The sequence below is a fragment of the Vulpes lagopus genome, chromosome 9 (assembly GCF_018345385.1).
Source record: "Vulpes lagopus strain Blue_001 chromosome 9, ASM1834538v1, whole genome shotgun sequence".
In the NCBI taxonomy this organism is placed as follows: domain Eukaryota; kingdom Metazoa; phylum Chordata; class Mammalia; order Carnivora; family Canidae; genus Vulpes; species Vulpes lagopus.
Genome location: NC_054832.1, coordinates 59,501,781 through 59,645,959, shown reverse-complemented (window position 1 = coordinate 59,645,959; position 144,179 = coordinate 59,501,781). Strand labels below are relative to the sequence as shown.

The window sequence follows — 144,179 nt, the reverse complement described above, 5'->3', positions numbered from 1 at the left end:
AGACCAACCGGCCTTGGGTCACAAGGGTTGTTAAAAGACGACCAGCAGCTGTTCCCATTTCTCATGAGGCCAGGGGAGGAAATGGGTTTACACTGGAGTGGGAGGGATTTAGACTGGCATATGAAAGGATTTCTGACTCAAGATAATGCTTTCTCATGAATAGAACAATCACATCTCCCTCTCCTGTTATTTAAAAGCACGGAATCTGGTGTCTTCCAATGGCAGGTTAGAGACAAGTGGTTCCCAGGGGCCCAGAGCCACAGGATGCCTCCTTTTAATATTTCAAAAAGCCTGGGATGCATCTGCCTTTGGCTCAGGGGGTGATCCCAGGATCTGGGATCAAGTCCCACAGTGGGCTCCTTGCATGGAGCCTGTTTCTCCCTCTGCCTGGGTCTCTGCCTCTCTCTCTCTCTCTCTCTCTCTCTCTCTCTGTCTCTCATGAATAAATAAATAAATAAATAAATAAATAAATAAATAAATAAAATCTTTAAAATGATATTTCAAAAAGCCTAACAATATAGATGAAACATTTAAGCGCTAGGAGTTGAAAAGACTAATAAGAATGAATGTCTTTTGGAAAACCCTTTAACTGAAATTGTATCAGCTCAGGAGTATCTCGTGTTGGTCTGACACTTATATTTTCATAAATGTTCTCTAGGACTGCAAATGAAGAATTAGTTCTCATTTAATTTTTATCATTTGCTTGCTCGTCAAAATTCTATCAGAACTTGGGTCCAATGGGAGACAAAGAATAAATTAATAAGAGGCTCTTGGTGATGAGAAAGCAGGAGTCCATTTCTTTGGAAGGGAAAATAGGATGTGTTAAGACAGTAGACGTAGGGTTCAGATACCTCTCGGTAAGAAGGCTATCTCTACATAACATACACACTTATTTTTTCCTAGCCCCTCTAAGCCTTTCTTTGCTCATCCTAAAATAATAATAATAGTAAACTTATAGTATGAATATTACATGAGGAAATACAGACAAACTTGGATGAAAAGATCTCTGGTTCTGAGGAAGATGGAAGCACAGAAAGAAATTTTCCAGGAGGGAAATCAACAAATTTGTGGAGCCATATAATTAAAGATGGAGAATTTTGTTTTGTGGACTTAAAATAACATAGTCGTCTCATTGTTGCCTCTTGTGCACACGGTCTTTTTGCTTATCTTCACTGCATACTTGGAAAGGTGGAAAAGACGCATTTGCAAAAACACAAGCAGTAAGAATGAGGAATTTTTAAGAGTGTTTAAGAGTGATGGCAATTTATTTATTTTTTATTTTATTTACTTTTAATTTACTTTAAAATTTTGTTGGTCTAACCACCTTCTAAGTTATTGGTAATTTTATTAATGCAGTTTTAATGCAGTTGATTATATATCCAGCTCATTTATTATTATTATTATTATTTATTAAAAGATATTATTTATTTATTCATGAGAGACACAGATCAGCAGAGACACAGGCAGAGGGAGAAGCGGGCTCCCTGCAGGGGAGCTCCCAGAATGCTGGGATCAAGACCTGAGCTGAAGGCAGATGCTCAACCACTGAGCCACCCAGGTGCCCCTCATTTATTATTTATAGAGTCTATGTGTTGTATTCCCTCATTGATTTCTCAAGTCTTAGACATTATTTAACCCATTGGGAAACAAGTGTGATGGAGTTCTTAGGCTCTGCTTTCTGTGTTTCCCATTTTCTTTTGGTACAATGGTAATGGCTCATGGAGGAGAGGAGGTAGCTGGGAACCCAGTCCTGTGTTGGACAAATTCCTTTGGTACTTTGCTGCTTCTCTTACTCAAGTAAGTATAGTAATATTTTGATTCATCCACCCAGAAGGTTATCCAGGTACTATTCTAGCAAGGCTGAATAAGAGCAGAAGCCTCAGCTTCTAGAAAGGGCATACGGGAGCTGCTTGTGTACAGCAGCAATTTTGGAGGCAGAGAACCATCCAGTGCAGACCTCAGTAAGGCTCCTCTGCAGGTAGTGTCATCCTGCTTTCTGAGGAGCATCTTACTGGAACTTCTCTTTCTGCTTTCCTACTGGCAATTTACCACTGTAGCCATCAGCCATATATTTAACCTCTTTTTGAGGTTTCTGAATATGAATAATTCAAAAGTAGACTCAGATGGTTTAGGCAAGATAGATACAAAATTGTGACGAGTATCATCAGCGCATGGCAAGATAGATTTATAGACTGTTCTTTAACAAGAAAACATCTCTGACTTTTTGAAGTAACAAAGAGAACATTTCTAATCTGGAATGCTGAATGGTCTTCTTTTCTTCAAAGCAAATCAGAAAATAATGGTGTGCTGCACATGGTGATAAAGTTTGGATAAGATGATCTCTTGAGGCAAAATTATCCCCAAGGTTAGAGCATTTCTTTTAAAGGAAAAGAGTTGCATGGAAATTAGGAAATACATCACGCCCGTGTATTAGGCTGGAATTCCTGAGAGTCTGAAGTGTTCATCCTCAGAAGTTTATACTTGAAAGATAAACTCAAGCTGTGTGTTTTCCCTGCGGGGCTGGCTCAGCCATTAGAAGGCCAACTGTAGACTCAAAGACCAAGACTATCAGCCTGTCCGAAGTTCACCTTCCTATTGGGACTTGCCTCAAACTGCAATTAGTAGGACATTGCTAGACTTCTTTTCGGTGTATGGTTACAAAGAGTGTGGGATCAGCCAAGGGTAGAGGACATCAGCAAGAGGACCCTACACTATTTTCTGAAGAGAGCAAAGATCGTTTGTTTGGATCATGCCATATTTCAACATTCAGACGCATTTAAATACACTTAACCATAGAGCTCCTAAATGCCCTTTCCTCACCCACAGTCATCAACATACTTCCCAAGACATTGCATGACCAGTGGCATAAACTCCATACTGGGCCCCTCACTCATGATTTGGAGAGCGTCTGTCATATTTTTTCACTCTCTGTTTTTTCTCACTTCTGATGTGGATTAAAGTCTGTGCTCACAGCTCTCTCCAATAGTTTGAGGATATTTGATCCTTGAGTATTTATCCATTATTGGCTCTGTTTACCCAAGGGAAAATTAAGTGCAGGGCCTTAGAACAGTGAGCGCTTTAATACACGGATGCATATGCTGATCTCTGACAGATGTTGGTCTTTGGGAACAACAGAAGGGTAGCTACGTCATTCGCTTGGGAAGCTGCTTGTGCAAACTGATCCTGCAGGTGCCCAGGCAGCGTGGCGAGAGCAGCCTGCAGTACTGAGAAAAATGTCTGGTGCAGTGACAACTCCCGAAATATTACGGTTTTTCACACACATCCCCCAGCCAGCTGGCAGAGGATTCTGAACAGTGCCTTGTAAGGAAAAATAGTGGTTCTAACAGGTTTTGATTTTAACTATGTATTAGTGAGCTGTAAAGTTTAACTTCGTGTTTTTTATAAAAAGAAAAAAAAATTTTGTTTTTATTTGTTACCAGGTTATCTGATTTCTAAATCTACCCTGGTCTGGTTCTTTTCTCAGGCTAAAATAGATATCAGGCCAAGTGAGTTTTGTGCATGTAGATGGAGATGGTGGTACGAGCGTGTGTGGTGTGTGTGTGGTCTAGTGTGTATTTGAGATAGATAGAAAAAAAACCCTTCAGGCAGGTTTTGGTAAGGACTATTGTTTCTGAGTTAACTTTTTCTTTTCCTGTGTTTGCTGTGTTAGGAGCCTCTTGGAAACAAAGTGTCATCTTGGTGAACATGCCACTTTTCTATTGCCCTGAGTCAGTATGTGTGAGGAGCAAGCCTGCGCCACTGTCCTGAAAGGATGCTGAGACCCAGGCCGTCTTATTCTCCGTGAGTGTCCCTTTACCTAGAATGGCACCTGTTACACTGTGGGTGCTCATGTGTTCAACAAAGGCACACCCCTGCCCCAGGCGTGTGTCCCAGGACATCCAGGCAGGTGGCCTGAGAACCCTGTGTAAATGTTTCTGTGTACCTTATTCCACAAGGGGAAGAAACCCTACAGGGCAGTCATGGCCTTGAGACTTTGTGTGAGTACTTTAGGAAAACAATTTTTTATCATGTGTATAAAATCCTTGTTTTCTCATCCCCTACCCATTATTGAGACAGTATTGGTCTGAATCATGCCACCATCTCATCTGATTCAGGCCCCTTTCTAGGATTGTGTGGGTAGAAGCCATTGACATCCTGAGATGTCATCATGAAGAGCAGTGATCTTTGAACCAGTCAGCCTGGGTTCACATCCAGGCTCTGCTTCTCACTGGCTAACCTCGATGATTTTTGGCCTCTCTCTAAACCAGTTGTTGGTGTGAGAATTAAACGAGTTGGTCCACATGATATGCCTAGAGCAATGCCCAATGCATACTACATACCCACTACATATCAATTATCCCATTTTACTGCTGAGTTCTCTAGTAAACTCTTTCCTTCTACTTATACTCAGGGAATGAGGTGAAAGCTAAAGGGACCTGGAGAACTTTTCCTTTGCTCTGGTGATTCAGAATGTGGTGCTATGAGGAGCATGAGGGTCCTTCTTTGACCTCAGGTCTCCTCCCCATTCTGCCTGCCAAGCCTGGCTCTGACTCTCCCCTCTGGGATCCTCTCCATGCTGTGCCCTGCCCATCCCTGCTCCTGGCTCCCAGTCTGGACACCAACCCTCATCTCCACCCACATGCCTATAGATACCCATCACTTGCTCTACCATGGGTAGTGTAAATTGTATGTATGTGGCCAAAAGGATCTTTCTGCAATTTTAAAGGACTTGAATCAAATTCCCCTTCTCTGGAGGAAAGCCAAGGATTCACTTTTTGAGAATATCAACTGAAATATCTATTCACTGAAAGACACAATTCTCAGTCCCTGGGACACCACAGAATCATTGTATTCATGGGCTTCACATCCTAGTGAGGGAAACAGCAAATAGATACCTAATTGAGTGTCAGGTGTCTGGTGCACTCAGATTTTCTTGGGGGTTGCAGTGTGGGCACCTTTATAATCTTCATAAGGCATGTTAGGCCCCATTGGGCCTCCTATGCAAGTAGAGCCCAGGACTACCTCAATCATTACTGAGCCCTTTGAAGCAAGCAATGTAGTCACAGTGGCTCATGTTCTTCCTTCCAGGAAGATGTCTGCAGGGCATGCAGAGTTTCCAGGCCTAGTCAGAGCTCACATAAATTCTGCTCCTTAATCCTGGGATGAGAGCAGCTTCTGCAGGCAGAGTGCCTCCCAACACCACTGGAACTCAGGGCCACCAAAAGGCAGCTAAGTACTGTGGTTATAGGTTCAGGCTTTGGAGGCAGACAGAAACGTTCAATGTTCAGTTTCACCATCACTTACCAGCAGAACAACCATCACAAGTTCCTTAACCTCTCTAAGCCTCAGTTTTCTCATCTTCATGATGGAGACAATAGGATATTTAGATCCTACAGCTTTGTGAAGATTAAATGAGATTATTTAGACAAGATTTGGCACAGAACAAAAGAAACCATAGCTAATGTTTAACATCAATGAGCTCCCTGATCTGGAGTTGGAAAGAGCTACTTACTCTGACAAAAATCAAGAAGAGGCCCTCTAGAGACCTCAAATGGAATTGGATATTTAAAAAAATTATCTAATAAAGCTTTTGCAGGGAGTACAATGATAGAAATTCTATGACTCCTTTTCGGCTCTCCTAACACATGATGGTAAAATTTAAAATAATAATTTCTCCGAGTAATTGAGTAGTGGTATCTGCTACAGCATCATGATGACTAACGCTCTTGAAGTTTGCCTGTATGAAGGCAAGTTCAGAGTGGTGGATCTTTGTTATTACTTTAGTGGTTTGCCAAAACATCACAACCATGCGGAAGTCCTCTGCCTGCATGTTCCAAACTGTCTTTAGCATTTTCACTGTGCTACTTGTGACTGCTGACTTTCACATCTAGCCTGTCTACACCCACACATCACTTCTAAGTAATAGCTATAACTCCCCTGCTTCCTATTCAATTCAAGCAAGCATCTCAGAGTGCAAGGGAAAATAGTCTTGTTGCAGAAATAAATCTAAAGCTCCTCAAATTAATTCAAGGGGCAATTTCTGAACTCCAGGACCATACTATTACTAATAAATCACTTGCAACAAAACTCGTAAGTGATTGTGATTTATCGATGGTTATGAATTGCTGTTCTGATCAAGTTCCCCAGTCATGGATCTGTGTAAATCAAAACACATTGAATAATAAAGCAAATTAACCTTTTGAGCTTTTAAAGAAATAAACACCCACATACAACTAAGCACCTTTTCCCTAAAACCCTAATTTATATGATCTCCATTGAATCTAGACTCTTGGATTACCGTTGGTCTTTCTATTTAAGGAGTCATAATCCTCAGTAGTGGGCCCGTGGTGCATGTAGCAATTGTAAACTGGGACGAGATGGGTGTGTGGCTAACTGGAACTAACATGAAGCCTCCAAGAGCTCAATAAGCCATTTTATAGCATTCGGGGGGGCACTGCTAATGTTAGTTGTATCTGGGCTGTCACAAGGTGGGGTAGTGAGGTTGCCCAGGAAACAGCAATATTTTCTTAGGCTTGAGTCAATCTCTTGGTTGCCTGGGGAAAAAAAACAAATATCTGAGACATCATTTGAGAATACACGGAGTAAGATCAGTCCTTTGGGGAGAAGGCATACTTAGGAAGCAGATAGGGAACTAGGCTGAGGGATTCAGAGCAGGTCTTCAGTGATGGTAGGGAGCAAGCATGAAAGGAAAATAACATAAATCTGGGAAATAAGGGGAAATGCTAAGCCCAAAGGGCAAGAAGATGCCCAGGATTTCACCTAGGACAAGCTGGGCCACAGGCTTGCAACAGCAGATGAGTCCCAGTTGCCCAGTGCCAGGACCACTAAGGTGTGTCTTTGCTGGGATCTCATTAGCCCCAGGGCTATGATTCTAGGCATAATAGGCATGTTCATTTACTTATACACTGCTCAACTGTGCAATGAAATGATACATCTTTACCTTTCTAAACTGATCTAATCTCCATGGGCCCCCCACCTGCTGGATTGTGAGATGATCAGGAATTTACAATTAAATCTTCAACTCACTCTTTTCCACTGTACTAGTTTCTTTTGAATGACTCAGACTCTATCAGATAAATATTTCGCTACGGGAACTGTGTTAGTTTGTCTTCAGATGGGAGAGAGGGCCTTGAGAAAGAACTTGTATTCCTTTTCACAGATAATATTGAACAAAACATGTAGTTAAGGCATCTCTACAATGTTGAGTTTTCATGACTTCGTTGCTGGCTTTCTTTTTGCTTCCCTTTCTCCTGTAACTCTCATCTCTTCCCCTCTCCCAGTGGGCTCCAGAGTTTGCATTTTTCACAATCATGGGCTCATGCATGAATTCTCTGTACAGAATAGGTACTCCTCCCAGGAGGACATGCAAAAGAAGGTAGATGCAAATTTTTTAGGGTAGAGTTGTAGACCCCAACATTGAAAAGTGAGGAAGATTTTTTTTTCTGAGTACTTCAAGTGTCACTTGACTAGTCACATAAAACAGCTTTGGAATCAGCTAGATAGATAGATAGATAGATAGATAGATAGATGACAGATAGATAATAGATAGACCAAACTATGTGTCTTAAGAACTGTTATCCTAAGAGAACTAACAAAGAGATTAGGCATGGGAAGAAAGCTTACTTATTTAAGAAAATAATGCCCAAGATTAGTGTCAGAGCACATAGAAAAAGAGGTCCCAGGTTTGAGATAATCAAAGACAACTGATAGATTACTTAGCTGGTGAGTATGGAGAAGTTTTTTTTTTTTAAATTTTTTTAAATTTTTTTATTTATTTATGATAGTCACACAGAGAGAGAGAGGGGTGGGGGCAGAGACACAGGCAGAGGGAGAAGCAGGCTCTATGCAGGGAGCCTGACGTGGGACTCGATCCCAGGACTCCAGGATCACGCCCTGGGCCAAAGGGAGGCACTCAACTACTGAACCACCCAGGCGTCCCTGGAGAAGTTTTCTTAGTTCAGTAGAGGTGGGTCTGACTTCAGTGTACTAGGGGCATCGCTACATGTGCCAGAGGGCTAAGGAAGGGTGTTGACCTTGAGATTTCTGTTGAAGAGATCAGATCACTCTGCCGGAGCCCCACCAAGGCACATGCCACTCCCATCAAGTCTCCATCTGAATATGTCTTCATTCTACATGGCATTGCATTTTAGCTAAGGATCAACTTGACAAACAGATTCAAAGAACCTACCAAGTAAGCCCCCTCTCATGCACAAGAACCATGGGTGAGTGACAGAGGGAATTTTAGAGAAGGGTGTGGAAGCCAGAGAGGAAGGATTTTGCATCCCATGTTTAAAATTCTGAAATTTATGCTGTGGATAATCGTATCCCATTGAAAAATTTTAAGATATGCAAACAGGACCAATTTATGTTTTTATGTTATTTTTAAACTTTTTAAAATAGATTTTACTTATTTATTTATTTATTTTTGAGAAACAGGGAGAGAGAGGGGGAGAGAGAATCTGAAGCAGACTTTGCTCTGAGCACAGAGCCCACCTTGGGGGTCAATGTCACGACCATTAGATCATGACCTGACCAGAATCCAAGAGTCGACATTCAATGGGCTGAGCCACCCCAGGTGTCCCTATATTTATGTTTTTAAAAGAGCAAATTTATGCTGATGGTGTTAAATGTGTGTTTAATTAAGATTAATCATTGAAAGTCTCACAGCCCCAAATTTCTTTAATCCTTGTTTGATCCAAATCTACTGAAATTATAAACATGAATAATTTTAGTGAGTGGCTCTGGATATTCATCATTCAACAAAAATATTATTCTAAACACTCAAAGCCAAAAGTCATTTTTAGTTGTGGAATGTAAAGGTCATGTAGCTATTTGGTGGTCAGTTCAGAACTATTGACAATGATGGAGAAAAGCAAAGACCCAAATAACTATAATCTATATATAATATATAGATAATTCTATATAATTGTATATACAAATCAAAAATATTTATTACCATGTTTGAAAACTATTATGTTTGGTTTTATTTGTTCTTGGGCTCCTCAGATAGCGGATTTAGCTTGTGCATTGATTTTGAGGAATGAGTTCAAAATAGGTGGGTGGGGGGGTGAGTGAAGGGAAAAGGCCTTGTAGAGAAAGAACTCACCAGGAAAGGAGGCTAAGAGAGTCCAGGGAAGGGTGGGGCCACCCTTGCCTGAAGCACAGAGTGTTGGCAGAAGTAGAAGAGAGAAGACTAGAAGGGGACACAGGAGTAGGTCGTGGAGGGCCTTAAAAACCCCATAGATTTCAAAGACCACAGAGAATCCCAGAAGTGTGGTTTGTTTGTTTTTTTCCAGGAGAAGGATGTTCTCAGACATGCAAAAAGAAGACCTGAAAATAATTCTAGGAGTGGCATAAATGCTGAAAGAATAGTAATAACTAGTGGCACTACATTATTATTATTATTATTATTATTATTATTATTAATTATATTTTTATTTATTTATTTATCTATCTATCTATCTATTTATTTTATAACTAGTGGCACAAAATAAAAGGACTAGAGGAGTCCTTTTTCCTGCTGGGATCTAGTCTAGGCACTTTACACTTGTTATTACATTTTGCATTTTCAAGGCAACCTAGGAGGGGATTACAAGGGTTTCTTCTTTTACTAGAGCCACATAGAGTGAGTAGCAAAACTGAAGCTGGAACCAAGGTCAGCAGGCAGGGGAGTCCGTGTGTTTAATCACTTGGCCATAGCGCCTCCTCAGAAGCATGAGGGATTGGAAACCAGAGGTAAAGAGCTTAGTGAAAAAGCAAAAGCATCATTGTGGGACAGAAGTAATTATCTATGCCAGTGACAAGGCAAATGCAGAGGTAAATGTAAGAGATACTTAGGAGATACAATTAATTAGTTCCAGTGACTCATAAGAGATCAGGGAGAAGGTGATGTTGGGTATTCTCTGTGGGCAGGTGGAAGGGTTCATTGCAAAGACAGGAATAGAGGATACTGGGTGGAGAGGGAAGTTTGAGCATGAAGTGGGATTCAGCTTGTGAAGCTACTAATATTGAACAGTTTGGCGAAGTGCTGCATTCAGACTTACGAATACAGAAAAGTGACCCTTTCTGCTTGAAGACAACTCAGAGAAGTCAGCTGGACCTTGAAGCTTGTGTAGATTTTCCCCAGCTGCAAAAGGCAAGAAAGGTCATTGGAGGCATGAGGAACACAGTGCACAAGCATGGTGTCAGGAAAGCAGGGCGAGTTCCAGGACCAAGACGCAGTGACCTTTGGGCAGGGGAATGGCAGGGAGGGCGGGGAGCTGAAGCTGGAAGGATAAGCAGCAGCCACGTTGGAAAGGGCATCTGCAGGTCTAGGAGCCTCTCATCTCTGCAGATTAGCAAAAACTATGCTCCTGAGTCCTACAGTTAGTCACTACTCAAGTATGGTCATACCGTGGTGCACCCACGGGGATATGGGACACCGCTGGTGAGCTTTAAGGAGCCACGAAGGAACCTAAGGCCTGAGCTGATGGGCTGGCCAGGCCCAGAGGAGCTCCTGTCTCAACTGGAGATTCTGCTCTGCACTGAACATGCATTGGTGGCAGCTGTCACCAGGATGACATTTTACACACTGGTGTGATCCCTACCAAAAAGATACACCTTTGCAGGGACTGGTGGACACTAGTGGGCCCTGTTTCCACACCCTCTCTAGGCGCTATGTCTCTCACAGAGCTGTGCACTGTGAGACAGTGGGCCTGCCACTGAGGGCAGATCGAATTTATTGAGCAGCTTGTTGTCCCTTGCAAGCCACCTTGCACATTCAATGGCATGTTCTCCCCTGGTCCTGCCTGGGGCCTCAATCCCTCAAGTCTCATTTAGGAAACTTTCCCTTATGCTTTCATAGCAAGTGCCCTGTGTCGGCATCCCAGCATTATCACATAGATTTAATTATCTGTTTGATTATTCATCTCCTCCCCCTGGACTGGGGTCTCTTTGTCCTGCTCCCAGCCCCTTATCTCCGCATCAAGTGAGCCCAGAACAGTGCCCAGGACATAGTAGACACTCATTAAAGTTTCTACTTGAGAGCAGTAGTATACAAGAAAAAGGGAAGCTTATTTACTTAACATGTAACTTTCTCTTCCTGGGATTATTAACCAAACTTTTCTTCTTTCTTCTCTTTTCTCCTCATAGTCAGAACGCCTCACTGTAGGCCTTGGAAATGCAATCCTTATGGAGCATATGCTCGATTACCTTCACAGAGGATCAAGACTGTACTCCTATTCCCATATTTCAAATGATAATTTTTCTTGATTATGTGTGAAATACGCTTATCTGTGGAGGCCTGGATCAGTTATGACTGTGCCCACAGTTCACATCTGCAGGAGGAAACTCTTTGGTAAGTAAGACACAGTGAAGTTCATAATCTGTGAAATCATTTTAGCCCAAGTGAGATTTCTGTGTCTTTTGTTCATGGAGATTGTGTGAAACAGGGCACAGATGTTTCAATAGTAACTGTAGCCCCACAGAGAAAAGGAGTTTTTGAGTTGTAACCTTAAAAATCATTCTTTGCATATGTGAGAAAAGAGAAAGGGTGGAACAGAGTTCAGTCATTTCAGAGACAAGAACATAATCCTTCATTCTCTTGAAAAAGTAGAAGGCATTTACCCCCTTTTTAATTTGGCCAAGTGTACAGGGTTTGCCTCCAACCCCAGTGTTCTCAGCGAAAAAGGAACATTGACCACGGGGTATATCCCAGGCCATTCATGCCTGATCTGCTACCTGTTGTGGGCAGAAACTGTAGGTTCTTTGCCCGGATGTATGGACACAAGGGAAAGAGATGCTAACTAGTCACCTTGGCTGTTCATTATTAGAAGATGCATGTTTTGTTTTGAATGTCTAAATCATCTTAGAAGGAGAGAAACAGTGGGTAACCCAGGGGTTGGCAGCTAAGTTGAATTTTGAAGCTCTGGAAGGAATTAGCAGGCAAAGATGTGTGTGTGTGTGTGGGGGGGGGTGTATTCTAAATACAGGGCACAGCGCATGCAAATGCAGAGAAATGAGAGACCAGGGTATCACACTCCAGAAGGTCATTTTAACGTGCTAAACCACCAAAAGTAGTTCAGTAGGACTAGAGTATACTGCAAGGGAGTAGGAGATGAATTTGGAGAGGTGGGCAGAAGTCAGATAAGAAAAGGGAGGGCTTTATATAAGTTCCACAGACTATGCAATCTATTTTGTAGTGAGGTAGGAGCCAGTTGAAGAGTTGAAGCAGGAGACACGTCATTAGGTTTTTTTTTATTATTATTATTGAAAGATAACTCTGGAAATGGAGTGGGGGCACATATCTAATGGAAGCCAGGCCTGAGAAGACCTGAGAAGAGCCTTCACATGTGGATAAGGGACAGGGACAAAGGGGCTCTGTACAGCCTTCTTTGCAATAGCAAGGAATCAGAAACAATCTAAATGCCCATTACTGAAGGACTGAATGTATCAAATAGTCACATGAATAGATGTATTAACACAATTAAATAGTATGAATTTGATTTTTATATGACAACATAGACTGGCCTTAAAATAATAATGTTGGCCCACCCCAAAAAGGGGCAAAAATTAAAATTTTAGCATGTTATCATTTATGTACTTTTTTAAAAAAGATTTTATTTATTCATTCATGAGAGACATACAGAGAGAGAGAGAGGCAGAGATACAGGCAGAGGGAGAAGCAGGCTCCATGCAGGGAGCCCGACGTGGGACTTGATCTTGGGACTCCAGGATCATGCCCTGGGCTGAAGGCGGCGCTAAACTGCTGAACCACCCAGAGATCCCCATCATTTATGTACTTTAGAAAACACACAGGAATCAAATAACATATGACAACCTATATGTCTGAGGAAAAACTTTAAAATGAGGGTGGCTCAGTGGTTGATCATCTGCCTTTGGCTCAGGTCGTGATCCTGGGGTTCTGAAATAGAGTCCCACATTGGGCACCCTGCGTGGAGCCTACTTCTCCCTCTGACTATGTCTCTGCTTTTCTCTCTGTGTTTCTCATGAATAAAAAAAATCTTAAACTGGAGAGCTATATGCCAATGTCATGATGATGGTTGCCTGAAGAGAAGGACAGGGAAGGAAATAGTGTTGAGTAAGAGTCGTGAATAAAAAAAAGTTTTAACTTAATCTGAAGTGCAGTATTTCCTTTTTTGTTTTTAAAGGAGAATATAGGATATTATTACTTATGTAATTTTTATAAGGGTACAGTTAGGGGGAAAAGATATTATAGCAAATATCACACAGTGTTATATGTACTAATTCTGAGTTTTAATGGGTACTGAATGATTCAGAGTTTAATGGGTATGAATTCTGGGTGTTTGTTAAACTGCATTATATTTTTCTGAACTTGAAAAAATAATTCTCTCCTTATAAGTAAAAAAGTGTGTTTGCGTGTAAGAGCAGTGGCCAGAGATGTGTGGGTGCCAGTGGAGTGTGATGAGTGTAAAACCAAGGGTACAAAGGTTCGAGAAGAATTGTCAGGAGGATCAAGATGGGAACTAACAGGGTTGAATCATTTTGTGATTCAGCAGGTCATTGGTGGCCTCAACATGGATGATTTCAGCACAGTGGTATGAGTGGAAGTCATACAGCAGTTGGTTGAGAAAATGAGTGGAAGATGAAGAAGAGGTGACCACAATTCCATCTGTTTCCAGAAGCTTGACCATAAAAGGGAAGAAATAGATGGTTAGTACCTAGAGAAGAATATAGGTTTAAGGAAGGTGGTTATTATCTTTAAGACTAGGGAAACTTGATACTGCTTATCTGAAAGAGGAAAAATACAACAAAGAAGAGAGGTTGAAGAGACGTGGGTGAGAGAAGACTAATGGTGCTGGGGTCAGGAGAAGGAAGGTGGAAACAAATCTTTGGTGGAAGGTGGGAGCCTTTCTGAGGAGTGGAAGTTGAGAGGAGTACACAGAAACTCAGGATTGTGGGGAAGGAGGATTGGAATGATTTTGAGGAAGTTCAAATCAACAGCTTCAAATTTTTTTAATCAAAATATTAACTATAATTCTGCCCTTTCTGAACATCATCCCTTACATATAAAAAGTATTTTGAAATACATACTTTTGTGTACATAGATAACTATGTAATGTTTATCTTCTTAGCATTGTAAGAAATGATCAGGGGTAGTAAAAATATTCTTCCTGCAATAAGATCAATTTTGGTTTCTGTACGTATAATGAATATTAGAAAAATAAACTACCAAGTAATAGATAGAAATATACTTTTAAATGAAGCTTTTGCCCTTAGATGGTGGAGGTTAGGTCTACCCTACACCGGTACATTATGTAGGATGCAAACATCCTTGCGAATACTGTCTACCAACTTCATTCATTCAAGAATACTAATGGAGTTCCTAATGTCAGAACCTCTTATAACTTGATTATAATTTAAAACTCACAGGGTCATAGAATCCCAGGATCAGAAGAAACATTAAATGGCTTTTACTAATCAACTTCAGCTTCCAATCCATAGGATAAGTCCTCACTGTCCAAAGAAAAGCTGGAGGGATATTAGAACCACAATGAGGGAATGAAGAATCAGCAACATTATCTCCTTTCTCTCATGAGGCACTCCTGTGTGACTTATTGCCCACTGATGAATATGCTGAGAGCAGTAGTAAACATTTATTTCTTTTTATTCAGCCAATAGTGGCTGAGCATATGTTTGTTGAATAAATACAAAGTTATTAGGAAGTCGTCACCTCCTCTGCCGACCAAGAGCTTCCAGTAGAATAAGAGAGAAAAATCCCTAGAAATCCAATAAGACACACAAATACCCAGTACCCAAGGTAGAGCACAGTTAGTTTTATGGTCAGACAGTCACAGTTGTTTGGGGACATATACATTGCTCTAGAGATTTATACTTGACAAAGATCATCCCATTGGGGAATCAGGAAGTCTTTTATGAGGAAGTGGAATTTGAGTTGGATTTTGGAGGACGCATATGTTTGGACATAGAAACTGGTGGGAAATGGGCATCCCTGGGAGACTGAGGAGAAGAACAAAGTCACGGGGCCACCCAGGCACAGGGCAGGTGTGAAGCAGAGGGGCTTTGGCTACTTCTCCAAAGCCGAAGGCAAGCCGTGATTGGAGAAAATGCAGGAGACGGGTTGAGGTCAGACTCTGGAAGGCTCCAGGATCTGGGCTTTATTCAGGAAACTGAAGCAATACCTACATGTTTTATTTTGCCTAGATACTTTCTATTTCATGCACTTTATTCTTTCTCAGTGAAAATAGGAGGTAAATTTCCTTACTAGAATTTTTTTACTTATTACTTATTGGCTAGATCACCATTAAAGAAGTGGCCACTGATTTCACTACATTCTTTGTTGAGGGAGGAGGGGGTTGTCTAGGAGCAAGGTAAATGATAAAGCTTTGCTCATAGTGATTTGATGTCTGCAGATAAGAGTAGGGTTCATACCTTACCCACCTTCTTCACACTCTGACCCAACAGCTATCCTTGCACAATAAAACTTTTTATCTTTTTTATTTTTTAATTTTTAAAAACTTTTTAAATAATTAAGAATTCATTCATCTAGCAGCAAATTTGTGCTAAACCTAGCTATCATATTATTGATTATTGCTCTTGATTTTCATTCACCAACTCTTCTATCCTCAAAGAGACAATTTCTTCTGGTTGGTGTTTCATATTTTTCCTGTTTCTTAAGTCTCAAAGAACCACCTTGAATTAACAGATGTATGGACAATACATGACATGACAATACATTCAGATTGGAAATTTTAACAGTTTGAGGATAAACTTAACAGAAATACCACAGAAAAATCACATTTATTTATTTATTTATTTAAGCACAAAGGAAAGGACAAAAGCTGAGATTTTTTTTTTGGAGACCCACAGAGCTAGCCCTGTCTCTGTGGATATCCTGTGGAGCTTTGGTTGTTTGAGTTACTATTTCAGTTATCTTTCTACTGAAGAGATGTCTTATTAGCTAGTGAATGACTGAAAACTTTATGGAGAGTTACGATGTTTGGAATATCATTTTTGTCAGGAAGATGATCTAATTTATATATTCTTAGAAAGCTTCCATGTGTAGAAAGCCACGTGAATGCTGATGATAATGTGTTATAGTTGAGTTCCAACCCTACTAGGGAATGACTGTGCATCCATTCTACTTGCCTACCCAAGAGCTGTGTCAGTTCCCAACTAAAGCACTGTATGTGGGTGATCTTGAAAAGGGGGTAGGAGGAGGGGTCAGACGAGATAGAACTTGTGAGAGCTTCAAAATATTCTTTTATTTATTTATATTTTTTTCAAAATATTCTTTTAAGGGATGTTTAACAGTAGCTCAAAGTTTCTTAAAACAATTGGACTGAAAAAGTTGAGTGCAAAAAGGAAGAGCAAATTGGTTAAATTTTCAGTTAAAACGTTGTTATAAGGTCAAGAACTACATTTTTGATACATTGGTTAACTTCAGCCAAAGCTCTTACTAATAAGTTGTTCCCCCTGACAAACTGCACTGTTTTTAGCAGATCTGTTGGTTTAGAGAAGCAGAAGTTGATGGCAAATTACCCTTTTATTTGGAAAGAGTTTTCCAAATATATTATTAAAGGGACAATTTGAGTAGATTGCATATTTGAAATTTTTAAAAAATTTTTGACATATTTGATAAAAATCATCTTATAATTTTTTCATGAAGAAGTTACTAAAGCTATAATTTTTGTTAAGGAAAAGCTAATTAGTTAAGAAGGTGGAAGTCTATCTTAAATTTCCAATCACTTTTTGGGGAAGGAAGGAACAAAGGTTGCGGAGCCAGGAGCTATTATGCACAAAAGCACCATCTAGTGACCAGAGTGAGTAACTGCGTGGACACAAAATGAGGGCAAGAACCATTAAAGCAACCTGGCATAGTAACTGGCTCCTTTGTGTTCACTCTTCTACTAATGTCAGTGTTGTTATCAATGAAAATAAATTGATAATCTGTAATTAGCTTCAATCCCTATCTTTATCTCCTTTCAGTGAACTATTAGGGTTTAATGTTTTTATGCATTGTCCCCCTTTCAGTATTGGCTGTTTCAAAATGACCTGATAATTATATTAAGTTGTAAATGACTAATAGCTGACCTCAGCTCTTCTCCCCCCAAGATGTGTTTAAATTATAAAATACAACACTCTATGAAGAATAGAGGGATCTTGGGTATTAATGAGACTTACTATAGTGATCAAATCATGTTGTACACCTGCAACTAATATACTATATGTTGATTATGTCTCAATAAAAAAAATCATATAGATTAGTAGGTCTTTAGCTCTTTTTGATAAAGGAAAATTCTTCAACCACTTAAAATAATTGGCAACTATTTTTTTTCTTTTTATTCATAAGAGACACACACACAGAGAGAGGCAGAGACATAGGCAGAGGGAGAAGCAGGCTCCTCGCAGGGAGCCCGATGTGGGACTCGATCCCGGATCCGGGGATCATGCCAAAGGCAGATGCTCAACCACTGACCCACCCAGGCGTCCCACTATTTTTTTTAAGATTTTATTTATTTATTCATGAGAGACACAGAGAGAGAGGCAGCGACATAGATAGAGGGAGAAGCAGGCTCCCTACAGGAAGCCCCATGTGGGACTCGATTCCGGGACTCCAGGATCACGCCCTGAGCTGAAAACAGATGCTCAATGGCTGAGCCACCCAGGCATCACTGACCAACTATTTATAGCATAAATGTTTTTCCAATTGGATAGCATGGCCATTAGAAAACCACTTGGAAACATCACAAAGGCATTAAAATTGCTGGCTACTAATACTTTCCTATTGTTTAAGAGAGCAGTACATATAAAGCAAAACACTACAGAGTTAGGTTGATACAAATTTTTGTCACATGTTTTTTTTTTTTTTTTCTTATGCAATACCATGACTTTTTGTTGTCGCTTTATCTCCAAAATAGAGCTTACTAAAAGCAAAGAGGCAGCTGGTGCCTTTTTTGAAGAAACAAATTTCCTGAGAATACATCCAGGTAAATGCATTATAATTTTTTTTCAGGCCTGAATTTCTCTTCTCTGTCCATTGTGCAACCTGCCTATTCCATATGTCCCTACATGCCTCTACGCCACAAAGTGTCATTTTTATCATCAGGGGCATCCCCACAACTTGTTAAGAAAAATGGTGTCCACAAACTAAATGGCCAACAACAGTAAGATGATTTTAAAAATATACCATATCTCTATGATGGGCTACTATATAGACAGCAAAAACAAATTATCTATGAATATTTAATGACATCAAAAGATGCTTTTGATCAGGTGTGTTAAGCTTTCATAACTATAGTTTGCTCTCAAGTTTGAAAGAAGTAAAATGATTTTTACATCCCTAGGAAAACTAATAGAACAATAATGTCATTATTAGTCATGGTTATTTGTGGATGTTGGGATTAGGAGATAAGTTTTCATTTCCTGTTTATTCTTACTTGTATTTTTAAAATTTCAACTCCTGTTTTTGCCAGATTGTATTAATGTTCCTCAATTATTCATCCATCTCTATAGTCTCACACTTCACGTAATTTTGTAGCTCCCCCAATAACAAGGAATATTTTCACCATCCCTTATATTTGAGTTCACACTTATGACTTGCTTTGTCAACAGAATGTTAGCAAGTGTGTGATGAGCAAAGGCCTGAAAAGTGGTTTTGTGGTTGGGCTTGCCCTTTGGCATCTCTGCCATCTCCATGAGGAGACTGGCCTAAGCTGGCCTGCTGGTCCCAGGAGCAGGATGAAACACGCATGGAGCAGAGCCAAGCAGAGCTGAGCCCAGCTGATCCCTGCCTCCCTGCACATCTTTGTCTGAGATTTTTGTGGTAGATTGTAATACATTATTGTAGCGATAGCTCTACAATAGCTCTACAATTGTAAAATATTATTACAAGGAAAACCCACATATGTGATTCAAACAAGGAGTGTCCAGAATAATTGCAGAGTAGAAGAGAGAGACCCAAGGATGGGACAGATGTCTCCTCCATGCTAAACAGGTGCAATAATGCTCATTCTCATGGCTTCCTTCTTTATGTTGTCTCCTTAAGACAAGGAGATCTTAAACACTTTGAAATCTGTAGTTCAGATAAAGAGATTGCAAGGCCGCTGGGTCAACTCACCTCATTTATTGCTTTGCCTGGGATTTTTCCTTTGCTTTTCCTTTTAGTCATGAGTAAAGAAATTTGTCAACAATATAATCCTTGTCAAAGAAGTCACTGTTATTTTTCAGCTTTCATGCTCCAATTTATCTCCCTTCTTCTTTCCCTGTTTCTGCCCACCCCACTAACCCCCCTGCTTTTTTCTTCATCTATAGTTTTCTTTACTATGACAGTGAAACAACACAAAGGGCCAGCAATTCTAGTGAGTTTTTTTCCAAGGACCACTCCTCTAGACCAACTCGATTTAGCACAGGGCTATCTCACTACATTTTTACCCCAATAGATGTTCATCTTATGTGCCATCCATCCTCTGGTTTATGAAGACTCCAGTGTCTTTATAAGACAGTATCTGACTACACTGACCAGCCAGGCTCAGGGCAGCAAATTCAGTCACTGTTCCCCTGTTTTATGCCAAAACAGGGTTTTTGTGGAGTTGGAGGACTCAGAACTAACTTCATCCAGAGAGGGCTCTGCACCACTTCTCTCAGAGACTTGGGATGTTGGGACTGGTCCTAGATTATCAACACCGTTGAGGAACCAGCAGTGTACATTCTGGCGCCGAGCTAGTCAATATGTGGACAGGATACATGGAGGGAATGACGAGCCACTTGGCTGTGGAGAAGGCATGAAAAGGATGGCAACCTCATCATGGGTCTTCAAGCAGGGTGAGACAATTTGGTCTCCTTTTCTCTCCTCCCCACTCAGCAGCAAAAGAGTAGATGGGACCACATGCCACCTCCACACCAGGCCTCTCCCACCTGAGCTGGCTTGGGGATGAATAAAGCTTGAAATAGATATGAGGTTCAAGTTTAAAAAAAAAAAAAAAGAGCAACTGGAGTACATTTGAAGAACTAAAACAAAACATTTAATAAATTGAAGTAACTCACGAAGATGGACTCATACTGGTATCATTAAGGAAACTGGAAAGCCAGCTGGAATACAGAGCACAGTTGAGAACAGATATTGGAAAAATAAAACTATTTAGTGATTAATCTCCCAGCCAGCTGAAACTGCTTACCAAACCAGCTTCCTCAACTTACCAAACAAGAGAGTTGGGATGGGGAGGAAGAAGAGAAAAACAGATGACTATTTCTTTGGCTGATCATGGGAGGACGGCCTCCCCTTGCGTGTCTCTGCCACACATTTCTTTTCCATCCCTTTCCACCACCCTGCCCCACCCCGCCCCACTCTACCCATCAAGGACTCTGCTCATTTCACAGACCAGTTACTTTCAGACAAGAGATCATCTCATCAGGTGTCCTTCAGTCTTATGGGAAGAAAAGCCAGGTGTCTGAGTCCATTTAGGAAGAGATAAATTGATACTCCACATACTGATTTCCTCATAAAGCCTCCTTCCCCAGACTGTCCTCCGTGTGTGTGTGTGTGTGTGTGTGTGTGTGTGTGTGTGTTTATGCACACACAGGCTCACATACCAATGTGGGGCAGTGGGGCAGGGGAAGGGTGTTGCTTGTTCCAATTCTCCTAAAAGGTGCCTTGGATATCTTTACACCTGGAGTGGGAAGAACTAAATGCCTGGGTCCTCATCTCTAGGCTGTAGTAGTTAATTCCAGGAAAACAAGCAGCACTTCCTCTGCCCCTCACACTGGCCTGTTTGAAATAGGTAAGTCATGTGAGTGTAGCTCACCCACACTGCTGCTCAGCTGCCCAGCCAGCCACTTGGCTTGACCTCGTGGCTTGGACTTCGCCTTTAATGATAACAAAATCCTGCTAGGATGACTGCTCTGCACCAGGTGCTTTGCCTGCTCTTTTGTCATTGATGTCTCCCTGCAGCTCAGAGCCTTATCGCCCATCTGACAGACACGGAGTCTCTCCCATCCAGTGCCAGGGCTCTCATATTTCCTGTTTTGACCTTGGGACCCTGGTGGGGGTGGGAGGCTGGGGAAGCTAGCAGCCTTCACAGCCACACCCCATGTGCGAAATCAAGGCATTTTACCAGCAGCACTTGCCAGAGCAGGGTCAGAGGGTAAGGAATTTTCCAGAACCAGTTACAATGGTTCTGTTGGCAGATAGTCTGTTGACAACAGCAAGCAGATTATTTCTTCAGCAAAAGGTAAGACTGATTCCCTACTGTGTGGGCAAGAGGGCTTCTGTTTTGGTGGCTTTTTTGCTCCCTGCCTCTATTAACCTATCCTTGGCAGCTTTCAAGATGCACTGCCTCCCTTCTCCCCAGGGGCTCACCTTCCTGGCTGGTCCCCACCTCAGGTGACCCTCACAGAGGCTTCGGAACTGCTAGATGGCATTGTATGAACTAGCCATGTTTGTAAGTCATAAAGTCAAATATTGGCATGATGTTTGTATGCTTTAGCCTAGCACCTCACACATAACCCAAGCAACGCGTAGCAGAGACTTTGTTATACGAAGTCAACTGCTGTATATTTTATCAGAATTTGTGTTAGAAGATTGAATATTGGGGATCTCTGGGTGGCTCAGCGGCTTAGTGCACCTGCCTTTGGCTGAGGGCTGATCCTGGAGTCCCGGGATCAAGTCCCACATCAGGCTCCCTGCATGGGGCCTGCTTCTCCCTCTGCCTGTGTCTCTGCCTCTCTCTCTCTCTCTGTGTCTCTCATGAATAAATAAATAAAATCTTTTAAAAAAGAAGATTGAATATTGTACACAATGCAAATCTTTTTATGACTTCCAAGTTTCCTTTTATAACACCAGTACCTGTGGCCCATCTTTGCTTGCCACACAAGTATGTCTTGTTTTGGCTAAAGTCAAGCACAGCAGTGTCTGTTTAGCAGAATCAACCATCATCTACCAGTTAAGTGTCCTCTATCGAAACCTTCATATATCACATTAAATCTGATTGCCTGTCAAGTTGAAACATCAATAAAATAAATAATATGAAGCTGTCTTAAGTAAATGCTAAATCCGGAGAAGTTGAATTAAAAAAAAGCATTTCCTGGACTTGTTTATTTGAAACAAACTTAGAACCACTGTCCAAAAAAGAGTGACTTCTACCCACTTCAGGTGTTCTCAATTCTGAGAAATTAGTGTTCTCAGTGAGAGGGAATTAAGCCTTTCAGGGGAAACGAGTTCTCGAGTTCTCCGGAGTAGCAGTAGCGTCTCGTTCTCTTTAAATGTTCCTTAGCTTCAGATTCCAAGGGAGCTCCTAAACTGCTCGCCCTCTCCGATTCTGACTGGGAGCATTTAGAAAGGCCCCTTCCTTGTTGTTCAAGTCACACATCCTAAAATCCTGCAGCTGTTCACCCAAGATTGCCAGCAAGATAACAGCTATAAAACTCAAACCGTAAGATGCAAATTTTTGCACATTTTCTCAGTTCTGCCCTAGCACGAATATTCTGCATCCTTCCCTGCTTCCTAAGAAACAAAAGCAAAAGCAGAAGGGTGGTCTGTGCCCATTCACTTCAATGATGGGGTGGCGGTTACAACTATTCTCAGGGAAACGAAGAAGGTCCTGCAGAGCCCTGGAGCTTGCCCTGTGTCCCAGCTTCCTTAAGGCCTGCGATTTACCCACGAATGACTTAGTTTAGAAATGCTGTGTTCGTGTCAAAGGACAGCAAGCACAGGAAGGGTCATCCCTGGAGTCAGTGGGCACAGACCACCCTTTTGCCATTGCCAGCGAACAAAAGCCCAGCCTTTCCAGTTCTGATGGTTTGGACTAATACGGTGTGAAAAACTAAATATAGAATACTTTTGTTAAAATCAGATTAGACTAATTCTATATGAAGTGCTTTAATGAAAAATGTTTAATGGTTGAAATACTATAACTCTGGAGGTAAAGCGCAGGTGCAAGAATGATACTCTACACTCCCGAGAGGGCACGCTGGTACATACTGTGAAATGTCAATTAAAGTTTATAGTTGCCTGGGTTGGCTAAATGTCTTTTTCATGGGAAATTTTCATTCTCTTATGAAATAATCATTTTGGGTTAAAATATGTGCCGAATTATGAGGGCATTCCAAGTTATTAAGAAATGGCTTTCTTTTACAAGCAAGCTGTAAGCATTCTTTGCTGTTTTTATGAGGTCATCGACATGACTTTTAAATGGGGCTCCAGGCCAACTCTGATTCTCACATCAGTTCATTAATTCACACAGCTGTCTCTGAAAACTACAAGAATAATATATACCGCAGACAGAGGGCCGGAGAGGGGTGGGGTGAGATTTCAAGGCTGTATTTCAGTCGGGAGATCCTGCTGACATCATAAACTATGAGAAGACAGCCTAAGCTGTTTGGGGAACAGCAGTAGCCCCCCTGATGGAAATATGGCTGGTTTAATTGATTCTTTTTAGTTTCAGAATATACAGAGTGAGGACGCCCAGTCGTTTTTATTCTGAGTAGAGTCAGAACATGAAAGGCAGGCACTGCAGGAATGCATTAGCAGGGAAACCCAAGCAGCACCCCAAGGTGCAGGGATGGATTTGATTGTGTGAATGATATACAAGCAGCCACACTGCCGAGGGGAGGGCAGGAGCAGAGCTGACTGCACACTCTGCACACTTTTGTTTCATGAGCGATCGCGAACTCACTGTCTTCATGAAGAGTCTTCCCAAGTGGGGGGTGACACGGGTGATGTGACTGGCATGGGTGAGGGGTTGGGAGAACCGAGTCCTCTGATGAAGGTTCCTTGCCCTCTCTCTGCTCCCTGGTTCATGGCAAACATTGAGCATGAAGGACAAACAGGGCTGGGATGGGACTTCGGACAGCATTGCCCACTTGGTCCCCAAGAGGCATTGCTAACATCTGAGCTACCAATTCGGTGGGCTGCGAGCCCAGGTCAGAAGGTTTGGACCTGGAACTGAATTTGGAGGCAGCTTATGTGAAATGAATGTCTCTGAGGCTGTCCTGGGTTCCAAAGCCACCTTTTCAGCATTAAAAGGATATTTTTAAAAAGGAGAGCCGTGGTGTCATATCCTTCAAATTCCAGATTTGCTTTGGTTGCCTTGGGAACCTGAGAGAAGCCTCCCTGAGAGCAATTTTAGTTTCACGAATACATCTAGCCAAAGTTTTATGTCTTTGGATGGGAGAAAGTTCTATGACCTGTGACATGTTAAGTGTGCTCTTCAGTGACTCTCCATTAAAACATCGACCCTTGTGTGCACATGGATGTTGGAGATTTGGGTGCCCTTATCTCACTTGTTACACACAAATGTCCCTTTGTACATGGGAGTTGAAGCTTTGCATGAGAAACACATGTGTCCTTGAAGAGTGTAAGACTGCTAATGCATGATAAAAAGGTGAAAAAATTAAGCTTACTGAAGAGATCAGGGATGAGTCTCCTCTAAGCTTTCCCTACACATTTTTACTTCCCCTCCTATATTTAATTATTCTGAGGACAAAAGCTGTGGATCTTTCACTTAGAATCTTGAAAATATGTAAAAGCCAAGCATATTGAGCAGGATTGTCTTAGTCTGCTCAGGCTGTTATAACAAAGTACTGTAGAGTTACTGGCTTATAAACAGCAAACATTTATTTCTAACAGTTCTGAAGGCCAGGAAGTCCAAGATCACGGTGCCCACAGATTCTGTGTCAAGTGAGAGTCCACTTCCTTATACAAGCCTTCTTGCCATAACCTCACAGGGTGGAAGGGGTAAGAGGGAGTTCTCTGGAGTCTCCTTCATAAAGGCACTAATCCCATTCATAAAGTCTCCACTTTCATGACCTAATCACCTCCCAAAGGCTCTGCTTCCAAACACTATCACATTGGGGATTAGGATTTCAACATAACGAATTTGTGGGGAGCACAAATATTCACACCATAGCTGGATCCCCAGCAATGGCAGCAATCCCCAAACATTACCTGAGAGGCTCTCAGGTTGGCAGCCACAGCTCTGCACCTACCACCCCGGGTCCAACATACTTTAAAGCCTCTCCCACAACTCTGTGGGCTTTGACAAGATGTTAGACCAATTGGGAGCACCTCTTCATCAAGGAAGGTTTGAGCAATCCTCGTGGAGAGCACTTGAAACTGTAAGAAGGCAGGTTCACTTTTTGATAGGCTTGTGTTGAGGAATCCAAGTTAAGTATGTTGTGATTTTTTTTAAAAGATCTTTTATGTACATTTCTGTTAAGAAAGCATGAGTATAGCCCATTAGTGAGTTTTCATTTGTTAAAAGAGAATGACTCAATTTTGCATGCTAGAATGGATGAAATAAATGACAGCTCTCATTAGGCAAAATTTAGTTTTAATTAAGAAGTCCTAAGCTTATAAATTAGGGAAGCAGGAACTAAGGGAGAAAACTTAGTGTAAGAACTTTAAATTTTTAGCAGCTGGCATTCAGAGAATTGGTTGAAATCAGAAACTAATCTTGGCTAGCTTTAAATTTTAAGGGATAAAACCTCTGGAGTTCATACGGGGTAAATATGTTAGACCATGTTTGTGTTCCCACAGAATTCATAGGTTGAAGCACTAATTGCTAATATGATGGTATTGGGAGGTGGGACCTTTGGAAGGTTAATTAGGTTTAGATGAGGTCATGAGGGTGAAGCATCATAATGGGATTAGCAACCCTATAAGAAGAGGGAAGGACACCAGAGCTCTTTTTCTATTTCTTTTTCTGTCTTATGAGGACACAGCAAGAAGGCGGCCATCTGTGAGACAGGTACTGTATCAACCACCTCATGATCTTGGACTTCCCAGTCTTCATAACTGTGGGAAATAAATATCTGTCATTTAAATCAGCCAGTCTGTTATGCTTTGTTACAGCAGCCCAAGCTGACCAAGAGGGCATCTTTATTATGAACTTTATTAATTTACTACAGTGAATGAGTCCTTTTTTTTTTTTTTTACTAATTACTGAATCTATTATAGATTATAGGTATCCAGATATATAAATTGTTTCATTGTAGCTGAATCTTCTCAGTTATATATTTCAAGTCATTATTTGTACTATATAGTTCACAACTTACTAGTTAGTAGCCTTACTGGAATATCCAGGTGATAATGTAGTAATCAAGAGAATTCCTATCTAATGTGTAATATTTAAGACTTGTGGATCTTTAATATGTTTACCTAATAGATCTAGTATTTTCCTTGATGAGTAAAAAATGTAAGATATTTAAAATATGTTCTTGTAAGAATATGTGATACTGATTCAATGATTGAAGTCCTGTCTTTGCTCCTTGGATATTCTTTCTTGTTTTCAAATAGAAAACTGACCTGGGAGAGAGATTCTAAATATTGAATAGATTCATACTGTGAATAATTTATATTCATCTCTTTCAAATATAGCAAAGTGCTGCAACTCTGATTTTAAATAATTGTCAGGTAAGCAATAAAGTTCTTTTGAGACTAGTAATATTTTCTAATGGCCATTCCTTCTGAGATTAGTTTTCATTTTTATTTTGTTATTTTTCTTTAGTGACATATCCCTCTGATTCTTTCTTAGAAAGAAAGGAGGCCACTTAAGATAATCCATTACTTTCTTTTTTTTTAAGATTCTCTTTATTTGACAGAGCAGAAGCATACAAGCAGGGGGAGCAGCAGAGGGAGAAGGAGAAGCAGGCTTCCTGCTGAGCAGGGAGCCCATTGCAGGTCTTGATCCCATGACCCTGGAATCATGACCTTAGCCAAAGGCAGACACTTAACTGACTGAGCCACCCAGGTGCCCCACCCCCCCATTATCTTCTTAAAAAGATTTTTGTTACTAATTATATTCATCCTCTGGAGCACTGGGAAACTATTCAACCATTGATGGTGGGATCCACGGACCTGCTGTCTGGAACTGTGGTTCTTTGTGGAACAAGGTGGTTGGGTCTGTGATCCAACCATCAAGATCGGTTAGACTTTAGCCTCTCTTCTTCTACAAAAGCCTCCATCCCCTTAGTTATCTAGTGTTTCCATGACTTCCCCTCATTGCTTCCTAAGCCCTCAGGAACAGTGTTAAGTTTAACCACTTTTAACAGTGGTTGAAAGTATGGCCTCTGGTTTCAGACCTCAGTTTAAATCTCGGTTCTGCTATTCAAATATTATATGACATAGGGAACAACTCTATTTATTCATCTGTAAAATGGTCATCCTAATGAGCATCCTGTCTTATAAAATGGTTTGGCATTAAAATGAGACAATGTATTTGGATTACCTGGGAATACGCCCATCGTAGGAACTCAGTACACAGTTCCCTGCTGTTCTCCACATCTAGACCCATTTCTTCTGTTTGATTTTCCCTGGTTCAACTCAAAGCTGAACTCTGGTGGCTATCGCATTGAAACAAATATAACAAAGATCTACATATAGATATCCATAACTAAAGAAATTGAGTTTCGGGAGAGATGAAACTCTCCTAGGATGATAGAGTTAATGGCAGAGTCAAGTACCAAGCTCAGGGTGGTCTGACATCAAAGTCCATGCCCTTGACCATTATAACAGACAGGCTCTCAGGAGCTGCTGCCAAGACTCCATGTAGTGGGGAACTCTCCTCAAAGACAGTTCAAGATATAGATGGTGAAAAGAGCAAAGTGGACACTAAACACCTAAAAGTAAGCAGATGTTCTTTATCAAAATATTCACAGCGGAAGTAATTTTTTCTCTTAACAGTGAAAGCACACAGATTTCTCAACATATTGACTGATTCTGAATATTAATGACCTTTGCTATTTTTGACTCTCTAATGAAAGAAAACTCTCACTTTGGAGGGGTCCATGACTAGGACAGAAGCATTGCGTTAATCTGGGAATAGATGATAAGCTGAATTGGAGGATAGTGCTATGAATTGAGAAGATAAAAGCACATTCTAGAAATACCCTACCTGCTGAGTCAACCTCCTAGCCTGCTGCCCTGCATGACCATTAATCTTACACCATTCCAATAGCCCCACAAAGGACACCCTCATTCTCATTTGTTTTACTCTCTTCTCAGCCCCTCAAATCTCCAGGCCATTTTGGACAAGCTAGCCTTTGAGACCATTGTCTAACTCACAGCCTTGCCCTTCTGGCCTCTCTTGAGGTTGATCTCTATGCCCAATAAGTACCATCTCGCTCTTCTGGAAACTAGCAGTAGTACTGGCTTTTCTCACATGTATACTAAGGAAGCAAAGTTGGCCTCCTGACTTTCTCAGTGTCTTTGGTTGTTTGATCATTCTCTACCTTCAGAATTCCAGCACTTTGATAAATTCAGCACAATCTCAATGATTAAAGGTATCACTTTCATAAGAGTTAATATCCTGTGAACTAGCAAACACACTTCTAGATATAAAATGGCTTTGGAAATGTTCCTTTTCAATTTTTTGGAAGAGTTTGAGAAAGATTTGCATTAATTCTTGTTAAAATGTTTAGCACACCTTCTTTTTAAAGATAGTATCTCCATTTATCAGCTATGGTATTGAGGGAGTAAAAACAGCTACCCCACAACTTTAGGATTAAATAACAAAATAGATATAAAGTCCTATCACAGAGTCTGGAATATAAAAGAAGTCAATTAAAAATAGTTAAAAGTATTTTTCCTCCCCTCTATCTCAGTAGATATGTCAGGAAAACTCAAACATTCATAGAATTTTTAACATTTTTCTACACACAAGTAATTTATACTCAGAATAAAACCTGATTTCTCACTGGCATCTGATATAAGCTTCCAAGTTTTTATTCAATAAATTACAGAAACATTTTATCATATAAAAAGTAACACTTTAAAAATATTTGATTAGTGATTTGTTACTACATTTACAAAATTAGGATAGTAGGTTTTTTTAAAGATTTTATTTATTTTTTCATGAAAGAGAGAGAGAGAGAGAGAGAGAGAGAGAGAGGCGCAGAGACACAGGCAGAGGGAGAAGCAGGCTTTATGCCGAGACTCCAGGATCACGCCCTGGGCTGAAGGCAGGCGCTAAACCGCTGAGCCACCAGGGCTGCCCCCCAGATAGTAGGTTTTTATCCTTTATTAGTACATTAACTTATTTTCAAGGTTAACCTTAAAATCTTTAATATTTTTATAAAAGCATATTACTGGAAATTGTTCAGTAAATCTCGGAAACATATGTTAAACCATTAGAGTCTAAACTGTTACCAAAAAAAAAAAAAAAATGAAAGCTCTTTCTCTGAAAGGCTTCAAATCCTTTCCAAACATATTTTTCCGTAATTATTTACTTTTCACCTAAATTTTATGAGTGAAATTTCAAGATTTCTAAAGGGTGTATGGAAAGCTTTCATGTTATTTGCATTCTACACTCAATTATTCTTGTCATTTATAAGGTCAACTCAATAATGCTTGCAGTAATGAAATTGAATGTTTATTTAGACGTTTTCACTTCCTAAAAAAGCTTAGTTTCCAACCTTCTTCATGTTAGGTTGGAATTTTGCTAGTTATTCTTTTCCTTTTACTATGTTATGTGCATAACTGGAAATTGAGGACAAAATTTCAAATACATTTACAAATGTCCAAATATTCTTTCACTTAGCATTTTATAATTTTTGATATTTAGGAACAACTTAGCAACATTCATTTTATGAATGACTACATACAGTATAATCAAATACTTTAAATTTACCATTTCTTTCACAATAGGAGAGAGCTTATTTTAAGAAACTTGCTAATTTTTATGATATTCAGGTTTTTTAAATGCCAAAATATGCAAATGTTCTTATTTGGTTATTTTCGCTACTAGTATTTTTTCCAAATATTCTTTTACCCCTGAATGGGATCATTTGTAGCATCACTCATACAAATAAATGCATTTAAATTAATTTACATCAACACTCATTTAGTTATGGTTCATTTATTGTTTTATGTAATACTCTAAAACCCCTTCTTCCCACTTTAAAATGAAAAAGTCTGTGGCATTAGGGCATTCACAATGGCACCCTGCCTGAAGTTATAGAAATGTTTTGGAACCAGATAAATAGATATTTTTCATCCTTCCCTCCTACCGCTGTTGTGCACAACATCCCTTCAGTAAATGAATACACTCGACAGCTATGCTCCCTCTCCATCTTGAAGCAGATGTACAGCTCAGGTATGAGAAATGTGTCCAAACACCTGGAGATTTGAATCCCACCTGTTTTAATTCTGGTATAAGTGGGTGATGTGCAAGGAGCTGGAAATGCAAATCAGGTGGATGACATGGGACCTAGACTAAAACCCACATTTCTGCTTTGAAGTTTGGGATAAGAAATAGATTTATCATGGCTCTTCTAGGTTTGATTTCAGGTGAGAGGTAACACACAAGGAAATTCCCCAATTAAAGAGAGGAGCAGTGGGCGCACAGCACATGAGTAGTGGAAGAATGTGCCGGATGAACCTCCAGCAGGGCTCCTAGGAGGGGTGTGTGTGTGTGCACGCACGCGCGCTAAGATGTAGATCAGTGTGCTCTCTTCAGAAGGGTGGTAGATGTTGGTAAGTCTTGATTTGTAAATGTGTAATTGTGATTCTATCTTTCCGTTCTCTCATTGTTAAAATACCCAACGCAGGACCATGAAGAGACCAGTTTTGGCCAGAGTGAATATAAGCATTTAATTTCATTCTAGAAATCTGTCTAAATATGTGAAATATGATTAGCACAAAGAACATAGTTCTCTGTAAAACACTGAGACCATGTGACTGAGGATCTGTGTTAGCTGACAAATTATAATGAGTACAGGAATGATATGAGAATGTACTTAGATTTCTTCTAAAAAAATATATTTTTATATATATTAGAATTTTAAATATTTTTATAATTCTATAATTATAAAATTATAATTATATTTTAATTTTATATATAAAATTTTATATTTATATATAATTTTATATATGATTAAATATATGATTAAATATATTTATATATAAAATTATAAAAAAATTATATATTATAATTATAAAATTTTATATTTATATTTATACATATTATATATATAATTCTAATATATATATATTAGAATTAACCACAGGTATGGTTTCTAAGGCATGAAATCCCTCTTATGCTACTATGCTACTATGCTACTATGACCCTACCATCACCAAGGTAAGTCTGTCCTCACATTGTCCACAAATACTTGGTCCCAGATAATTTCAAGTGACAAAGGAGAACAAGCTGCCACTGCCCGCATAGACAACAGAACTGACAGACTGTTAGGATATTTGCCCTGATGCTCAGTATGTGGTTCCCTTCCAGTAACGTCGTGTGCTGCACGCTCATTTTAAGGCTTCATCGATGCTATGAAACCAAACCACATTTTCTAGCTCCTGTAAGAAGTCAGTGCTTCTGCGTATTAGCTTTGTTTTCTTAGTGACATCAGTTTGTTTTAACATTCTCATCAGGGATTCTGTTGTGAGAGGAGACATAAATTAGGTTTGACTCTGTTTATTCTGTGTTTCTCACAAGCAGAATTTTGATGAATAATCTTTGGAAATCCAAAAGCCTTATGCACTATGATAGCAAAAGTCAGTTTCTCCCTCACATCTCATCTGACATCCTCCTGGGGAAAAAAAGAATATTTGAGGCAGGAGACAAGCACAAGGGAAAGAAAGGGCTTTGGGGGTGAAATGGGGGACAGATGAGAACCGCAGAGTTTGGAGGAATGTATCTGCTCGCTCAGTGTGCCGATTCTCAGTCGTCCGGCTTCCTCCACTTTTCCACCCATTTGACTTCCCCACCTGCAAGGGCAGCTGCTCCAAGGAGCAATTTATAAAGTGGCAGTTCATATTGTGGTTGCAGTTCCAGGACTGACATGAAATTAAATCAGTCTTGAGTGCCGTAGGATACAAAGGTACCTTCCGAGTTTGCTGAGCCCTCTACGACTCCTAATAAATCTTAGAAAAAGGTAGCATTCCACTAGTAACTGCCCAGTTACCCCCCTCGCGAAAGGACCTTGAATGGAAACAACACAGTTGGCTTTGGAGCCGTATTTCATCCCCCTGAGAACAAGATGTCCCTCCAAGGAAGCCACATCCATGAGCACCCTCTTCCAACGCTGCGGGGAAAGCACTTTGTGAGACAGTAACACTGACCCTTAACCCCTTCCTCTGTGTTCCACAGTGCCAGGGCCGCATGGTATGAAAACATCTGTGAAAAGTTGATTGTACCCATGGTGTTTCTTTATTGTTTTTCAAGAACAGAAGGTAAGTCTTTAAAACAAAGTCTAGGAGCCTGTCAACTTGCCTTTGCTACAAAAGTGTCATCCTTGAGGCTCCAAGGACAGCAACTGAAGCTGAAGTCTCTGGCTGCCAGAGACTCACTGGTGGGGCTGACGCAGGTCCGTGAGGTGGGAATGCTGGATTATACCCGGTGCAAACTTAGGGTTGATCCTGGTTTAAAATCTAACTACTCACCAATCCACCTAACATCTTGGGACACCAAGCGTCAGTTGTTGAGGCCCGTGCACCAAGTGTTCTGTTGGCATTGGCACTCAGTTTTTCTCAAAACTGGGTGGCTCAGTGGTTGACCCTCTGCTTTTGGCTCAGGTCGTGATCCCAGGGTCCTGGGATCAAGTCCCGCATCAGGGTCTCTGCAGGGAGCCTGCTTCTCTTTCTGCCTATGTCCCTGCCTCTCTCTGTGTGTGTTTCTCATGAATGAAAAAAATAAATAAAATCTTAAAAAAAATTTTTTTTTGCCCTCAAACCTGAGTGAAGTATTACCATGATGACCTCTGATGATTAATTTTATGTGTCAACTTGGCTCAGCCATGGTACCCGTGGTTCCCAGTTATTGGCCAAACACCAATTTAGATGTGACTGTGAAAGTTTATTTCAGATGCAATTAACATTTAAATCAGTAGCCTTTGGGACTCCTGGGTGGCTCAGTTGGTTAAGCAGCTGCCTTTGGCTCAGGTCATGACTTTGGGGTCCTGGGATGGAGCCCAGCATCAGGCTCTGTGCTCACTGGGGGCCTGCTTCTCCCTCTCCCTGTGCCCCTCCTCCTGCTTCTATGCTCTCGCTCTCATCTCAAAAATAAATAAAATCTTTAAAATAAATAAATCAGTAGCCTTTGAGTAAAGCAGATTACCTTCTACAATGTGGTTGAGTTCATCCAGTCAGTGGAAGGCCTTAAGAAAAAAGACTGAATTCCCCTGAGGAGGAAGGAATTCTGTCTCTGGAACGCTGACAAGCCAAGCCACATCAGCTCCCTCCTGGGTCTCCAACCATAGATTTTATTTGTCAGCCCTCACAATCCTGTGTACTGATTCCTTAAAGTACATCTCTGCCTCTCTCATTGTGTGTGTGTTTGTGTGTCGGTGTGTGTTTTAACCCTGAAGAACCCTAATACATTTCTCTTTTACAAATGATGGAGCAAAAAAAAAAAAAAACAAAAAACAAAAAACAAAAACAAAAAAAATGACGAAGCAAGGTCCCAGAGATAGAAATTAATTTGCCATAGGCCACGCAGCTGGGTGGTGACTGGGTAGAGTGTGGGCTGCTCTTTCTTGCAGGGCCGTCCTCCTTCTGTTCAAACGAGAGAGCCCATGTTCCTCCCAGCCTGTGGCCAACAGCCACATGAGGGGCACATGAGGAGTTGCTTGTCTTTAATCCTGTCATCGGTTTATTGGAAAGCTTTTCGCTGCAGCTTGCGTGAGGGGAAACGATTTGCTTGGGATGAATGTGGCCACCAATGTGCCATTTCCCTTAATCTAAACAGGGCCTCAGGCACACTTCATTGATCATGGCTCTTAGCTGAGAGGTCGCCTTAAAGCTGGCCAGCAAATATTATGTTTCTCAGGCAGCCCTATGCTGTCAACCACATTTCCTGATCTACTCTGATTAGATATATAAACAGCTTCAGTAAAACAGAGCCCAAGCTTTGCTGTTAAAAATATAAGATAAGGCTTCCATAAAGATTCATCAACGGGAGAGACACTGTCTAAGTCAGGCCTGAGCCCTCAGAGCTCACAGCTTCTTTTTCTGGTGTTGTAAGAAAGATCAGTGGGCAAATAACCATGATTTATAATCATGTTTTAGTAGTGGATCGTGCTTAGGTTAAGGGACACCTTGGAGAGAAGAAAGAGTTAAAATAATTGAGCAGGGTCACAGAGTGGTCTGGCAGTAAGAACCCAGCACAGGATTGACATTACTACGGGTTACTTAGTCATTAGTACCACCCAGCCCCAGCTAAGAACAGGCAAGGAGTGCGCCGGTGCCTACAAGGTGCAGAAAACTTATGGAAGAGACCAAGAGGTCCCTTGCAAGTCAATTGGGGAAATGCAGCAACTAAAACCAAACATTTTATACCTTCAAAGCATAGTGGCTGTTTCAGATACATTTTGTATGATAATAAAGTACAAGGTACGAGAATTATGTGGAATTTTATTATAGATCTGTTTAATTGGTGTGTGTTACAGTATACCCTTTCAGATGAAATTGATCATGCCTCATTTTTTTTTAAGATTTTATTTATTTATTCATGAGAGACACACAGAGGCAGAGACACAGGCAGAGGGGGAAGCAGGCTCCTTGCAGGGAGCCCAATGTGGGACTCGATCCCAGGACCCTGGATCATGCCCTGAGCCAAAAGCAGACGCTCAACTGCTGAGCCACCTAGGCATCCCTGATCACACCTTTTACGGTAGACATGATGGTCTAAAAAATTGTCCAGCTCCAATTTCTTCAAACAAGAACATATGCTTTTTCTGTGTGATTTTTAGTGTTTATTTTTCAGAAAGAAAGAGATTGATACTAGCTTTAAAGAGGAAAAAGTAAGGCGAGAGTAAGAAGAGGTCTATCCAATATTGGTTGGTGGGAAAATGTAAGAAATTGACATGTCGGTGAAGTTTTAACATGTTTTGATATTTATATATAATTTCTAAAAGGCACTTTGCTCACATAAAGAGCTGATAACCCTCTGCTTTAATGACCACTTACAATTTTCCTAAATTAAACAATACAATTTCTATTCAATACTAAAAATGATTGCTAACTCTTATTGAGCATTTACCTCGTACCCAGCACTGTTTAAGCACCCTACACAAATTAGCTGAGGAAATGCTGCCAGCAATCACATGGCCTGCTGCTTTTTTCCCCTATTAATATCTCAGCCTCTAAAATTATAAATGCTAAATTTAAGCCTTTCTTGAATTAGAATTGTATCCTCCAGGTTCATGCCTGGTTTGAGTTAACATCAAATGTAAATACGTCTTTTATTTTCTGGAGATAATAGTTTTATTTTCTTGGAATCACTGTAATCAATCAGGGGTTCCCATATCTGGCTGTACGGAAGAATGAATGGCAGGAGGAGCTTTCCAGAAATGTTAGTTCCTGGGCCCCCCTCTCCACCTCACCCCCATACACTGCTGAATCTTTAAGAATGGAACTCAGGTATCTGCATTTCCAGCAAGAAAAGTATTATTTTTCCCCTTTCACAGAAGAGGTAACTGAGTCTCATAAAGTTTAACAACCAGAAGTTGACACTAATAGTAAGTAGGTAGATAGTGGAATTGTACTGTAGGTGGCTTTAGTGCTGTGTGTGCTTCTATACCGAACAATGTACTTTCTTTGTACAAAGTACTCAAATACTAAAGGCTAAAGTAATATTGGGCTGCCAAACTGTGGAAGGAGCCTCGGTGTCCATCGAAAGATGAATGGATAAAGAAGCTGTGGTCTATGTATACAATGGAATATTACTCAGACATTAGAAACGACGAATACCCACCATTTGCTTCGACGTGGATGGAACTGGAGGGTATTGTGCTGAGTGAAGTCAATCGGAGAAGGACAAACATATGGTCTCATTCATTTGGGGAATATAAAAAATAGTGAAAGGGAATAAAGGGAAAGGAGAGAAATGAGTGAAAATATCAGTGAGGGTGACAAAACACGAGAGACACCTAACTCTGGGAAATGAACAAGGAGTAGTGGAAGGAAAAGTGGGCGGGGGGTTGGGGTGACTGGTGATGGGCACTGAGGGGGGCACTTGGCAGGATGAGCACTGGGTGTTATGCTATATGTTGGCAAATTGAACTCCAATAAAAAATAATAAATTAAATTTAAAAAATAATATTGGGCTGCCCTGAAGGGTACCTTTGAGGCACTTGGGCCACCTCTCCGAAGCTTCTAGAAAAATGAGTACATGAGGACTTTCTTTCCTTTAGATCAAATATCCTCAGGTTTGTTTTACACATGCAAATGGGTCTCAGTTATTAGACTGACTGGTAAGAACCCTTCAGACTGGTGTGGGCCTGTGAGCACGGCTGTATAGATGTCTGGGACCACCAGCATTTCAGGAGCAGATATAACCCTGAACCCAGAATCAGAGGCCAATGCTGTCACTTCCTATCTTCTCGGCCCTGAGTAAATCTTAGGATCTGTTTGGGAGCACTCCTAGCTTTTGCCTCTGGCATTCCAGTGAAGGACAATGAAGGACAGTACCCAAGCATTCTGTAATGAGGAGGTCTACTGCTTCCCTGAACAAAAGTTCAGAACAGAGGAGCAGGGCAGTCATTTGATGAGGCAAATTCTTCATGAGAGACAAAAAGGGAATCTCGGATAAAATCCAGGCATGGAGAGCCTGAGAGAAGGGTCTCAGCATCGGTTCAAATTGGTTTGCTTGATACAGGTGTTGGGGAAGGACAGGATGTGCCTAGTTTTTCATCAGCAAAACAAGCATTCTGTTCTGTATGTTGTTTTAAAAGGTCCTGCAACAGAGTTCCCCACATTTCTTAAGGGAAGGAATTTTATGTCATAAATATTGCACTCAGGCTTTAACTGTGACAGTAAATTATTTCCTTAATTTTTTTCTTAATTCCCAAGTATACAATGTGGACATAAACAGATGTAGCCTTTTACTATTTAAAGCTCTGAAGTATTTATAGATAAATCCAGGAGCACTGCAATCCATAGTATGCAGGGTGATGCCCGGCAGGTTACTCCGTGTTACGGAGCATTCTTTAGTTGTAATTTCCTGTTTACCCAACGTGAAGGAGAGTCTTGCTACTACAGAGTTGCACCCATGACAGCTCAAGTCACAAGGACCATTTCTGTTTTTTAAACAAACCGTGTTTACCCTCCACAGGGCTTAGCCCTGCCCATTTCCTCATCATGTTTATGTTCCATTGCTCTATTTACATATTTCTTCCAAAACCCCATCATTGCAGCTGCACAATTGTGATTTCTTTCCCTTATAATGGAAATGTAATTGTATATAATAGTTACATTAATAATATTTAAAAATACTATAAATATAATTATATACTATGTATAATTATTACCTTAAGATAAATTTCCTTTATATATCACAAGCTACAACTGCTACTGATAACACTGCCAAACCCATTCTCTTCTGCTGTTCATCGTCTGTTAATTACGGAATAATATCTGAAAAAGAACGTGAAGTTGACAAAGATTCAAGAAATAGGACGATTCTCTGAAGCCCCAGCCTTCTGATATGCGATTCATTCCCCCATACCTGTTTAGTTAAACTGAAAGAAACGTCAGCCTTGCCAGCAGAAGTGTGAACAATGAGGCCGAGCCCTGCATGTCCTTCCCATTACCAGCATGGTCAGGGCCTGGCTGGCTGGCCAGCAACCAGTGCATTTATGCCCTGCTTCTTGCTATAATGTCTTTCAGAATGCAGCTGTGTGATTGGTGGTTGAGGCCTTTGCCTTTGAAGTGAACACCAAGAAAAAAGTTATTTGGGGGTTTTGACTAATCATCCTATATTCAGACACAGCGCTGACTAATCTGCCTGTTTTCAGATATGATGCAGAGTGGAGTTACAGAAATGCAAAGTAAAGAGGTAGTTTAAGAATTAGCAAAAGTCTCTTAATGAGAAATTGACCTAGCATCGAGGGACATCCATGTGGGTTGCTAGAACCCATTTAAGTGTATCTTAAAAGTCTTACAACTAAATCTATAAATGAATCCATGCACAATGACAGGAGATAAGAAGACTAAGTCTTCAGGAAATTCTAGAGAACAGTTAAGTGATGGCCTTTCTCAGTTTCTGTTCTGATTGTTTTAACTCTAGGTATTACAGATGTCATATTATAGAGTCCCGAATATCGCTCCTCTAATCTTGTGTTTGTCAACCTCGGGCTGTGGACATTCGGGGAATGTCTTTATTGTGCGAGCTGTCCTGAACATTGTAGAACACTTGGCATCATACTCATTAGACGCAAGTAGCATGCCCTGCACCCCAATTGTGACAACCAAAATGGCCCTGTCCCCCATCCTTCAAACGAAATGAAAACAACATACATTTTGCATTTCCATTTCCATTAGGAAATGGACCAAATGTTCAATAGGAAAATAAAATACACTAAAGAAGAAAAATACTGGCTTCTGTTCACAGGTGGCCTGAAGGTCATCCTAGGTCCACGCCGTTTTGGTTTCCTTCTTGTGAATAGTCAACTTTCCTGGGTATTATGTTCTTGCTTCTTATGTTTCTTTTCATTTCTTTATCCTGTATCCCATAGTGATGGATGAGTCACATTACTAGCCAGCCTCCCCTCTAGGAATGGTGGGGGAATTGTTGCAAAGCTCTGGCTACATCCAAGCCTTTTAAAGGACCACAGGAAGACAACAAAGGTGTAGAGAGGTCTAGATAGAATATCTCATTAAAAATACTGGGGGAAATGAGCTCGTGTAGAGAAAGAAGGAAAGAATGAAATAGAATATACACCAACAGTCTTTCAATTTATTGAATTATAAAGGAAAAATTTTGTGCTAACCAGCCAGGCTAACTAGGGCAAGGGCTAGCAAGTCTGAAGTTAAAATATGGGCCATCTTTCTAAGGCTTAAGTGTATTTAAGTCTAAGGTGTTGAACATGTTGATTTGATACATTTATAAATTCCAAAAACAGTTACCACCATAATATTAGCTACCTTCTTCACCTCTTCACATAGTTACCATTTCTTTTTTGGGATGAGAACATTTAAGTTCTGCTTTCTTGGCAACATTCAAGTATATAACACATTATTACTAACTATATAATCACCATGTTGTACTTTTTTTATTTATCCTCTGGTTTTGGAATTCTAGTCTCTCAATCATGAGCTTCAGCCCCTGGCTCTCCTTCTGCTCCGAAGTAAACTCTTTCAGATAACTGATGATATCAATATGATGATTTATTGTGTCCACATTCTGAGAGAGTGACTTCAGGGACTCTGGCTGTATCATCCGCCAGGGAGGCTCATCCTCTGTGTCTACCTGCTGTTCCCTATAATAGGTACTCAATAAATATCTGTTGAGGGGCACCCAGGTGGCTCAGTGGGTTACGCATTTGCCTTTGGCTCAGGTCATGATCCCAGGGTCCTGAGATCACCACTTATGCACGCTCTTTCTCTCTCTCTCAAATAAGTAAAATCTTTATAAAAATCTGCTAAATGAATGATCAGTCAAGAAAGCTTAATTTTATTTTTATTTCTGGGAAAATAATTTTTCTGCATTTATAACAGTAATAGAATGAAGACATGTTTTAAAAGGATGTCCATCAGTTAATTAGAAGGATTATCTGCCCATTAGAAGATGACTATCACAGTATTGAATTGTGCTTGCCTTCAGATTCTGGAGAAATAAAATCAGCTGAAGCATTATGGGTAGAAAAAGACCAAAGGAGAATCGCAACAGAACTGGCAGAGACTGAATAAAGAAGAGTTCCATTAATATCCAATTCCCAAAGAAGAACAGGAGTCACTTAGGACAGCGCCTGGCACACATGAAGCACTCACTGAATATCAGTATGTTATGATGACGTCATCATCATCATCATCCCTGTGATAACAAGGTGATTTTAAATGATATTCAAGTAAGACATTCAATAATGTCAAATCACACCGTGATGAAGTCATTTCATTTTTGATTTCTATTATTTTGATGACCTGCAGAAGAATGTGGCCAAGGAGCACCAGTGTATCTTGTATACTGATTGCAGTTTAATCTGAGCTGACCTCAAGCTCAGAGCTGGAATTGAACAGCATTGTTTTGTTTCGTTTTTAAGATTTTATTCATTTATTCATGAGAGACATAGAGAAGGAGGCAGAGGCAGGCAGAAGCAGGCTCCCCATGGAGTTGGGAGCCCAATGTGGGGCTCGATCCCCAGACCCGGGATCATGGTCTGAGCCACCCAAGTGCCCCACATTGTTTTTTCTTTGCCCTTATTTTTATGATTACTTATTACAAACAATATTGACTTATTAATGGTGGTATCTAAAGTTTCCTTTAAAGATATTTGTTTTTTGGGGGATAAAGCAAGCCCATTTAAAGAAAATCATGAAATAAGTGATAGGAGAGGAGGTATACAGATTGGGCAAAATCTTGATGGGGAAGGCTTGTGTCTAAGCTTCGGAAGACTGCTTTGGGGGCACTTACTTGAACTCCTCAAACCTCCATAATCCAAATGTTTCTGTTCAAGAAAGATGCTACCTTTAGGTGCCCCGTCTATACTCCTTGGCCATCTGATTGGCACAGGGGGCCTAGTTAGTAATCCTCCTCAGGTTACTAATGGAGAGAAGGAAACCACTTCCACTGGTGGCGCCACTACGCTGACGTCAGATGCCTTGATATGCTGACGTCAGATGCCTTGACCCCCTTCTCAGGTCCCCCAGCCCAGCTGGTAGTTGCAAATACTCACTGCGTCCTGATTAGTAGAGCAAGGTGCTGCGCAGGGGGATGCACGCGTCTCCAAGGTCGTGCAGGTAAACGCCTGACAACAGGGTCTCTGGGGGAAGGACTGGTGGGTGACGTTGGCTGATTTTGGGGGTCTGAGTTCTTCCCACTTAGCCCATTTCATTCATGGCTGTGCTGACAAAATGCCTGACTATTGAGCGGTTGCCCCTGGGGGCCTCGGCCCAGGCTGCCAGCTGTCGCCAGCTGAGCGGTGGGTCTCTAACCACTGTGTGTCCTCCACGTGGGTCTTTGCCTCGAGGGAACCGCACGTCGCTGCCTCCCCGCAGTGACTGTCGGCCTCCAGGTCCTGGCCCCGCAGATGTCCCGCAAATCCTCACTGGCAGGCGATCTGAGGTTGCAAGGAGTTCCCACAAAGGCCCCAGCCCCTGAAATGGGGCAGTTTTCTAAAGCTTAGTAAAGTTGGAGAGCTTTTTGTTTGGTTTTATCCTGTTTGTGTTCTTTGTCTTTGAGCAGCAGGCCAGCAGGACTCCACAGTTTCAAAGAGCAAGCGTCTATTTATGCAAGCCCCAGATGAGCTGGGCTGACCCCCTTGTGCCAGTGCTCCTGTCCCTACCCCCGCCTGCCCCAGGCCACTGAGAGCAACCCCAACCCCCTCCCCCTCTCTCCCCCTCCTCTTCCCCCTCCCCATCCCCATCCTCCCCACATCTCCCCCCACACACCAGGGGCAAGTATCCCCCGGAGGCAGGAGGGAGGCAGGGGAGTGAGACTGGCCACGGCCGCTGACAGCTGGACAGCAGTCATGCCTGCGCACCCCACCCCCCGGGGGACAGGGACAGGGCAGAGGAGGTCAGGAGAGGCATCCGGCTTTGGAAGGGACGGCTGGGCTGGGCTGGGTCGGCGTCACACCAGGACCCGGAGGTGGTGCCGCTCAGGCCTGGGCCCTGCGCTGCGGAGAGAGGGTTCCCACACGGGGTTCCGGGGCGCCGCGCTCCGCCTGCCTGGCCATCGGACGCGCAGCCTCGCAGATAGAGCCCCGAGCCGCCATCGTCCTCAGTGTAGGACTGGTGACACCCCTTCCCGCCTGACAGCAGCGACATTTAGGGACACACACCCACCCTTGGGACGGGGGTTTCTTCAGTGCCTTAAAGGGAGCCTGTCTTTGTATCCCACCTATTTGACTGTCCTGCCCCGCCCCCAAGTTTACAGAGCCTGCATGGGACTTCGGGCCCATCTCGCTGGGCTTCCAGGTCATAGGAGCCAGCTGCAGGACCCCAGGCAGGACATGACCCCAACCCCATACCTCAGCCTGCACAGAACCTACTTCTTCCATTCAGCGCCTTTGGCCTGGGAGCTTCAAAAGTAAGGAAGACACTGTGCGGGCCAAGATGCCTTGCTTCTGCGGCTAACTTTGTCACTGATGGGCTGTGTGACCTCAGGCAAGTTACTAAACTGCTCTGAACCTTCCTTACTTCATCTGAAAACTTGGCCCACGTGCCTGTTAAGGCCCCTTTCAGCTCTAATAGAGGTCCAAGGTGCTAAAATTCTACTTCCTAAGGATATAAAAATATAACACAATTTCTTCCTTTAGGAATGAAGTATGTTCCCTGGCTTTAAAGAGCCTATATATATATATATTATATATTATATTCAGGTGCTGCTTATATATATATATATATATATATATATATATATATATATATATATATATATAAATAAATATATATATATACACACATATATATATATATATGAATGAAGTATGTTCCCTGGCTTTAAAGAGCCTATATACATACAGACTCTTATATATAAATATATATAGATATCTATCTATATATATATCATATACATATAAGATATCTATATATAAATATATATAGATATCTATCTATATATATATATCATATATATATAAGATATCTATATATATAAAGGCTCTTATATATATAAGCCTATATGTATATATATAGGCTCTCTTTAAAGATATATATATATGTGTGTGTGTGTAATATTATATAGGTATATAATATAGGCATATATATACACACACACATATTTGAGACTCTACACACATATATATAGTCTATATATATACATCTATATACTATATCATGTATGATTTTTGTTGTGGTGATGTTATTCTATGTCAACTCAAGATCTAGTATGTCCATAATGTCAGTATTAGTGACACTCAAGTCCTATTTCCCAGTAAGTACTATCATTCACTGCCATCTAGTGTTAACCAGATAAATGAAATTTTTGCATATTGTTTTCCTAAATTCCTTTCCCAGCCCCCTGTATTCAGAGGTGGGGCATACACACTGTCTCTCCTGAACATCGAGTCTTATGCTGTGATGTCTGTGTCCTGAAAAACTGTGTTCCCTGTCTACCATGTGCACCCTGTGGCTCACTGTCCACTTCCTCTGTTTATCCTCCCCAGACCTCCATCACCAGCCCGCATTCCATGGACTTTTCCCTCTGGCACCGTTACCTAGTAGGACTAAGTGCATTAGTTGCTGGGCAGAAAGTTTATAGCAAAAAAGAATCTGTAACTCACAAATTAATTAGGGATTTAATCAAGAAAAGGCTTTCTCCACATTTGTGAGCTTAAATTTTCACTTTAATAAAACTCCAACTCAAGAGAAGCCTCTGAACTTTATGTTAAATACTTGCATTTCAGAGGCTCTGAAATTGTTTCTAAAAGCCAACTAAATTATTTGGATAAACATTAAGTTGCTTTCATGTTTGTTGTATAGCTATAGTAATTACATCTCTGGGCATGTACAGAAATGGCCTTTGTTTCAGTGTCTCCAATTACTTTGTTCAAGTGTCCTCAATTTGTCTCAAATGTTTCTAATCGCTGATATAAAATCCCTGTTCCATTTGCTTTTGTGAATTTGTTAAACAGCAAAATCAACAAAATTAAACTATTTAGAATCAAAATAAGTTGAATATAATTTATTCATAGTATTCAAATTGAAGCCATCTATATTTTTGAAGCACTATCTTTAAGAATTATAATTTTATCAAGATTCATTTAAGCCATTTGCATAATCCTTAACAGCAGTGAAACCGAAATATAGAAAATTTAAAAATCACATTTTATGAGAGAGAAAAATTATTTCTGTTCTTCCTAGATCTTTAGAACTAAGCCTATCTGAAGGTTTAATTCTGCTCTCAGGATATAGCGATACAGAAACAAGCTCAGTGTTTGGTAGGTCCTTTCACTATGCTAACAGGTATGTCAGAGAGGGCTGTCTGTCCTGTTTACTCAGTTTAAACTCATCCATCCTTTTTGTTCCTATTTCAGTTTCCTGATAAAGCAGTTCTATGCTTTTCTGAAGATGGAGATATTCATCCAAACTATTTTTTGGGGAGAGGCTACCTCCATACCTGAAGACCTGAAGCTATTCTTCATTCTTCTGACATATTTGTAAGGCTACTCTGGCTCTAACCACTTGAGACTGGATTTTGATGTAACTTCTAGAATCTGAGGTAAAACCTTGTTATGTCCCAGCCAATTAAAGTCTGGCTAGAATAACCTTAGCTTACTCCAGAGGAATAGTCTTACCATTTGGAACACAGGAACTACACACATATCCATGTCCTACCTGAATTTCTATCATAATTTCTTACCCCAATCCCTGATCAGGGTTTGGGCCATATCTCAGTTTATCTGGAAAGCCAAAGCAAGGAAATCTTGTGGCTGTCCTATGATACTGTGGCTCTGTCACACAGGGTTATGTTAGCCACATCCAAATGTAGATTTATTTTAGTCCCCACATAGAATATTTTCACTCCAGTGAAGCAACTATGAGCATCTCATCTTAGCCAAAGTGTATTCCTCATCCTTGGCTACTCCTGGTAAGTTCCTGAGTGACTACATGAGTGAATGAGGTGGATTTGGCTGACACTAACCTAAGGAATTACATCCGAGCTTTCCACTAGGTACTGGGTTAGAGTGTCTAGAGATAAGGCCTCTGGAATCACATGTCCCTAGATTCAAATCCCAACTTACCATTTGCTAGTTGCATGATGTTGGAAATTAAGTAGTCTTTCTATGCCTCAATTTCCTCACCTGTAGAATGGGGAATATAATAGTTACTTTCTTATCAAGTAGTGACGATTTATTTTATGCAAACTACTTGGCATGATTTATGTCATAATGGGCTGCAACTGGTTTACACTGGCTCACAAGAACTGATAGTGTACACCTTTTCTGGTTCTCCAAATCCTTCTATCCCCCCATCCAGTAACTTCTTATCAGTAGCTTGAAAAGAATTTGTCCTGTGAGTATATACACCATGGAAGTTATCAAACATTACACATCAGGGGCTGGCTTGTCTGTAGGATATAAAATCTCTATAAATGTTAACACCATTATGATTATTCCTCAGTAGGTACTCTAATTCCCTTGTGGTTTTGAGAAGGCATTCTACTAGTTAAGTAAATTCTGAGTTGAAATACCACTGATGGGATTGATTACCTCAGGGAAAGTAGTGCATACTTTTGTGCTTTATAGATCTTAATCCTTAATTCATTGAACTGATTTTCGGCTCCATGAAAATTGGAACCGTGTCTGCTTTTCTCATTGCTGTAGCCCCCATACCCCGCACAGACCTAGGACAGAGTAGGCACTCATAAATATCTGTTCAGTGAATAAACAAATGAATGAGATTTTTCTCAACACTCCTATTTTTAAAGGGCTTTCAGATCTGTTTCATCTTTTTCTCCAAACATTTGGAGACATTTTACATTAACAGGTCAGTTTTATCCCCATTGAATAGGTGAGGAAACAGAAATCCAAAAATGTGCCTTATTAGTGATTTGCTATCATTCATTTTATTATGCCCATTAGTCCAGGATTTCTCAAAATGTGTTCCAGAGGTTGTGAATTCCGAAGGATGATAATAGTTATCATGTGATCGGGGGATCCATGGAAGAGTAAGTTTCAAAAATACTGCATGCTGAAATTTTAAAAGATTGGTTTATTCAACACAGTTTTAAGAGACTTTATTAAGCCACCGTACAAGGTGAACCTGGAGTGAGGATGGGTCAACACGTTCTTTAATGATGTATCCAGCAGTATTCGCATGAAACAATCACTAGAGCGGTGCTTCTCAGATTGTCATGTGCACATGAATTACCTGGCAATCTTGTTAAAATGCAGATTCTGATTGTGTGGGTTTAAGGTAGGGTCTGAGATTCTGTGTTTCTCGCAAGCTCCCAGACATGCCCATACTGCTGGTCGCATGGCCACGCTTCGAATAGCAAGAGATTAGAACATATCAGAGTCAGGGAAAAAAATATTTGGCACTTCAGTAGAGGAGCAGATAACACCACTGAAGTATATCCTAGTTGCCGTAAGAACCAACTGTTTAAACAAGTATGCCGTTTGAAGGGATGAGGGAATGGGGGATACACCCATATAAAGAGCAATCTTGGAAGAAGCAGCAAGCAAGACTAAACTTAAGTAGCTTAAGTAGGGGAACTGTCATCCAGCTAACATTTAGATTAGGGACACAAGGGGGGAAGGGACACAAGGATGGTTAACTAGCCCTTAATTGGCATACAGACTAATGTAGGTTCATTTTGTCATGAAAACCCAGGTAAGTGAGGGGGAGGAGGAAAGAAAGACCCAGTATCAGTGCAGATTTAATTATTATTTTCTTTCTCCACCTACAGACTCAAGTTCTGTGAGTTATGAAGTTTTAAAAACTAATTCATTATTCAAAATGGGATAATAATGTCAGAAATTGGAGGGGGGAAATGGACTGAGAAGAAAAGTTGGTTTATTGCGAGTCAAGCGAGGAAGTAACACTACAAAGTACATACAGATGGTTAAAGGGTTCATAGACCCTCGTATCTCCAAAGACCCATCTTTCCACTGAGGCCCTGGTCTAGTCTGGGCACCTAGTTTTGACACCTGTGTTGCTGGCAGCTGCTAGTCTCTGGCAGCCTCTTCTCTCCCAGTCCCTTGACAACTGTGTTTTAATAACCTCTGTGGGTCACACAGTTCATAAATGCAGAGCTTGGGATTAGTTTAATGGAGGTGTGATAAGGTTCTCCCATAATATTTCTACTGGTGATTCATTTCTTCCAGTTATGGCTTGACATATTTTGGTAACTTATTTGAAACAAAAAGGCTAATAACTCATGACTTCCTGATAGATCAAAACCTTTATCAGTGTAAAGCACTATTTTTGCTGAATTTCATAATTTCTCCCTTCAGTTCTTTGTGTAAGTTCATTTGATCACTACTGTTGTTTACATTTTTAGATTTATCTTTGTTTATCTTTCTATAATGCTAGTTTATATTATTCCCTAGTAATTAAATTTCTGAACTCAAGCAGAGAATACTTGCTTTTCGCTGATGTTTATATTTTTGTCAGAGTTGATAGGTTTGATTTTATTTGGGTAGTCTCATTTATGTTTTTGAGCTTTTGTGTGTCTTGCTGTTTTCCATCTTTTAAAGAAAGATTTTCTGATATTGCCTGTTTTATTTTTTTCTATTTTTAGTGCATTCAGAGGTATTTATTCTGCTTAAAGTATGTTTGTGGTTACTCAACGATTTTTAAAAGAAATTGTCAAGCCTATATTTCTTAAGTTTCAAACATCAGGTATGAAACAGTATCTTTATTTGATTTGAATAGAATTGACGCCTTGCTAAGAAAAATGATTTAGTACACTTACCATCCCCTGTTCACCACCCATAATTGTGAAATGCAAACAGTTTGGCTCTTTTTTATGGTTGTCAGAGCTGTCGTTGATCAATACTGGAGGCATAATCTACAGTTACATAGCACTGGAGGTTTTTGAAATGTATATAGTGGAAATTTATAAATGGGTTAGTCATTTCCCCATAAACATCTGTGTCCTGTGCCGTATACATCCATGCTATGATGTTTCTGATCTCTTGGAACATTTGTTGATTAGTGAGAATTCATAGGTATTTCTGTTCCAAAGTTTGGACTCTGGCATGGTCAGTTAAAACTAAGTTTCAAAATGTCATAAAACAACTATCTGGTGCCCAAGAGAACCTTAAGAAACATTCTTTTCTTCATGTTTCAGCCCTGTGTTTTATTGCACTTGTCTTATCTAGCAGAATTGGTGCACATGTCAAATGGTGTTCCTCATTATGGTGAAAAATGAAACAAAAGGTGCTTTTTCCCCATTACCTTAATATCCTGAAATAGCCAAAATATATACACATGGCACCAGAAGAACAGAGAGTTTGCCTTTTTCTAACTTGTTTTAAAAGTGCAGTGCAGACAGGCTAAATCCATCTGGGAATTCTGTGGGTCACAAGTGTCATTAGCAGTGCAGAGTTGAAGCCCCTGTCTAGAGCTGACTCTAGAATATTTACATGGGAAGGTTGTTTGTGGTGCCTTACATCTTCTCCTTTGAAGGTTATGACTAAGGAGTTATTTTTTCTTTTATCAGTGATACATTCTTTGTTTAATTCAAAGGCATCTGATGCTTCTTACCTAATGCAAATTTTTAAGTTACACAGTATTCTGTATACTAACGTAACATCCCAGATGTATAGTCCTAATGTTCTATTTACTCCTGTGATTTTCATCATTTGAAATATACTGTTCAAATCAGTTTCCATTTCAAAAATTATCTTCAGTGGTATCTCTCAATATATTTACTCGTAAATAGTTCTAATGAACTATTGTCATTTTTCAGAATATGAAGATATAGGTATAGCCTTGGGAACTTAAAACCTCAGCTAATTACTGTTTTCTGAGATATTGTATGTACATTCATGTAATATTTTTCTATGATAGTGATTTCTCAAAACATTTATTTAAAAGCAAATATTAACAATAAGTGGAAACATTTAAAATTTAATTTATTTTTGCAATTGCCATTCTGAATGGTTTAATCAAAACACCCATCCTGACTTTTCCCTCTCTCATCTTTTCCAAGCAGATAAGAACCTGAATCTTAGGAAACATCTTAACCCAACCAGCAAATTTGTTTCCAGCCTGAAGGGCCTACCCCACGTTTCTGCTCCAGTAGCATGCTTCTCAAGGTAAACAACCTTAAAAGCTAAAAGTAGAACAGAATGACTACTTTAAGCAACTCATCAATTTTTTTTGGCCCAATTTTATTCTATTTTCAAGGTGGGGTATGGTAATTGTGTACCACTCTTGGGAAAAACTAAAAGCAGCAGTTCCCTGAATGTTTGTATGCAAAGAACCTCAGTAAAGCCAACATGGTGTTATGTTTTGTTTTATTTTGTTTAAGATTTTGTTTTCCTTAAGTAATCCCTATACCCCAGGTGGGGTATAGGCCCTCAAACTCGTGGCCCTGAGATCAAGAGTCCCACACTCTACCAACTAAGCCAGCCAGGTGCTCCCAACATGGTATTATCTTAATAACAAGGGAATCGCTGCATTTTGATTGATGATTCTTATTATAAATTCTAGAACTTAAAGTGTCAATGTCAAACATACCTCAAAATATTTCCATAGCATTTAGCTTTTCCTCTCACTGTCTTTTCTTCATAGTTAAAACATATGCACATATACCTACTTTAAAAACTTGACATTTTGAAAAATTAGATGTGCCACATAGGTAGTACACTTTGTATTATGGACTTAACATATTGCACATTTCAAAGGCTTGACAAATTCCGTGGACTGTCATTCACCCCAATTTATAGAAATCTTGAAAATCCCTGATCTGCTGGCTGGTCATTTGCTGGCACTGTCACCATGAGCAGCTTGAGTCAGATCCATTTCAAGGCAGGAAGGGGCAGTGTAGCTCTTACGGGTGGTAAACCGCACTGTCAGGGGTTCATCCTGAGTGGTAGGTCGGTCTGCAGTGATTTGGATGAGAGAAGGGCCACTTCGTTCTCTTACAAGCTGAGAAGAATGGGGGGCTGACCACCAGATGGCAGTGCTCTGACTGCCATGGACCCCACAGGGGTTCTGCTCCGGGGAGAAGGACAATTAGGCTTCACGTTTCCCATGCTATTTAAATTTGGATGGACAAACTTTTTGGCCAATTTATAATTGGGAAAGTTTTCCAAGTGACACTGGATGCTGGTAATTGCAAACATGTTTATAGGCAGCCTAATACTGCGGTTCTCCGGTACATTTCTGGTTCCTGTAGCACACTCTGGACTTGAAGGATAAAACTGCCTGGGTACCCATGGTGAGGGGGAACTGACTCCGACGCCCCCTTTGAAGACTGCAGTGTGGCTTGCTGGTTTCATTCCTTCGCAGGACCTAGCCTTTGTCTCCAGGGAGACACTTCCCAGCATCACAGTATAAACTCAGGCCTGGCAGGTTTATCTGGTTGTGAAAGATTTTGTGTCTGCCTCGAGCATTCTGAAAGTAGAGATGTCTGTGCACTTCACCCCCAGCTCCTGATTCTTCCCACCCCGATTTCCTCAGCTTTGGCTTCTTCAGAATCCAGGCTCTATAGTCTATACAGCATGTGGTTCTCAACTGACCTGTAGTGTTTTGTCTTTACTGAGTTAATTTGCAGAGAGAAAAACAATCACCTTTGTTGAGTCACTTGATTCCTCTCTACCACCCAAAACACACACACAAACACTCTCTCTCTCTCTCTCTCTCTCTCTCTCTCTCCTTTCTTTGTGGAAGTCCTTAAGCAGAACTTAAGCTGCGGTTCCTGCTTTGCCCTGAAACCATGCCTACAGCACATGTTGATAAGAAATCTGCTGTTTTGGAAGAGTGGTTTCTGTGCGGCTGTGGGAGAGTTGATGGTATCCTAACAGGTTCCTGAGCTTCAGTATTCAGTGTTGCTTCAAAATTAGATTATTGGAAGCTGGTTTGGAAGATTCAAGTGAAATCGTTTTTTAGGTCTTTCTGTCCATGAACCACAATAATGCTCCTCCCCTCCCTGTTCTTTCTTTTCTTCTCCATCAATTTACCACTAATAACTTTCTCTTCTGAGACTTTTATTCTTCAATGTACTCATTTTTTTTTCAGATTTAGTTGTAGACAGGGAATAGATCTCCTTTAAGCTGCTACATACTCTGATTCACAAAGAAGTAGCATTTTATACACCTGGTTATTCTGTGTACTATTTATTGGCAGACTAAATAATGTAATGCTGTAACTGCAGTTGGAGTCTCTGGAAATCAGTACCAACATCCACCTTAGCCCTTGCAAGTGACCAATACATTTTAGTAGAGGAATGGGCAAAACTATATGTAATCGCCACTGTTGATTTTCCTGAGATTTAAAAAAAACAACCCTTTTGCACAAAACAGGTCTCTGTCAATGAGGCCTTCTTTTTGGGTTCAGTATCAATCACACCTCTAGGGGGCGCTTATTTTATGGTTGCCATTAGTGGAATTGATGCTCAGTTGTCTTAAGTCTTCTTTCGCCTACTGAGAACCGGTGGCAAGACTTGAGTGCTTTTTAGTGGGGAATCTACAGTTGGAAATTGCAAAGGGTGGCCTGCAGCTTCCTGTCTTGTCTCCCACTGAAGCTGTGCTTCCTTGAAAGCATGTTAATAATAAAGACATTAGTGCAAGAGACTCAAGTTAGAAGGTTCAGTTGTAACAGAATGAAGTTTAACCCATCATAAAGCTACACAACAAACGGAACTGTGACAGTCCCTAGAATCAGAGACAAGTCCTCTGTCATTTGGCTCTGACTGCTTTTTAGAGACCATTTCCATAATGTCATCAGGAGGTGTTCTAGCTCTGATTCTTGCAGTTTCCCCGTAATTGCAACACAGCCAAGCAGGTGTTGCTCTGGAGGTTTCTGTGGCAGTCTTGGCACCTGGGATACCTTGGATTACGGAGTTACTGGCCCCACTGTCAAGCCCTGGGCCTGCATATGCTGCATACATTAAGTGATGTTTAAACATTTCTTAGATGTACTTGATAGGTTTTTTAAAACTCACTCTCTACCCTGGCCAGTGATTATTTGTTTTGGAAGGACCCGAGTCATTTCCAGGCAGCCTTTTAAAATCTCATTCCCCTTAAAAATCAGCCTTTAAAATAAATCTGTGGTCCAAATGCATCTGGCAGATAGAAAGATAACCTGGTTCCTATATGCACTAACATTTATATCTAGTCTTCAAATGATGTTTTATTTTCACCGTCTTCTTATAAATCACTATCATTTAAAATAGATATTCGGCCCATGAAAGCTCTAAGTACATGGTGCCCTCTGTTTTTGTCATAGTAAACAAAGCAATTGGCCCATTTGAGTTTTTACAGCTTACAAAATGTCACTCATCTGAGAAGATAGTGATGTCATATCAAGCACATGAATGTAATTAGATTTGAGAAATTTTGGAATCAAACTGGGGGGAAAAATCTCAACTAGGATATGATAGCTGAGTGTTAAGATCATTCTTGTACAGTTCTTACATTTTGCAGTTTAGATAAAAATAGAAAAAATGTTTTAAGTAAATAGCTGTTCTTCAGAACTTTGCAAATGATTTACTCTTCCACAGTGGCTAGTATTTTTTGAGCGCTAATACTCAGAATAGTGCCAATTCACTATTCCAAGAGTTTTACCTGCAGGAACACACTTAACCATCAGCACAATTCTGTGAGGTTATCCCCACCTAACTAAGAGTTTAAGTTAAAGGGTTATCCCCACCTAACCAAGATCACACAGCTAGAAAGTCCTTTGACTTGGAGAGGCTTCAGAGCCTGCACACCTAATTTTATTATGCCTGCAGTGCCCTATGTCTCCTAATCTTCAATGCACTTACCTGTGAATGTACGTTGCAAATATCTGCTCAGTGACCTTTCAAATATAGAGTCCCCAAGGGAAAAAAATTACCTTTTCCCTAATTTTTATTTAAGAGACAGGATAGCTTCATGATAAGAGCACGGCATCCAGAAGTAGACTTCTGAGGTCTCACCTCAGCACTGTGACTTTGGATAAGCTATTCTATCTAGAAGTGTCATGATTTCTTTCATAAAGCAAGGATGATGAATAAAATAGTCCCTACTACATAGGGTTGTTTTGAGAATCAAATGAGTTAATACATAGTGCTTAGAGCAGTACCTGATACACAGTAAATAATTCATAAGCCATCTTCTTGTTACTGCCATTTAACTGGCTCATATCAAAATGGTGAAAATGGTTTAAACATACACAATGGTGGTGGTTTATCCTGACTAATGGAGAGTTTAGTGTTCTGTTGATGTTTGATGATTTGAATCTGGGGCAAAAACAAAAATAAGGCAAAGTGCTGTAATATATATTTTAGTTAGTTTTCTTTGCATGTGAGGTTTTTATTGTAGTATACACTCCAGGATTTGTTTGGCTGGTAAGATCCAGAAGTACCGGAGAGTGCCAGCTTATATCTGAGGAAATTCCATGAGTAATCAGTATGACATGATCCTCTTTACCTCAGGTAAATCAGTTATCTTAAACACACTGCAGCATTTTTGAGGTAGGTATTTTGCATGCATGATAATTTTCAATCCTACCAACACCATAGGGATATATACTCTTTATCACCATTTTAGACATGTGGAAACCTATCCAGAGTCACTCAGCCAATAGAGTTAGGATCACTATTAAGGTTCAGGTTGTCAAAAAAAAAAAAAAAAAAAAAAAAAAGGTTCAACTTGTCTAATTGCAAAGCACAGACTTCATCCACGCTAGCCATAGTCAAAAACCATCATCATCATCATCAACAACAACAATAGGAGACGGAAATAGTAGAAAAGGCAAAAAAAAAAAAAGTGATATTTTAATGTTTCTTCCACCAAATAGAGGCAAACCTTTAAAGGATAAAGGTTAACAGAATAGGGACAATAAACTTTTCTGAGGCAGATTGAACCAGTTTTCTTGCAGTATCTTTCAGGCCTGTGATATTTATTGTTTTCACTGATTTTTATTATTAATTTGTATGTTTTATTCATTGACATCTGTTATGTGTAAGGGCCTGGGCTGGAAGCTACAAAGGATGAAAGGATGGGGAAAAAATCGGGTATAGTTCTTTGTATCACTTGAGACTATCATCATCCGTCTTTGGGTGAATACCCAGTAGTGAAATTATTGGATCATATGGTATTTCTAATTTGGGGGGGAACTTCCATACTGTTTTCCACAGTGGTTGCACCAATTTACATTCTCACTAATAGTGCATAAAGGTTCTGTTTTCTCCACATCCTTGTCAACACTTGCTGTTTATTGTGTTTTTCATTTTAGTCATTCTGACAGGTGTATGATAATATCTCCTTGTGGTTTTGATTTGCATTTACCCAATGATGAGTGATGTTGAGAATCTCTTCATGTGTCAGTTGGCCATTTGTATGTCTTCTTTAGAGGAATGTCCATTCATAACTTCTGCCCATTTTTAAGCTGGATTATTTGCTTTTTGGGTGTTACATTGTATCAGTTCCTTATATATTTCAGATACTAAATCTTTATTGGATATGTTATTTGCAAATATCTCCTCCCATTCTGTAGGCTGCCTTTTAGTTTTCTTGATTCTTTACTTTGCAGAAACGTTTTATTTTGATAGAGTCCCAATAGTTTATTTTTTGCCTTATTTTCTTGCCTCAGGAGATGTATCTAGAAAATCTTGCTAGGGCTGATGGCAGAGAAATTACTGCCTGTGCTCTCTCATATGATTTTTATGGTTTCAAGTCTCACATTTAGATCTTTAATGAATTTTGAATTTTTGTGTATGGTAAAAGAAAGTGGTCCAGTTTCATTCTTTTGCATATTGTCCAGTTATCCCAGTACCATTTGCTAAAGAGATGTTTTCCCATTGTATATTCATTTTTCCTTTGTTGAGGATTAATTGGCTATATTATTGTGGGCTTACTTCTGGGTTTTCTGTTCTATTACATCGATCTTTGTGTCTAGTTTTGTGCCAATACCATACTGTTTTAATTACCACTCCTCTGTAATATAACTTGAAATCTGGAATAGTTATACCTCCAGGTTTTCAAGATTGTTTTGGCTCTTATCTCTCGTGGTTTCATACAAATTTTAGAATTGTATGTTCTAGTTCTGTGAAAAATTCTATTGGTATTTTGATAGGAATTGCATTGAATCCGTACATTGCTTTGGATAGTATGGACATTTTAACATATTCTTCCAACCCATGGGCATGGAGTGTCCTTTTTTTTCCTGCATCATCTTGAATTTCTTTCATCAATGTTTTATAGTCTTCAGAGTACAGGTCTTTCATCTTTTTGGTTACATTTATTCCTATAAAATTTTTTGGTTTTGGTACAATTGTAAATGGGATTTTCTTAATTTCATTTTCTGTTGCTTCATTATTATATAGTAATGCAACAGATTTCTGTACATTAATTTTGTACCCTGTGACTTCACTGAATTCATTTATCAGTTCTAGTAATTTTTTGGTGGAATCTTTATGGTTTTCTATATATAGTATCATAGAATCTGCAAATAATGAGAGTTGCATAAATTTTCCTTATCAATGTGGACACCTTTTATTTTTGTCTGTAGTCTAACTGTTGTGGCTAGGATTCCAGTATTGTGTTGTATAAAAGTGGTGAGATTGGATATCTTTGTCTTGCTCCTGACCTTAGGAGAAAGGCTCTGCTTTTCACCATGGAGTATGACATTTGCTGTGGATTTTTCATATAAGACCTACTTTACAGAGGGTTTTTATTATGAATGTATGTTATACTTTGTGAAATACTTTTTTGGGACTTATTGAAATGATCATATGGTTCTTATCCTTTCTTTTATTGATGTGATGTATCATGTTGATTGTTTGGCAAATACTGAACCACCCTTGCATCCTGGCTATAAATCCAATTTGATTGTGGTGTATGATTTTTTAAAATGTGCTGCTGGATTCAGTTTGCTAATATTTTGCTGAGGATTTATGTTCATTAGAGATACTGGATTGTAGTTCTCTTTTTTCTGTAGTGTCTTTTTCTGGTTCCATATTTGATGGAAGCATTTTTACAAATCTCAAAAAACTTAAATGCAATAAAAAAAATCTCACACAATATACACAGAAATAACATATACTATCTGTAGCTATACTAAAATTCATGCATGTCATAGGGTCTATTAATTTGGGTCTCAACTCAAAGTGACTTTAGGTGTGTCAGGAGCAGCAAGAAGTGTGTGGCAATTTATTATAATTAGGGTGGAGTACACAGTGTTCTACCTACAGGTCCTTCCAATGCAAAAACAAAAATACCAAATAGTAAAACTTAATAAAATACTTTTTTGTCTAATGCATTATACATAATTATCAAGCAGGAATCCAGTATTGACATTTGTATTGTAGTTTAACAGTTAACATTTACTAGTCCTTGTTAAAATTTATGTTCCAACAAATTAGTTTTATACCCAAATAATGAGAAGTGGGGTGCAACTTGCACGTATTAGCATAGTAACTGGCATAAAATATGAATAAAGACATAGTTTAAAAGAATGTAGGAACCATCATTTCACACGTAGTGAAATAATCATATTTCTACTTTTTCCTCACTCTTTCCAAACTGGGAACAAGACTCAGTGGGTCACTCAAGCCACGCTCCACAGGAAGCACCACTGCAGGCTAATGCTAAGGGCAGTGTGTCTTTGCCTTTACTGCTTTCAACACAGAATTCCACCTGCTATTCCTTTGTTCCAGCTGCTCTTTTTTAAACCTATCTTGAAAAGAACTATGGTTATCTTCATCTTCTGTCTCAGAGATGATTTCCATCTTCTGAATGATGAGTTTAATAAGCTCATGCTGTTTTTCCAGAAGAGAAGTGAGATCCTTCAGCCTAAAAGGATACACAAGTCTTGTGAATTTATCATCAACTAATTTTTCAGTCTATGAGTGCAGAAAGACATACGTTACTAGAAGTGTTCTATCGCAGAGGGGCTGTGCTCAGGTCATAGCTTCATGGTAGTCATAATCTTTCTCAGCAATACATATTTTTAAAGTGTTCTTCCTAAGGTTGCACTGTTGATTCTTGGTTAGTTTATCTTTATTCAAATTTTAAAGATTAAAGTGCTATTGTACTTTCTGCACTAAAATGCAGAAAGATTAAGTGGCTTGCCCGAGGTCCTAGAGTAAGTAGTTGAATAGGGCTTTAAACTCAGTTAAATTAATTCAAAAGCCCTCAGGCTTAACTACTCTATACTATATAGCTCTAGGAATCCTCAAAATCTTTCAAAGCTTTGATGAATGAATTCAGATTGGTGAATTGTACCAAATAAGCTGTTGGGCCTAAAAAATTTCTCATGATTCTCAATATACTATGACATCAGTCAATGAAAGTATGACTTAATATATGAAGTAAACACAAATATACCATAAGACCTGACAGTATATAGTATTTAAAAATTTTAGGTTTTTCAAATACAGATAAAATGAAAAATACATACCGATATTTCTGTTTTGATATTTCTATTTCTAGAGAGGTGTCAACATTTGGAATTTCCTGTCTTGCTTCTTTGGTGTAAAAAATAAAATGAAATATACGCTGTAGGATAAAAGATTAATAGTTACTCAGGTTGAACTCAGTTCAGGAACTATTTCTTGAATGTATGCCAACGATTCAGCTACCGAGCCAGGTATGCTAGCTAGCACCACAAATATTCTAGGACATAGCTATGGCCCTCAAGGAGCTCACAATCTGTTGAGAGAAACCTATTATCAAGAGCTATAAAACAAAATCATATATATAATAATAAAGAATAGTACAAGATGTATGGATAGTGTAGAAGGAGGAGGAAACTGGAGCAGAGGATCGTTTATGAAAATGTGTAATTGAATCATCTTATATTTTCTCATGAAAAATGCCCATCATAAGTGGTGGTATTCCATATAGGACTAGCTGTTCTTTCTCTTAAAACTTCCCTGCACCATTATCCAACACAATTGAATTTCCCATGAGAAGTTTCTGAAATGCTATTTTAATATATATTTTTAAAATTTACTGTCTTTTAAACCACTGGTAGACTGGAAAAGGCCAAGGAAAAATGTGAAATGACCAAGAATGAGCCAATTATAGGAGTCCAGGCAAGAGAAGAGGACAGCTCACACAGGCCACCCAGGAGGCCTATGGGAGGCTCCCTAAACATGGGAGTGACTGGATATGAGGGGCCAAGAAAGGGAAAAGAGACGTCAAGGATGACATCTTGCACAAGCAACTGAATGGTGCTGACATTAATTGAAATAAGAAACTTTGGAGAGGAAAGAGGCTTCTTTATTCTTTCCCTACAAGGGGAGTGAAACACAGGAGGAGTGAAAATTGTGAGTTTCTTTTTCATGAGTTCGTTTTGAATTTGCAGAATTTGAGATACCTTTAAAACATACCAGTGAAGATGTCAAGTAGATAGTTGGACATAGGAGCCTGGAATGCAAAGGGAGCTTTAGGCTATAGAATCAACTGCTCAGTCTTCTGTGTTTTAGGAATAGTTGCAACCATGGATATGAGTGAAATTAAACAGGGAAATAATGGAGTTAGAATAAAGCCTAGGCTGATACTCAGATTGACTTTATCATTTTATGAATACACAATATAAAATTAATGTGCAAAGAACTCAGAGTATTCATAGAGGAGGGAGCCGAGGCATGGTCAGGACTGGCATCCAATAGTTCTGACTTTTAATACAGTCCCTTTCTCATTATAATGCAATAGCTTTGTTTAGTCTCTGACAACTACTATATTTTCTATAGTGTACATTTCCCACATATCCGCATGTGTGTATATAAGTATCCAAGTGTATGTAACTATGTGCTCCGTATATGTAAGTGGTATGTGACTATAAAAAACATAAAAGGTATATCTACACTGTAAAAAAGATACAGGGCATGGCTGATCCAGCCACCCACCCATGGGCTATCACAGGGGTGTGGTACATACTTAACTCCAGGGTTGTGAATGAGCCACTAGGAAGAACAAAATTAATGTCTCCCTCCCACTGCCCATAACTTTCTCACTTTCTCACTTTATCACTTTCTCATGTGGGTTAATCATGCACTTTGTTTTTTAAATCACAGTTAATTCTTTTCCATAGGCACAGTGACTCAAAGTCTATACAAGGGTGCGCTTACAGATAACACAATGAATGAATGTCAAGCAGTATCATGTTATTTATGCTGATATTTTTCACATGTACTTACTAATAACCCTGTACATCTGGGTCTGTTGGGGTACACGACGATGGATTTCTGATCTACTTTGCGTAGGAACCAGAGTGGCAGCTTCTTCTCTAAGCTGGTATGAAGTTCCACCTAAGGGACAGTTTAGATTTATTGAGAGGAATCATTAATATGCATCTAGAATTTTTATATGACACAGAAGCAATCATTAGTAGAGCAACCTAAAAGCTGACTCATGTGTTCTGCTTTATGTACAGGCAGCAGGGCTGGCCAGCCTCCCTGTCTCCCACCTCATCCACTGACAAGACAGTGGCAGCAATCTGCAGTTGGGGAAACTGTTTAAAGAAGAAATTCAATTTAAGTGAGATGTTCACTGGTCATAGACTGTGACTGACAGTGGGCCTATAGGAATAAAACTTTGTCCATATTCTGGGGCATTAGACTACAAAATGCACACAACTGGGATGTGTGGTTGGTATGAATGTGCACGGGTGCAGGAGAGGAAGCAGTGCTTAGATGGAGGAAAACGACAGGAAGCAGTGAAAGGATTCAACCGGCACATCTACAAGTACTCTATCAATTTTTCATGGCTGTGCTATCTGGGGCAAAATGGTTTATTCATGACAGATCTTGAATATAATTTCTATTTTCAGAGACAATCTTTTGTCTCATTTAATGGATTTACCTTGAATTGATATTTAGTTTAATTTTCAACTTTTCTTTTTGTTTGCCAAATTTATCTTCTACTCTTTTTTTTCTTATAGTCCTTTGTCTCTGTTGCCATGTAGGTGAGTTCTCTAAGACCACAGGCTTTTTTATATATGGGCATGTAAGTGGTTTATATCCACAAATGGTGAAATGGTTAACAACTTCCCTGACCACCTGTTTAGAACTCTGACCCATCTCCCATATAACATACTCTGTATCTTGCTTCCCTATTTTCATAGCACTTACCACTACTTCATGTGCTATATATTAGTTCCAGTTTCAAGAGCAGCTATGTTTTCTTGTATTTTATTAACACCACCAATTAGGTATTTTCTTTGAGTTTCTATAATAAATAATTTCCAAGGTTCCTTTTTCCCTCAGGTCTTAAGGACAACATTCCTTTCCCCTTGCAATATACATTTTTTTCCAGAGGTCACACATTATCATTTGCTTACTCAAACTTGATTGAAAAAGATTTATTTAAGCCTAGTGTTTGCCAACAGACAAAGCACACGATAAGTCTTAACCTTGTTCACTTTCTACATAGGATTTGCCAGATTTTCCTTCTCACATATGGGTCCTGGGAAGGATGACCAGCAGAGCCTCAAGTCCAAGCTTGGTCTAGTAGACCCACTGACTGTGGCTCCTCTGGACTAAGGGAGCATCTTCATCCTTTCTAACTGGTGGGTTTTCCATATTGAAGGTAATTTTGTGGTGTGCATGATGTACATAAATGTATATAGTGTCTATAGCTGCCAGCCTGTACTGGAAGTGGAGGTATTAAACGGCTCCAAGCCCCCACCCCCCAAACATTCACAACTCCTGTCCTTGAGGAACTGTTACATCTCCCAGCATGCAGCATCCCAGGAACCTTTCTGCCCCGATGTAGGTTTGAGATGATTTTGGAGAAGACTAAATGTCCCTCTGTGAAATGTGCTGCTGCCTGTCTCCTCAGGCCCCGGTTCTAATGTGGCCTCCAATTAGGGTTGTAAGTCTAACATAGAGAGTTTTACATGGATGAAGAGATTTGCTTAAAAAATAACTTAAGGGAAATAAGAGAATGACTTCCTGATTTTCTTGTCAATGTTCTTCATAATCTAAAACTAGGAAGATAACATAGGAGCACTTGTTCTGCCCATTTCCTTTACAGGCTTTTGCGCTATTGTGTTTCAGGGAAGAGATCAAATCTAATATTGAATTGTGCTTTTCATATCAACGCTACTGACCCTGTAGTTGAGTGGGCTTCCCCCAGATGTCTATGTAGTATTATTGCTTCTGTTCATTAATTTACTTTCCTTGATCTCTCCAAGAGTTATTAGTTATGAAATACTGCTGACATGCCTGAAAAGAGGTTTATACATCTCTTTTCCTCTCCTCATCCACCTACCCAGAGTCCTGTACTCCATCTTTGTTACAGTAATAACTGGTCAGTTAGCTCTTCCTTCCTGTAATCTTTCCCCACTAAATCAAGAATATAACAGGTCACCTTAAACACCACTTTCATTTTGTTCCCATTATTTGGAAGAGCTGATAAGAACTTCCCACTTACTAACAACATAATTTGAAGCCCTTCCATCATTTACTGCCCTTACTTTCAAAGCAAAAGGTTTCTGGATGGCTTGGTCAATAGAGTGAGACTCTAGATCTCAGGGTTGTTGAGTTTGTAGAGTGAGACTCTAGATCTCAGGTTGGGTGTAGAGATTACTCAAAAACATCTTTAAAAACAACAAAGCTAAGGTTTTCCTTTGCTACTTTTAAAGCTCTCTACCAATTTAAGCAGTCTTAGTACCCTCTAAGGAGCCATCCTTCCAGGCCATGTGGCCTTTCACCCTTCCTTAGCCACTTCTTATTCTGCCTTCAGCCCTTTGCTCCTGCTGGGGTCCTGCCTTTTGGACTGGCCTTGCTGCTCTTCTAAATCCCATCTTTCAGTGTCTGTCTCACATGCCAACTCTTTCATGTAGCATTTCCTTAACTGCGTTGGCATTTATTTTCTGTACCTAACATTTTAACCATTTAATTTATATATTTTTGTTCTTTAAATGTGCCAAACCCTCTGTATAATATATGGCTTAGTCACAGAAAATAAGAGTGTAAGGATGGTTCTAAGCTGATTTTAATATTTTATACTCTGTTTAGTTGATATGGTCTCTAATTAGACTTATTTAAAGTCAGTATAAATTGTACTGTGTTCCACACATATCATGTACTAGAACAGTCTTTTTAGAGATAAACATATGTTAATGTATAGCTGAATGAGTAAGAGAGAAGAAAGCAGCATGACAAAAGTGAAGAGGATAAAGTTAAATCTTACCATGACTTTTTCTTTTTCTTGAACTGGCCTAAATTTCTAAATGTGCATGTTCAACTGGTCATCAGTATTTTTATTTTTTTTAATTTTTTTATGATTTTTTAAAAGATTTTATTTATTTATTCATAAGAGAGAGAGAGAGAGAAAGGCAGAGACACAGGCAGAGGGAAAAGCAGGCTCCATGCAGGGAGCCTGACGTGGGACTCGATCCTGGGACTCCAGGATCTGGCCCTGGGCTGAAGGCTGTGCTAAACCACTGAGCAACCCAGGCTGCCGGTCATCAATATTTTTAAAGCATCAAATATTCCCATTCAAATATGAAATTTAAAGATAATGCAGTTAAGAGCATAGAAAGTTTTTCATTGTGTAACAGGTGAGTACCTCATATGATTCAATAGCCAAGGACCTACCCAGAAGCCTCTGACTAGCAAATTTTACATTGAATGGTCTACAAAAATGTAAGAGTTGCAACAAATGAACAAAACCTCATGGATGTGGTTAACACTTCAATATAACCCATGATGTGTGAATCTTGCAATGCTATAGCTAGAAGATCAGTAGCTCCTTGGAACAGATGGGCTGTGACAGGACAATACGTCACACTGGTGACATTCCTATGATATTCTTATTTAGCAGCTAGCCACCTGGAGGGCCACATGTTAACATTAAAAGAGGCTCAGATAATTTCTCAGTTTCTCTGCTAAGATTTTTCTAGGAAAATTTCTTCATCATTTTTGATTCTTTGACTACAACAGGTATACCAGAGAACATGCACAATAGGTACTATATGCTGTGGTGCTTCTCATCACTGACAAAATATCAGTTTTAAATAATTGTTCACAGAAATCAGCTATTCTTATACATGAATAATTAAGATGGGGCTAATTTCATTCTGTTTTAAAATAAATACAGTACTTACCTGCATAGCAATCCTCTTCAATAATGCATGCTTCTGGACCTCTGCAATGTCACCAACTGCCAAACCAATCTGAAGTAAAACACAGCATTGAGTCATTATTACCAGTTTAATGGCTCACCTAAAAATGCACTAAGATCTCTGGCTGCATGGAGGGAGTTAGCATGTAATTGCATAGTAGTGGCCTCAACACACATTGCTAACACATCTTGCAGAAAACTGCAAAGCCTGTATACCTTGGTAACAATGGTAGGCACATTGGTGGATTCAGTAATCCTAAGTGTTATCATAAAAAATTAAGTACCCAAATTAATCTGAAATTCATTTTAATTTAAAATAAAAATATGTTCTTTTTGGAGATGACAGGGGTAATAATGATATCAAATGCCATTGGGGTAGCCTTGCAACATGGTTGCAAACTCCAGGAATTTAGCATCTTGTTTACCTGAATGCCATGGGTAAACAAGAGTGACTTAACAACGTGGAAAAGTTAAATGGTAAACGGGCAATGCAGGAATGTATACCTTACATATGTTTGGCAGGAAAGGTACACTACAAGGGTGGGTGTGGCTTTGGTAAAAACAAACAGTAACTCTGTCTAGAAATCCACGGCTTCGTAGAATTAGGTGGGGGGAAGTTGTCAGCTCAGTTCTACTCAATCCAAATTAAATCAGCTTACTTACATTAGCTGACTCCTATTTGATAGGCAGGCAGTACCTGTCTATGCTGAACCAGCCTCCCGGATGCTGATGCTCTCAAAAAGCTTGAAGTCAAGTAAACTCCATGAGAGAAGGGCTCTGTCCAAGTCACCACTGTATGCACAGTGCTTAGAACCATGTGGAACACATAGTAGGTACACAATGTAGCCACTGAGTGCATGAATAAGCAGTGAAAGAGTATATGCTGGGGTACGCCAACTAGCACTAAGAACCATGTATGATGTGTAAGTAGGCTTTACTTGGCAGGATAATGATTTTTAATTCAGAAGGCTTGACATTGACATTCTCTCTATAGTTTATATCAGCCTCCATCAAAACCAGCTATATCATACCTGCTGCTTCATACATTTAAGTTACTTCCCTAGGATCTGAAGACATGTGATCTGATGAGTCATAGAGAAGATAAATTTCTAATATTTAATAGTAGCTAACACTTAATGCTTATCATATGCCAAACCCTGTTTTAAGTGCTTTTGTATTAGCTTATTTCATCCTCACAACAACCTAGGAAGTAAGTTTTATGGTTTTTTTTTTTTCTGATTTGTGTCCTCAAAACTATGAAAACACCCTAAATTCGATGCCCAATTCAGACTAGAGTGATGGCAGGGGGCGGGGGGTGTAGGGACTGTGGTTACGAAAGTCTACCCAGGAGAGATGCTGCTTGAGCCAAGTGTTGAGAGCTTAGAAAGAGCCCAAAGTGGGAGGCCTTGCAGGAAAAGTAGCAGTTTATGTGGGGCCCAGAAGACACAAAGAAAAGTCTGGCACACTCAGTGAACATTCATGGTGCATGTCTGGGTAAATCCTGCCAACAGTGGGAAGCTGGGTAAGAATCTGGGTAAGATCCAGATCATGAGAACCCTTGCATGCCATGCTGATGGATTTAGACTGAATTGAAGAGTCCTAGGGGCAAAAAAAGATGAAAAAGCCACTGACAGGTCCAGCTTTTCCTTATCAGAACATCACTGTGGTGACAATTTTCAGGAAGCATTAGATAGAGAAGTAAGACAAGACAGACTGTTCAGGCTACTGCAGTAATATGGATGAGGAACTATGAGAGCATAAGCCAATATTTACCTTACATTAATGAGGGCGTAGGAGGCAAATATTTACTGTAAGAAGTGAGGAGAGGACAGGGCTGAATTCTAGAGTATCTTCCAATGATCTGAGTCAGATGACTAGGAGGTGCTACTGAGAGGCAGCAGCCGAGTTTAAAGGAAAGAAAACATTGACAGTCCTGGCTCTGTTGGTCTGGGACGTGCAGGTGGAGATGGGACCAATGTGTACCCATTGGCTAAATCCACTTCTAGGTAATTATCTTCCAAAACATAAGTGATGCTAAGAGAAGAATGTGGGCTTTATGTCATTCTTTATTACTCTTAGTGCTATCCTTTACTTTTCTAGGTCATCAAAATAAAACTCTGGAGTTGTATTAAGTGAATCAAAATACTAAGTAGTTTTTTTTTCTTTTTTAAAACATTAAATAGTACAATCCCTGGTGCATAGTCAACTCAGTAAAAGTGTATTGAAAGTGTGCATACATAAATGAAAAAGGAAAAAAACATATACTGTAATATCAGCTTGGGCATCCCATGGGCCTGGTGTGTACTTCTGCCTCATTGGCCAACATGCTCATGGCTGGAGCAGGTTCTCTGTGAAGGGCATGCTCATGTCTGCTGAGGATTTTCAGGCTGTAACTGGTTTAGAGATGGCACCTGAATGCCACCGATGCCCTCTTCCCCATTTGAATCTCTGGTCAATGAGGAGTTTAAAGGCAGAGATGAGGTTATAATCCTTCATCCCACCAAGGTCTCTGACCTCCATTCCAAACCCAGAGCAGTACACACCATCTTTGTTTCCTTGTTCTGCTTTGTAGTTCCTCACAGCATTTATCATCCCCATGACATTATATTTATTTACTACTTCATGACCAGTTTATAATGTAAGTACTGGGTATTGGTCTATTCACCACTGTTTCCCAGCACCTGGATCACTGTCTGGATTCATCCTAAGTATATGCTAAGTGAATGCATCTTTGCATCCCCTGGGCCTCATGCTGTGCCTGGCACACCCCAGGCACTAAATGAATGTTGAATGAATACATTTTATAATAGTCTCTTGATTTCCTTTCATGAAGGGAGATTAAGAAGGCTAAGAATAATTATCATGGTTAAAAGCCCCCAAATGATCAACAAACAGAAAATACAAGAATAAATTACTTACAAGTAAATTCATGAGCACAATTGGGACAAACATTGTGAAGGCAATAAGTTGTGTAAAGGAAAGAACTGGATATGCCAATTCATTTCTCAAAAAAGGCTCTAAGAAGGCATCACGATAATTAATATCTCCTAGCATCATGGTGAAGGTCTGGATTATGGAAAGCAATGGAGAGCTGAAAGCATCCTGAGAAAAGATAAAAAGTAAGATAAAAATGAAATGCAAAATGCATATAATGAAAAACTATTTCCTGAAGGATAATGATAAAAATCATATTTAAAATACTTTTTTTTAAGTCACAGGACTATAGCTACTGAAAGTGATAAGAACTACTAATAAACTGGTGATAAAGTCATCAAAAAAGATCTTTTCTGCATCTATAACAAACCATCATGCATTATATATAAACTTTTTGACAATGGAAAAAAGTCATTTAGTTAGACGAAATTTTTTCCTGCAAAAAAATCATTTGAAGGCTATTTTATCAGATAAAAAAATTGTTATGTTACTATTTATTTCCTAGGGTATTCAGATTTAAGTAAAAATATGTATTCCCAATATTGACATTAGCACAACCAACTCCTGACACAGCTGCCTCACCTGCAAACTCAGGAGAACATAAAAGCTGAGGCCAAAAGCCAGAAGAAGGAAGACAAACACGACCGTAGACCTCAATAAAGTTTTCATAATTACCTCCAACATAACAATGAAAATGCCACAATTTTCAAATCTAGGAAAAATTAAAAATTATACATTCACTTTTCTGGTCAAACCATATTTCATTCAGTGTCAATATTTATCATGCACTAGGTTCTACAGGTGAGTAACTGAGGCCAGTTACTTTCAAAAAAGGAGACATGAGAAATCATAATAGTTGTCTTATTTTCAAACTGTCCAACAGCTTTGTTTCTTTTTGTTTCTTGTTAATGTTTATCTTTGACTATTTGACCACTAGGCATCACTTCAAACAAAGTAGGAGTGGAAAATCTTCCCAAGTGCCATCAAAGCTTGATAAAGGGATCCTATAGATGAGTTACATGATGCATCCAGTGGAGACTCTATATGACCTCATGTACCTTAAGGGCACATGCATGTAATGTACATTTGCCATGTTCAGGGCCTCCTGAGCTTTCCTTTTTTTCTCTCTCAGAAACAAACATTGTGAAATGTTTGAGTAGATAATGCATGTGTCATCTAGCCACCAATTTGGACATTTCCTTTGGCAAAGACAACTTGTTAAAGGGGGAATCACAAGACTTTAAAGCTGACAGGGACTTTAGCTTTTAGAGGTCTCAGAAACTAAGTTCCCAAAAGATGTCTGGTAATTCACTAAGGTCACTCATAATGACAAAGCCAAGAGAGTGGCAGCACCTGGACTTGCCTTGAGGCCTCCTGACTTCCAGGCCACTGCTCTTCCCACCATATCATGTCCTTTCCAAAGGGCTGGGCTCAACCCCACAGCACTGTGCTTGGAACACAGCAATGCAGGTGATATGATAGGAAAAGCATGGTTTCTAGGGTTAGTACTCATTTTACTTGGGTAAAATGCCTACATCTTGACTTAAACTGAGATCCTGGGAAAGTTACTTGACTTAGCCCTTATCACCATCTTTTATATAGTGTGAGTAATAACATGTACCTCTTATTATTGTAAAGATTCTATGAAATAACACTTAACATCAGCAAGTGTGGGAAATAAGGGAACTTAGTCCTTTTTTTCCCTCCTCTAGAATTAGATGTTTTTGAGATTTTCTCTTCTATCACTATTATTCCCATACCTATCACTTCATTTTTATTTTTTTAATCTAAAGTAAATGCTTAGCAAATAATACCAAGTAAAACCAAAAATAGCTAATACTTTTATTTCCATTTACTCCCAATATCTAATATAGATTTGTCAAGACCAATAGTTTTGACCTGGGGTAATTTTGCCACTCAGAAGATACCTGACAATATCTGGATACATTTTTTGTTGTCACGTGGTGATGGGGTGCTACAGATTATCTAGTGGGTAGAAGCCAGGGATGCTGCTAAACATTCTACAATGCACAGGACATCCCCCTCACAACAAAAAAATATCTAGTCCCAAATTTCAGTAGTGTCAAGGTTAAGAAATCCTGATCTACATTCTGAACTCCAAACCTCCTTTCCCTTTTCCTTAATAGTATATAAAAGCTATCTTCACAGTCTTAATTAGAAAAGGAATAAGCCAATTATAAATTTACGGCACTGATAATAGTACTTTTAATATTAAAAATGCCTAAGGGATATAGAAGTTATTCAAGCTGGCTTTACCTCTGAAGATACAATAAGAAGTTCATCCAGTAGAAGTATATAGCAATTGCTCCACACTGCCACTGCACATAAGCTGGTATACCAATGAATAAGGGTAACACAAAAATGATGCTTGTTGTGTAGATAATCCATTCAACTGCATTGGCCTGATCCAACATATAATTCTTTTTCTGAGGTTGAAAAGAATTCAGAATTACCACATGTAGAGACCAAGACCTGGCATCTTATGGATGTCATTTCCTATTCTTAAAGATTTCATATTCTGGACATCAAATATCCTATAGAGGTGACCATTTCATTATCAATAAAAAATGTAGAGACCAACTAACTCTGTTAGAGAAATCATATAACTTTACAGTTTTACTTTAGACCGTAATCTGTAAAAAATGAAAATTATGACAAGAATAATATGCCCTAGATCATTTAAGCTAAAATGAAACAATACAGACTCTCAGAATTGTGACAATTTACTGCAAGTACACACTACACCTAAATAGACACGCATATATATATATGTACTTCAATGTAGTGTTTCAAATATGAAGCACTGAATCATTAACATTCTTTAACATGGATATCAAAGTCCTTATCCTTATGTAACAAAGTAAATTTTCACATAATATGAGGTATTGTATAAAAGATATATCTTATAAAAAGATGCACAAAAAATAAAAAAATAATAAGACTTTAAACTGAGAAATAAAAGATTGATGCCATTTATTAACCAAAGTAAGGACCTGTAGATAATTCACATAATTCTTGGTTCACCCATTGAAAAAAAAAGGTATGAAGTAAAATTATGCTATAAAGAGTTCCCAAATTTTATTATAACTTGAAATTTTATCCAATAAAGAAAAGCCTTATTAAGAAAGGAATTCGAAGAAAAACCCATTTGAAATGGAGTCATGGACCAAGTAAATAGTTACATTCAAGAGTATCAAATTCAAAATCTCTTATGTTAGTAAAATATCTAACTCTTATCAGAGAATACAGAAAAGGCATTCATAAGTTGATTTGTAACTAAACAGACCCTTATGGACTAACAACCAGAACATCTTTACTTCAGATTTATCAAATAGGCATCATCCAATGCAAGAGTCTATCTAAAATCATGTGATTTCTACAGTTGAAAAGTTTATGCTTGGTATTTCTAGTCTACCCATTTGTCAAGTTATGTGATTTTATTCTGACATATACTGCCTCATATATAGTTTAGCAATTTATGTTCTGCATATTAAAATACTTGCAACTTTGGAGATATAAAATGTATTGTGTACCTGTTGGAAAATTTGGGTCACTTCTTTGCAGTATCCAAATATACTGGATAAAAAAACTAAAATCATACAAACTTTTATAGAATATGAGTTCTGAAACAAAAAAGTATAAAGCAAACAATTATGAATGATATCAAAACAACGCTTAAGCTTCTTAATTTCCACTATAAAATGTTTACTTTTTCTTCTGCTTCACTCCTACATACTTTTCATATTTGCTTTAAGCAGAAAATTACTGTGATACCAATATAAAGACAACTCATACTCATTTCATAATGTCCTTTTTTAAGAGAGGTTCAAAACTTACCACACAAATTTTAAAAGAATATGAATCTGTAGACCTATGTAAAAAAATTTTTTTTACTATGGTAAAATACACATAAAATTTACCATTTTAAAAGTTTTACACGTACATTTACATTTCAAAATGTATAATTTTGAGGCAGTAAGTACAGTCACTGTGTTATGCAACCACCACAACCACCCATCATCCTCTAGCTCCGTAATTCTTCATCAGCCCCAAACACAAACTCTGTATCCACTAAGAACCACTCCCTCTCTCTAAATCCCTGACTGCCACAAATCTGCTTTTTGTAGACCTATTTTAAAGCTTTATACTTCAGCATTAAAGCTAGTATCTCATACATATCATGTCTCTTTAATTTACAAACTCAATTATTGACTTAGTTATTTATATTCCCTCTGATTCCATGAAGGATATCAGGAGAAATTGTTCATATATGAATTCTACAGTCCATTTATAATAATCAAAGTCCTGATATTTCAGATTATGCAGCATTTCTAAGAAAAAAAAACATACTTTTGATCATCTTTTAAAAAGTTGAAATACAAAGGCCAATCAAAAATACCTTGGTGTCTAATATTTCTGAGTGATCAGTAGTTTCATTGATGATTCCAGTTGAGTTGAAAGCCATACCTGGCTTTATACTGACAACAAGAAAGGTCATAGGCAGGAGACCAAGACAGTAAGATCCTAGGTTCATAATATGGGCTCTAAAACCATAAGCCAACCTATAAAAATAAACCAATTTATTTCAACCAAAAATATTTACATAAGATAACCTGTGGAAAAAGTAGTTGTAATCTCTCTCAGAAATCTATTTGGTACATTCATTGATCTTTAGAACCAAGATCTTCAAATTCACCTTTTTTCATTTTTATAAAAGGAATCTCAACTTCCCAGAAAATCATGACTTGCTGAAATCTCTCACCAAGTAATGGAAGAACAGGGACTTAAGCTCATATTTTCTAACTTCCACATTATTTGCTCTTTCTAGGTGCCTCTCTCACTTCACTGTGCTCTAAGATGCAAGGCCTAGGAGTGCTTCCACCCCCAAAATATTTAATGTCAAATAACAGTATTTTTCATTTTTTAAGATTTTATTTATTTATTCAAGAGAGAGACACACAGAGAGAGAGAGAGAGAGAGAGAGGCAGAGACACAGGCAGAAGAAGCAGGCTCCATGCAGGGAGCCCAACGTGGGACTTGATCCTGGGACTCCAGGATCAGGCCCTGGGCTGAAGGTGGCACTAAACCGCTGGGCCATTCAGGCTGCCCATAACAACAACATTTTTAATACCAAGATTTGCCTTTGACACATTTTTTTTTCAAAGTATAAAACATTAATAAAATCTAAACATAATTATTTAGAAGACTTTTAGCAAACTCAATGGAGGCATTATTAAAAATAATTACTACTTAATACCTACCATTTCATAAGTAAGTATTCTTTACACACAGGATGGTTGAGAAGCTCTATGCGGTTATGTTGTACCATTGCCTGAGAAATAAGGAAAGATCAATAAAAATAAACCTATTAAACTATTAAGTACAAGCTAAGCTTTTTGTTTTCTGGTTTTATAACTTTAGTATTATAAAAATAACACTTGTCTATGAAAAATTTGAAAACTTAAAAATTATATTAAGAATGCATATTAAAAAAACAAATTAGAATCATTTTATACAGATGCAGTTATTTGTCTCTTTCGATTTCTTACTAATTGAGATAGAAGAATTATTTTTCTCGTATACAAAGTTACAACCAGAAAAGGTATATTAAAGATAAATAAGCAAGAGCTACATTTTTATTCTTCCCTTGAAGAAACTCAGGATTGTCTTTCTAGAAAAATTTTAAATAGTAGAATACACACAGTCATTAATCTAGCTTGTAGATTATTAAGTTTTCACGTATTACTGGGAACTAATAGTTTCTATTTCCAAAAAAAATTTAGGAGTTTCAGAGGGACAGAGAGAGAGGGAGAGAAAGAATCTTAAACAGGCTCCATGTCCAGTGCGGAGTCCAATGCAGGGCTCGATCTCACAATCCTGAGATCATGACCTGAGAGCCAAAATCAAGAGAAGGACGTTCAACCAACTGAGCTACCCAGGAGTCCCCAAATTAATTTTTAATTATTCAAGCAATACAGAGTATGTGATGTGAGTAAGGTAGCAGAACAGGGTGTCCCAGGCTCTCCATACCCATGGGGAGAAGAGACATCAACTTAATATCTGGACCAACTGCCTTTGTGAGAAATAAAGAAACTAGTTAAGTTCCTGCACCCCAAGTGAGCCTGTAGCCAAAAAGAACCACATCAAAGACAGTAGGAAAATTCATGGCATTTACTCGCCATAGCCCCTCCTCTAGCACCAAGCAGTGAGATCAAGAGAAAATGCCCAACTCCTGGCTTCCCTCTGAGGAGGAAAGAGAGGCATGGAATGTTCTAACTTCGTAGGGAGCTGCCCAAGGGACTGGTTTTCGTCTTGCCTGAATCTAAGCACTGACAGGTCCATCTAGTGCATGCAATAATTTCCCATGACAGACCAGCTATACATCCAGAAGAACCCCACTCAACTCAGTTATAATAAGGAGAAGTTTGTCATGTTACTAAGGTACTATTCAATCATGCCAAAAGTCATCCACTAAGTGTGTTTATTCAAGCAAACCTTTTTTATATAAATTATTCTGAGTCTATGTTATATAAAGTCTATTACTTTTTAGAAACTACAGAGATTTTATTTCCTCCTCTTCTTATTCTGGTACTGGAAACAATAAACTCTGATAGATGTATTGCATATTTTTTAAACTACAATTTAAAAATCATACATACATGAAAATTCTCCTAAGTATAGCTATAGTATAGTTATTTTTAGGTCATTTGGCTATTGAGTCTGAACTAGAACAACAACTGCAAAACATAACATACTCCAACAGAGCTAAAATGCTCTGCATAAAGCCAATGTGAGAGTCAGTTTCCACTGCCAGCCTTGTGGGCATTAAGTCCATGTGATTCTGCATCCTTCCCACTCCAACGACTCAGTAAAACTTCTAGATATCACTTTAAGGTGATGATTGCTACCACAGTCTGTACCAAAGGCTTCCATGTAGGGAAATGAATTCATTTATAGTGAATGAAAATTTCCAACTAGTCTAGACCAGTGCTGTTCAACAGAAATTTCTGCAATGATGGAAAAGTCCTATATTTGTGCTGTTCAATATGAGAGTCACAAGGCACAATCTAGTGAGTGCTTGAAATGTGGCTACTGAAAATGAAGAAATGAACTTTTAACTTTACTTAATTGTAATTAGTTTTAAGTAGTCATATGTGGCTAGTGGTTACCATATTAGGCAGTGTAGATGTAGACCCTAGACCACATTTGGAAATCCAACCCTCAAATAGGTTTTCTTTTGCTCACACGGTGTTAATTTGTAGCCAGTGTTTATAAGGCTGGGCTGCTGTTCCCATATGGCACCAATTTGTTGGTGCTAGTAGCTGATCTCAATTTAAACCATCTGTTACCTGTTTCCCCTGTAGTTATTTGAGTTTGGGACCCCTGATTTAGCTTGCAGTGGATCATCTTGTATGGTTTTTATTGTCCTATCTGCTGGAAATACAAAAGTACTTTTTGGAATAAGAGCTGGTTTGGTCTTAAGTCTCCTGGGCAATTTGGTATCATACTATGCATGTTGGGCCTACTTTCAGCTTGGGATCACTCCTCCAGAAGGATCTAAAGGGTTCTGAATGTTCAGAGTTTACTGTGGAGAACAGTGATTAACTGATCTGGAAGCTCTGTCAACCCTGGATTTTCCAATGATTTTGCATGGAGGAAACACTTAAATATAGATGTTTATATTTAGGTGGACGGAGGTGGGGAGCAAGTGCTGTCAGCCTATGTTGTCCATAGTTTATTGGATTCTGGGTTGGGGCAGGTTTCACATGAGCATTCAGACTAAAGTGATCAAGAGTGTGAAACTTTAAGGTGACCAAATCATAGCAACTGTAGAAAAGGACTTTCTTTTCTAAAAAATAAAGGGTTAGGACACATGGCAGGTAGACACATAAAACTATTAATGTGGAATTCTTCCAGGCTCCCTCCTGGAACTACTACACAGCAACATTATAGAAGCCATGTAGAAATTACCTGGATAATGAAAACACTGGACTTACATTGAGGGTGGTAAGAGGCTCGTATGTAACATCCTGCGTAGGTGTTACCTTCTTGGTAAACTCTAATGGACACTGAAGGTATGTGAAATTATACTCAATCTGCAGAAGACAAAATTTTGAAAAAATTAGAAGTTTAGCATATACTCCCAAAATAGGTCTTAACAAATCAAATATGCAAGGCTATAATTCTGTTGAAAATTAAGTAGTTCAAATAAAATTAAGTCATTTTTTTTCTGAAGAAATGTAAAGTTATTTCATCTTAATTTCAAAAATTAAATATCTTAGGGGCACCTAGGTGGCTCAGTTGGTTAAGTGTCTGCCCTTGGCTCAGGTCATGATCTCAGGGTCCTGGGATGGAGCCAAGTCAGGCTCCCTGCTCATTGAGGAGTCTGCTTCTCCCCACCCACCCCCTTCTCCCTCCCTGCTTGTGCTCTCTCTCCCACTGTCTCAAATAAATAAATAAAATCTTTAAAAAAATAAGTATCTTAGAAAGGTGATGCTTAACCTTCTATAACCCACAGTTATGAAAGAAGATGAATTCTCAAAAGATTACTTAGATCTTTTTTTGGGAATTCATTCTTTAGGCAGTACTACCAAAGAAAGTATAAAGACTAGAAACAACCCTGAATAATGCTATTAGAAACAATTAAAATATTGGGAGAAGGCAGGAGAAAACTTCTCTCACATCATATAATATGACAAATGAAGGCAATAATTACTACCTTCTGAGATTGTGGAGCTCAGTAACATTGCTTTTAATATTCATTAAAGAACTAGAATAAATTTCAAATTATGATAAAATAAACTTACATGGTAGTCTTCACAGGACTTGTCTCTTGTGGAGGGTATTATGCAGCAATCTAAAAGGACCTTTAAGAGAGAAAAAGTGGCTAAGATATTAGTCAGAAGATTACATAAGAGACGGGATTTGATTCCTATTCTAAAAGGTATTCCCAAGGTATTCCTTTCTCCTCCTTTTATTTCCAGTATCTCAAAGGTAAACTATAATCGATGTCATTAAGGAGAAAAGTTTAAAGTGCTTCAACTATCACTGCGTGCCTCAGAAATACCAAGCGATTCAGAAAAAGTACCATATGCTCAAGAATGAAATTACATTTATTAAAATTAGAGTAAGAAGTATTTCTTTAATCTTGCCTAAGATTTGATGTCCTTCTGGGCTTCTACAGAATATTTAGATTATAAACAGTTCCTTTGCTCCTCATCTTACAGTGATAAGTTATTGTCTCAAATTGTGATCTTATGGCTGAGCACTGGGGTCCTTCTTTGGTCTACGTGTCATCTTTCATATTGCTCAAGCATGGAGTACTGCGTTGGCTTCTGTACCTCACTTGCTGAGCAACATTGAGAGAGTATTCATCCAGAGCAGCATGGACAGCAGAGTGGGAGGATGGAGAAATACTGAAGGCCCTCTAGATGCTTAAGAAAAGGAGAGAATGCCTAAGAGATCATTAGAGCCACACCTCTAGGGTATGTAGGGACAAATATTTTTATGGGGTGCCTATTAACATAAACAGTTTCAGTCACCCCTGATCTGTATTTTGACACCTTTCTAGTGGCCCAAATTCATCATCCTGAGGGAAAAATACTGCCCAAGTTTGCCCTCCTGGAACAGGCTATGGACACAAAGCCCCAGGTGACCCCACCAGTGTGTCCCCCAAAACTCCTGGGGCATCCAGTCAACCCCACCTGCAAGACACAAGGTTGGAAAACTGGACAGCACTCTGAAACAGGGACCCAGACATCTCCCGCCCCCAGTCACTGGGAGGGCACTGCTGTCCTGGTTGGTCTCAAACACCGGAGGGACTTTAAAAAGTTCAATGTCTGTTGGTTACCAGGCAGTGATACTAAAGGTCATAAAAGACATCATAAGAAATATAAAGATAAAACTAGTCAGTAGTGCTATGTAAGGCAAAACTAGAGAAGTAGGTTTGAGATTGAGAAGTTTTTAATAATCAGCATAGGCAAAATAAAGATAGGCTGAAGGAGGTGGAGGTAGGGGGTACACATGGGAAGGGATTATGTAAATCATTCAAATGTGTCATGTGAGGCTAAACTGAAAGATCTTCAAGTCTCCCTATTTAAGGAAAAATTCACAATACTAAAATACAAAGAAATTATAGAAAACTAACTAGAAAACATATAGTGTAAAAAAAGAAAAGAAAAACTAATCATAATCCCACAACTGTAATAATTCTTATTAACATTTTGGTCTAATTTCTCCAGTTCTATCCCATGTTTTCCATATGTGAATATTTCTAACATATATATTTTATTATTATTACTAATGCTACAGAAACATTACTGTATATAAAGCTGTCTGTACATCTGGTTATTCATTAGGACAGACACCCACAACTGAAATTACTAAGTAAGAAATTCTGAGATCATTTTCAATCCTGAATATTTATGTGCCCTCTGATGAAATTTAAGCACCTGAAATGCTAATTTATGGACTGGACTAGCTCCAATTTCTATTAGATATTATAAAGAAAATAATGCATGTGAAGCACTTAGCACATACTAAGTGCTTACTGAATAAATAAGAATAGTAAGTGTGAATAGCTGTAGTACTAATAACCACACAGGCAGTATAAAAATAGTAGGATATATAATATAGGCCAAGCACCATCCTGAATACTTCATATATTTTACCTCTAATTTCTATAATCACTTTGCAAGATGAGGATCAGCGACGCTTTTTTAGAGGTAAAGAAAGCACAAAATGGGGATTCCTGGGTGGCTTGGTGAGTTAAGTGTCTGCCTTCGGCTCATGTCATGATCCTGGGGTCTTGGGATGGAGCCCTGTATCGGGCTCCTGGCTTAGTGGGAAGTCAGCTTCTTCCTCTCCCTCTGCCCTTCCGCCTGCCTATGCTTGCACCTCTCTATCTCCCTCTCTGTCTTCATCTCTCAAATAAATAAATAAAATCTTAAAAAAAAAATTTTTTTTTTAAAGAAAGCAAGCAGAAAATGAAGCTCAGAGAGGCGAAATGACTGGTCTGAAGCAGCACAGCAAGACACAGAGCCAGGACCATCAGGCTCCACATTTGGTCCTATGTCCATTATGTCTCATACCTTATCCAGTATTTGAATATATGTTTCCCTATAAATGACACTTGATGTCCTTTTTTTTTTTTTTTTTTTTTTGATTATTCTGTATCTATCTCAATCTTCAAAATTTAGCCTTCCCAGGGAGGTCTCTATCTGCAGCCTTAGGCATTCACATGCTCAACAGTTTCTGGATGTTTCTGTTGTTGTAGGAGTGCAGTCATATGCTGGGTGTACGTTTAATCCAGGAGAGAATCACATATTTGAAGGTCTTCAGAGGCCAGGAAATAGTATAAATGAATAAAACTGTGCCAGCCTTAAGAGCTCTTTCCCATTGTTTTTGAAATGTTGGCTCTCCTTGGGCTGGCTTACTATCTTCACAGTTTGCAGAGAGGCATATATAGAGAACTATCTCTCTGCTACAAGGAAAGCAGTCACGGTACCAGAATGACAATACACGGCAACTAATGGTAGGCATTAGACTGAGTATACAAAAAGAAGAGTTGGGTTGTACCAAACGGGAGAGTGCTTGCCCCATTTAAGGGAACCAGCTGCTACTAGTGAGCAGTTCCTTCCTTGTGAGGAGGCCCAGCCACCAGATCTTCTGATTGTTACAGGAAGCCAGACAGCTAGAGCCTTAAGGGAGCCATCCTGGTTTTGAGTGTTAACAACTAACGTACAATAACGTGTGCCCTCAAGAAACCACCTAGAGACTTTATTCAGCCAGCAACTACCGTTAGTAGTCTCTGCTCTAGACTTGGACTATTTTAAGAAAAACACCTGTTGACTATATTTTCCTACCTTCTGCACAATGACTAAGAGCATTCTTTCAATCCAAGTAGGTCCTTATTAAATACTTGTTGGCCAACTTCCCTGATTGATAGCCTAGGGGAAGCTAGAAACTTTAAGAATGCAAAGTACTATTATTTATACTGTGACTATGACACTAAGTCCCCTTGTACCCAGAAGCAGTTCTATCTGGAGAGCTTACTTTCATGCATTCAGGGAGGTATTCCACCATTTCCAAGACAGGGCATCCATTGCTTGGAGAATAATGACTAAAGACCTCAAGGCATTCTTCCCACCTGTAAAAAAATGACAATGGTGATGATAGTAAAACAGACACAAGTCTTGATCTTTCTGTTCTACACCACAAAGCTCTAAATCGAAATTCGAGATTATATCTTTAGAAGAAACCCACATTTGTTCCAATGGAACCAACATGTGAATCAGTATCAATCCATTAATAGGGTCCTTGCCCATAATGGAAATTAGGAATGTGGGCAAATTCCAAGATGGCAGTTATTAATCACTGTTCCCTTTCTCTAAATGCCTTCTAAAAAAAAGGTAGACTTTTACCTTCTTTTCAACCTAAAATCATGAAACAGTATGAGCTGGTTATGTTGGGTAGATGTGAAATCTATCATATTCACGTATATATGATAGCAACATAGTACTGGACACATGATATTTAACATTTAGCCCACATATATATCATGTGTTGCATTAAACTAGAAAATAATTTGTCAAACACATTAATAAGCATGGATTCTTCCAGGAGACCACACAGCCTGCTCCTTTCTTCATCACCTTCCAGTTGGACAGAATAAGAAGATACTTACAATACCAAGGGGGAAATAAATCCCCAACAGGAAGCAAAGAAAAGACATTTACCTCCAATATCCTATTTATTTCATAGGAGACTATTTCTAAAAAGTACCCAAATGTCCTGTTAACCCTATCAGTAAAATCCATCTATAATATCTGCATAATCAGAAAACTTCCAGTTGCACACTTGCACTGATTAGTGTTCAAATAAATGACCAACAGGGGTATCTTGAGATTGCTCATACTCTAAAACACAGGCTCAATCTCTCCAGAATATGACATGGTTCACATCTGTGTCCATGACTAGGTGACACTGGGCCCTTGAGCATATCTGTGACTCTACAGAAAGTTTATGTACGAAAAGTAGCACAAACTACCGTACAAATTCACCATTAAAACTCCTTTGAGTATGTTTTAAAAAGTCACAACCACAAAAGATCAGGTGTTAAGAGAAATTCCAATAGGTGACTCTAGTAACAGCATGGATATACCCTGGAAGTTATCTTTACCAATATCCAGTTTTGACATTTCTATTGGCAAGAGAGTATTGGGCAGATTCAGGTAGAGTAGGGCGGAGTGTGCTAGACAATGACTATGCTCTACATGTGTCTTACATGGGTGTTATGAAGGTGATCTATCCTCCCATGATTTAGAGATAGAAATGGAAAACCAGAGAGGTTAAGTACATGTCTGTTGCTACCCAAAGAGTTCATTAAAAATTTTATGTAAACAACTGATGTTGAAGAAATGTAGATTTAACTGCTGAAGTTGTATCCCCTCCAGTTGTAAGTCATCCCTCATGTGAGAGCACACTACATGACGGTGGGACAGGAAGACTGTAGGCATACCTTTTATTCTTGATGGTCGTAAGAACCACCTCCTTCCTCTTATTGTGAATTGCAACATGCAAAAAGGAAGCCTGCTGCTTGTTCAGGACAATGGCCGCATCGTAGCTCAGAAGGAGTGCAACAGCTTTGGCATGGCCTTCCCTTGCAGCAAAGTGAAGCGCGGTGTTCTTTTAGAAAAAACAGAATACAAAAAAATCCAGTAACAATGTCTGGTCATCCTTTGGCTATTTTACTGCTTTCATTGTTGAACTGCTTAAAATAAGTTAACAAACTTAACTATTTAATACCTAAATACAATTTAATACCTAAATACATAAAATTTAAAACCAGTGTTCAGAATCAGGCTTCACATAATGAATTTATAGTTCAAACATTGTGTATGTGTACGCATGCACGTGTGTGTAGGAGAAGGGTGTTGTGTGTGTATATGGAATTCCAAGCAGTTCATTTTTTTTAAGATTTTATTTATTTATTCATGAGAGACACACAGAGAGAGAGAGACTGGCAGAGACACAGGCAGAGGGAGAAGCAGGCTCCAAAAGGGAGTCCCCGACGTGGGATCATCCCGGGTCTCCAGGATCACCCCCTGGGGAGAATGCGGTGCTATATCGCTGAGCCACCCGGCTGCCCTCAAGCAATTCATTTTATTTTGTTTTTACACTGATAATTCCACAAGAATGAATGACAAACTTCCAGGGGAAGGATATTGGGGTGAATGCAGAATAATTCTAAGAGATTTATTGTCTTAAAGCAATGATTTCCAGATTTGGGGTTTTCACAGGCTTACAAAAAAAAAAAAAATCAGACTGCTAGAAGGTTGCCAGTCTTTAATTTTGGGATATTGAGACATTTTAAAAAGCAGTAACAACCCTCTATCATTTCATTAAAGAATGTGCATTTATTTTAATACATTCCATAAAAAGAGGGAGAACATCATAGCAAAATACAGTACTTCAAATCCAATACAATTAGTTTTATGAAAACTTATCCCTAACTCTTTCATTTTTGTCAGTTCACCAGGCAGTACTGAAAATGTTTTCATCAATCTACATGGGCCTATGGAGTCTCTGTGAGACTTAAAAGGTGTCTTCAATATGCATCCACCCTATTGGCATTCTCATCATTCTTTCCCCCTGCAGAGTAAGAACCCAGAAAAGAGTATTAATGCAGGCAAGGAAGGAAAGAGAGTGGCTAGGAAGGAGGCTTTCTTTCAATTTTGGACATTTCTATGCCAATTTGGACATTTCTATGTCAATAGGACATTGGGTAGGTACAAGGAACACGGTACATACCCCTTCTTCATCTAGCCGATCTGTGCACTTCAAGTTAGTGTCGAGAATGACCTTCATGGTCTGAGTGTACCCGCCTAAGGAAGCATGATGCAAAGCAGTCCAGCCATTGTGGTCACTGTTAGAGAGTTAAGAAAGGACTGTGCATTCACTTCACACAGATAAATCGTGGGAAGGGATGCTACTCATCTGAAAGGTGAGTCAGATGACTACAAAAAACAAACATATCTGAGTTCTAGCAACTTAATATTACATATTTCTTATAAATAAGCTCATTTCAAGCCCAACGGTCTTAAATAACCTTTCTGTAATGTGATTCACATGTATATTTTAATTTAGCAGATTAACATATAAAAGTATATAAACATTTTCAAACATCTAGGGATGAATACAACTACAGTTAGCATGTCCGTGTCATATGTATTTTTTTCAAGGCTGTAATGTACTTATCCACATTATTTTAAATCTTGTTTTATTCTTCCATTAAATATTGTATCAAAAATTTTCCATGATGGTGGGTGCCTGGCTGGCTCAGTCAGTAGAGCACATGACTCTTGATCTTGGGATTGTAAATTTGAGCCCCACAGCGAATGTAGACGCTACTCAAAAATAAAATCTTAAAAAAAAAAATGTCCATGATGGTAGTATTAGTCTTCATGTCCACTAGGTATTGCTGATGATAATAATTAATAATAATAATATTATCTTACAACACTTGGTCTTAAGATGCTTAGCTTAATGCTACTTATTTTTCTAATTGTTCAGGTCTGAAGGTATCATTCCTCCTGTGCTCTCAAAGATGCTTTCTTAATCCCTTTGGAAAATGTTTGTCCTTTCTCACAGAAATTCAAGATATAAATACAATGAAGGCTTGTCATTTTTCCAAATTAGAGATAGAAAAAAGAAAAAAGCTGGAGATCCTGGTACAATATCAGTGCCAGTGAGCAACTATTTTAGGGTATAAAGGCCACCTTGTCATTTCAGTTATCATGATGTAATTAAGCAACAAGTCTCTGGCCTGGATCCATTTGGGGTCCCCTTTACATGTGGCTCCCTGGTGTTTCCTTGGTGGCAGGAAGCAAATGATCAAAGCATTCCTTTTGCAGCTGCAATTCTACTTTGCATGATTGGTGCTCTGATAAAGAAATGTGCTCCTGAACATTAGCTTACTGAGCTCTTTGCTTCAAAATTAGAAGATAGCTCACCAAACCTCTCTAACATTTTTCTTTTTACAAAGAGGTCATTTAATTATGCTACCTTTTTAAAATGCTTACTTATTTTAATTTGTCTTTGCTCCTTGTGTTAGACTTCTTTGAGTATAGCGAAATTTAAGAATTCTTCATGTCTGGTGTTGTAGCATAAAGGGAGCTTTTCATGTCCATCATCGTCTTTGAATTTGTATGGTGTTTGTGTACATGCATCTGCATAAAATGATGGTAGCATGATGAAGCAAAATATGAAGAACTATATTTCAAAGGTTCTGAGAACTACTTTGCACAAAGCCACTTACTCTGTGATTTCTATTTTTTTTTTACTCTGTGATTTCGAATGAAGTCTTCACCTTTATAAATCGTGACATCTTTATCTGTCAATTAGAAATTTACTGACATCCCTTTAAATATTTGAGAAGTCATATATGCTTTGAGGATTAAATAAGGTGGATAAAAAGTACTTAGTGAGATAGAAAGTTAGCTATCATAATTAAAAATACGACAAAAAAAACAACCAGAAAATGGCTGATTAAAAATATGTAAATATTCTGATCACATATTCTTACCTGAGAAATAATGCACCTTTTTTCAGAAGAAGTTGAACTACTTTATCATGTCCATTTTTTGCAGCCAGGTGGAGCGGTGTCATTCCATGAAGGTCACCTTCATTCAAAAGCCTCGTATCACTCATGTCTTGTAAAAGCCTCTGACAGGTGTTGATTCGCCCATAACTTGTAAAAAATTAGGTTTCATGATTTCAAAGCAAATATTAAACAGAAAGAAGACATGCTTATAAGTTGCATAAACTGACTCTTACCTGGCTGCAAAATGTAAGGGTGATTTCTTATCTTTGCTTTTAGAACGAAGGGACACATTGAAGTCAAGTAGGTTATTTACAGAGACAGGAATCCCATGTCTACATGCATAATGTAGAGGAGTACACCCGTCATCATCTTCATCCATTACCAGATTTTTAATATGTTGCATCTAGGGAAAAAAAATCAATATTCTAAATGTAGTTCAGTTCTCATTTGAATATAGTATTTTTCAAACTATTCTGTAGGACAGTATTTCCCAATAAGGATCAATATGTATACCTTGAGGGCAAAAATATAAATAAAGGTACCAGAGTGAAATAAACATGGATGATGGTATATGCTCTGTCTCCCTAAAATGTGTATTACTGTATTAAGGGCTCTGAGAGATCCTAAGAATAAGAAATGTACTTATCATGTTCAACTGAGCATTTTCTAAACATATTTTGCTACAGGCCACCCCCTTCAGCCCTCCTTTTACATTTTTCCCCAAAATAACACTTAAGAGCTTAAAGCTAATGTCTTCTGTTAGGCAAAAGGAATGAGGTGTTCAAATTATATTTACTTTATTTTTATATGAATATAAAAGTAGCAAAGTGAATAGCAAATGAGCATTTAATTTTTATTTTTGTTTAAAATATTCTAATAAAAGTATTTTTGTTCTTTATTAAAGACTGAAAATACTAATATCTATTTATTACAAAAATATGATAAACCTCAGAATCACTCAGCAAGTATGAGCTGGTGAATATACAAATATGGAGATAACATTTCAACCCGTCAAGACAAATATGTTGAATAATTTTTCTTAATTGATGATAAAATATTGCTAATTCACTCATGCACCTAGCTCTTCTACTGATATGCAATTTGTAATGGTTAAAAGAGTGATGGAAAACTGACTCATAATAGATGGGGCTATATGGGAACCCTTTGTAATTTGGAAAATTCAATCCCAATGAAATGTATTATCATTATCATAACATATCATAACATATCATAATCATATCATCACTACTGTGTTGTAAATATTCAAATAATGCATCTTTATTTTAAACCAATTTTTAAATTCCAGAATTAGCCATCATAATGATAAAAATCATATTAAGCAAAATCAGTGTACTCTCTGTGGAACCCAACTCAGTTTGTGGAAATCCACATATACATATATTACCTGCATAAACTCAGGTCGCAGATTTTTTAATCCATAAGGTTGCTGCACAGTCAAATGCAAAAAGTTACGTCCAAGATTATCTTTTATGTCTACACGGGCACCTAAAAAATACAATATAAAAATAACTTCTTATTTATTTATAGCATGATCTATAGTGGATTTTCAATTTAAGAAAATAAATTTTTTACTTAAAATTCTGTCAACCATGAACTTACAGGAAACTTTATTTAGATAAGAAAATTATTTAAAATGGGTTTATCTTACAGTATGTGTGTGTAGGGGAAGTAGAGAATATATTGTTACATTAACATATGAGATTGTACCTTTTAAATCATAAAATATAAAGATGGAGAGGTTAGATATCAAGAAAAAAGAAGGGACAGTAGCTCTCTTCTTTGTAATCTTCACATAAGGTTAGTGCCCACAATGGGGACAGTTATAGTTCCTACATCAGAGAATTAATCATTGAGAGAATATAGATAAAATGTTCAGCATCTTGCCTGCAATATAATACTTGCTTTATAAATGTTGTCTATTATTGCTCTGAAATTATTTTTTTAAGCATCACACCCTTCCTGGACTGAAAAATTTTCTAGATAGGGAAAGTATTCTATTTATCTTTGTATTCACAGCACCTGGCGCAAAGCCTGGTGCACAATAAATGGTCAATAAATGTTAAATATCAAATTGAGTCATAGTTCTAAAAGCTTGGCTTGGCCCCTTACAGTACCTTTAGAGAGTAGCAAATTTACAATATTCCAAGATGCAGAAGCAGTTGCTAATATAAGTGGAGAACGTCCTTCCAAATCAGTGCTATTAATATCTGCTCCCTAAAATAAAACACATTATTCAATGAGGAACTTATGAACACATAAGCTTACATTGTAATCTGCAAATAATGTTAAATTTTTAGAGTATCCATAATATGGCTAGCACTCAAGCATATGACTAACTATAGAACTACTTGGAATTCCCCTGTAATTCATATGTTGTAACATTGGAAATCAAGGCATTCTTTTACATTTCCAACAACAAAAATTATCATCACATGTTAACTTTTTGATTGACGTCTGGCAATAGATCAATGTTACTACCTAAATCATAAAAATAAAATCCTCTGACCTATAGCAATAGGTTAGTTCTCAGTGTGAGGAAACACTTTTAAATAGCTATGATAAAAGAAAATCTTCCAAATTTATTGCATATGCAATTTTTAAAACATTCACAAGTTGTTCACTTTTTTTTGCATATATTTTTTTATTGGAGTTCGATTTGTCAACATTTAGCATAACACCCAGGGCTCATCCCGTTGTTCACTTTTAAAAAATCTACTTCATCTGAAATAGATAAACTGCACTAATTCAGATCCTAAAATTATAGCCAAATATTTAAGAAAATCTATATTTAAAAATCATGTATATTTTAAATGACTAAGTCAGTATATATCACGATGTGTTATGGTTATAATATTTTATATGACCAGAAACAAAGGCTTTAAAAAGTTCATGGAAAGAATTTTTTTGGGGGGATAGAGTAATAAAAATAACTTAAACTCCAACTATGGATATTTCCCTGCTCTCTGGGGACCCAGTGAATACAGACAAGGATAGCACTAGCATCCCCTCTGAGAGTCTCATGCTGGTTAGTAAGGTTCTGCTACAGTTCTCTTGCCAGGTGAAGACATGGTTGCATTTGTCGGAAACCATGCATGACAAAACTATGGCATATAATGAATCCTTCCAGCATTCCTCCTTGTAAATATCCAGTTTCAATAGTTGCTATTAACAACCCACGATAAACACTACAAATGGAATTACATTCATTGCTGATACAGCGGGGCTTAAATAAATACATCATATATTCATCTGTGTAAATGACTTGTTAAAATTAAACTCAAAAGCCAACTGAGTATACTTCTTAAAATGAGAAAGATTATGTGCTTTCACTTGTCCCAGACTTTTGGACAATACTTTTAATATCTCAGTTTTTCATTGTTTGAAAGGTGGTACGGAGGCAGCTGGGTAGAAGGTTACAGTGAATGGTGGAGGTGACACATGCTACCTGTCCTGCTTCCACCTCAAAGCTTCTCATGCATTGAAGAGTCAGCAGAGTTGCGAAGTCTAACCCTCTTTTAGGATTGGTTCACAGAACTGCCCTTGCCATGTACGCACCAACTCCCAACACTAAAAACATGGATCCAGGTATCAAAAGTACATGTCAGTACTTCTGACCAGCTTCATGGCAATGACGTTTGGCCAGTGTATCATATACAGTATAGTCTATTTGTAAATGTGTCAGTCATCTTTTTGTAAACTTTCTTGCTGAGAAGCATCAAATTAAAATTTGGCTTATTTTTGAAAAGCTGTATTATGTAATTATATGATTTTTCAACTGTAAATAGTAATAAAATAAAAAACTGTCCATGGAATAGTTACCACAGAAATTAAGTAGTCTGCTAGTTCATGGTGATCAAATAGTGAGGCTCTGTAAAAAGAAAGTGACATGCATGTTAAGGTACTGCTGATATAAATATACAAAATAAAGCTACTATACTGTGCTCAAAAAAGCCAATTTAAATAACTGTTTAACAACATGATAAAATGCTAGGCAACCTTTCAAAATTTATAATGGATTGTGATGAGGATAATATTTTCAAAGTAACAGTAATAGAAGAAGTTCAAATACATCACAAGATTTTCCCCCTCATCTTTTAGTAAAATGATTTTCTCCTTATAAAATCATCATGAAGATGTGAAGTGAGTAGTAACATCTGTGCAAAGAGCTTAAAACAAAAGACAAAAAAAAACTGGTTGTTATCACTGTGACCATGGGGAGTAAAAGCAGTTGCAAGCAAGGTGCACCTAAAATTCATCTGCAGTGTTCAAAATACCCTCTCTTTGCCAAAAGTTCACTAGGCAGCATTAGGTTTCCTTAGGTTTGATGAAGCCAAAAACAAATTATGGGTAGAAATGAAGTCCTTTGGTATTATCTCACAGCCAGTCCATAGGGATAGTAATAAAGCAAGTAAAAACTTTCAATCCATATTAAAGCACTTCCATAAACAAAAGTTAACACAAGTGATTGAAAACTTTGTTTCCTACTGCAAATCTTCTTTCTTTGTTCCTATTTAAGATTATCTCAGCTATTCTTAGCCTTTAGTATATAATTTTCAGAATCAGCCTGTCAATTTTCACCCCAAATTCGCAAGAGGTTGCATTACGTTTAAATTATATTAAATATGTTTAGCAATTGTAGGAAATGAAATAATAACATCAGGGCCCCATTTGACTTGTTCTATATCCTCACTCTAGAGCTTTGCTACTCAGTGTGGTGCACCAGCAGCACTGGACTACCTAAGAGTTCATTAAAAATGCAAATTCTCAGTAAATCTGAACACTGAGTCTCAGAGAGGTTAATGACCTGCCAAATGTGACACAGCCAGTCAAGGCTGACACCCCATTCCCCTTACTCCAAAGCTTACTGTTTCAGCCAGAACAATGTACTGGGATCTTTGCACTATGGTAACAAAAAGAATTCTAGCCCAAAGAGCAAACTTCCCTTTGAAGCTCAAGGTAAACTCCAAATGTCACTAGTTATTAGACATTCCAGGTTTGTAGGTCAGTATTAGGTTAATCAGAATTGGACTGAACTGGTCCAAAAAATCTACAGCCAATTCAAGTTGAGTATGTCCAACTAGAGTAGTCAGCAGGCTGAGGACACTTATAGGTCAGATGAATAGATCTATTTTTTCTAAAATAATTCCTTCTTATACATATTTATATATTAAAGCTGTGATCTAAATGGATGCATTTTAACTATATCCAGATCACCGGGTTCCTGAATTGGCTAAAACCTGGAAATAGTTTACAGAGTTGTAAAAAGTTCCTGAGACCATCCCAAAGAAGCTGATGTAATCTGGGTTATGAACTGGCATTGGGGTTTTATAAGCTCCCCTCCATGGTTCTAACATGCAGGTGTTTGAGAATCTCCAGTCTGGAGGTCTATTGTTTTTGTTCTGATTTAATAGCCATTTTCATATCACCAAATCTTTTATTTACAAATGCCAATTTGTGAGTGAGAGAGGGGGAGAAACAGAGAGGGAAGTGGCATGGGGTGGGAAAAGTGGAACATCCAGATGTTTCTACTCCATTATCTCTACTAAAAATGAGGAGAAGACACACATAAGGAATTGAAACAAATCGGAAAAGGCTTAGAAACACATATATGTTGACCTCCTGAGCATATAGGAAATAAATCTTGACCCTATGGCCTAAGAAATGATCCAGAACATGCCACTGGAGATTTTATTCTAAGAAAATCTATTTAACACTCTAATTTCAGAGGAATATAAAGATTCTAGTTGAGGGATCCCTGGGTGGTGCAGCGGTTTGGCGCCTGCCTTTGGCCCAGGGCGTGATCCGGGAGACCCTGGATCGAGTCCCACATCGGGCTCCCGGTGCATGGAGCCTGCTTCTTCCTCTGCCTGTGTCTCTGCCTCTCTCTCTCTCTCTCTCTCTGTGACTATCATAAATAAATAAAAATTAAAAAAAAAAGATTCTAGTTGAAACACAGGATCTTTATCTCTGTGCTTTTCTTTTGAACTATAGAATCTCTGCTACTATAAGTGCTAACTTTTCCTTGCAGGGTATAATTTAACACATGGAACTAAAAATGTGTATACACAATGATAGGTAGGAAACTTGCCTGTGAAGGAGTGTCTCCTGATTTCCATCCACTGCATTGACAATATCGCTGCTACCAGAATAGGAGGATATCATCAATTTAACAATTTCAGTGGCTCCCTGGGTGGCAGCAAAATGAAGGGGTGTACACTTCCCATTCTGTAAAGAGTTTTAATATCAGAATCAATATTTAAGTCCAAATTTAGCTATAATCTAAATTCAGCTCTGAGTTTTTTTCTTCCAAAGTCAACAAAATCAAGCATTAATATAAGAATCAGAGCTAGCAATTTTGCTTCCTTGCAATCTGATAGCTCTTGACAGCTCTGACAGTACCTCTACTATCAATATCAGTATCATTACCTGTACTGTATTGGTGTTTGCAATTGTTTCAGATAGCTCTCAAAATTCTTTGGCTAGGTTGAAATCTAGGTAGGATATTCTCTTATTCTGCTTCTACATGAACAGCAAAAAATAATGCCTCCTTCAATCTAAATTAACTGTAAAAGAGCTATAAAGCATTTTGGAAACTAATTTATAACAACCCTAAATAAAAGCAGCATGTACAACATGAACAATTACTTCCATCAGTTCCAAGTGTGCACCATTGTCCAAGCACATTTTAATCATTTCCAAGTCACCACTTTGAACAGCCATATGAAGAGGGCTAGATTTCCCATTATTCACAAAGTTAATGTGAGACTGTCTGCTATATCCATGTTCTTCACCTTTAGAGGAAAATAGAATTCAAGAGAACAAACATTATAAATAAATAAAAGGAATTTTTTAAAAAGAAAGGATATTTAGACTCATATAAAACCCTGTGTATAAACTCTATTAAATATTTTTTTCAAATTAATATAAGCATCTACCAGAATTGGCTTCTTTGTAGAATATAATGTATGAAGACCCCTACTCACCAAACTTCAATATTATTTCCATGCATTTTTTGGCACCTGAGAATGCAGCCTGGTGAATAGGGAAACATCCCCATTTATTTGATTTACATGGTTTAGCTCCTTTATTTAACTGGAGGAAAAGAAAGTACCAAAAAAAAAAAAAAAAGTCAACTGACACAAGTTAAACCCCAAATCACAAGGATAAATAAGAATTAAATACCTCTCCCAGGCCATTTCATGATTCTGTGCCTAGGAAACACTACATAGAAGTATATGAAATCTAGGCAAGAAGGTAATTTTGAAAGTAGGCTAGGATTATGAACTAGAGCCACTTTATATTTTCCAAAGATAAAGTAGCAATTTAGACATAAAAATATCAATCTTGTTGACTTCAACTAAAGTCAACACATTTTTCAATAGAATTAATGAAATGTTTTAAAAACATTATCATGACTTCTCCTATAAGTATGCTCAAATTCCTTATATAAATGATATTTCCCAGATTCTTTTCTTCTCATGTATGTAAAATTAATAAATGGTAAAATCAGCACTCTTGTTAACTATGAAAACCAGGTATTTCTGTTAATGGAAATCATCTACTAAAAGGATGTTAGAAGAACTGAATCTAAAGACCCTGATCTCTGAGTTTATATTTTCAACTATCACTTTTTACACATCACTGAACTTCAGTTTTAAGTGCCTTTTATTTTCACAAAAGGAAAGCATTTGAAAAAGCAGAAAACTGTGAAGAAGCAAATACTACCTATAATCTCACCTTGCAGGGACAGTGTTGGTTTACATTTTAGGAGACAATATTTCTGTCTTATTTCTTTGCAAAAGTAACTATGTATATACTGTGTGATCATTATTATTCAAAAAGTTTTTACTTAATGACAGTCTTTAAAAATATGATTTTATTAAGTACATACTCTACTTTTGGACACATAAAACTTTATACAATAAAACCCTATTACTGAACTTCTTTTTTTTTTCAGTTTTCTCCTTCTAATAGATGTACAACTAGCATTAATATCAGTAATAGCTTTAATTATCTTCTTGGAATGTATTCCAAAAATTGGGAATGGTGAATCAAAAAAGTATTCACACCCACAGTGAATGAACTTCTTTGGTTTGTCAAAATTTCTCTAACCTTGAATATCAGCAAGGTGTCCCTGGCCAATTTTCTGTAGAATACTGCCTTTTCTTCACAGATTTATAATAATACCTTAAGTTTTTATCCATTTAAAGATAAATAATTGGATATAATCATATACTTGGTCTACTCAGGTCAATTGATATGCTATACTCTGATACTGAACTATCTGTACATTCCCTAGATAAGGCCAATGTGACACTGTGTGTTACTCTTTCAATGATTTCAATCAATTTTGATAGTATTTTTAAGATTTTACATCTATGTTTATTTATATGTAAAACTGGTATAACAATTTTTCTTTTGAGGAAAACTGTCAAATTTTGGAATTATTTCATTTTCTCCTTAAAATTAATCTGCATATTTTCACTTTTCCTGTGCTATAAAAAAGTTACCTAAAATGGAAACTTTCTCCTTGAAAGTTTGAAAGAACTTGTAAAATCTATAAAAGCTTGTAAAACTAGCTGGCTCCAGAGCATAATAATGCATTTCTTAATAATTTTTATGGCTCTCTAAAAGTCTTTTTAATTTCCAAATTTCAATTATTTTCAGCTATTTATCCATTTAAAAAAGATTTTCCAATTTTTTTGAATAGGATTATGCACACTGATCTTTTGTTACCTTAAAATCCCCCATCATATCCAGACAAAGTCCTCTGTGATTTGCACTTTATCTTTTTGTTTTATTTAGATTTGCCTCATACCAGATTGATTTTATCATCTTTTTCAAAGAAACGACTTATCAAATAATTCCAAAAATCACTTTGTTTTCAACTTTACTATTCCTTTATTAGAATTTTCTTTTGTTTCTTTATTAGAATTTGTCTTTAATTTGAGGCTCTTTTTCTAAGTTCTTGGCTTGAGTGTTAATTAATTTATATTTATCTTCTTTTTGGTCGAATCATGACAGTTTATAGGAATATGTATTTTTTTCTCCAAAACACCTAATTAACATGTTAGAACATATTTGTAAATTTATTTATTTATTTTTAAGATTTTATTTATTCACGAGAGACCAGAGAGAGAAAGAGAGAGGCAGAGACACAGGCAGAGGGAAAAGCAGGCTGCATGCAGGGACTGCATGACGTGGGACTTGATCCGGGGTCTCCAGGATCACACCCTGGGCCGAAGGCAGGCGCTAAACCACTGAGCCACCTGAGTTGCCCTGTAAAGTTAAATATTCAGGAAGATGTTCTAAAATTATTTTATTTCATTTTCCTACTCTCTGGGATAATCGAGAAGAAAAAAAAAATCAAGTGGCAAAAATATATACCCTGGCCTGAATAACATACAAGTGATTAAGGGATAGTTGAAAGAAAGCTATTTTCTGGAATTCTAGTACCACAGAGGGTTACTATGTAGGGTGGGAGTCAGTCATTTTAGATGGGCATCTCCAGGGTTTCAGTGGACCACCCCCAGGAAATCTCACCAGAGAGAGGGCTTGCTCTACTTTTAGGGCTGCAGCCAAGGACCTTGGTCATTATGTTACACAGGGCTCCCTTTCTGAGAATCCATGGCAGCAACTTCCTGGGAACATGAATGGCTGTTTCTCTTCACTTTTATATCATGATCCCAACAGTAAGTTTACAGCTGATTATGTATGTCTCTTAGACTATTCAGAAGCTCAAAGTCAAAAGTATGGTCCACTTTTACTAACAAATCTTGGTTTGTATTTTGTAGTCTAGCCTGACCACCAGGTTCATCTTCAGTTTTGCTGTCTATGCTTTCTTTTCACTTGAATCTCTTCACATTTTCTTTAATATTTTCCTGTTAGTGTTCTATAAGCAGCCTCAGATCAATTTAGGATTTATTTTATTTTATTTATTTTATTTTTTATTATTTTTTTAATTAATTTATGATAGTCACACAGAGAGAGAGAGAGAGAGAGAGAGAGAGAGAGAGGCAGAGACATAGGCAGAGGGAGAAGCAGGCTCCATGCACCGGGAGCCCGACGTGGGATTCGATCCCGGGTCTCCAGGATCGCGGCCTGGGCCAAAGGCAGGCGCTAAACTGCTGTGCCACCCAGGGATCCCTCAATTTAGGATTTAAAGAGTGTGTACAAATACAGAAGCAACACAGAACTATTTTTTCTGGCATTTTCTGTATTTTATATTTTGCTAAGAAGAGAAACTGAGTTATTATAAATAACAATGATTCATGTTATTCTAATGAAAGGAAAGAAAATGGGGGGGGGAAATGGTAAAAATACAAACCAAGATTTGCAGTGCTTCACTGTTATCTTTCAAGCATGCGATTATCACAGCTGTGTTTCCATTTTCTCCTTCCAAATTAATATCTGTACTGTTGTGCTCAGTCAAGACCTACACAAAAGAGGGGAATAATGGTCAAACAGTTAGCTTTCAAGTTTCCAAACAGAATATTTGTGTTCCATTTGATTATAAGCTCCTGAATGCTAGGGACCATGTCCCTATTCATCTTTTTTCATCCCTCTCCCATAGAATCTGGCACAAACCTTGTACATAGTTGGTACTACATTAATTTCCCAAAAAAGATGAAATAATGTTGATTTCAGGGCACCTGGGTGGCTCAGTTGGTTAAACTATTGACTCTTGATTTGGGGTCAAGTCATGACCTCAAGGTCATAAGATCAAGCCATGTATCAGGCTCTGTGGTGGGCATGGAGCTTAATATTCTCTCTCCCCACCCCTCACATGCATACATGTGCTCTTGCTCTCTCTCTCTCCAAAGACTGGAGGAGGAGGAAGGCAGGAAGGCAGGAAGGCAGGAAGGCAGGAAGGCAGGAAGGCAGGAAGGCAGGAAGGCAGGAAGGCAGGAAGGAAGGAAGGAAGGAAGGAAGGAAGGAAGAAAATTTTTATATCACATCAATTAAGGCAATATGGAGTTGTGAAACTGGAAGTAGAGTAACACGTGGATACAAGTAAACAGCTCACTTAATAATTTTCACTTGTATTAAATGAACTATGTTAACTAAAAGCTTCAAGAAAATAAACTTGTGGAGCCATTTGGAATGTGAGTGTAGAGAAAGAAGAGAGGGGAAGAAGGGAGAGACAGAGAAGGAAGTGATAGGAGAGAGGGAAGGGGAGAGGGGGAAGGGACGGAGAGAGGGGAAGGGAAGGGCTACTTTTTCTCCTCCAGTCTTTTTCCTGTACTTTTATTCTAAGTATTCTGGGAAATGTCAATTAAAAACTCTATTTTCTTCATCAGAGAAGAGAGAGTTCATGTAACACCGGTATGACTTAATTCCAATTTAGTCTGGAACAGAAACTTTTTCTATGATGTAATAACATTTCTGATAAAATGGTTAAGCAATTTTTCTGATGGAATTTATCTGATGATCTGTTACCCTCTGTAGAGAGCAAAATAGAGTCTCTCATGTCAAGCAGGGGCCTGTGTCAAGCAATGATGCCAGCAGTTAAGGTACTGCAGTTAGAAGATCTTGCTGGGACCAGCATCAGCTGACACCCCAGAACTGATAGCAAGGAGAACCCGAGGAGGTCTGCAGAAGCCCAAGACTGATTAAATCCCTTTAAAAAGAGAAGGAGTTTTATAGCAAACTGTCAGACTCTTCAAACATGACTGCTCTATGTTTGACTACTTAAGACAGCCAGCTGCCGTTGGAGGCCCTACCAGTAGATCTCCAAACAGAATTGAGGTCCTTCACTGCTTGAACATAGAAGCAGTAAGTGGTAAGAGCTGACCCAAACTGGACTGAGGCCACATCTCAACTGTGAACCCACAAAGTGACTTCACTGTTGGTTCGTTAACTTCCTACACCCTCTGTTATTTTGTTTGTTGTGCAGCTTGTCTTATGTTCTGCTGTGTGCTGTGTAAGAAGCCAAGGTTAATCACATGGTGAAATGTCACTGAGTTTGAAATCCCAAACCTGCTTTGTAATTGTGATTAAGTCTGCTTTATGATTGAATAAAGTGGACATTGTGGAAAGACACAACTCATTTGTGAACCTTCGTGGTGTACTCAAGACACCCTCTCACACATGGTCGACTTCCAGCTGATCATGGCTAAGAATCTATATATAAATCTTTAACCAGTCTTCATTTTATATTAAATCTAATGATAATTATCTCACATAAATGTCTCTCCCAAGACAGAACGTTTGATTTGGACTACTAGAGGTCTTTTTCTTATAGCAAGATTATGATAAACTGTAATATGTGCTTACAACTAAATTCCTCAAAAATAATTTATTAAACTGTTTCCTAAAAAACTTGACTTAAAAAAAAAAGGTGCACAGAGCCCTTTGTTAATAGAATATGCCCTGTTATGTCCGCAAATAAATTAGGCTTACTAATTACCTTTGCTCATAAAACAAAATTAAACTCACATTTTAGTATGTAAGAATACATAGGAATTTATTGATAGATGAAAGAAAATGAGAGCACAGGTTCATTCTGAACTTTAGGCACTTACATATTCTGTTCTCAACAAACTCTAGATTCCCATGTAAAATAACCTACTGAGTCTGTAAGAGATTTTTCTCTGTTTGCCCTCTTAGAATCATAGATCATAGTTTTTTTCTTTTTTCTTTTTTCCTGCGCAGCCCGGAGCAGCCTCTGATCAGCTTTGTTCACATGCCCTGCCCCCTCCTCCCCTGCACACCCCACCCCTGCCCTTCGCGGTCCAGCCAATCCGGGCCCGCGCCACCAGGCAGGCTGGCCAATGGCAGGAGCAGGGGTGCGGGGACCTAGATCATAGATTTATAGCACTTATTAGCATGGTATTGCTTACTACCATAAGCACAATTTTTCATAAAGCTGGATAAGATTACATGTGGCAGAGATCCCAGAGAGAGCAACTAAACTGTGCTCATTTCAGATTTACTCATGACCAGGCAAGTCTGGAAGTTTGCAGGTGTGGCCTCCAGAGGTCCCTTTGATAAAAATCCAGGAAACCTCATTGGGGGGAAGGGGGGGGTTGTTAAACCACTGAATACATAGGGAGTAAGTCCTAAGCACTAAAGGCTTACAGGCTATGAGAAACAAGGCCAACGTCTCCCAGGGAACACTGCACACTACTGGTGTCTGTCCAAGAACTTGAGGTGAAGGGCAAGTAAAAATTTACTTTATAAGCATGTGGTAGAAGGTCTGGGGGAAGGCTGGCCAAGTAAACAATGGAGAAACGTTCTACATTCAGCAAAGGCCAGTGGGGTACAGGCCAATGGACGTAACTGGGAGAGGCACCCCTACAGGATTTGCTTGCAAGCACAGAGAGAAACACTCCAAAATTCTCTCCTCCTTCCATTCTCTTCATCTCCAGTGAAATAGAGGGGTTTGAAAATAGTTTTAGATGAAGTAATGGTGAGAAAGACCAAGCAAAAGAGAGACAACTAATTTCAATTCTCTTATAACTCTACTATTTTTTTTGTTCTGGTGTCACCGGGAAACTCTGTTATATCTACCATCTAAGTTTATAAATCAGTTATGGGTTTGTTTCTAAATTTTCTTCTCTATTTCTGTGTGATACCTTTCTATATTTGTTAGTCTTGAGATTTCTGATTTCTAATTAACAATAGCTTTTAAACCATTACCTGCCTTTGAATTCCCAAATCACACTTTCAGGATCAAGATTAATTCAGCTGATGGGTATTAGCTTCTAAAAAGAGCCTTCAGAGGAAGCATAAGTGTTCCTTGAGGAAATATGTGGCCTCTCTGGGAGGAGGAGGAGGGGTGTCCCCACAGTCACTAGTGGCCCAAAGTAAATGGTATAGAATAACTGTCTGGCTTACAAATAATGCAGACATTTTAAAAGCAGCCTACTGCCAAAGGCCTCTTCAAAAACCTCCTCAAGGGGCTATCCTGAACCACCTTCTTAAGGACTGATACTTAAGCTCATTCCTTCTCCTTTAAGCAAAAAGCCCATTTACAACTTCATTTATTCAAGAGCCATAGTGGTGAGGACTGGAGATATTTAGATGAGTCGCACACAGTCCTTCCTTCAAGGATAACCAACCAGGGCCAGAGAAAACCACATGAACATTGGATTGTAATACCATGTGCTAAGTATTATTATTGAGCTATACACAAGTTACAGTAGGAAAGCAGAAAGCAGAAAGCAGGCTCCTCACACCCTCTTTGCCTGACTTCAAGGAACCAATCACCCAGGGGGCTAAGAGGAAGGTATCCGGGCTAATGGGAGCATGGAGTTCAAGAACACTCTTGGGATTTCTTTGGTGATTTATAGACAAAGTAGGTTTTGGTATGCTGTGATGGCCCAGATATTTTTGTCCCTCCAAAATTCCTATGTTGAAATTCTAATCCCCATTGTGATGGTATTGGGGTGGGGGTGGCCTTCAGCAGGTGATTAAGAATGACAGTAGTCCCTTATAAAAGAAATCCCAGAAATCTCTCTCCCCCTTCTGCTTCGTAAGACGAGAGCCATCTATGGAAACAGGAAGCGGGCCCTCATCAGACACCAAGTCAGCTACTGCCTTGATCTTGGACTTCCCTGCCTTCAGAACTGTGAGAAACAAATGCTTGTTGTTTAAGGCCCACAATCTATGGTATTTTGTTATAGCAATTCAAACTGATTAAGATATGTGGCTTAGCACAATATTCAAGTAATTATCTGCAATGTAATTATCTCAGGAAAACACTGTAAGTTCCAAACTGCCTCTCTCAGAAATAAATATGTGGAATGTGATCCATTTGTAAACTTCATTGCTATCTAAGTAAGTGGGTGTGTGAGACTCTGCAATGCAATTTAAAAGCCTGGGACTAAACCTTACTCTTTTGGCATTTGCCAGTATTTTCTCTATTTGACGAAACTTACTCTGAATACTCACAAAAAAATTAGAAATCCCTCAAAAGTATCATTATGTCTTCTGCTAAGACATGCCATCCACTAAGGCATGTCATCTACTCTAACAAAAAACAGTAAATCACAACTATGTTTTTATGTCTTTGTTGAGGAATTCATCACTGTCTTCCTTTTAATCATTTACAGGTTAAAAAAAAAAAGTAAAGCATTATTAAGTCACAAACACAAAGAGGACAAAATTTCTAATTCTGGCTTTCAACCAGTTATATGAGATTAGGCAAATTATTTCATTCTCTCTCTGCCTCAGTTCCCTCAGGTACAAAATAGGCATAATAATAATAGTCTTACTATATAGTCTTGTTTCTTTTAATGAGGATTTAAAAACTGAGATATACAAAGCTTTTTTAAAAAAATACTGATACATAACTCTTCGATAAAAACTATCATCATCAATCATTATCGGCTGGTCAAAAGCAAAACCAATGTTATAATTACTCTATTTTGTTCACAATGGCAGGCTAGATGGACCACTATGGTTCCAGCAGTGACTCTGGACCTGGGTCCCAGCCCATGCTCTGAGGGGGCACGAACAGCAGCCTTACCTTTATCACCTCATTGTGCAAGCCCTGCACAGCTATATGAAGGGGTGCCATCATGTTGCTGTTTCGGAGGTTTGGGTTAGCTCCTTTGCTAAGAAGAAATTTAACACTTTCAACCTGGTTTTTTTCTGCAGCCCAGTGCAGAGGGGTATTTCCATAATCATCCATCACATTCAGCACTAAAAAAAAGACATCGAAATAAGAGTTAGGTTTTGCTTGAACTATATTCAATACATATGGCATGCCTGTTCACCTCAAAACTCACTGCCAAGTGCTACTGACATAGGCCCTTCTTTATTAAAAAATTAAAATATAGCTTCAGTTACCAAAAAACATCTAATGGACACCTACAGTATGCTGAAGTATGGCATTGAATGTCAAATGAATTAGAGGTCTATCTGTAGCATCCACAAGAAATAGATTCTCCTCTTGCTATGTGTTTTTATCTGCAGTATGAATTTGGGGATAGTTGTAAAATGTTGAGCTTATATAAAAACAGTAACTATATGCCAGAATCTCTGTGTTCCATACAACCATTATTGCCCTCAACCCTCCAATAGTCTACAAGGAACCATGACCATTTTTCAGAAAAATAAAGATGAAGCCTAGAGAGGTTTAAAATCTTGCCAATGTTACACAACCAATATGGAGTTCTGTAAACTGTCTTACTCTTTTAACCTAGTGTTAACATATTCAGATTTGGCAGGAAGGAAAGGAGGAAGTTGGAGGAAGGAGGGAAGAAGGGAAGGGGGAAAGAAAAAATTGAAAATATATATACTTTGTAACATTTCAGGGAGAAGAATATCAAATCATGTCTTCAAAGTTCTTAGTAGCGTGACCCATAGCAATGGTTCAAAAAATATTAATGAGAAAAAAAAGACACACCACGAATAAAACATAAGACTGGAATTAGAGCTTGTGCCCCTGATGCTACACATCGTTGCCACTTGTTTCTATAATATGACATATTGTACTATTTACCCTGGAAGCTCAGAATAAGAACATGCCCTTTCATACCACAGTGTCTTCTAGACATGACTGACTGTTTTATCAACCATTTTAATTAGTGGCAGGATATTATTATATCTGGAGGGAGCAGTCTTCAGTCATGATTTGGGGCCCATGAGCAACTATGCTGCATCCACATTTCCCATTTTTCCCCTTCCAAAATTTATCTTTCCACTTTCATTCATCCAAGTACCTCATTCTCAGCCACACATATACACTCCCCCTCCTTCTATCTCCCCCCCTCCCTCTCTCTCTCTCTCTTTGACCATTATGTTTGATCAAGATACTCCATTCAAGCAATTCATTCAGCACCAAACTTAAACAGGGGCCTAAAATGATAAATGCCCATTCACTCATTAAATAACTTGAATTTGACTTTTATCTCTATCAGTTCTCAGAAATCATTTTTACAAAGGTAACTGAGGCCTTTGAACACAAGAGTTACTGTGATCTTCTTCCTACTTGCATCTCTTTGGTGCAGTTATCTTTATGATGCATCTATCCAATAACTCTTCCCTCAGCTTCTTTACCATCAATCTCATATCCACCATCCTCTTCACCATCCTCTTGCTGGCTTTTCCTCTGCCATCTGATCCTTAATATCGGTGCTCTCCCCTTAGCTACCTTTGCTATCAATTTCAAGGTCTCCTACAGGATTTTCATGCACTTCCACAGCCTCAGCTACTTTCTTTGAACAATGACCCCATGGGAGCAGTTTTCCCCCTTCTAGAGTTCTAGTCTACTATAACACTAGCTACCAGTCTACTGGATATTTCCAAGTAGTTGCCCTTTGGACCTTTAAGACTTAGTATGCCCAAATCAAACTCATTATTCTTCACACGTCATTCTCATTTGTCTTCTGTTCTTTTTATATGCCTTCTTTTCTGGATAGCTATACTATTAGCCGAATCTCCTAAATTAGGAATCTCAAAGTCATTTTAACTGCTTGCCACTTACTCCTCACATTCAGTCTCTTATCAAGCACTGTCCACACTACATGCAAAATAGCTCCTGATTCTCTCCCTTTCTCCCTATTCCAATACCAAAACCCTGGTGGATTCTCATCTTCTTTTTGCTACTAGAGTAGCTTTTCAACTAGGCTTCCATTTATAATCCATCTTCTACAATATTGATAGAATCATTTTTAGATAATAAAGGTCTTATCACAATATCTCACTGCTTAAATCTGTGGCATTCCCCTTCCTTATGTGACTGTAGTTGAGTTCCTCAAACAAGGCTAAGTGTGCACAAAGCTGGATAGGAGAAGATGTTCCATCTTCTTAGAGTCTCAATTTTATTCAGTGATATGCAATTTAAGTGCAAAATTATCTCAATGGAAATAATGAAGAATACATAAAATGTATATGTGTATATATGTGTATGTGTATGCATATTGTGTACTATCCCAGATCTCTGTACCACCCTTTGCAGTATTTCAGTGGAAATATTTGAGGAGCACCAGCCTGAAGGGAAAACCACACTCCTGAGTGAGGTACTCAGGCCCTTTATAGTCTGGAAGTAATTTGCCCTTCAGAATTCCTTCATGCCACTCTTCCCAATGAATCTAATGGGATTATGGACTTATGCGGCACTCATTGTAACATCCTGTGACCTTCAAAAGAGGAGTCACTGATGATCATCTCCATCAGCTCCACTTGACCTTCTTCTGCGGCATGGTGCAAAGGGGATGTGTTCATATTATCATATTTGTTTAATTTCTTTCGTTTCTTCATAAAGTTTTTATATCGACATGTACTTCCATCAAAAACCACCTGGAAGTATATAAAAAAAATTGTTACCTCCAACAAGCAAACATAAAACTTATTAATACAAGTTAAGTTTTTAAAGGAGGGAGGGGCAGAGGGAGAAGGGGAGAGAGAGAAAGAAAGAGAGAGATAATCTGCTGAGGGTGGAGCCCAATTTGGGGCTCAATCTCACAACCCTGAGATCAAGACCTGAGATGAAATCCAGAGTCAGACGCTTAATCAATTGAGCCATCCAGGCACCACAATACAAGTAATTATTAAAAGGTTACCATCATTCAAAACCATTTATCACACTTATGATAAAGTAAACATTTTTTGAAGAACACAAAATGAGTACAAGACATATAGAAGGTATAAGTAAATCCCTGAACATTAATAAGTGCATTAAATAAATGACTTGCTTTTCTGATAATAAACTTTGTATATGCTGTAGAAATAAAGCCCTCGAGAAAAGTTTTGTTGAAGTAATTCTAAGCGATGTGATCTAAGAAATAATAAGTATATGAAAATATAGAGAAATTTTCTTTGCCAGGTGAAAATGTACTTAAATCATAGCATGAGAGATTTTGATTAGATAAAAAGATTTTCATGAATGCAAAAGATTAAGTCCAGGAATCTAAATTATGGTCCTCTCTTCGACCTTCCTGCTGACAGTCAATTCCCAACCAATGTTTCATTATATAGCAGCACTAGAATCATACTGAAGCAATGCCATGTAACTTACTTTATCAGTAGTCTAGATGGCTATCCACGCCCCCCTTCCCCACCCCCCCACCCCCAGGATTAAGTAATTCCTCCTCTTTTGGCTACCCAGTTTCCTGCACCAGTCCAAGTCTGCTCAACCTCCTCATCGTTCTCTGCATACTGAAAATGCAAGCATTATTGTACACTAATACTAAGGACCAGATACAAGAACACTGAGAGGTTACACAATTTGGCCAAAGGTACCCAGTCAATGGCAAAGTCATAATTTCAACAGGAGATGCATGGTATATATATTTTGGCTGGCTGGTGAATGCTGGAAAAACCAACATACAATAGAAACTGGGGTAAAAATCATTGTCATAGAATGAGCTGTGTGACAGACTAAGATATTATAAACCATAAGAACAGACATTAGAAAGCAAGTTCAGTAGGTTTTTAGGCATAGTTGGCTATGGTCTCTGGCCTGTGAAAGTGTAACTCTAAACACATGTTCGCTTCCTCTGATATCAGGGGAGGAGTAAGAGGCTTTCTTTGAATATTTTTCTCTAACATTCTCTTTTCTTTCTCATGCTTTTTATGTTCTTTATTATGACTGGACTCAGGATAATTTATCATAAATGACATTGTGTTTCTTCCTTATAAAATTTTGTGGTGACAGTGTTGACATTCTGCTTTTGATTCGTTCTCACAAGATATCACAAATTCCCAAACAGAATTTTTTCTAGAAAATCTCATGGCCTAAACAGAATGGACTTACTAAAAATTAAATACATCTTTAAAAATCTTTAAATACATCTTTAAAAATTAAATACATCAAATTTTATTTGATGTTATAAATGTAACAAACAAAATTTTATAAAAGCCTTCATGTGATAAACTTGGTTCTATTATCCTGCCTTGCATTATTTAAATGTTCACAAATATTTTAGATCAAAAGTATATTGGTTTTCCAAAAATTGTCTAATGGATCCTCTCTTAACTGACAATCTCTAATTCCCTGTTCTAGTTTCCTACTTGAAAATTCTTAGTGTCTGTTTTATAGAGATTAAGAATTTTCAAAAAAATCAATTTTAATTATATTTATTATGCTTCAATTGACAAGTTTTATTCAAAGTTGCTTCTAGAATTCCTTATATTTGAAAGTACTTAGGTATTATCAAGAAATACGACCTATCTTACTCTACTGATAACATTTTCATATTGCTTAGGTATGGTGGTATTACTGATAACACATCAGTCCAGAGACATCAGAAATGGCACTGAATTACATATTTTGCTATTTGACTGCCAAAGGCAAATTGTAGATTTTGGCCTAAAACTGAGGCTGTAGCCAAACCCTGGCATGTCTCTGAATTGCATACAAGTGTTCTACTCCAGATGCCAGTCTCTTCTAGCACAATGCTGTGTTCATGTTGTGCTTAGCTTGAGCTATACCAGGTTGTCCACCTGAACGAAGTGGGCCCTTCTCTCTTTCCTTTCCATTTCGCCTTCCAAATGCCCTCTTAAATTCTCCCTCCTTCTTGACGTTTTCACGAGAGCTACAAGATGCCATTCCTCTAGCTTAGCCTTTATGTCTCTCACAACTGCACAGTGAGACACAGGCCATAGAATGTATGGTGACATTACAATGCTGACAGTTACTGTAATGTGTGCCATGTATTCTCATGTTTTGAATTTTTTCTCCACTTTAATTTCTAATATGGTAATTATTGGAAGCTTTAACCCCATAAACAAGCATTCTTTGAAATCTTCAGTTTTGTTCATGTGTAAAGGGATTCTAAGATAAGAAAAAGTTTGAGGGATCCCTGGGTGGCGCAGCGGTTTGGCACCTGCCTTTGGCCCAGGGCGCGATCCTGGAGACCCAGGATCGAATCCCACGTCGGGCTCCCAGTGCATGGAGCCTGCTTCTCCCTCTGCCTATGTCTCTGCCTCTCTCTCTCTCTCTCTCTCTGTGTGACTATCATAAATAAATAATAAAAAATTTTTAAAAAGGTTTAAAAAAAAAGAAAAAGTTTGAGAAATACTCTCTAGTTCATTCCTCACACTATGTATGCTGTATGTATACTACACATTTGCATACTTATTTTGGATGATATTCTATATATGCAAATAGGTTTTCCAGAAAGAGAGAGTGAAGGAAGGAGAAAAGAAAGGAAGACCCAGAGCTCTTACAGAGCAGCAGGTGGAGCCATATGGACTATTATACACCCTACAATTTTTCCAAACTACCTTTTATTTATTCTTGAGAGACACACAGAGAGAGAAGCAGAGACACAGGCAGAGGGAGAAGCAGGCTCCATGAAGGGAGACCCTCCCAGACTACATTTTTAGAAATCAATGAGAAAAATTAATGGAACCTCATTCCACTGCTATGGTAATATATAAACTAAAATTATTTCTCGGGGATCCCTGGGTGGCTCAGCGGTTTGGCACCTGCCTTTGGCCCAGGGCACGATCCTGGAGTCCCGGGATCCAGTCCCGCGTCGGGCTCTCGACATGGAGCCTGCTTCTCTGCCTGTGTCTCTGCCTCCCTCCCTCTCTCTCTCTCTCCCTCTATATCTATCATAAATAAATAAATAAATAATCTTTAAAAAAAATAAAAATTATTTCTCAATGTCCCTCCCAGCTTTGCATATATGTGACCAAATAATACATCTGTCTGTTTTATTTTCTGAAGGTATTTCTTAACAAATATCTCATCACACGAACCAAAACATCTTACAAGACAGTACCTTACCATAGGAATCATCTTAAATAACTGCTTCCTGAAAATACAGAAACTTTCTTAAAATAAATGATCCAGATATTTGCTTTAATTCTACCTTTGTTGTAACCGATCACATCTGCTCACATGAAATAAAGTATTAAAGTACCTAATGTATTTTAAAATAGTTAATAAACATGGAGCATATTAGATTTATTCAACAACAACAAAAGCATTCATTCAACAAATGCCAGGCTGAAATAAATAAGACAAAATCCCTTAAAATTGTGAATTTTGGTTTTTGCTGTTATCACACAATAGTACCAAAGAAATCACTTTTCTATGACTCCTTTAAATACACAGGTATCACTTTTCAACTACAAAACACACAATTTTAGTGAAGGATAGAACAATGAGCATGCAAACATTTCCAAACTTAAACAGATTCAGTAATAAATTTAAAATAAGCTTCTTACAGAAATGAGCTGTTTCACAATGTCTCACTATATCAAAGAAAGCATCTAATTACATTTGGAAGTATTGAATTTGATGATCTCCCAGTGATAATAAAAGGATTACACTGCCCACCCCCAGTGCTAGAGAGAACAATTTACAGGTCTGTTCATTGATGTGTTGTCAATACAAATCCCATTACACTCTTGAGAACAAGTACTATGTTCAGATGCTCATAAGGTACTGTTGAATTCACAATGACAAAAGAGCATCTAAGTACTTTATATAAGTTCATCAGAAGTGCTAAACAGTTTGAATTCAGTACACACACAAAAAAAACCAAAAACCAAAACAAAACAAAACACACACACACACACACACACACAAAAGAATTCAGTACACAATATGATAAGTCGGGTTTTGAAGAGACTTCTTAAAGAAAGTACTGGAAGTAACCAAGGATGTCATTTAGACAAAGTTATTATATATTCACTCAATACAGCTTTTTATTGTCACAGGGTTACTTCAGATTCTTTTGGATTCTGAACTATATGACCAGATACAGAACATAACAGACTACATGACTTTTTAAAGAAGCTCATTCTAAGCACTTTAAAACAGAGATGTCAAATACATTTGTTCTAAGTTGCTTTAATGAAATACACACAAGCAGCAATGGGGTAAAAAAGAGGGAAACTAGGTGAAAGACCTGCAAATGAAGAGTCAAATGCTATTAACTCTATTGAAAGAAAGTCATGGAAATAGGTAAAGGCTTCAGTCAGATGGTTCTTTCCCACCTTTCTCATCTTGTAAGGTTTCTTCCATCCTTTGATTTTTGTTAGTATTCCTGAGATGGTATGTCTATGCTGGAGAAAATACTATACACTGTGTCTTTTTTTTTTTTTAAGATTTAGTATATTTAGTATATTTATTCATGAGAGACACAGAGAGAGAGAAAGAGAGAGAGAGGGAGGCAGAGATAAAGGCAGAAGGCCCCATTCAGGGAGCCCGACATGGGACCCGATCCCAGGTCTCCAGGATCATGCCCTGGGCTGAAGGCAGTACTAAACCGCTGAGCCACCCGTGCTGCCCCTATACTGTGCCTTTTCAATCAGTAAATCCTTAGAGTCAGAACTTTCCACAATATTATACATACTGATTTGCAATTGGTCTCAGGGCTGACATTACTGTAGATAATAAAATACATAAGCCCTTCAAACTAACAAGCTCTATTGTGGCTTCTAAAAGCCTTAAATAATATAAATGGCTCTACTAGACTTAGGCAATAAAACTAAATGAAGACAAAAACATGAAGTTAGAGACTCTGTGCTAGAGAAATCCTTCAGCAAGTATCTCTTGAAAACAAAACCACACTGGTAAATGAAATATTTCTGATAAGATTTTTGAAATATAAAATTTTCTTCCAATCTGTAATACTAATTCCAAAGACACTATCCTAGTGCTTGAAATCAACTCATGTCATCAATTCTTCGGATTAAGCCTAAAGAGCCTAGTTAATATGCTAACATTAAGGAGGAGAAAAAAAAGAAAAGATCAGTGTTTAATCTGGATGCACAAAAAGGGGAAGTCTGGTTTGTCCCTTTATGTGATTTACTACACAGGCCTGACTCACACGATGGCAACAGTGTCAACTTGTGCAACCTATTTAGAGGTCAATCTGATGATTTCCATCAAAATTAAAGCTAGGCATACCACTTGGCCCTGCTAAGACTTTAACATACATACTATTCACTAATGTACTAAAACAATAAGCCGTATCCACGCTCACAGACACAATCACATGTGTGATAGCAAAATAAAACAAAAACAACCTAAGTGCCCACTCATGCTGCACTAGTGAAGTAAATCAGGATACGTTCACACAAGGGAATACTATAATGCTGCAAAAAAGAGTGAGGTAGGTCTCCAGGTGCTGAATTTTAAAGCGCTCTAAAATACAATTTCACAAGTCACAGTTGTGAATTTGTGCAAACTCCCCCTCTCCCTGTGCTCTGGAAAATACCTGAGGAACTTCAACTAGATTCCACTTTGGAAAGGGATGGGGGGGGGGTGCAGTTTGCAGAACAGACACGTGGTATTTTAACATTCAAAAAGAGACAAAAGAGACCCTTCCGGGCAGCGGTTTGGCGCCTGCCTGCAGCCCAGGGCGTGATCCTGGAGTCCCGGGATCGCGTCCCACGTCGGGCTCCCTGCGTGGAGCCTGCTTCTCCCTCTGCCTGTGTCTCTGCCTCTCATGAATAAATAAATCTTTAAAAAAATTAAAAGAGAGAGAGACCCTCCCTCCCGCTGGCCCTGCTCGGAAAGCCAGGGACTGCTTCGCTGAGGCCCCAAGCGCGCGGTCCCCTGACCTCTCCTGACGCCGGGGTGTCGGGGACAGACGCCCATCCTAGCCCTGGGCGCCTCGCGAAGACCACCGACCCCGCAAAGGGCCTCCCCTCCTTCCTGCCCCCCGCCCCCTGGAGGAACCCGCCAGCCCGGCCCTTGGGGGTAAGTCTCCCCGGACTGCAGGCGCTGCTGCGGAGCCTCATTAACGCGCCCTTCCCCGGGTGCCCCCCCGCCCCGTGCGCGGCCTCCTCGCGTCCCGGGGCTGCGGGCGGCCGGACCCCAGGAACTCCGGAGCGCCCAGGTACGCGCCGCCGGCCCAGCCCGCCGCCCAGGGTACCTTAAGCGCGTCCATGGAGTCGTCCGAGTGGTTCTCCACGCCCCGGTACACTGCGCCCTGGGGCTCCTCCTGCTTCCCAGGGCTCAGCATCTTCCTCAGGCTGCGCCGCATCGACCGCGCCCCGGCGCCACCTGCGCCACCTGCGCCACCTGCGCCAGCTGCGCTGCTGCTCCGCGCGGGCGCCCGCACCTGCGGGGAGGGAGCGCGGGGAGCGGGGAGCCGGGAGCCGGGAGCCGGGAGCGCGGGGAGCCGGGAGCCGGGAGCGCGGGGAGCCGGGAGCCGGGAGCGCGGGGAGCCGGGAGCGCGGGGAGCCGGGAGCCGGGAGCCGGGAGCGCGGGGAGCCGGGAGCCGGGAGCCAGGAGCCGGGAGTCCCCCGCCCGCCCCCCGCGGGCCCCGGGAGCTTCGGGAAGGGCTTGCGCGTCCCGGGCTACTCGCAGCGCAGGAAGCCAGGGGGGCCGGGGAAGGAGGCAGGGACGCCGACCTCGGGCCGCGCACCCCGATCAGGGTGTCAGGGCTGGGTGGATCCGAGGAATCTGGAAGCTTTTATAAGGAAAAACAGTAAGAACCGCCCACCCGCCGGACCGAGGCGGGGGGCGGGGGATGGTGGTGGGTGAGGCTGAGAATAACTGAATGCTGAGTGTCTTGGGAGGATTTTAATTTTTTAGGACTCCCCCCCCCCCCAAGGAAAGCTTCTGAGGTTGAATTTCCCTCTTTAGGCTCTTTGACTTGGAAGTAAGGTTTTTATGCAAACTTCTTTTTCCTGGAGATCAGGGAGAAAGAGGAGATCCTAGCGCTGGTTTGAGCCACTAGATTGGGTCCCTTTGAAGCTCAGGTCCCCTTTCCCGTGGATGGCAGAACTAATCTCAGATTCAGTGTCTCACAATGGCTTAAAAAAAATGACTGTCAGTCTAAAGGTAAATCATATTGACCGCTGTCGGCTTGTTTTCCCTCAGCTGTTTGTGAAAGGCTTATCTCCAGGGGCCTGCCCTGCGTCTGTTAATCAACAGCACGAGTGTAAGTCGTGGAGTGGAAGGTGTCTCCCCTCAAGTGAGAAGGCCACTTCTCTGGCTCATTCAGTGGAGCCTTTGAAACTGTAGCAACTACGTTTAGTCTACAAGGTTAAAAGGGACAGACTTTTTTCAAAAACTGGTTACACTTTGCAACAGACCAAAACTTCAGCTTTGGCTGTCCCTTGTTTGGACAATCTGTGTGCTCCTCTGAGGCCCTGGATTGTCATATTGACCTGGCCCTCTCCAGCACCTGTCACCCTGGATTGTCCTATTCATCTCCAGCACCTGTCACTAGACCCTCTTGGCTCCAGGACCTGGCATAGATCCTGTGCTAAATTAAATAAAGGTGTGTGGACTACTTGACCTAGGGGCTACACTGGGCTGAACTTAAGGGTAAGTAAAGTGGCATGTTGATATTTAGGAACTACAGAAGCTGCACCCCCCCCCCCTTCAGATCTATCAATAGATTTTGCAGGTTGCCATCAATTGTCCCTTGGAATGGAATTCCTTAGGAAGATAAAATTAAAGTTATCACCACTTACCAGTTGTTGGGCATTTGGATTATTTCTAATTTTAAGTTATCATAAGTAATGCTGCTATGAAATCTTTCGTACAAATCTTTCTGTGGACACATATTTTCTTTTTTTTTTTTTTCATATTTTCATTTTGCTTGGTTAAATACCTACTCGTGAATCGCTGGGTCCTACAAGTGTTTGGCTTTATATGAAACTGCCAAACCATTTTCCAAAGTGGCTGGGCCATTTTACATGCTCACCAGCGCTGGATTCTAGTTTCTCCATATCCTCACCAAAACTTGGTGTCAGCGATCATTTTGATTATAATCATTCTAGTGTGTATATTGTGGTATCCCATTATGGTTTTAATTGGTATTTCCCTAATTACTAATGATATTGTCCATGTTTTTCATTCTTTATTAGCCATTCATATGTCTTCTTAACAAAATGCTTATTAAATTACTTTGATTTTTTAAAATGAGTTGTCAATATTGAATTGTAAGAGTTCTTTATTCTGCATACAAGTCTTGTATCAGATGAATGATTCACAAATATTTTTGCAGACTCTGTGGCTTCTCTCTTCTAAATGTTGTCTTTTGCAATGCAAAACACATTAAAAAGGCTTATGATTTTAGTTCATTCTGGGATACTTTTTGCATGTGGTGTGAGGTAGAGGTGTAAGTTCATTTTTACTGCATATGGATATTCAGTTGTAACCATTTGTTGAAAAAAATATGCTTTCTTCATAGAATTGCCTTGGGACCATGGTCAAAACTCAAATAGCCATAAATACATGGGTTTATTTCTAGACTTTATATTCTATTCCATTGCTCGATAAGTCTATGCATAAGTGAGTCAACACCACAGTCTTGATTTTGTAGCTTCATAGTAAATTTTGAAATCAGATAGTATAAATCCTCCAAATTTGTTCTTTTTCCAACTTGCTCTGGCTCTTCTAAGTTCTTGGCACTATAAATTTTAGGATCAGCTTGTCGATTTCCATGGTAAAGCTTGCTAGGATTTTGATAAGAATTGCACTTAGCCTATAGATCAATTTGGCAAAAAGTGCCTCTTTTAATTAATTTATTTATTTATTCACAAGAGACAAAGAGAGGCAGAGACATAGGCAGAGGGAGAAGGAGGCCCCCTACAGAGAGCCCGACCTGGACTGGATCCCTGGACTCAGGATCAAGCTCTGGGCTTCCTTTCCCAACTGTATGCCTTACTTCTTTTTTCCGCCATAATGCATTGGTTAGAAGCTCCAGGACATCGTTGAATAGATGTCCAGAGAGTGGACATCTTTTCTCTTCCCCAGTCTTAGGGGAAATTCATTGTCATTCACCATTGAACATGATGTTAATATTAGAGTTTTCATAATTGCTTGTTATTAGGTTGAGAAACATATCTTCCATGATGACTTTATTAAGGGTTTTTAATAATGGGGTGTTACATTTTATCTGATGCTTTGTCTACAACTATTAAAGTGATTATATGCTTTTTCTCAGTCTATTACAGTATTTTACATTAATTGATTTTCTAATATTAAATCAACCTTTTATATGCTGCTGAATTCAATTTGCTAATATTTGTTAAAGATTTTGGTGTTAATGTTTATGAAGAATATTGGTCTGTAGCTTTTCTTTTGTATAATGTCTCTGTATAGCTTTGGTATCCGTGTAATAGTTGCCTCACTGATAGAGTTGAGAAATGTTCCCTTCTATTTCCTGAAGTAGTGTATACAGTATTGGTATTATTTCTTTCTAAAATTTCTGATACCAGTCATCAGTGTAGCCTTGTGAATTGGGTTATCTGGGCTTTTTGTTTCCTTTCTGGGAATGTATTTAATTACCAATTCGCATTCCTTATCTTTTATAGGTCTTTTCTGAATTTATACTTTCCTTGAGTAAATCTTGGTAATTTGTACCTTTCAAGAAATATATCTATTCATCTAGGTTGTCAATTTTTGAAGTAAGTTTATTCATAAAATTCCCTTACAATCCTTTAAATTACTGTAGGGTCTGCACTAATGTTCCCTCTTATATTCCTGATTTTGATAATTTGTGTCATCACTCTTTTCTAGCTAGTAGTTTATCAAGTTTCTTGATCTTTTCAAAGAACCAATTTTTAATTTTATTGGTTTTTCTCTGTTGCCTTTTTACTTTAGGTTTCATTGTTTTCATTGTTTTGTTTTTTTTTTTTCTCTCTGATTTTTCTTCCTGATTACTTTGGGTTTGATTTGCTCTTCTTTCTCTACCTCCTTGATATGTAACCTTAGCTTATTGATTTTTAGATCTTTCTTCCTTCTGATGTAAGCATTTAAAGCTACATTGCGTTAGTGGAAACCCATAAACTCTGATTTGTTGTTTTCATTTGTGGCTGCTTCTTTTACTCACAAGTTGTTTTTTGGAAGTGTAATGTTTAATTTCCAAATATGTGGAGTTTCCCCAAATTTCTTTCAGTTGTTGAATTCTAATCCAATCTGGTTGTGGTCAGGTAACATACTTTGAATGATTTCAGTCTGTCTAAATTCAAATGTAGACTTGTTGAAACATGTTTTATGGCTTGCATGTGGTCTATCCTGGAGATTGTTACTTGAAAAGAAAGTGTATTCTACTGTGGTTTGGTCAAGTTTATGAGTATGTTGTTAGGTCCAGTTGGTAATAGTGCCTGTTCAGGCTTTCTATATTCTTAGACTACTCTATTTCTATTTTATTCCTGTTCTTCCATCAGCCACTAAGAGAGGAGTGTTAATATTTCAATTATAATTGTTGAATTGTCTAGTCTCTTCATTCTGTTCAGGTTTTCCCTCATTTTGGGGGATTCTCTGTTCTTAGATTTAGCATATTTGTTAATTGATGGTTTTATATTGTATTTTTTCCTTTATCATTATGAGATTTCTTTCTTTGTCCTAAGTAATATTTCTTGTTAAAGTCAATTTTGTCTGAGATAGCTATTCCAAAGATCTTCTATTTATCGTTTCCATGGTGAATCTCTTTTCATCCTTTTACTTTTAACGTATTTGTGTCTTTAAAATGTTTTTCCTATATATAACATAGAATTAGATATTGCTCTTTTTTCCAGCTTGATAGTCTCTGCCTTTTAATTAATGTTTAGTCATTGACACTTAATGTAATTGTTGCTATGATACTTCTGTTTTGATATTTGTTTTCTATGTCTCATATCTTTTTCTGCCATCTGTTCTCTCTTTACTGACTTCTTTTGTGTTCAACAATTCTTTTAGAAAATGATTCACTTATTAGTGCATTTTTAAAATGCTATTTTCTTATGATATGCACTCCAAAATAAAATGTTATAGTTGCCATATCCACTATTCATTTCTTCCTGTAGATTTGAGTTACTGTCTGGTGTCCTCTCTTTTCTATCTGGAGGATTTTCTTCAGAATTTTTTGTAAGGCAGTTCTGCTTGAAAAATATGTTAAGGCATAGTTTTGCTGGATGGAAAACCTTTGTTTAACAATTGGTTTTTTTTTAAAGCACCTCAAATGTTATCCTGATCTCCTTTGTTTCTGATAAGAAATCATCAAAATAGTGTTGGTACTACTTAAAGTTAAGATTTTTGTTAACCTCAAAAGTTAATGATTGTCTATATCTTCCTCATTTAGCTTAGCATGTTTGCATTTCTCTTTTCCCTGATTGTCTTTTCCATCCATATTAATAATACATCCAGTATTTTAATTTTTGATTTTTAAGATGTTAAACTTTATATAATATTTAGATAATTATAAATTGTATTGTTGTTATAATCTTTATCATTCTTTTTCTTGAATTCATATTAGTTCTTCTAGAGTCTATATGTAAGTAATTCTGCCAGGAAAAGTAGATTGGTGGTAAAACGTCTAGGTCCTTACATGTAAATTCTCCTTATTTTGGCTTTCTATTAGAAAGTTTAATAGATATAAAACTCTTTCAAAATCATTTTCCATCATAAATTTGAAATTTTATTGTTTCCTTTCATCATCCATTTTTTGCAGATAAAGTATCTTATGCCAAGCTATTTCTCATTTATTTCTTGGTACTTTATTTCATTTCTTTTCTCTGAAACTCTTAGGACTTTTATCATATTCTTGATATTCTGAAATTTCACCATCATGCAACTCAGTGGGGGATCTTTTGTTGTTTACCCTGTTGTGTACTCTGCGGTCACTTCTAATCTCGTGATTATCTTTCTTGAGCTCTGGGAAATTTTTTTCTATTTTGTTTAGTATCATTATTTATTTCTACATAGGTTAGACATCTTTTCATGGCAAGTAATAGAAAAACACAACCAGAACTGGCTTAGCCCAAACTAGAATTAATTGGCTGAATTAAATTGAAAAGCTTTGTGGTAGAACTAGCTTAAGACCCAGATGGATCCTGGACTCACTGTCATCAAAGCTGTTTCTTGGGTGCACCTGGGTAGCTCAGTTAAGCATCTGCCTTTGGCTCAAGTCATGATCCCTGGGCCCTGGGATCAAGCCACAAGTCAGGCTCCCTGCTCGGTGGGGCATCTGCTTCTCCTTCTTCCTTTCCCTCTGTCCCTCTCTAGTGCTCTCTCTCAAATAAATCAATAAAATCTTTTTTTTTTTTTTAAAAAAAAAGCTTTTTCTCTCTTTCTCTTTGTTATATTGAGAGCAAGAACCTCCCATTTTTCTGAAGGCTCACTAACGGCAACCCCTTGCTAAAATCTTTCAAGTTTTTTTTTAAGATTTTATTTATTTATTCATGAGAGACAGAGGGAGAGAGCCAGAGACATAGGCAGAGGGAGAAGCAGCCTCCCTACAGGGAGCCTGATGTGAGACTTGATCCTGGGACTCCAGAATCACTCCCTGAGCTGAAGGCAGATTAACCACTGAGCCACTGAGGCATCCCAAAATCTTTCAAGTTTATATCCATGAATATGATCACTGAATTTTCTAACAGCTCTACAAAATTTCATGATGCACCACTGGCTCTAATTAGGTTATAAATTCAATACCTTAATCACCATAGCCAGAAAAACAATGATCTGATTATTCAAATCAGGGTTATATGCCCTTTGTCGAAAGTCATACTTGAAGTCAACTTTGCATGAATTGCATGGACTGAGAATGGGAAAAGGATAATTTCCATCACCCTGAGATCAATTGAAGCACGACTGGCTGTTTCCAGCTGGATGTGTAGACGTTTATATACCCTATTTCTGTTTGATTTTTCTGGTTACATATTAACATTTCCTGATCCATTTCTTTGCATCTTAAGTATACTATCACTCATTTATATGTATGAATGCATACCCATATATACACATATGTGTGTACATATAATTTATTTTTCCTTTCACACAGTATCATGGGAAAATTCTTTGACTTGATCTTCCAGTTCACTATTTTGCTCTCCAGGAATGTCTGTCATTCAAGTATTTTTTTCAAATTCATGAAGAAATTTTTATTTCAAAAATCTCTGCTTGAGTCTCTGTAAATATAATATAATATATTCTAACATTGGTATTTTATTTTTAAAATCCTGATCTCCTTTTCTCTTTACAATAGTGGTCATTTCCCTCAAATGTTGAGTAATCCCTGTTTGCTCATTTTTGTGTTTGGTATCTCTATGCACCTGCCTCTTCTGTTCAAGGTTAGTCTCTGGTGATGTGTTGTTGGGAGGCTGTGCAGTGTGCCTCAGCTTCCCTTCTGAGTACAGTAGCTCTTGTCCTCTGTGGAACATTTCTCTGCCTCCAGGGCCCCATTACCCACATTTCACTTTAGCTGATGAGCAAATATTGCTGCCCACTGCTGCCTACAAATTAGAGAGGGGAGTGGTATTGACTAGCCTTACTCTAACCATTTCTCCCCTCTTAACTGCTCTGGAGAATGTTTGAAGACTACCTTTTTTTTTCTTTAAGATTTTATTTATTTATTTGACAGGGAATGACAGCACAAGGAGGGGGAGCTGTAGAGAGAGAGGGAGAAGCAGGCTCCTGACTGAGCAGAGAGCTTGATGCAGGGCTCCATCCCAGGACCCTGGGATCATGACCTGAGCCAAATGCAGAAGCTTAACCAACTGAGCCACCCAGGCACTCAGAAGACCACTTCTTTTATCCTGTGGCCCCTGGCTTCACTTTCATTTCTTCCCATCTCAGTATACTTTTGCCTATGCTTGTGTTTTCCTTTATTTATATCTCTATAGATGTGATCTACCTTCTATCTTTCCAGAATTCTTTAACATTTCTAGACTGTAGGTGACCTTGTTCTTTGTTTCCTACCTTGTTTGTATACACTCTTCATTAAGATATTTCATAGGTTTTCAGTTGGAAAGGAAGATAAATATATGTACTCAGACAACCATCTTAATTCAATTGCTTTCCCTTATTTTTTATGTAATTTTTAAAAATACTACCGTTTCTGCCAAATTGTGTGGAAAGGAGAAATTTTCATATAGCATTGCTTGAAATAAGTTACATTAGAAAAAAATTGTGTCAGGGAGGAAGGAAAGAAACTAATGCTCATGAGATTCTTCTACTCACCTGGATGTTCCGTTAGTCTGCTGACAGTTGAGTCTCAGATGGATAATTCTATTTAATATTGATAAATGGATAAATTACACACACATGCACACACTACTGTGGACATCTATGAAATGCTCTTTTCTTTTCTACTGGAGAATCAGAGAAACTTGGTATACTTTGTAACAGAGAAACCTGAAGCAAATTCTGCTCTATCTACTTCCCAGAAGACCAATTGCTGTACATAGATTGTCCAAACCAGCACCATTCTCAGGGTCTTTAGGCAACCATAGTCTAGAGAGATTATCTGAACAATTAATAAAAATGCAAATCTGATAAGATTATTTAAAAAGTGAGATATTTAAAAAGCTAATTAAGGTGACCTTCTAGACAAGGAAAACCTTGCTAAAAGTTAATTGGGTCATGCCAAAAAATATTTCAAATTTAGAATAAAATTAGCTATAAATTTATTTTGTTTGTATTAAATTCTTATAAACTTTTACTCCATAACTTAATCAGATGATTGTATCATGAATTTTTATTTCTAACTATTTAATCTGAAGTGATAGCCAAAATCTTATGATGGAATTAATTTTACATTGTGAATTTTTATTTCTAATTAAGCTGAAGCAACAGAATTTAAAATACTGTCTGCCAGTTAATAAGAGGTAATGGCAGATTTCTCGTAGTAGTAGTATTTCTTTATAGGATTTGAAATTACAATTGAGGCTTCTTACTGATTATAGAATGCCTGTATGGTGCAACTTTACTTGATACGTATTTAACTAATTTATACATAGATCATTCAGACTGGAGCAGTAAGAATACAAAAGAAAGCTCTTTTCTCTTTAGCACCTCTGCTATTTACCTTAGCAACTTTATTATATATGGAAATTTTTTAGTCTAAGGATATTTTAATTATTTCAATTTAAAAATATTTAAAATATGAAAACATTTCATTGGATCTGTCCTAGGTAGCTAACACTAATAATGTCTGAGGTTCAAAATCTGTTTTCAGTATTTACAGATATTCTTGTTTACTGTTTCAAGAACATATATTAACTTATCCCAGTCTTTGAAGAGAAAAACATTTTAGGATTTCAAGTCTTAAGCTTCTTAGTGAATTCTGGGAAATACCTTAATTAGAATAGAATTAATTGTAAAATAAATTATTTTATCCAATTAATGTCGGGAAGTAGGTCAAATTATATAAACTAAATAACATCAAATGTAAAATGAGAGCTACATTTCTTTCAGTTTAAACCTGAACTAGCCTTTCAGGTATATAATAAGTATTAAAATTATGCTAATTTTGAAAATAAAAAAAATAAAATAAAAAATTATACTAATTCTGTATATCCAAAAACTTGACTCATCTAACATCTAAATCTATTCATCCTTTAAAAATATGAAAGTTGCAAGATAGTAAAAATTATGCTTACCTCCATTCATAGAAATTGACATCCTGTTTCTGTTGTTACACAAATATAAATGTCCAAGTAGAAAACTGTTCTTTTTCTGACAGAGTCAATAGGTGGCACCCACTTTTATAGTTCCATATAATTATCCAAGGGGTGGTTCATTCTAAGAGTCAATATTATGCCTTTTTATTAGACTATCATATAAATAATGGGTAAACACTAAGATTGCATAATTTCAGCTTTTAAGTTTTATTATTGGCTACTGAAAAAAATCACCTAATATAATTATTGCTTGTAGGTTTATCTCACCTGCTATGACTACAAATCAAAGTAGATAACAATGGTAGGCTTAGGAGAATCATCTAACTTTTTTAGGAAAGGAATTACCGCCTTCCTACCGAATGAAATATTACTAAGAAAAGTAAAGGATTGTAGCATTATCACTTGTTAAAATCTGCTATATAACAGAAAATTGGAGATGAAACTGGCCTGAGAGAGAATTATTAAAATAAAATATGATAGATGCCTCATACCATAAACATATATCTGTGTCTACCATAGATATGAATTGAAGAAAAATACATTTCTAAAGATGCTAATTATTTAGTTACCTTAAGAAAGCTATAATATTTAAAAATTAAGTTAACTTTGCACATCATCTAAGATAACTTGATTGAAGATGCTCCATCTGATGTATTCTGTTTTCTGTCCCTAAAGCATTTTATTCACTCATTTAATTATTATTTAGAAATACTGATTGAGCAGTAACTATATACTACGTAGTGTATTAGGTTCTCATAAAGAACTACCATCTTAATTAGACAAGAAAGTAGACATTTGCCCTAGAGTTTACAGAGTATACTAACGTAGACTATCTGTGGAAATAAAATTTGTACTTCAAACATACAAAGTCTGAAATAGGTATTCCTAATCAGCCAGAAACTTTTCTTCAAGTGTTGGTTCAGAGATCATGGATACTCCCATATAGTGACTCTGCCATCTTCATCTCAGGACTTTCCATGTTGCCTTGTTTATTTGTATCTGGCCATTGAAGACAAAAAAGCATGGAGCAGTTCCAGAGGTATTGCTTTGGGCTAGGTCCGTTGTGGTTGCATGATTATTATAACTGCCAAGGAGGCTGGGAAACAGTGCCAAGCAGCAAGAATGAGAGTGTTTCTTGATAGTCTCTTGTGCAGGTGCTCTGGAACTACAGCTTGGGTGCAAGGTTGGTCAAAAAAGTCTCTCTACAGGAAGCAAAGCCCATCTTATTTGATGAGTAGCAGCTAACCAGGAGAAAATTGCTGGCATGATGAAGGAAGATGCATATGAGCAAGATCATTGTAGATAGAAGGAAGAGCCATATGCAAATCACAGGAGTGAGAGAAGATGGTAAAATTAAGGCATTTCAAGAACATGGGTTCCTATGAAGGAATAGGAGAAAAAGAGAGCATGAGAGGCCATGGATGGTTTTGTAGCATGGTTGTTCACTTTGTAGGGCATAAAACTCCATATTTTGTATGTCTCCCTAACAATATGGTGGGGATGAAGCAAGCAGGACAAGAGTAGAGTCAGGAAAATCAGTAAGGATGGCACAGTGGCCATAAAGTTGAGAAGGAAGAAGTCCTGAACCATGGCAATGGAAATAAAAAGGGGGTAGGATTTATTAGATGTCTAGGACATAGACACTACAGAAATTCAAGGACAACTAACTTGAAGGTGAGATGAGTGAAAGTAGAGTGTAGAATGGCTTCAGTTTTCCTGGTTTCCTTGAGATGGAGAGCAGAGGAAGGAAAAAGTAAGATGTGTTCAGAGAGGAGAGAGAAAAAAGTCCTGTCATCCAGAAGGCCATGAGATGAGAGGTTTCAAAATGGGAGAAAATTTTAATTTTGCAAAATCTACAAAATGATAAAAAGAAAATGAAAACCAAAAGTCAACTTTTCAATGTGGAAACTAGAATCTCACTGATTACATTGCTAACAGCAGTATGAGAATTTAAATTTGTTCTTTAATACTAAGTACTTTAATAACATTGCTTTGAATATAAAAAAGATGATTTTGATACAGAATTAGTGGAGTTCTAACTCTGACATATCTCCATATGGAAGACTTTCTAAAGTCTCTGCCTAAATTTGTTGGGAAATTTGATTATGATATGCATATGATTATTGATACTAAAACATCATGCTGAGTGTTGAAATTTACACTAATGTTTTTTAAAGTTCAATATCAAAATGACAGAAGATCATGCTAGCAAAAATGATGACTTTTGGAATTTATGACAAAATTTAAAGGTATGCGGAGTCAAAAATTATTTTTTCAATCCTTATACCAAATAATATGCTTTAGTTATTATTTATTATCAAATATAAACATTTTAGTAACAGACATTTCATATCCAATACCAAATCTCCAAAGAATAAGAAGTATCTTATAAAAATTAGCAAAACTGGAATTGGTAGAATGGAAGAGTATGGTTTTACTAAGAAAACAATCTCTCAAAACTTAAAATGTACTACTGCATTATCTGGAATAACAAAATCTCTAAGAAGTGAAAGTGATGCAGAAATTGACCTATTGAATATATATGGTTACACAATCACAGATACTCTTAAAAACTGAGATGGAGCACCTTTTTCATAATATATTCTATGAGAAGCTCAAAAACTTAAGTGGCAAATGATTTACATTTATTTTAAACTTATGATGAATTCTTATAAAAAAAAAAAACTAAATAACCTGCCTTTTACATTTGGTTATTTTGGGTTTTGTTTTTCTGTGGACTCCCCACGGATGAGGTAAATGCAATAATTCTGTATTGAAAAGTAAAACAGCTATAGACTAATAGAGGACACTACAAATGTTGGTCTGTCACCTCAGTAGGAAATCAGCAAACCTATACCCGAAGTACCATCTACTCACAGAGGATTCCACAAATGCTCTGCTAAACCAGTCTTTTCCAGGCTAAAAGACCAAAAGTTCATGCAATGACATAGGACTTGAAATAAGACCAAGGTCTGAGTCCCATAACTTGCCATCTGGCAATTTCGTGTCCTTAGGTTGGTCATGTAATTTCTCATCCCTTATGCACAAAATGGAAATAGTAAAAACAGCCTCCCTAGGCTTATGTTACAAGCAAGTTAGTGTATGAGAAAATGTTAAACTGTAAAGTGCAGCATACTCATCTGTGTTTTACAAGCACCATAACAAAATGCTTATTTATTATGCTGATGATCAGTAATAGGAGAAAGCATTAGGAGCACAATGCAAGGCAACATTTAGGAAACTTTCAGGTGGAGAAACATTAAATCTTGGACTCTTCTAAAGTTAAAGGTTACTGAAGTTCTTGGGAATGAGATGAGCCTTTGGGGAAATGACTGTAGAGTAATTTTTAAAATGAGTCACTATAATAAAAGGGAAATAATGCTTTTGCTTCCTCTTTATTCTAAAGTCACCAAGATACAGTAATTACTGGACACCATTCACTACATTGATAGTAACATTTATTAATGATCACACTGAGCCAGGTTTTATACTTATTATCTCATTTGAGTGCTTCACATTTATTACATCAGTGAATTCTCATGACAGGTTATGAAGTAGATTCTTTATTTTGCTCATTTTACAGATGAAGCCATTAAGGCATAGAATGGTGGAGTGTCTTTCCCAAATCAATGTATATGGCTTTTAAGGTCTGTTACAGATAGAGATTCTGTAGCATTTTTGGTTGTCAGTTCTAACATTTAATGATTTTTATGCATCAAAAAGTCAAATACTCCCTTTATTGCTCTACTCATGTAAGTTATTTTTATCTGTAAACACTGAGATCTGATTGTCTAATTCATCCTGGCTGTGCTCAATAAATACTTCCAAGCAGATTGCCTGCCCAAGAGGAAATCCTTCCAGATATAAATTTCCTGTGTTGTGGTTAAAGAGAAAGAAACAAATTACAGTTGCTTACTTGCTCAGTAAGATACAATATTAATCCAAATTAGGGTTTACATTGGACAAATCATTTGTCACCCTCATTGAGAGATTCCAAACACAGATTCAAGGAAGATAACCAATTAATCTCTAATAAAGGCCAAATGGAGTGCCAGGGTGAGGATTATTAAGTTCTTTCTTTAAAAATTGCTTCCCCACTATTGAAAACATCAAGATAAATATCATACTTTTGCTTTCTAATGACATTTAAAATAAATCTTAGTGTATAAATTAAACTATAATATTGTAATAAATACATGGTCAGACATTAATCTCTCATTTTACTTTTTTTAAAGGTTTTATTTATTTACTCATGAAAGAACTAGAGAGAGGCAGAGACATAGGCAGAGGGAGAAGCAGGCTCCCTGTGGGGAACCCGATGCTGGACTGGATCCCAGGATTCTAGTATCACAACCTGAGCCCGAGGCAGACGCTCAACCACCGAGACACCTACCTTCCCCTAATCTCCCACTTTATTTTTTTTTAATTTTTATTTATTTATGATAGTCACACACAGAGAGAGAGAGGCAGAGACACAGGCAGAGGGAGAAGCAGGGTCCATGCACCGGGAGCCCGACATGGGATTCGATCCCGGGTCTCCAGGATCGTGCCCTGGGCCAAAGGCAGGCGCCAAACCGCTGCGCCACCCAGGGATCCCTAATCTCCCACTTTAAATGATGCATTTGTTCAATTAACATTTCCTGAAGACCCTCTGGACTAGATGTGGGAGATAACAAAAAGGAAAGAAAGACATGCTTTCTGGCCTGAAGACCTCCTCCTGGGAGGAAAAACACATGGGTGTGTTTGCAGGAGTCAAGAGATGGCAGATAAGGCATTTCAGGAAGAAAAAAAACAGCATAGACAAGGGTTTGAGGGACTGGAAGTCTGATGTAAATTTTTCAATGTTCTTGAGTATAAAATTAATAGCAAGGGCCTGCATCACAAAGGGAAAATGAGTTTGCTAATGGCTTTCTTATCCTGTAGATTGTATGAAACACCAAATACACACATACACACAGATGGAACAATATTCAATTTGCTTCTTAGAAGAATAGGGGCCCAGTTAGAAGGTCCTAACAGACAGGTAGTGCTAAAAGTCTGGTTAGGGGGCAGTAGAAATACAAATGGAGAGCCTGGTGGATGGGTAAGATTTATAGGAGACAGAAACAGCAAAAATTATTTTTTAAAGATTTTATTTATTTGACAGAATGAGAAAGCATACTCCAGGGGAGCAGCAGAGGGAGAGGGAGAAGCAGGCTCCCCACTAAGCAGAGGACCAGGTAGAGTGCTCCATCCCAGGACTCTGGGATCATGACCTGAGCTGAAGGCAGATGCTTAACCTACTGAGCCACCCAGCCACCCCAAGAAACAGCTAAAATTCTAAGCAGTTGAATGTGGGTAGATGAAAGGGGACCTCTTTCTAAGATGATTCCATTTCTGGGTGGTAAGTGGTATCATTCATCAAAAGATTAAAAAGAAGTCTGAACTCAAGGGACAGTTGAGATCATCAGAGTAGAGAGAATCAAGCAAAATGAATAGACAGAGACCAAAGACTGCAAGCCAGACTAGTATCATAAATGAACAAAGATTGGTAGTGGAAAAAATAAAAGTACTGTGAAAGCAAGTAAGATAAATGAGGGTGACAAGTGTGGGTGACTATATCCTGTCTAGAGCTCTGCTACTAAAAGTGTGGTTCATGGACCATCAACATTGACATTACCTGAAAGCTTGTTAGTAATGTAGAATCCCAGGCTCAGTCCCAGAGCTACTATTACTGGATATTTTTAAATAAGATTCCCAGTTGATACTCAGGCACACTAAAGTCTGAGAAGCACTGACTTAAAAGGTTGATTTGTTTTTCAGCTCTAAATAATTCTTTTGCAAATTATTTTTTAAGATTTATTTATTTATTTATGAGAGAAAGAGAGAGAGAGAGAGAGAGAGAGAGAGAGAGAGAGAGAGAGGCAGAGACACAGGAGGAGGGAGAAGCAGGCTCCATGCTGGGAGCCGGACGTGAGACTCGATCCCAGGACTCCAGGATCACGCCCTGGGCCAAGGCAGGTGCTAAACCACTGAGCCACCCAGGGATCCCCCTAAATAATTCTTTTGATGTGAGAATATGGAACTGGTACTGTCAAGTCTGATTTTTCAAGACTTAATTTCCCAATTTTAGGAGATGGCAACTGTATGATCAAGGTCCCAGAAGGAAGCAGAATTAGTCTAGATTATTCTTGTAAAGGTAGGTTAGGATTGAGAGAACCAACAGTGGATGGTGAGGTTTCCACTATCTAGCAAGAATGCACTGGGAAGCATAATAGCCTGCTAGAGCTGAAGGAAAAGAAGAACTAGAGCTTCCAGAGCCCACGGGGACCCAGAGGGCTAGAGGAGGACCTCCTGGCAGGAACAAGACCACCGCCAGAGAGACAGCACTGAGAGAGGGAGGAAGAGGAAAGAACTACTTGATTTCTCTGTCCTCCTGTCCTTCAATGTTCCCCTGGTGTCCACAGCCATCAGCAAGCTGTAAAGAAGCCTACAAAATCACCTCCCAGGGCAGCTAAGCAGGACAAGAAGGGGTGAGGAAAGAAGAAAGACTGTGATAGTCAAACCACAAACTTTTGGGGCTGCATCTAGACTGAAGAGAGAGAAGAGCCAAGAGTGATGTCCTGGGGAGTGCCACCTGTAGCCAACCATTTGGGTGCAATGTGTCGCCTCTTTAAGTGGTGCTGTTGGGTTAGGGGAAAGAATGTGACACAAAGTAATAGTTTGGGCTAAGAAGGAGCTGCTTAATCCATCTAGGAATCTGCACAAGAAGGGGATCATCCTCTAGCTTGCTTATCTTATCATCTTCCCATTGCTTCCCAGTGCTATCTTCCTTCCACTTTTTCTCCTGCATTTCCATATTAATATTTTGTTCTCTTGGGTGAGCATCCTTTAATGAGGAGTCCAGTCTCATTCAGGAAAATAATCTAATCCAATTCCACCCATCTGTTCAAACAGTGAAAATCCATTCCCTTTGTAGAGCATGCTCCCGCAAGATGCTGGCTAACTTGGCCAACCAGAGGTACAAAGGGTACACTACACACCACAGACTTTGATGCACTCTTTGAGCAGCAAATTTTCTTTCTACACAGATGTTCATCTTCTCTTATGGTCACATATTTATATTGTCAGATGTTGCCTGATTTTCTGCAATGTTGCCACATCACTGTTTTACAGTGTTGTTGCATATTCACAGGGGCGTTTAGGCACATGAAAAGTTTTAAACATCAGGAAAACTGTCTTAGCGCATGAAATAAATATTTGGGGAGAAGATAAACTCAGATGTGTTTGTTCCGGAATAGTAACCACTATATAATCTCCATCTCCATTTGTTGATTTTTCCTTTGGTGGACTTTTGTGCTATCTTTTGGGGTTCCTTGATACATTTCACAGTGTTATTTTGATTTCAAAGAAGTAACTTGGTGATCTGGGGGACAAAGGTGAAATATCAGAGATTCCTATGTTTGTAATTATTTTTGCATGGTGGCGATGAACTTGAATTCATCTTCTAGCATTTCTTTCTACTGACTTTGTAGTGTTACTGTAGGATTGAAAATATCTGTTCAAAAATTATCATCGGGCAGCCCGGGTGGCTCAGCGGTTTAGAGCCGCCTTCTGCCCAGGGCGTGATCCTGGAGACCCGGGATCGAGTCCCACGTCGGGCTCCCTGCATGGAGCCTGCTTCTCCCTCTGCCTGTGTCTCTGCCTCTCTTTCTCTCTCTCTGTGTTCTCATGAATAAATAAATAAAATCTTTAAAAAATTATCATTTCAATTTACTCATTTAGCTAGAGCAAGTTTACATTTCAATATATGATCTGATTTATGAGCCTACTATTAAAATATATATAGGTATTATATCTGTGCAGTAAAAATGTTAAGAAATAAATTGGTTTTATTTTTTCTGCTTTTTTGTTGATTTCTGTTGACCTATATTTGGCATATAAAACCCACATTTGGCATCTTATAAGAGAATGCAATATTGGAAAACTCAGATAAAGACTTTTGTTCAAAATGGTACATGGCAAACAGCCACAATGTAACCCAGGATAGATGTTGTTTCTTGCCTATCTGATATCTATTCCACTTTTTTTCTTTTAAAGTACTGAGTTTTGCCCAGTGAGCCCCAGGGATTAAGCCATAATAGGTCTAAGCTGATCATGGTAAACCCTATGGGTATTAATGTAGAACTTGAGGTGTGAGGAGGTTGGCTAGGGAACAGTGGGCTTCTGAGAATAATTTTTTTCCTTGATTAAAGAAGAGAACTATATGATGAAAGGCCCATTTTTTCCTACTTCCTTCCTTCCTTCAGCTTTGGACACTGTCATGTGAGAATTTTTTAAAAGAATTTATTTATTCATAAGAGACACAGAGAGAGGCAGAGACATAGGAAGAGGGAGAAGCAGGCTCCCTATAAGGAGCCTGATGCGAGACTCGATCCCAGGACCCTGGGATCACAACCTGAAGCAAAGGCAGGTGCTCAACCACTGAGCCACCCAGGTGCCCTGCCATGTGAGGATTTAATGCCTTGATCTACAGCAATCATTTTGTGGCATGAGGCCAACTACTTGAATGGAAGGTTACATATTAAGGGCAACACACAGAGGGCTGCATAGATTCTATGTCTATGAGACAATCATAGAGCTACAAAACCAATCCTGGATCCCCTTTTCTCTATACTTTTTATTAATAAAAGGCTTTATTTTTATTAATAAAATAAAGGCTTTCTTTTACTTGCATTTAAAAACATTCCTTCAAAGGTCTAGCCTCTCCCAATTTCCCTTTGAAATGCCAATGGTGGTGACACAGGAAAAGTACTAGTAACTCATTCTAGAAACACAACAGTTTTGTCCTTATCATTCCTCTTTTCCCTTTATTAAAAATGGCACAGATTTGGATGATGTCACTTGGATGATGGAAGGAGAAGAAACCAATCAAAATTAAGGAAAGATTAGTCCCCCAAATTTTGGCTTTATGTTTTATTAAGGGAAAGAGGACTCATATTTTCAAGAACAAAATAAACTAGCAGGAGTTTCTCTACTTTTTGCTTATGTTCTATTGCTGAAGCCAATTACAATGAGGGAAGAATCAGTATTGATAGCTTTGTCAATGTACTCTGCTTTTGTCACCATAAAAGTTTATTAATTGAAAAATTACCCAGGAAAGCACCATTGTATTTCAAGGGCATAGGGCCACTTTTCGGTGATGACTAAGGCTCCTAACATCAAGACATGTTGAGTAAAATTAGGTCATGATGATATAAATTCCTTTTACAATCATAAAAGAGAGCATCATTGGTTTAAACATCCTGTGCCCAAGAAGCACTGTAATTCCTTTATATAAATATCCAAACCACAATGATAAACATGGCCAGTGTATTATTGTGTCACCTGAATCCTCAAAGCTATAATTTGCTACAGAAAATAAATTTCCATTTTCTGCCACCTGAATTCTTATGAACCTTCTTATAATTTTAAATTCAAATGTTTATTTTTATTTCATATTTTTTATTTAAATTCAACTTGCCAACATATGGTATATTCCAAAAAAAGAATGTATTAACGCTTCAAAGAAAGTAGAAAATCTAGCATAGAGATCCACAGGAAAGAGGAGTATTTTAAACATAGAGTTTAAATGTGTGTCTTTTTGAGCATGTGTGTAATGTTCAGGGAATATTTCACAAATTGAACAGTGTAACTGACACCCATATAAAGAAACAAAATATTACCAGAACCTCAGAAGACCCCATTTGTGCCCCTTTTAGTAGTAACTCCACTTTAACTACTGTTCTGGCTTCTCACATCATTATTTTTGCCTAATTCTGTAATTTAGGTAAATTAAACACTCCTTCGTGGCTTGATTTTTCATTCAATGTTAGGTTGACATATTTTGGAATTGTTTCATGTAGCTGTAAATCAATCATCACTGCATATGTTCCAATATGTGACTATAACACTATATACTAATTCATTCTGTTTGACATTTAAAATTTTCAAGATTTTGCTGTTGAAGTTAGTGCCACTGTGAAAATTCTCTTTCATGTCCTTTTGCAAATATATGTTCATGGTTTTTTTTGTTGTTGCTGTTGAGTGTATATGTAGAATTATTGGGCCATAGGGCTATGTGTATGTTAAGTTGTGGTAGATGCTTCTGTTTTGCAAAACAGTTACACCAATTTATATTCGTATCTATATTGTATAATGTTCCAGTTTATCCATATCTTTGCCAACACTCAATATTTTCCATCTTTTTCATATTTTAGATCTGGCAAGATTATTTTGGTATCATATGGTTTAAATGTGCAATTCCCTAATGACAATGAAATTCAACATTTTATTATAGGTTTACTATTTGAATATCCACCTTTGTGATGTATATATTGAAGTATTTTTTCAATATTTTAGGAACATACAAGTTTTTCTTACTGATTGGTAAGAGTTCTTAATATGTACTGGTTAAATTTCCTTTTCTTAGTTGTACATAAGAGAGTATCTTTTCCCATTCTGTGAGTTGTCCTTATATTCTTTCAGGCTATCTTTTGATATACAGACATTCTTAATTTTAACATAGTCTACTTTGGCAATTTTTCCTTTTATCTCTAGTGCTTTTTGTGTATTATTTTAAACAACCTGTCTACTCTAAGTCATGGAGTGATGTCTTAACTTTCTTTCCAAATGCTTTGATATTTTATCTGTCACATAGAGATCTACAATTTCTAGAGAATTGATTTTTATATGTGGTGTGAGGTAGGAAGTCAAAGTGCACTTATCTTCCATAAGAAAATCTCATTAATCTGGCACCATTATTTAAAAGCTGTTTTGGAAAAAAAATTAAAAATAAATAAATAAAAGCTGTTTTGGGGGACACCTGGATGGCTCAGCAGTTGAGCATCTGCCTTTGGCTCAGGGCGTGATCCCAGGACCGGAATCGAGTCCCACATTGGGCTCCTTGCAGGGAGCCTACTTCTCCTTCTCCCTATGTCTCTGCCTTTCTCTCTCTCTCTCTCTCTCACTCTGTGTCTCTCATGAATAAATAAAATAAAATCTTTAAAAATAAATAAAAGCTGTTTCTGTATATTGTACTTCTAGGTCATTTTGTCATTATGCAGGTATCTCGATTTGTAAGTTTATTTGTATGTATCTAGATATGTAGGTTTATTTCTGGCAGGTCTATTTAGTCTTCCTGTTCAGCTTGTCCACTTTTGCACCAGTGAAACACTGTCTTAACGATGCTGATGGAATTTGAAAATCCTTGTCTGTTAACTCCGACATGTGGATCATACATTCATAGGTCAGCTCTCTGTCTAGTAATTGCTGATTCTATGTGAGACAAAAAGAACCATAAAGAACCATATGGAATCTACTGTTTAAAAAACCCATGAAGTTTCCAGTTGATATAATTCCCACCAAAAGAACCATAAAGAACCATATGGAATCTACTGTTTAAAAAAAACACGAAGTTTCCAGCTGATAGAAGTTTCTATATTTCCTTTCTTAGGAAGAGAGAGAGAAAGGATGAACATCTCAATTAAGGATTTTGTTGAGTCATGTCCGGGTTACATTTTAGTAAGACCTGTTCTCGGTCAGATTCATATCTATACTAAAGAAACATCCTTCTGGGATTTTAATTGAGATATTTCAAGTGCTTGCCTCCTTAATCTTGAAACATTGTAGATTTATTTCTGCCTTCAGAGGTTCTCAGGTGATCTATTTAGATCTTATCCCACATAGCTTTACATTTTGTTGAGGAGCTCCATGGATGCTAGCTGCTGTTTTTAGGTGGTAAAATTATACAGGATACCACTCTGCCTTTTAGAAGTGTTTTTTCATTCCTTCTCAGCTTCCTATACAGACCTAGAACTCAGAAAAGAACCCATGAAAAATTTTCCTTTAGTGGAACCCTTTGTGTCTCCAATTTCTCACTCCAGCCCCACGTAACCACTAAAAGCTTTGCTGGTCCTTCTCCTGCAAAAGCCCTCTGTGTGTTTTCAAGTCTGTCTTCAGCCAATACTCAGAATTTTCAAGTATTCTCAGAGAAAATACATCTGACTGCCATCAGTTTACTTCATAATGGATTTATTTCAGTTAATTTTATTCTGTTGCTTCCACAAGTTGATAATACTTTTAAAAATAGAGTTTGCATAATTTACCTGGCTTTTTCTAGTTGTTTCAGCATGAAGGTTAGTCTGCTATTACTATTCCATCTACTTTGTAGAATGTGTACAGCTTCTCCTAATTAAGTACAAAAAGAAAAAAAATGTCTACAGAGGTGTTGGGCTAAGTCCATTCTAGGTTACGAGTGTTCACATGAAGGTTTATGTAACATCATCAAGAGGTAGCATCCAGTTTTTCTTTCATATAATTCCTGGGAATGGCTTTTCTATCACTTTGAAGAAGACTTAGTGAGAAACCAAAGGTTCTTCAACAGAGGTTGAGTTAGCCTTTATTTAAAAATCTTCCCTTCCTAGGGCAAGAAGCCAGGGACAAAAATGATGATATATAGAAGAATGCACTAGAGAAGGAAGGTAAAAAGTGACCTCTCTTAATAGCAGAATAGCAGAATAGCAATCACAGCCACTGAGGAAAGGAAGGAGCCACAGTTGTAAGAGTAGCAAAAAAAAAAAAAAAAGAATAAAATGTAAATGAAATGCTGATGAGAAAAAAGTCCACTGATGGAGATTCACTGTTAGCACAAGGTTGCTGTTTCCCCATATATAATCTACTCCAGTAAATGAAAGACAGCTTCTCTTGGCCAGGCTTTGGTGTTCTCTGCAAAAAAAAGCAAGCCAAGTAATTTATGACAAGAACACAGGGTTGATAAATTGAGTCAATGTAGGGTTTTGGTTGCAAGTTCCAGGGACTCCAACCTCAATTCTCTTAGACAAAAAGACAACATATTGGCTCTAGCCCATGGGTGAAGCTACTTTGGGGCATGGATGAAGAATAGGGGCAAGTGAATCCTCAAATAAAAATTGTAGCTATCTCTGAAAAAGAGGAGGGTGGATGGTGGGAAAGCTAGCCACAAATGTCCACCCCAAAAATGGACATATGTAGGGGATCCCTGGGTGGCTCAGCGGTTTAGCGCCTGCCTTCAGCCTGGGGTCCTGGGGTCCCGGGATCGAGTCCCACATCGGCCTCCCTGCATGGAGCCTGCTTCTCCCTCTGCCTGTGTTCTCTCTCTGTCTCTCATGAATAAATAAATTTTTTAAAAAGGACATATGCATAAGCTTAATTGAGCAATGGTGAAAGAGGTTTTTTGAATTTCACTTGAGTTATGGACTCCCTTGAGAGTCTGATAAAAACTATACGCTATTTCTCTAGGGAAAAAATACACATTAATTCATGAATAAAATCATACTATTTTAGGTGGATTCTGCACTCCCTGAAATCCATTATGGTCCCAGGAATCCATGGGACAATGACTCTTCAAATTGTATAATAATGAGAATGAGGTAATTCTGACCTTTCATGAATAATTTATTCAGGACATTTGATTCCTGTAATAATATGTGTTATACTAAATTATCTCCTAGGAACTTCAAGTTATCTTTTCCTCCCTAAAAGCAATTCTGTTTTTACTGTGTAGAAGAATAAATCCCATCTGAGAGAGAGAGAGAGAGAGAATAAGCAGAGGGAGGGGCAGAGGGAGAGGAAGAAGCAGACTCCTTATTGAGCAAGGGGCCTGACTCTGCTGACTGTGGGGCTAGATACCAGGACCCCAGGATCATGACTTGAGCTGAGGGAAGACACTTAACTGACTGAGCCACCCAGGTGCTCCGGCATAAATATTTAATTATAATTTAGTTCATTCTTCAAAAAAAAATCACTTTTCTTTCAAATAATCACTGTGAGTAAATGCATAATTTTTTTTTATCATGCAGAACACGTTACTAGATATACTGTGGAAAAGCCTAGAAGTATTTCAGGCAAACCCTCTTTGACTTCATAGAAGAAAATATTAACCCAGAGCAATGGTAGTAAAAATAAATGTTACTGATATTTAATAGAGGAAGAGATTGTTGTCATCCTTGGAGAAGGTAAAACTGAGTTTGTCTTGAAAGACTAGAGTTATACCTACCCACATAATACCAGGACCATTTGCAGCTATTGAGCAGTGTCTAGTCTGCATTGAGATGTGCAGTAAGTATTAAAATGTTATTGGGACACCTGGGTGACTCAGTGGTTGAGCGTCTACCTTTGGCTCAGTTCAGTGATCCTGAGGTCTGGGATCAAGTCCTGCTTCGGGGTCCTCATAGGAAGCCTGCTTCTCCCTCTGCCTATGTCTCTGCCTCTCTCTCTGTGTCTTCATGAATAAATAAATATAATTTTAAGTATTAAAATGATACTAATAATTTTATATTGATTAGATATTGAAATAATATTGTGGATATATTGGATTAGGTAAAATATATTATTGGAGGTTTTCCTTCTCTCTGCCACAAAGAACACATAGCCTAGTATGTGTTCATTCTGAAGCATGACTTGGATGTGAATAAAATTAAACAATTATTTGTTGTTTTAAAAATTGTTTTATTATAAGCACCCAAGTACCATTACTAGAGACGATCCCATGAGTTCTTTTCACTTAAAACACTTCTGACATAAAATATGTGGGTTTTTTTCACACCAACCAATTCTTGAACTCTCCAGATACCAATTGTGTGTCCTCCAAATCGGGTCAATTCTGACAGTAAGTACTTGGAGTTAGCACAGATCCCACAGAGTTAAGGACTCATTCCCAAAGACTGACCTCACTTCAGAAGCATGTCACAAGTAGTAGGTCTCCACATTATACACACTTCTTTCCAGCTTGGTTATAAATCAGGGGTTCTCATTACTTCCCCACATTGAGTAATTTTCTAGAATGGCTCACAAAACTTACTATTTTTAATAATTTTACTATTAGCATACTTATTACTACCAATTTATTAGTTTACTTACTACTCCAGTATATTATAAAGGATACAATTCAGGAACACCAAGTGGAAGAGATGCATAGGATAAGGAATGGGGGAGGAGGACAGGCAGAATGTGGGGCTTCTATACTCTCTCATGACATGCCACCCTCTCACCAAACTGGAAGCTCTCTAAACCTCATTATTTAGGGATTTTGACAGAGGTTTCATTATGTAGGCATGATTGGTTAAGTCATTGACCATTGGTGATTACCTTAATCTCCAGCCTCTTTCCCTCTACAGAGTTGGGGGTGGGCTGAAAGTTCCAACCTCTAACCATGTCTTGCTCTGTCTGGTGACTAGCTTCCATCCTATAGCTACTTAGGATCCTTCCAAAAGTTGCCTCATTCAAATAAAAGATACTTTGATCACTCAGGAAATTCCAGAGGATTTAGGAGCTCTATATCAAGAATCAGGACAGAGGCCAAATATTAGAGCAAAAGATGTTCCTATCATCTCTATCAGTTAGGAAATTATAAGAATTTTAAGAGCTCTGTTAGGAACCAGGGACAAAACCCCAAATATATATTTCTTATTATGCCACACATTCATTTAAACTTAGAAATAATCATTTCATAACTATATCATCTATCACATATAATCCTTTCAAAGCCTATATCACAATGAATTTCAGCTGGGCTAGTACTTTTGGGTTTTAGAATTTTACTTACAATTTATTATCTTATGTTTATTATGTTTATTATATTGTATTTTTATTATTAATTTATTATTAATAAATAATTTTATTATTTATTTTGTAGAATGTTTAGTCAATAAAGCTTTTAAGTTTTAATAAAAGAGATTTATTTTCATGACATCTTTCCCACAGAGAAGTCTGGTGATCAGCATTGTATGTAAGAAAAAATCTAAGAAATAGACTCTTAACTATAGAGAACAAATTGATGATTACTGGAGGGTAGAAGGGTGGGAGGATGGGTGAAATAGGTGATGGGGATTAAGGAGTGCACTTATGATGAGCACTAAGTGTTGCATGTAAGCATTGAATTGTTAAATTTTACACCTGAAACTAATTATTACGCTGTATGTTAACTAACTGGAATTTAAATAAAAACTTTAAAAAAGAAAGAATCTAACGAAAATGTATGTAAAATTTTTTCTGATGAAAAATAAATGCAATATTATCCTGTTGGTCTTTACAATTTATGGCAAATTGTAAATAAAGTCTTGGCAAAACAAAAGGCTAAACAAAACTCTTAGTGTTCTTTGATAATCTTCATTTAATTTTCATTTAGCATGTTAAATTCATTTAGTCTTAGGATTTTTATTTAGGTTTTTTAGATTAAAAAGGATTTGTGTCCTAATTATGTTTTTTGAAAAATTTACCAAGAATATCACAATAGTCTTTGCGACTCACTGCTTGGAGAGATGTACCATTTTATGTTGTGACGGCATGCTTGATTGTTCATATGTTATTATCACCCTATGTTTTAAGGTATTTTGAAATTATAACTCTTCAATAATTATATTTGTGAAATACCATTGTGTAGGTAGAGAGGATCAACCTATACAAACTGACATATAATTCTCAGGATGTGTACTAAGTTAGTGATGTCAGGTCATTCCCTGAGGGTGTCAATCTTGACCTCCTACAGCTGAAACTGGTTGAAATTTGAAACTGAATGGCAGATACCTGCAGGGATCTTAAGAGGTTTGAATCAAGAGAGTTTGGTTCTTTTTTGTGTTGTTTTATTTAACTTCCAAAAGAGGGTTTTTAACATTTTTCTCTAGGAAAAAGTAAGGTGGAGAGAGGTACAAATTCCCATAAAGTGGCAAAATAATGATACATAAATAAGAGATGGGGGTGCCTGGATGGCGTCAGTTAGGCATTTGACTCTTGATTTGGGTTCAGGTCATGATCACAGGGTTGTGAGATGGAACCCCATGTCAGACTCCACACTGGGTATGGGGTCTGCTTGGGATCCTGTTTCTCCTTCTCCCTTTGCACATCCCCACTTCTTTCTCTCTCTCTCTCTTAAAAAGAAAAAAAAAGGCAGGGGGTGCCTGGGCAGCTCAGTTGGTTAAGCATCTGCCTTGGGCTCAGGTCATGATCCCAGGGTCCTGGGATCAAGCCCGATGTTTGCTTTCTGCTCATTGGGGAGCTTGCTTTTCCCTCTCCCTCTGCTTGCTGCTCTACCTACTTTGTGCTCTATCTCTCTCTCTGTCAAATAAAATTTTTAAAAAGAGAGAATCAGGGAGTCAGAAATCAAGACTCTATACCAGTTATGACTGCCTTGAACTTGTATAGAAATATTTCACATAAAGATATGTATCTTTAAATATGCCTTTACCAGCCTCCTTTAAGTATAATCCTTTGTAAAAAGGTTAAACTGCTTTAACTGGGCTTTGGGAAAACAAGAAGAAGGATTTGGTGTTCCAGGGCTACTAGTTTAAAGGAGAGAGAATAAAATCGAGGGAGCCAGGCCTAGAAGGCAGTCTGGGAATCATGATACAATTTCCTGGGGTGAGTATAAAAAAGGACAGGGCAGGAGGCCTGGTCTGCCCCTATGATTGCCATGTTCCAGCCAGAGACTTGGCACTGCTCTGACCTGCTCAACTCCAAAAGTCCTTATTCATGCATAAGGGATGTCTTCATCTTACATTATTAAAGAAAATCTACCCAGTATGGTTTTTATGAAAGTAAACATTCTTCTAAAGTGTTGGAATATGATTTAATATATCGAGAAGAAAGTTTTGCTTCTAGTGTCTTAGAAGACCTTATTTACCTCACATGACAAAATGTACCAGCAGTGGGTTCACAGTGGCACAATTATTGCTCTTAGCTGGAATTAGTCAAATAATGTTTGAGGATTTGATCTTAGCTGACCTTGAGAAACCTTGTCTCCCTCCTTTGTTATTGCCATTGGACTCTATGAGGAGAATTTTTCTATTTCACTGCGGCATCCACTTCCAATTACTGTTGCTGTCCTAGGTTCCTACATTATTACTACTCAACAGGGTTGAGGTTTCCTTCAGCACTTTTCTGAATAAGAAACCTCAATTCACTGTGAGAAGCTTAATAATGTTAAAACTGTGCTCTTACAAAGCACTTTTCATCTTCCAGATGCTTAATGCTGCCCGTCAGGGTACTCAGAGATGAAGATGATGAGGCTTTTAAAACCCATTAGCCTTCCAAGAGTATTCCCCCTTCTTCCTTGGATTCAGATCATCTTTACAGTTTTCTTCAGGGAGTGGCACCAGTAACAAGGGAATCAGCAAATGAGTTCCTGAAATTAAGCCCATTAGAAAGATTCTTTTCTAAGACCATCTGGATCTCAGGTGAACTCTATAGAAATCTCAATTTAAGCTTTTCTCAGTTACAGTTTTATTGAATTTTAGTTAGAGAGGCACCTCATCTAGACATGCAGTCACATAAATTAGGTTCTGTTAGAAAGCATTAAGAATAAAAGAGATTTTTGGGGCAAAAGTTAAAACTATATTTTTGGGACATGAAGTTTAAGAATATCATAATGAAAGAAATAGGTCTATGTTTTAAAGATTAAAGATCTTTATAAAACTGAATTAAATATGTGATTTCCAATTGTCTTCCGTATTCAGGTATTATACTACTGCTTGTGTAGAGAAGCCGTATTGTCATGCTAAATAAACTGAGGGATGATATATTATATGTGAAACAGACCAACAAGGTGTTCTAATTGTCCTTAGAAAATGAACCACACTAACTTCTACTATGGTGACTCTATCACAAGTAAAGAATTTTAAGATTCTTCTCGAAAGATGTTATTTTTTTAATATTAGTTAATGGAATCAAAGGTTAAAATGAAAAACTTTATGAACGGGTTCCCTGTCCATCTTAGAAGGCCAAGACTTCCTTCCCTTTTTTCACTGGAGTTTTTCTGCCTTTTTTTGTGCTTTCTGTTTCTGTGCCAGAGCAGTAAGAACACTGACATGCGAGTCGAACTATGTTGATTTTCATACAAACCATCTGTGTGGTTTGGTAGTCTAGACCTTCCCACCAAGGGGTTTGGAGTAATAGTGCTCACCTCATAATTTCATTGATTATATCATGGCAGCATATATAAAGCATGTATTAATAGGTAGCTACTCTTATTACATCCAGAGCCTCAAATGTACTTATTTTAAAATGTTCATGGAGTTGAATTGTAGACTTGTAGGTACCATTCAATTCCATGACCATATTATTTTGTTTCTATCTAAAACTGTTTCTAAAATATTGGGTTTCTACAAATACCACTAAGTTACAAATTAGATACGAGTTGTAGCCATGACACATAGGTCAATACAAATTATATCAAATCTTTATACCAAATCTTTATTCAGTACATTCCTACAGAAAATTCAATACAAATTTTAGTTATATTTCTAAGATAGGCATTATAAAAATATATCATAAAATAGCTGAAACCATATTAATTTATTTATATGGACCAGATCCTTTAATCTACAGAGCCCTGAGTTACTTTGAACACAAGTCCCTTTGAGGCTTAGCTAAACCCTGCTGACTACTGAGCCTTCATGATTTTACTCTCCTTGAGCCTGTAAGTTCAGGAAAGGGCTACTGAGAAACTATGAGAAGAGAATAAAGAAGAAAGAAAAATTTAATGAAACACCAAAGGGAAGAAATTTGGAGATATTTGAAGAAGAGTCTGAGCAAAAGCAACATTAATTGAAAAGGATTATATTGTACACCCAATGTTCATGTTCACACCCAAGATTCATTTTTTCACAATAGCCAAAAGGTAGAAGCAACCCAGGTGTCCATGGACAGATGAATGCATAAACAAATTATGGCATGTACATACAATGTAATGTTATTCCTCTTTAAAAAGCAAAGGAATCCTGACACATGCTACAATATGGATGAACCTTCAAGACAAGACCTGCAAAATGAAATATTCCAGTCACAAAAGATAGAAGGCAAAATGAACAGATAGAAGCAAATAAGTGTGGCATAGAGATAAGACAGAAGGAAGAAAGGATTAAAAAAAGAAAACTAACATTAATATCATAAAAGACAGAAGGGAAGATACCATGTCCATGAAACATGAATATTCAGAGAATAAAATTCCTGGAATATGTAATAGATCATTTCAGAAAATTTAAAAATTCAATAGAAAGTTTAGAAAATAAGATTGTGAAAATCTTGTAGAAAATGGGCCAGAGAAGCAGGTGAAAAATAGCAAGAAAATAATATAGAGTACATTCAGATATTTAGAATTCTGGAAAAAGGAAAAAGAGAAAATGGAACCAAGGTGGAGTGGTGGGAAGGAAATAATTATAAAAAATAGTTGAAGGGGCATCTGGGTGGTTCAGTGGTTGAGTGTCTGCCTTTGGCTTAGGGCGTGATCCCAGGGTCCTGAGATTGAGTCTCCCATTGGGCTCCCCACAGGAAGCCTGCTTATCCCTCTGCCTATGTCTCTGTCTCCCTCTGTGTGTCTCTCATGAATACATAAAATCTTTTTTAAAAAATAAATCGTTGAAGAAAATTTCTGAAAATAGAAAGATAGGAGTTTGCAGATAGAAGAACCCACCAAGTGGCTCTGCACAATATATAAAAGTGTAGTGAAATTGCAGAAAAACAAGCTTTCAAAGAGAGAAGAAAAAGATTTTTATAAAAAGGAAAAAAAATAAATTTAAAAAATGAGACCTCTTAACAACAACACTGGAAGACTGGAGATAATGGATTCATGCTTTCAAAATTTTGAATAAAGTTCATCTCCAAACTGAAATTTTAAATCCAGAACTATCAACTAAGTGTTCAGATGGAATAAATAGCAAGCTGAAAAAGTTATCTCCTATGCTTTCTATTTAAAGAAGCTGAAAGAGGATGTGCCACCCCATACCAAGGGAGTAGAGAGAAAAAGAAGATATGGAATCCAGAAAACAGGAGACAGGAGGGAAGGAGAGAGTAATCACCAGGACAATGGTGAGAGGGGATCCCCGCCATGACCCCGAGTGGGAGGAGTAAGATAAAACCAGTCCAGACTGAAACAAGTCCAAAAGCTCTGAGAGAGACATGTTCAAGATGAAATTGCTACAATATCTACAACATTTGGACATGTTGCAAGATCTGAATAACTAAAGGAGAGTTGGAGGTTAAATAATATGTAAACTCAACTCAATAGCTTCTTATGTATTCCAAGTAATAAATACATAAAAAGGTTACCAGATAAATATAGGACAATTATTAATTCCAGTGAAAATAAGATGTGTAGAAAAGGAAAACTAATCACTGTATATTTAAAAGATTCAGCTTTCAAGAGCTTTTATACTATAGTCATACTAAGGTAGAGGTATGATAAACTGAAGCTTTTGGAAGTGTGTGTGTGTGTTATTGTGAGAAACTGAAAAAGAGCTTATGCCTTGTTTTACATTTCCAACAGTTGAGGACTGAAATTGAAAAATTAAGAAGTGCCCAATCTAGAAGCATATTATTCTGTTGAGATATCAAAGTGAAGAGTTTTTTGTTAAGTCTTAGAAAACTATTTGATTGTTTAAAACATGTGCAACTTTGGTAAAAAATAATAGGGTTTTTAAAAATATTAGAATATTTATGGTACTATTGATTTCTACAAAGTGATAGCCCTCTTCTAGTAATTAAATTGATCCTTAGGGCAGCTTGGGTGGCTCAGTGGTTTAGCCCCACCTTCGGCCCAGGGTGTGATCCTGGAGATCCGGGATCAAGTCCCACGTTGGGCTCCCTGCATGGAGCCTGCTTCTCCCCCCTGCCTGTGTCTCTGCCTCTCTCTCTTTTTCTGTGTCTCTCATGAATAAATAAATAAAATCTTTTTTTTTAAGTGATTCTTATTTTCCATTTTAGAAGAAAAATGTGCCCACCAATTCTTGGAGCCAAGGGATGGTTGCCACCCAGTTGACTTATAAATCCTCTGTCCTTCCTCACAGCAAATTTTCTTTATTTGAGAGAACAGGAAATAGTAAACATGAGTAATTCAAAATACAAATAATATAATAATCTATATGTAACAATGGTAAGTAATGCGATAGTGCCAACCGAAATTTCCTGATAAATTTAAACATCTAAGAAAATACGTCACGGATTACAACCCAACAAATTAAAAAAATTCAATCAACATTCCTAATATTGTTTAATTTCCGTGCCAGATGTTTCCATTACATAGGAAGTGAGAAGGGGAAAGAAAGAACTAACAGTTAAGCCTTGTGAACCATGACAAACTTTACGCCTCCATAAATTGATGTTTACAAATGTGGAGAGTTTAGAGCTGGGAGGGATGAGGCACTACCTAGTATAAAGCCCTCATAGAAAAATTTTAAAACCCAAAGCAATTAGTTGACTGACCTGCAGCAATCTGATGAAAGACAAATTTTAAAGTACAATATGTTCATTTTCTCTAGATTGTAGGTCAAATGACCATATGGAGAGATAATTTATATAGTTTGTATAAGACCAGAGGCAAGCTTTTATTTGGCTCCTGGCCTCCCAAGACCCAATTATAGGAAGGGGAATAATACCTAGGTGGAGGGGAGAAATTGATCTTGGGCCTGTTTCAGTGCATTGAGAAGAGTAATAGAATGGGGAAGCAGATTTTCCCCAACAATTTTAGGTCCTCAAATAACCAATAGTTTTTATCTGGCCAGGAGGATAGAACATTAGAAGTTTCCAGCAGCATGAGCTAGCCATGTGTCCTCTTGCCTCCTACCATCGTGATGAGTGGCTCACTTTTCTGTAGACAGAAAGTGGCCTTTCTGTAGTCCCACCAGGCATCGTCCTGCCACCTACTTGCAGTGCCAGGCCTCCAAGGGTAGGACCAAGTTTTAGGGAAGGGCTACCCAGCAACACAAAAGGAGGCCAGACAATTAAGGTCTCGAGGAATCCATGCAAAATAACACTAATTTTTTAAAACAGCATATATAAAACCAGTCACAACACATAATTTAATTTAACACATAACCAATCACAATACATCAGTGCCAAAAATTCACAGTGCTCCATTGTGAGGTTTCATTAACTATATCTTAAGCTTACAATCCTTAGAATTAGTCTGTGGCCAAATAACCTTTTCTTACAAAGGACCTATGACTCTAAATGACATTTCACTAATGACTAATAATGATGAACAGTTTTTCATGCTATGTAAATCCACAATGATACACCACTACATCCACTAGAATGGATAAAATTTCAAAATGCTGAAACTTTTATATATTCTTGATTTGGGAACTATATGATGCTTCAATATCATGTACAAACAATATCACGGACAAACTTCAAAATAATTATGCTAAGTGAGAGGAGCCAGACAGTAAAGGGTACCTATTATGTGGTTCCATTTATATAAATTCTATTAAATGCAAACTAATCTATAGTAACAGGAGACAGATCAATGGTTGCCTATGAACAAGGGTGGGGCCAGTGAGGAGTGGAAAAGAGTAATTACAAAGAGACATGAGGACACTTTTGTGAAAGATTTATATTCATTATCTTTATTGAGTTGACAGTTTTACACAGATGTTAATAATGTTTATATTTTTAATCAAATGTGAAGTTTATGTCAATTAAAACTTGATAAAACTATAAAGAGACGTGTTATACCATAATTATGATTAATAGTTTATCTTCAATATCAATTTTTAAAATTGTGTCCCAACACACTTACTGTTTCATGAGATTCCAACACTAAAGAATCATTGTTTTGACCTGAATAAAAGATCAATAACTAAGAATGGCAATTTTTCAAATTGTTCAGCTTAGCTCAAATTCCATAAATTCCACCCACAGCTTCCATCTCTCACAGCCTCATTTGTGCCCCAGGCATAAAAAACCACAGTTGCTTCTTCCCTCCTCCTGTTCACACACCTGAGTGGCTTCTGTTCCACCCTTGACCTAGCATACCTCTGTTCCCCTCTTTCATGCCTGGCCACCCTTAGTCATCATTCAAGATAAGGTTGATCATCCTGCACAAGCATTTTTTTTCAAAGATTTTATTTATTTATTTATGAGAGATACAGACAGAGAAAGGCAGAGACATAGGCAGAGGAAGAAGCAGGCTCCACACAGGGAGTCAGGACCCCGGGATCACACCCTGAGCCAAAGGCAGACGCTCAACCACTGAGCCACCCAGGCATTCCCAGAAGCATTCTTTTACCAACCACCTCCAAGCCCACTAAGAATAAATAAAGATTACTTTTTCCATAGAATCATGTCTGTCTCTATGATCACACTTTATTCAATGATTATAACAACCTTGAGGGCAAGAAATAATCTTTCTATGGAAAACACAAAGGTGTTTTGTTCAACTTGCACAGTGTTTGTAAAAATTTGACATTAAAATCAGGACACTCACTAGATTAGCGTTCCTGCACAGAACAACCCAGAGCTAAAGGGAGCTTTAGAGAATCTCCATTCACTACAGTCATCTCTTCTCCCTATTGCTTCTAGCACTTACTGTCATTTGCCACATTTCTTTAACTTGTTCACCACCTTTCCCAGGTGTACAATTTCCTGATTACTGTGATCATTTGACTTTGAACCCATGCTAATAGAGCAATCAACATTTTTGGAAAGAATTAAGATATGTATAAATTAGAATAAAGTACAGCAAGAGAAGGCTTTTCAAAAGAGGAGAGAATATATGCTTTTTAAAATATTAGTTTTGGGTGTATAACTTATTGATTTGACAATTCTATGCATTAGTCAGTCCTCACCATGGTAAATGTGGTCACCATCTGTCACCACAGAGCATCGTTACAATATTATTGACTATATTCTTTACGCTATATTCTTCATCCCTGTAACTTATTTATTTTATAACTGGAAGTTGTATCTCTTAATCCCCCCCACCCATTTTATCCATCTCCCAGCTCCCCTCTGGCAACCACCAGTTTGTTTTCTGTTCTTAAGAGTCTGTTTGGTTTTTTGTTTGTTCATTTGTTTATTCATTTGTTTTGTGTTTTAGATTCCATATACAAGTGAAATCATATGGTATCTGTTCTTTCTCTGTCTGACTTATTTCACTTAGCATAATACCCTGTAGACCGATCCATGTTGTCACAAATGGCAGGAGTTTATTAATTTTAAGGTCAAATTATATATAAATATATATCACATCTTTATCCATTCATCTATCACTGGACATTTAGGTTGCTCCCATATCTTGGCTATTGTAAATAATGCAGTAAACATAGAGGTATATCTTTTGGAATCAGTGTTTTTGTTTTCTTTGGGTAAATAGTAGTGAAATGACTAGGCCTTATGGTATTACAATTTTTAATTTTTGGAGGCACTTCCATACTGTTTTTCACAGAGGTTGCACCAGTTACATGCCCCCCTATGGAATTTACATTCCATAGTGCATGGGGGTCTCTTTTCTCCACATCCTCTTCAACACTTGTTATTTCTTATCTTTTTTATATGCTAGCCATTCTGACCAGTGTGAGACTATATCTCACTGTGGTTTTGTTGCATTTCTCTGATGATTAGTGATGTTGAGCATCTTTTCATATGCCTGATGGCCACATCCTCTGCCCACTTTTAAACTGGATTGTTTGGGGGTTATTGGTGTTCAGTTGTATATATGCCTTTATGAGAAGAGAATGGATTTGGGTGAATTTTTAAAATTCTAGTTATTGTATACCAAATTGGAGTTATTCATTTGCATGATTTTATTTTTTTAATTAATTTTTATTGGTGTTCAATTTACCAACATACAGAAAAACACCCAGTGCTCATCCCGTCAAGTGTCCACCTCAGTGCCCGTCACCCATTCCCCTCCAACACCCGCCCTCCTCCCCTTCCACCACCCCTAGTTCGTTTCCCAGGGTTAGGAGTCTTCATGTTCTGTTTCCCTTCCTGATATTTCCCAACATTTCTTTTCCCTTCCTTTATGATTTTAACTGTCTCTAAATGGTTCTCTACCTTTTTCTAAAGCCAAAGTGGTCCCCGTGCTCATATGAGCCATTCTATGTCCATTTCAAATATGTTTTATAAATGTATACTAAACTAGATTGATCCTGCTGAATAAATGCAGAACTGTAACTTATAGGAGCCACATGTTATGATTTTAATTTATATAAAGCTAATTCTAAAGATATCCAAATGAAGGGTGCTTTCATTAATTTGAAAACATTCTATGGTAACCCATTTATAACAAAATACTGGGTTCAATGAAAGGATTCAGATTTAATAACATTCTTTCCATTAGAATCTTAATAATTTTTACTCACTGAGTCTATGATTGCTATTTGGCATCTCTTCCCATCCCATAAATAAAGCAAATTATTTCCCGAAGTAGTTTTGCTAGTGTATAAGTCAGAAAAGTACTCCTGTTTATGGTTAGATGGTGTTTTAAAAAGTCGGTCTTCAGAGGGCCAGGAGCAGAGATTAAGTCCCTTTTATCCAGTAAGGTTCAATTAACCTATGTGGGAAGCTTGTATTACCTATATGCTTCGTGAACACAGGGGAGGAGATATGGTTTTCAAAGCATTTCATAAAACATCTTCCATAAAGTCACTGAAAATAAGCAAATAAGTAGAAAAATTATTTTCAAAATAAAATTATCCCTAACTACATATTTTTTTCACAATATACATGAAATTAAGTAGTACACATTTTAGAGGTTAGGAGAAAATTGTCCTTTGAAATGGAAGAGGTATATGTAAAATGATTTATTATAATCATACAATAATAAATTATCTATGACTTTATTGATTATTATGTTTCTAGGTGACAAGGCTTTCCTCGGTGAATGTCCAGGAAGTAGGGACCCTTAGAGAATGTGCCCCTTTATAAGGAGGAGGAAAATGCTGTAATTAGGCTTTTCTAGAACTTAGAAGTGTAAAACCTATCATAAATCAAAGAAGTCCTGTAATTTGGCTTTTCAGTCCACAGTCTTTTCTCTGTCCAGGATATTATTAATAAAAAGCTACAAAAATGATGTCTGTATTCTGTTAATGTTCAGCTTAATAGTTAATTATTAATGTATGTATTGTCCCCAAGTGCCTCACCCTGAGCCTTGTACATAGTATTTCACAAAAGATAATTGTTTAATTTCCTGGATGTGACCTGTGACAGCCCCAACAGGAGTGTGGCTGAAGCCATGAAACGTACCCTTTAATTGGTCTGGTCCCCTGGTCAACAGACTCTGTTAGGGGTGCAGTGACCCCTAACAAGCTTAGAATGTATAGAGCAACAGGGAGAGGAGGCTGATAATGACTCACACCTCTACATGAGACAAGACTGGTGGACAGTTTTCCATGTAGTTAACGGAATTATAGAGGGAGATTAGGTAGATGGATAGACCTATAGATGTAGAAATACAACAATTAGAATTAATTAAAACCTATTCACCTATTTATTTTTCCTTCTATCTATTTGTCTATCTGTTATATGAATATGATGATTACAAATTCTAGACAGAGGTTTTCTGGTAATTAGTTTTTAAAAATAAGGAACTGGGAGTTCCCTGGGTGGCTCAGCGGTTTGGCGCCTGCCTTGGGCCCAGGGCATGATCCTGGAGTCCCGGAATCGAGTCCCACATCAGGTTCCCTCCACAGAGCCTGCTTCTCCCTCTGCCTGTGTCTCTGCCTCTCTCTGTCTCTCTCTCTCTCTCTCTCTCTCTCTCTCTCTCTGTGTGTGTGTGTGTGTGTCTCATGAATAAATAAATAAAATCTTTTAAAAATACATAAAAATAAAATAAAAATAAGGATCTGGTTAAATGAGTATACTCATTTCCTAGGGCTGCTATAACAAAGTGCCACAAATTGGGTGGCTTAAATTACAGACATTTATTGCCTCACAGTGGTTGAGGCTAGAAGTCCAAGAC

At 38.2% G+C, this 144,179-nt stretch overlaps 1 protein-coding gene and 1 long non-coding RNA gene across 2 annotated transcripts; both read right to left on the bottom strand.

Annotated features, from left to right (window-relative positions):
* Nucleotides 1–55,069: 55,069 nt before the first annotated feature.
* Nucleotides 55,070–107,201, bottom strand: TRPA1 (transient receptor potential cation channel subfamily A member 1). The gene is made up of 27 exons (XM_041769327.1): nt 106,981–107,201; nt 100,282–100,441; nt 97,665–97,840; nt 92,520–92,627; nt 89,176–89,284; nt 88,838–88,983; nt 88,281–88,417; nt 86,012–86,060; nt 84,307–84,406; nt 83,577–83,677; nt 82,405–82,574; nt 82,154–82,318; nt 80,380–80,494; nt 79,088–79,254; nt 77,623–77,716; nt 74,376–74,435; nt 73,566–73,664; nt 70,830–70,900; nt 69,968–70,130; nt 69,102–69,191; nt 67,825–67,994; nt 66,130–66,259; nt 65,533–65,715; nt 62,597–62,665; nt 58,683–58,793; nt 56,939–57,036; nt 55,070–56,331 (listed from the first exon to the last, which is right to left on the bottom strand). The coding sequence occupies exons 1-27, from the start codon at nt 107,089–107,091 to the stop codon at nt 56,127–56,129; spliced, it is 3,357 nt and encodes a 1,118-aa protein (XP_041625261.1). The 5' UTR covers nt 107,092–107,201; the 3' UTR covers nt 55,070–56,126.
* A 76-nt stretch (nt 107,202–107,277) lies between these two features.
* LOC121498539 lies at nt 107,278–116,490 on the bottom strand. The gene is made up of 3 exons (XR_005989831.1): nt 116,429–116,490; nt 115,008–115,055; nt 107,278–107,520 (listed from the first exon to the last, which is right to left on the bottom strand). It is a non-coding gene; the product is annotated as an uncharacterized LOC121498539 (long non-coding RNA).
* Nucleotides 116,491–144,179: the final 27,689 nt, after the last annotated feature.

Coding starts and splice junctions, on each gene's coding strand:
- TRPA1 (XM_041769327.1), bottom strand. CDS start 107,091: ATGCGGCGCAGCCTGAGGAAGATGCTGAGCCCTGGGAAGCAGGAGGAG. Junction 83,678..84,306: donor AAATTTGCTACTCTCTAAAG/GTACTGTAAGGG, acceptor TGTATTTTTTAG/GTGCCCGTGTAGACATAAAA. Junction 82,575..83,576: donor TGCGACCTGAGTTTATGCAG/GTAATATATGTA, acceptor TTTTTTCCCTAG/ATGCAACATATTAAAAATCT.